Source organism: Musca autumnalis, unplaced genomic scaffold (assembly GCF_047663935.1).
Source record: "Musca autumnalis isolate F117 unplaced genomic scaffold, ASM4766393v1 scaffold_5, whole genome shotgun sequence".
NCBI lineage: Eukaryota > Metazoa > Arthropoda > Insecta > Diptera > Muscidae > Musca > Musca autumnalis.
The window spans coordinates 88,518,325-88,652,146 of record NW_027412088.1 but is presented as its reverse complement, the minus strand read 5'-3'; the positions used below and the strand labels follow the sequence as shown (position 1 = coordinate 88,652,146).

At 37.3% G+C, this 133,822-nt stretch overlaps 7 protein-coding genes and 1 long non-coding RNA gene across 9 annotated transcripts; 4 read left to right on the top strand and 4 right to left on the bottom strand.

Moving 5' to 3' along the window:
* The first annotated feature begins 22,168 nt into the window (after positions 1-22,168).
* Positions 22,169-72,234, top strand: EDTP (Egg-derived tyrosine phosphatase). Its single transcript, XM_073957456.1, has 7 exons — positions 22,169-23,129; positions 65,970-66,952; positions 67,099-67,653; positions 67,725-67,808; positions 67,886-68,083; positions 70,812-71,207; positions 71,533-72,234. Exons 1-7 carry the CDS (start codon positions 23,028-23,030, stop codon positions 71,666-71,668), a joined length of 2,454 nt encoding a protein of 817 aa, XP_073813557.1. The 5' UTR covers positions 22,169-23,027; the 3' UTR covers positions 71,669-72,234.
* Positions 72,235-76,653: 4,419 nt separating this feature from the next.
* On the bottom strand, positions 76,654-78,243 carry Lhr (Lethal hybrid rescue). The gene is made up of 2 exons (XM_073957459.1): positions 77,936-78,243; positions 76,654-77,810 (listed from the first exon to the last, which is right to left on the bottom strand). Exon 2 carries the CDS (start codon positions 77,584-77,586, stop codon positions 76,777-76,779), a length of 810 nt encoding a protein of 269 aa, XP_073813560.1. The 5' UTR covers positions 77,587-77,810; positions 77,936-78,243; the 3' UTR covers positions 76,654-76,776.
* Positions 78,244-78,360: 117 nt separating this feature from the next.
* Mtap (Methylthioadenosine phosphorylase) lies at positions 78,361-84,061 on the top strand. The gene is made up of 3 exons (XM_073957458.1): positions 78,361-78,499; positions 83,021-83,800; positions 83,869-84,061. The coding sequence occupies exons 1-3, from the start codon at positions 78,479-78,481 to the stop codon at positions 83,902-83,904; spliced, it is 837 nt and encodes a 278-aa protein (XP_073813559.1). The 5' UTR covers positions 78,361-78,478; the 3' UTR covers positions 83,905-84,061.
* On the top strand, positions 78,382-81,862 carry LOC141387573 (S-methyl-5'-thioadenosine phosphorylase-like). Its single transcript, XM_073957460.1, has 2 exons — positions 78,382-78,499; positions 81,167-81,862. The coding sequence occupies exons 1-2, from the start codon at positions 78,479-78,481 to the stop codon at positions 81,845-81,847; spliced, it is 702 nt and encodes a 233-aa protein (XP_073813561.1). The 5' UTR covers positions 78,382-78,478; the 3' UTR covers positions 81,848-81,862.
* Positions 84,062-84,242: 181 nt separating the features above from the next.
* On the bottom strand, positions 84,243-86,557 carry Bap55 (Brahma associated protein 55kD). 2 transcript variants are annotated; one of them, XR_012408583.1, is made up of 3 exons: positions 86,193-86,530; positions 85,115-86,122; positions 84,243-85,066 (listed from the first exon to the last, which is right to left on the bottom strand). XR_012408583.1 is itself a non-coding variant. In XM_073957457.1 (3 exons), the coding sequence occupies exons 1-3, from the start codon at positions 86,392-86,394 to the stop codon at positions 84,358-84,360; spliced, it is 1,278 nt and encodes a 425-aa protein (XP_073813558.1). In that variant the 5' UTR covers positions 86,395-86,557; the 3' UTR covers positions 84,243-84,357. The 2 variants fall into 2 exon arrangements, 1 of the variants encoding a protein (XP_073813558.1); XM_073957457.1 differs by having other exon boundaries at positions 84,243-84,593; positions 85,283-86,122; positions 86,193-86,557.
* A 1,413-nt stretch (positions 86,558-87,970) lies between these two features.
* Positions 87,971-89,125, bottom strand: LOC141404955 (uncharacterized). The gene is made up of 2 exons (XR_012413114.1): positions 88,873-89,125; positions 87,971-88,803 (listed from the first exon to the last, which is right to left on the bottom strand). It is a non-coding gene; the product is annotated as an uncharacterized lncRNA (long non-coding RNA).
* A 149-nt stretch (positions 89,126-89,274) lies between these two features.
* LOC141404954 (uncharacterized) lies at positions 89,275-100,065 on the top strand. The gene is made up of 7 exons (XM_073988809.1): positions 89,275-89,565; positions 89,632-89,956; positions 90,021-90,336; positions 90,433-90,634; positions 91,306-91,505; positions 99,607-99,697; positions 99,770-100,065. The coding sequence occupies exons 5-7, from the start codon at positions 91,348-91,350 to the stop codon at positions 99,881-99,883; spliced, it is 363 nt and encodes a 120-aa protein (XP_073844910.1). The 5' UTR covers positions 89,275-89,565; positions 89,632-89,956; positions 90,021-90,336; positions 90,433-90,634; positions 91,306-91,347; the 3' UTR covers positions 99,884-100,065.
* A 7,290-nt stretch (positions 100,066-107,355) lies between these two features.
* On the bottom strand, positions 107,356-118,176 carry Grl40a (Gustatory receptor-like 40a). Its single transcript, XM_073955605.1, has 3 exons — positions 117,085-118,176; positions 108,169-108,330; positions 107,356-107,511 (listed from the first exon to the last, which is right to left on the bottom strand). Exons 1-3 carry the CDS (start codon positions 118,147-118,149, stop codon positions 107,404-107,406), a joined length of 1,335 nt encoding a protein of 444 aa, XP_073811706.1. The 5' UTR covers positions 118,150-118,176; the 3' UTR covers positions 107,356-107,403.
* Positions 118,177-133,822: the final 15,646 nt, after the last annotated feature.

Below are 133,822 nucleotides of genomic sequence, written 5' to 3'. Positions count from 1 at the left end.
AATTCATCATTGGGATCATTATTCGACATTAAGTAAATAACTATTTGATTAAATATTTCGAAAAATTCTTCAAAACGGAATCTGTCATAATGGTACTTTTTATGGTTCTTTAAAACTGATGGAATAATTACATGAGGCCCAACATGTCTTTCAAATGAGACTTTTGTATTGTTCACGTTTACTTTTGAGAAAGTAAAGTGCCTAGTAAAGTGATGTAACCAGTGCATTGGATCAAGTATGTTAGGCGGAATAACAGGTAATAGTCTATGTAATCGGGGATGTTGCCCTGAACGTAGATCTCTTAAAAATTTTAGTTGTTGTGTTGCTGAATCGATGGCGGTCATAATTATGGTACGCGTATCTGCCAGATCTTGACAATCTGGCATCGCGTTTTTTTGATTTTAAGCACAACCAACCACCAGCCGCCAATTTAATTTCACAATTCACAAGAATTCTGACGCTGTCGAGACGCAAGATACAAAAATTCATGGTAAGTATATATTTTTAATTCCTCATATTTCCTTTACCATAACAAGCCAATTCTAATTTCATTTATTATTCAATTTCAGGCTAATTATTACTTTTATATTGGGCCCCGTAATGAGCCACGACGACGGTTCTATGGGCCAAACATTGAGGGAGGACGCCATCAGTCACCACCCCGTAATGAGCCACGACGACGGTTCTATGGGCCAAACATTGAGGGAGGACGCCATCAGCCACCACCCCGTAATGAGCCACGACGACGGTTCTATGGGCCAAACATTGAGGGAGGACGCCGGTTCTATGGGCCAAACATTGAGGGAGGACGCCACCAGTCACCACCCCGTAATGGGCCCAATCAGTCCAATAATGATAGCCGCTCACGCTCACCACGCCGTCGTTATGAGCCACGGAGCCATCAGTCACCACGCCAGCTCGGCCCACCAACCCCACCACCACAGCAGCCACCACGCCACGGCCCACAACCACAACCACGCCAGCACCTCGCTCAGGCTCAGCACTTATATAGACGCCAGCAATCATTGCTGCATGCGTCTATAGCTGCCGAAATATTTATGCGCTACCAGCGCAACCAACAACGCCAGCAGCAGCATCTTGAGGTTCCTGAAGATGAAGGGGAACAGGAACAAGATCAATAAATATAAAAATAAATAAAAAATAATTATTAATATATATTCAAACATATATATATATATATATATGTATATATATATATATATATATATATATATATATATATATATATATATATATATATAAAACAATAATCTGTGTGCAAATTGAAATTATTTTTTCACTAAAAACTTATGTTTTTAGGGGGTTTCCAAATTTTGGTCGTATGAACCGACAAAAATCTTCATAAGGATTAGGGATCAAAAGTTTTGCGAAGTAGATACTAAACGGAATGCAATTACATCGCCCATTATGGAAACAACGCAATTGAAGCAGCGATTGTAAGTTGCTTTAACAAAAATCAAAGTGATTCAATAGCAGGTCTTAAGGTGAACTTATCCAAAATTTTGTGTGGGAGGCACGGGATGGAGTGGACAAATATAGTCCATATTTGAACCTGATCTATATCTGGTAGATATATTAGGATTTGCAGAGTATGGATTACATCGGTCACTCCCTTCAAGAGTTATCGTGCGCACAATTTTTCCGAATATTTTTGAACTTTTGTGGGGTAGGTACCTGAAGGGTTAAACTATGTTTGGACAAAATATTACGAAGGCCAAATTTTGGACCGAATTGGCAGATCCGTTCGAGATCTATCTTGCGCCCCAACCACTACACACCTTTTTGCAACTTTTAGGCTATTTTTTCAGGAAGCATGGACTTGCCTCTAATGAAACTTGTACCGTCGTATGGCGGACAGTAAATACAAGTTGTTACAACAAAAATCAAAGCGATTCGAGAGCAGGTCGTAAAATAAACTTTTCCGAAATTTTGTGTGGGAGGTACCCGAAAGAGTGGACCGATTGAGTCCATATTGGAACCTCATTTAAGTCTGGTAGAAATTTCACGATATACAAAGTATGGATCAAATTGGTTACTTCCTTCAAAAGTTGCCGTGCGCACAAATTTTCCGAACATTTTCGAACTTTTGTGGCGGAGGTACCGGAAGGAGTGGACCGATATAATCCATCTTTGAACTTGAACTAAGTTTGGACAAAATATTACGAAAGCCAAATTTTGGACCGAATCGGCAGATCCGTTCGAGAGTTATCGTGCGCTCCAGTCAGACAGACAGCTGATACTGGGTACTAAAATCGTTGTATATTTCCGCTTAGAATATAGAGCTTGTAATTTTTATTCAGCTTAGCGATTCATTGAGTAATTGTCAAATAATGTGGCCCTTTTTGGAACTTGTCAAGAAAAATGTGGATTATGATTAAGGTTCACAAATGTTGTTGTTGTTGAGTGGATCTGTTATTGTTATTTATTATTTATGTTATTTTGGGAGTCATATCTTTTCGATAGATATCGCGCCCACTAGCCATTTCAGTGGGCCATCGCGGACCACAACAGCATCGGTATTCATTTCCAAAAGATCTTCGAACAGACACAAATGTTGATCTTTTGTGGAGAGGTTACATAAGGAGGCCATTTTGGAAGTTAAACTAAATTTGGACAAAATGTTAGGAAATCGAAAGTTTACCAAATTGGTTGCCCCATTCAATTCATATCGTGCATACTATTTTATTGAATTTTTTTAAATATTTGGGGAAAGTACCAAACTGAAACTAAGTTTGACCAAATTTTGGACTAAATCGGTTGATCCGTTCGAAAGTTATCGTGATCTCCAGCCAGACAAACGGACGGACGGACATTGCTAAATAGACTTCAATTTGTCTGAAGCGGATTCCGTAACATATTTGGGGTCATTATTTTTGCCCATATGAAAGAGTATATGGTAATATTCAAAAAATTTTACAATCGTTGAAGTTGAGGTTTACCATTTAATAAGTCGTGAACTGTTAATATATTTTATAAAATATGAATATATTTTTATTAATTGAAGTGTTTTAGCCACGATCTCATAATATGGACCATAACAAATCATTTTCGTGGAAGATGCGTTGGTGGTAATATAAAAAAATGGGAAAAATGTGTTGAAGTTTACTTGTTTTTTTGTGTTCTTTTTTGATTTCTGGCCAAACCACGCAAAATTCGAACCTATGCTCAAAGAAAGATCTAAAGAATACCCCTTGAGCAACATGGTTCTAGTGTATGACTTTTGGATATATACACTGCATCCCCCTAAAATCGATGCTGATATTTTGAAGTTTTGATTTCAGTGTTTTTCGAATTTTTCTTATAATTAGAGGGTGCAACTAGATAATAATCCAAACTAGTTTATAGGATTGTAGAACTCGCGATTCCACGTCGTTCGATGTATATCTCATGAGTGTGTTCCGTACAGCTTCCTAGTAATAGGAGTCCGAAGGCGAAAATTTGGTGCGTAAATTTTCTGAAAAAACCTATTTTTTGTCTTTAAAATTTACAACTGTCGTACAGGTACCCCTGAACCCCACGTGATTTTAGTTTTTTTACGTGCCGGATCTAATGAGCTCTTCCGCGGTCGAATCCATCCACTAAAACGCCGGATATAGAAACCTTGAAAGTAGGAAAATCTGCAAAAATATATTTTGACAATTCCGCGAATTGAACCGCGATTTTCTTTGATTATTTTTGCATAAATGTAATCCTTTATACGCGATTATAATATTTGCCAAAAAGGTGTGTCACAAATTACAAAGATTCAGGAGTAATATCCCTATTTATCCCAAAATATAATGTGGTGGCACATCCGCAGTTCTTGACGAATCTGTCTAAAATAAGTTATATTGACGTATTTTTAATAGGCGGCCATTGAAATCGGATGCACCTTATAATCATATGCACATCGCGTAATTTTTGCCCACATGAAGGATTTTTGAATAGTAAGATGCAACTGATGGCACACTTTGGCCGCTGAATGAAACATGGGAAAATACATGCTTATAGACAGAAATGGACTCCCTGTATCCGAAAAGCACATGCACTTCAACCGATTTAAACCAATTCGCGAGTTATACGGTTTTTAACTTCTATGTTTTTTCTTTGATTGTAATTTCAATATTACTCTCTACTTCTTATTTCTATTGCTTATCACAGAGAGCAAATATACTTTCACGATGACTAATTACTTTTCTCGTAGAAGTTTAGGCAAAATACTTCAGGATTTGGATCGAAATTTAGCGAAATAATAGAATAACTCCCAACATTTATTTTTCAAATTTTTCGTATTGAACCAAAAGTATATTTTTGAAATAATTTCCAACAATAAGTTTCCGTTCTTTGTTGTTGCTGTAATATGCAAGTTACAAACGCGATCTTTATAATTTTGGTCTCACATTTTTCTACGCGTTGTCTAGATTCTTTTCGTATTTTTAAATTACTTTTTTAGAGACTTTTTGGACTCTGATTTAGAATAAATAAAATTTATTCCAAGATTTCTTCAATATTTTTTGATTTTCCGCGAAAATAAAAAAAAATTAGCAACTATTTTAGCATCTACGGATAGATATCAAATGCTGCTAACGACTCATATATACATACATGTTCTTATTAGAACACAATAGGCATTTTTAAACATTTTTTCTTTACAAGAGAGTAAAACCGCATATAACTTTTGAGTGCAGCATCCAATTTTGTGAACGCGAATAGATTTGAAACCACGATTTTTTTCGTAACCCATGTACCAAAAATGGCGAATGTGCTCTCCAAAAAAGTTTTTAATTTTTTTCTATGTAATTGTAAAGGAAATTTGAAATTTACCATATACACCCTCATTATGTTTGGTTTACATTCGGCGTCTTTTCGTGATTTCGAAGGCGTTTCGTGATTTCGCGCGGAATCATGCAAAATTTATCATGATTTCGCATACAAAAATGAAATCATCTTATAGCACGGTTACACTACAGTTTTTTGCCGGGTTAACCCACTTTATGAGGATTTATTGCTTAATCTGGTCAAATCTGACCAGATTTGTCATACAAAAATTAAATCCTCTCACGACTGGGTTTATTTTAAATCCGGCACAAATCCACCAAAAATACAGTGTTGTATTCGGTATTTGTGCAAAAAAATCCAACTCTGCTCAAAAAGTACCAAAAGTTGCAACTGTTTTTGCAACAGAGTATGTCGTGTTTTACACGTTTACGATTGGTGGCATGAGATTTTATGGAGTTAATAAATCTAAAGTTATTTGAAAATCATAAAATTATTTATTTTTTTACATTAGACACTTTTTTAACAAAAAGTACGCTTGATACCATGATACAAAAATGTATCCCTGTGAGTAAAATATACCAATATGAGCAAAGAGGGGACAATATCTCATACGAGAAATTGTAAAAGTGTAAAACACGTCTTTATTAGTTATTTTGTATGTATACGTAAACAAACATCAGCTGACAGTTTATATCCTCGAAATGCTAAGTGTAACCAGCAAAGATTAACCCACTGGATCTATTAAACCCAGTGGGTTAACCTTCAATAGTGTAACCGGGGTATTATTTCGTGATTTCAGCGAAATCAACATCGAAATCACAGTACACATGATATACAACCTTGCTTTTGCCTAAAAAAGTACCAAAAGTTGCAACACTTTTCACGTATCACAATAAACAAGGTAGATGTGCGAATTGCTGGAACAAAATATGTTAATATCAAAATTTGTAAACAACGTGAAAAAATATTAAATTACATTGTTACAATGCTATTTTTCATTGTGTTCACGTACTTTTTTTAATGGTAATGTTAGAAAATAGACCGAATTGTCAAAAATTGCTTCCCCATACAAATTTCTTAAAAAATACGGGAACGAAAAAATGACGGAAATTGCAAAAACTCCAGCAAAAATGCCAAAATCAGCGTATTAGCCATCGTGTTCAGATGCCAAAAAACATGCTGCTAGTTTTTACTTGGCCAAATTTTTATAGCCGAGAACAGGAGAAGAGGCTTTTATTCAAAATCAAGTGCAAGTCTTGCTAGATTTCGGAGTACTGGAACGCATTTCTAGCACTAAACGGGGAAAATACTGCAAGTAGTAATATTTTGCAGTTTCTGAACACAACTTTTATGTATCAAAATTTATTATTATAATGTCTCAACGATAAAATCATTTTTTAGCTTTAAATTTCTTAGTATTATAAACAATTAATACGATATATAGATAATTTTACGATCATTTTCGAAATAAAGCAGTAAAGTTCTATATTGTCGTAAATTTTTGATGATTAATTCAATTTACAACAATTTTTTTCGAAAATTCATGTTCGATCAGCTGCGCATTTGCATCTACCTTGATTATTGTGATATGCTTGAAAACAACAAAAAAATAAGTGTAATAGGGCGTTTATACTATTGAAGGTTAACCCAGTGGGTTTAAAACATCCAGTGGGTTAATCTCAATCGTTTATATATATGCTTTGGGAGGATATAAAAGACAGCTGATTTTTGTTTGTGTATACATACAAAACAGAAAATCAACAAGAAATCAATATTACTTTATTAATTTAAATTCTAAAAAATTGGAAAATAAATATGTTGCGAAACGTGTCAAAACAATATTAGGCTGTGCATTATACCTACCATGAAATCACATTGCCTCCAGATACAAGATGTCGGATGGTGGAAGACTGGTGCCTAGGTCATGATGGAGCATAAAGAATTATTTTCCAGAAAGAGAATGTAAACCTAGTACTGACCATGCCAAAATTGAAGAAATATGTTTGGCTCAACTATTGGGAAATTCAATTGAGAACCATATGTGAACCCATAAGAAATAAGTTCAATTATATAGTGATAGATGGACATCTTCCTTCTTACAGCAAAGCTTAGGCAATAGGTAAAGAGATATGAAATAACGAAAGTGCAAGTAAATCGAAATGAGCAGGAGTCGGATTGAAGTGCAACAATTCTACCAAAGAGTGTGCTATGATTATGGGAAGACTTTTCAAGCTGCATGTCAACCTTTAAAAAAACAGTCTGATAAAGTGGGACCTGCATCAAACGGTAATTGTCAAGTTAATGGAGAAACTCGCTTCCATTGGAATGTTGGAAGTTGATGACGTCCAGAAGAGCGATGTTCTTCAAAGGGAAATATAAGGTGGCTTCAATATCATTACCTAAATCTCATCTTTATACATGTATCTCTTTTGATATGCAATAAATAATAAAGATCGCCAAAATGTGGAGTTAATGAAACTTCAAATATTTATTTTTTTATTTATAAATAAATTATTGGAATCAGAAAATTATTGCCGTACGTTGTTTTTGTTACTTCGGCGACCTGCATTTGTTGGGATGTATTAGAAAGGGTCGACACCATTACGCTATCCGTATCGTCAGATGCTTGGCAAATGACAGCAAATGTATGAAGTATTCAGGTATGTGATGGAAAACCATTCGACTTGTTCTGCCATAAATCGAAATCGTATATCTCCAATTTTGGTGAATATTTTAATGAAACTGAAAATGGATTTTAAAAATATTATTCAAATAAGGGGCGTTTGCGAAACAAAGCTATATATCATCAACGGCACTCGATTCGGTTTTCATCACATACCCGATTGTGTTTCATAACGCAGTAATACTTAACAAATGCGAAGCTATGTGTTAAAAAACGTCATAACTGAGCAATTTTAAAAGGTAATAAGCAAGAATGTATCATTTTTATTTCTGATGCATTTAGTTGCATTTTCGAGGAACGATGCATTGGTGTGCAACTGAAATATTTTGACAAAGATCTGACGATGCGGAAGCCACCCTTTATTTGCGGAACTTTCTGCCCATTATCAAACTGTTTCTAATAGTCTCCATCCCCTATCCATGGCGGCAGGATATTACCATCTTGTTGTAACATTAACTTCTTTTCATATGACATGTTGGGCATTGAAAATTTTTAGGCAGTTGGGGACAATTTTGGCCGCGATTTGTAAGATTGATTCCGGCATTGCATTGGAATGACATATTATATTATCCAACATCTCGAAAAAGAAGACGGAGCAAACAAATTCCTCCTATCATGGGTTTTTATTGTTGTTTTAGCAACGCAATTATGTTCGCTCGTGTATTGTTTCAGTTATCAGGTTCCTCTGTATCCAGACTCAAAAAATCTGCAACTTGGTTGCGTCCTTAAAGAACCGGAGGGGTTAGTCAGGCAGCGGAACAAATGCATTAAATTGTGGCAGAGATGGTCATTGCGACAACACCAAAGCAAGTACCTCATCAAGAACATCCTGTTGTATTGATGCGCCGGTAAAACCTACGTCTCCTCATGGTTCACTGGTGTCATGCAGTCCTCAGAGCGACATTCTGTCAGGTTTGAATATTCTATGATTTACATTCCACGTCTGCGCCGTATAGCTTACACAAACCGGCTTATTACTTTATTAGAGGTCAACAAGGTTTCTTTGTCAGCAACCTCAAGTGATGGCTGTCAGGGACTTGAGAACCTTGTTCATACTTCTGATCTTATTGCAAATAGTTGTGGCTTGCGCGAACATGCTATCGAACGTTGAAACAAATATTTTGGGGTAGTTAATTGTCAGAATCGTGAATGGGTTCTTGTTGTTTGTAGAATGTGATAGTAACTGTTGGTACACAACAATTTACGATCGACTTTTCCTTCTCCTGCGAAGAAAAAGAAGTTATATTTTATTTTGTTATTGAAAAAATATTTATTTACTTACGTTTTTGCGAATTCATCTCAATTTTTTCAGGAAATGTATTTCTGTTTTTTTTTGTAAACAAACAAAATGTAAACAAATGCTTTGTGAAAATGCTTGCAACATTTCGTACAATAGGAAATGAGTTGCATTTTTTAGTACAAAAACAGTGTTGGATTACATTAGTACTCAGATTTCGTGCAGGATCTCAAACAAATCCGGTCATGAGAAGATTTAAATTTGTGTGGCAAATCTTGATGAAGTTGACCGGATTAAGCAGTTAAATCCTGATAATGAAGGTTAACCCCGCAAAAAGCTATAGTATAAATAGCATATAAACACCGGGGTGTATTTCAGGATTTCGTGAAATCCAGTGGATTTTAGAGCGCAAGTGTAAACTTGGCATTAAGTCTAAAAACTGAGGGCATAAAAATGTATCTAAAACTGAAACTGAAACACATTTCGTACATTTCGTCCAACCATTATTTCGATGAGGCACATTTTGCCAGTATGAAAGTGTATATACCCTCGTTAGCATGGTAGAATAAGAAAAGGTAGCAGCAATACACAGCTGACTGAACTGGGTTGTAACGTTTGTGTCAAATTTCATATGACATTTTATACGTTTATTTCTATTTCGATGTACATTAGGGACATATATTTTTTGAGAAAAAAAATATATCATTCGAAAAAAACCATTTCCCAGAAAGACTTCTTCATTTCAATGATATGTAACCTCCTCCAAGTTCGAACGATAAGCCGCGCAGTAAATCACCGCTTGTAGAGGCGATACAACGTTTGTTAATAGGTGTGTCTTTTTACTTACTAAATGTTGCTGAAACAATTTTTTCAGCAACTTTTCCTTTATACAACTGTCAAAATTGGAAACATTTGTAATAATTATTACAAATTATCGAGTACGCAGACAGGCATAATATGTGAGGTATTTTGTTAAAATGTAAAAAAATAAAGCCCTAATAAACATGTGCTTCTTTGATTTCTAAAACAAAACATTGAAACAGCTTCTCCTTTTTCTATGAATTTCCAGCGACCCAAAACTTTTCTGCAAGAATTCTACTTTCTGCGAGAATTTATGCATTTAGTGGAATGATGTGGAAACATAAAAATTTTAAATGTAAAGAATTTTCATTCATGTTTTCCAAAATATTCAACCAAATGTGAAAAATTATTAGTTTTTTAAATTCCAATAATTTATAGACATTTCCTTGTTTTGTTTACAAATACAACTGGCAGTAACGTTACAAACAAAAACAAATTCCTTTGTTGTAGTATTAACTTTACCTTGTATTTGTTCTACCATGCCTCGTTAGCATAAATGCTGAGGGTATAATTAACGAGTACAATCATTGATAAAAATGTATTTTAAATTTTAAATCGCGAAAATTGCATCCAAGACCACTGTGCAATTGCAATTTTTATACCCTCAGCATTTATGTTACTTTCATCGAAATAACGGTTTCGGTTTCAGACCCCACGAAATATGTTTTATGTTTATCCCTTTGTTTGTCAGCCCAAAATTTGGCATTAATATATTTCGGAAAAGTTCCGTTTAAGGCATGCTCTCCAATCGCTTTGTTGTTGCAATAGTAGCAACTTATATTTACAAGTTCCATCTGGGCGAAGTCAATACTTCCTGAGAAAATGCCTGAAGCTACTGTCAGACATCTACAGAAACGGATATCATATCGTATTGTGGATGTCGTAACATACTTAGGGTCTAAAACCAAAACCATGGTAGTGTATCAAAGTGTATATACCAGGGACGTGTTTCTTTGCTTAGATCGTATAGTGAGGGCGCCCACTGAGTTGTTTTTGCATTTGCTTCTCTCTCTCACGTACAGTGTAAATAAATGAAAACAAACAAAAACATAATTGGTCTGTTCCAGTACTGCAAGAATCTACTATTTTTTACTATTATTTCCGATAACATAAAGGAAAAAATGTTATCGTAGTAAAAAATAGTAGCTTCTTGCAGGTTCTGGAACAGAGCAAATGTGGTTGTTGCTTTTTTCACTTATACGTTCATACATGTCTTCGCTTTGCTTGTATTTCTGTGGTCGTCGCTGGTATATACCCTCAAAGTGTAAAAAAAGCATAAAAACCATTATTTCGAAAAGTTAGCCTAAAAGATGAGGAAAGTTATAAAAACGATGCCGATCCTAAGCGGTAGTTAGAAATATCAGTTACTACATAGACAAATTCTGACTAATATGCATATGCAGTGAAAGAAAATTGACTTCGGACACCGTATGTACTGAATACTGATATCGCTAAAATCGATTATTTTTTAAAAATTAAATATCCGTAATGTCATGTTCACACGAGCGTTTCAATTACGTTGTTCGCCTGTTGAACGACGTACACGAATTAACCCGTTTCCACGACACCATTCGTAATTAACAGAAACATAAACAAAATTTCCTTCATTTTTGTTTCCTTGTTTTCACGAAAATTTGAACCGAAAACACATAAAACATACATTAAATGAATAGGAAAAGCAATAGACTTTCCTTCAAATGTATTTTCTATATTTAACTACACACATTTCATTCATTTTTTCCAAAAATTCTGAATAATGGTGTATTTTCAATACATTTTTATATGTTTCTATTTTCAAAAAAATTAAAGAGAGAGAGAGAGACATGTCAAAACAATGTTTGTGTATACAGACTTACAGTTATTTGTTTCCTTTTTGTTTTTGATTTTTTACGCGATTTTGAACTAATGGACAAGAAATGTGCGTGGAATAAGAAGGAAACACGACCATCTTTCTTCTGCATCTATATAAAATGTTTAGTTCATTAATTTTCATTCATCTTTTTCCTTTTTTCTAAAAATTTTTGTGTTTTCAACAAATTTTTCAATTTTGAATTTAGACATGTCATAATTATTTTTTTCGATAAATTCTCTCATTTGTTAGGGATGGGACATACTTATTCGTCGTTCAGACAGTATTTCTAATCGAACAACGTAGAAAAATCGTCGTTCGTTCATAGAATTTTGTGTGGGGAAATACGTAATTTATTCTTAGTTATGGGTCGAACAACGAATAGAGAACGAAATGGTAACTCGAAAGCTCAATGGGTGATGAGATGGCAACATAAAAAATTTTTTGGACGATAAAGGAAAATCAGTGGCGGTTGTATAAATGCAGAGGAGGCGTAAGTAGATTCAGTTGCGATTAAATTTATTGGAGATTTTTTATGAATTGTGTTTAAGTAGCATTCTTAATCGGGTATGTTCTGAGACATACAGCTGTGTTCAAAATAATAGGAGTGCCCATACACAAAATGGAATAGTCCAAAAAAACACGGTTAACTTCTAAATTTTTCCCAATTCTGTATTTTTTTAACATTGTTGGCATCCCAACTGTTAATTCTTTTGCAGAAATGTGGCAATTTGGTTTAAATTATTTACTGTTTACACCAACATTATAAATCGCCTTCAAATTTTTTGTTAAAAAAATAGAAGTGCGGAAGAAAAAGGACAATAAAAAAATCCTTACATAAAAGGCTAATGGATATTGACTTAACTGGGGCTCAAGGATCAAAATACACAAATTAATGGAATAATAATCACTGTATATTGTTCGATGTAACATCCAGAGTGTTAAAGAACTCTAATCACTAAAGGTTTTGTCTATAAAATCCATAGAATTGCCCAATAATTGCTCAATTTATGGGAAAATCGCCACAAGGACAATATCCTGTCTTTGGCTACCACCAAAGGGTTTTTGTTTTCAAACAAACTTCAAATCTATTGGATTTACTACTATTAACTAAAATATTTACAGTTTTGGTTGTAAACCCAACTAAATATATTTTTATTGTCCTCTTTCTGCCACGCTCCTATTATTTGAACAAAAAAAAAATGAAGGCGATTTATAATGTTAGTGTAAACAGTAAATAATTTGAAACAAATTGCCACATTTCTGCTTATGAATTAACAGTTGGGATGTTAGCAATGTTAAACAAATGCAGAATTGGGCAAAATGGTGAAGTTTAAACATGTTTTTTGGACATTTCCATTTTGCGCATGGGCACTCCTATAATTTTGAACGCAACTGTACTTCACCTCTCACTTCACACCTCAAGTATTTTGTTCACCCCATTTACTCCTATTTTTTTTGCGAATTTCTTGGGCAAAGATTCGTTAGAGTATTTAAAAAGACGGGTACAGCCTAGTCCGTCCATAAAATATTCGAAAAACAAATTTATTCTGGTGTATTTCGCAATGGCTTGCCTTTTTTGCATCTTTAAGTCCTAGGTACATAAGCAGCCTCGCCTGCTTGCCTTGCTTGTTTCTGATAAAAGAACAAAAAATAAAAGGGCGACCTAGTTCGAAAATTGGCTCGGCCTTCTTTATTCTTTTATCAGAAGCAAACAAGGCAAGCAGGTGAGGCTTCTTATGTACCTAGGCCTTTAGACTAATTAAAACCACATTCCGAGGAATGTCTTAAAATTCAATCCAAAGCACTGCATTAAAAGTCATGATTTGGATTCAAATGGACTGCTTCCTAGCTGTGTGCTGGGAAGCAAAATGGAGTGCTTCTTTTCTGCGCGCTCTATTGTAAAATTCACCGAGGAATCCATAGAAAAATATTTACTTCCGCGGCACTTGTACTAGTGATTTAACTGCTTGCGTGGGTGCAAAATTCTTGCTGCAGTTGGAATGGCGATCCCGGTTCCCCAGGTATAATAGATTTCGAGGCACCAACTTTCTTATAGGTTAGGTCTGCCAGCCTCAAGACACTCAGTAGTGTCATCTCCTTCTCTCCTATTTCGTCCACGTTTCCCAGAAGGTTTGCACTTTTTCTGCCCATACTGGCTTATCGGATGAACACCTTGGTAAGTGTCTACAGTGTTTTATTTTTACAGAATAGGCGTGTGAACAGCACACCCTTACCCCCGCCAGGGATAACAATCTTGGCGCGATGCGGGGGCTTAAGGTCACAATTTCCACACTCAACACCCTGGAAGTGTTTAGTTGGGGAACTGTGACCGACCAAAGGTTATCCAAGTAGCGGTGTCCTACTTATTAGAGACCCCCTAACGCCGGGGTGTCAGGCGAAACCGTGCCCATCGGTGTATTAAGGTTTGCAGTTAGGGTACCAACTGTATTAGAACGGAGCCTCGTTGATACCTAGGCATCTCAACGCAATAATGGCTTAGTTGTCATGTCCTTGCCATGGTACAGGAGGGCTATGCCATGGTGGACCTCACTTCCCCCACTAAATCTATGACGTATGCAGAACAAAAATTTAAACAAAAAAATAACCAAAACTAATTCGATTGATGACAACAATGCAATGCCTAAGGACAACTCTTCAGATTCAAAATCTAGTACCAAGTCTGGGGCAACCCAGCCAACGGTTGACGGGACGGTAGTGTCGGGAGGGGACGGACCTAAGATACCCACTCTGTGAGCTGTCACTGACAGTTTCGCTGAACAAAGCCGGAAACTCCTGGAGATACTGAGCAGACGTTGGCCCTGCGTCTTAGTCAGAATGACTATTCTACTGGAGCGGAGGACGGCTCATCGGATGACGAAATGAACACCACAGTCATTCCAGCGACTGTAGTTAACGATGAGTCGGCCTCAACCTCAGTGGAAGTAGCCACCTCTGGACCAACGGAGGCACCAGCTACCCAACCATCGGCCGCAGCCGATGTTGCTGGCTCACAAGGACTGGCTGCTGTTGAGGAAGGAGCTCCGACCAAAATACCGGCCGGAAAAGCTCCCACCACCTCAGATAGCTCTGCTAGTAAATGGGCCAAAAAGAGGAGGGCGTACCACAGAGCAATGCACTTCCTCAGGAAGTTCATTGACAGGGAACCCTCATCTATAACGCTGAGAGAATGCAAGCTGATCAGATTAACCTCAAGGTAGTGAGAAAGATCGAAAGATCTCACCCTCACTTACCCAAGGGAAGACCTGATATCAGCAAGCTTTCTCTTATTACGGCAAACGAAGAGGTTAGGTCAATGCCTACATCGACTCCCACAGCCCCCAAGGGCCAAACTGGGAGCGATGTTGACATGATCCGAAAACCATCAAATGATTCGCCTCCTTCGACCTCAAAGCTCTCTTCAAAGGGATGTCCCGTCACACAGACATGGCAAACCTCAAAGGAGAAGGCAGCCAAGCCGAAGGGGACGCATCGTAAGAGTTCAAAGTCTGGGAAGTCCGACCGAACACCGGTCTCCGCACCTGGGGGAGCACCTACCAAGCCCAATCCATCTCCACCAAAAAGCGCGGTGAAGAGAGACAGGTCAATGGAGGAGCCACTCCCCGGTGCTAAGAGACCCACTTCAGGTCAACAACCCAATACTCTTACTTCCCCAGCCGGTTGCCCTAAGACTGGGAACAGGAAAGATGCCGCAGCCAGTTCAGCCTCACAAGCTAACTTGGGCCACAAGGAATCTTCTCATCTCAAGACCAACAGCAGGGGAAAAAGAACAAGCAGACCGATGGTGCCGGATGAGTTGCGAGCAGCGGTCATCGATAAATCTGACCCTGATTGGATAATCAGAGAGGATCGATGGCTACTTATCGAAACTCGTCTGCGTGACATCGTGTTCGCAGGAGAAGGGGAACCTCCTAAACACACCCAATTTGGCAGTGCCGCTCCATATAGAGGCGTGAGGGTCATCTGTTGTGAAAATAGGGAATCTCTGGATTTCCTCACTTCCATGATAGAGGGTCTTGGCGAACTCTGGGAGGGATGTCAATTGGCAGTCGTTGGTGTCAATGAAGTCCCTTTCAGAAGAGTGTTGTCAGCTTGCCACCTCCACCTGTGGATCCCGCACGCATACTGACCATACTCGGCAGACAAAACCCCAATCTCCGGACCAGCACATGTTGCCATCAGGGTGTCAATAGACACTCAGGGGCAAGATTACCTAAGGATTCGAGAGGGCAGACTACACTTTGGTCTAGGATGGATCAGATTCCGCCTAGGACGAAAGTAGTGGAGGAACGGAAGCAGCAGCCGCTTCGCATAATGCAGATTAATCTGCATCACTGCAAAGCGGCTGCTGCTGAACTTCTTCTAGCCCTCAAGAAGTCTGAAGTTGACATCGTCTTAATCCAGGAGCCCTATTTATACAAGAATAAGATTGCTGGGTTAAACGATAGCAACTACACCACCTTCGCCACATCCAACGGGGACAAGGTAAGAACCTGTGTAGTTGCTAAGAAGAGTCTTAAACTAATATTTCTCTCTAATTTCAGCGGAGGTGATATTACGGCTGTAAGGATGGAATGCAGCTCCCATGGAGCCACCATATTCTCGTCCATATACATGCCATTCGAGAGCCCTGACCCACCGTGTAATGACGTGGAGAAGCTTGTCAAAGAGATGGGTAGCACTTGCCTCATCATCCTAGGATGTGATGCCAATGCTCACCATTTCCACTGGGGCAGCAGAGACACAAATGCCAGAGGTGAGTCCGTATTCGATTTTATCTTAAAATATAATCTCAGAATATGCAACAGGGGAAATGAATACACTTTTCAAAATAGAATCAGGGGGGAGGTTACAGACATAACCCTCACTAATAAAGACGAATCTATTATCAGTGACTGGAGGGTATCGGAAGAATGCTCCTTTTCGGATCATCGGAAGATATTCTTCCAAGTCTCTGTTAATGGCATTCGACTGCCACCATTTAGAAATCCACGGAAAACCGACTGGAACAAATTCAATGAAATAGTAAGCTCCAAGCTGGGAGTATCACGATACACCCAAACAGCCACAGAGGTTAATAGTGCAGTGAATCACGTGACAGAGGTTTTGGTGGACAGCTATGAGACCGCCTGCCCACTCACTTACCCAGGCAGAAGATGTCAACCGGTCTGTAGTGGGATTCTCTAACGTATTTTTTGGTTATCGACAACAATCGTTAAAATTAAAATGCTTATAATTTCATTAATTAAGTAAGTTTGTCGGTTGGTTTGCAACCAAAATAAAGTAGTCGCTATGTACTACCGATAGCAACAGTGTTGTCAACTTTCATTTGTACTTTTCATTCATAATTTTACGTTTTAATTTTAGCGATTTTTGTCGGTAACCAAAAAATACCTTAGGGAATCCCACTACTGGTGGTCGAAAGATCTGGCTAATCTCAGGAAGACTAGCAGAAGGCTCTACAACAAAGCCAACAAAACGAAGTTGTCCACAGATTGGGAGAACTACAAGGTATCTTTCAATAAGTACAACAGCGAAATAAAGAAGGCTAAACGCAGATCATGGGTCTGCTTTAGCGAGTCTATAGAGGGAGTAAAGGATGTAGCCAGGTTTCGTAGAGTACTGTCGAAGGACCCTAAATCCATCGGCAGTATCAAACGGGATGATGGCACTTGGACTATCTCCGGTCTAGAAACTCTGGATCTCCTGGCCAAAACCCACTTTCCCAACTGCATGGATGCACCAGATCGCTCAGCCGATCCACCAATGTGCAACCAAGCCACAGGGGAAGTGAGTGTCATCGAGGAGATTATAAGTCACCACAGGTCATACACTGGATTTTTACGGCCATAGTTCGCCCCATTCTGACTTATGGTTCATTGGTATGGTGGAATGCACTAAGTAAGACATCCCTTCTCCATAAGATTAATGTCGTTCAAAGAGCGGCGTCTCTCCTAATTACCGGTGCCATGAAAAGCACTCCACAGGCTGCTCTCAATGTATTACTAGATCTTCATCCGATGAATCTCGTGGTGCAGGAGTTGGCAGCAAAGAGTGCTCTCCGACTCAAGGAGTTAAGTTCATGGCGTAACTTCGACTACGGCCATGCTGCTATCTTACGACAATCTGGACTATCAGTGGGTTTGGAGGTAATTAGTGACTATATATCACCACAATTACACTTCGATGACATTGAAGTTCGGATACCTGACAGAGAAGCCTGGACCCACAACTCCCTACCTCTACCCGGTATAGAGATTTATACCGACGGATCCAAGATGGAAAAGGGAACAGGAGCGGGCGCGATATCCTCAACTTACGGATCTCGTACAAGCTAGGCGAAAATTGTAGCGTCTTCCAAGCCGAAATCTTTGCGGTCACGAAAGCAGCAGAATAGAGTTGTATAGTTCATGAACGAACTAGTTCAATTGAACGATTCATTGAAAACAGCGTATGAACTAGATCAGTCGATATAGTTCATTATAGTTCAATAGTTCACTGAACTATAATCAGTCGGTGACCGTACGATCAACGAACGATTCACAATCTAGTTCAACATGTCGTTCACAAATACATAAAGTGACGGCGTCGTCTATGTTAAGGGATGCCTTCGTAATGTGATCAGTTTGTTTATGTTTTGGATCAAGGTACATGGAATAGCTGTCCGAAAATGAAGATTTCTACAAAAACATAGGGACATAACATATTATAATATGTCGAATCGATTACCTAATGAATCTGCCTTTTTGGATAGAAAAAAAAGGGAAAACATAAAACGAAACACACACGCACAAAGCTTTTTCGCAATGACAATTTCTACACACACACACAGACAACATAAGATTTTTTGCCAGCCACATACGATTTTTATCCGAATGATTGAACTGGACAGTGAACTATGAACTAGATTACTGATCTAGTTCAGTTTAAAGAGCTGAGCTATTGAACTAGATTGTACAACTCTACAGCAGAATTGATTAAAAACATGGAAGGGGATATAGCCGGACCGGTGACTATCTATGTGGATAGCCAAGCGGCCCTAAAATCACTTAGATCCCATTCAATCAAATCTGCTGCGGTCTTGCACTGCAGGAAAGCTTTGGAGGCCCTACAATCAATCGTTACCTTGTGCTGGGTCCCGGGGCATTGCGACATCGAGGGAAATGAAAAGGCGGATGAACTGGCACGTCGCGGATCTGAGTCAAACGACAACGAAATCGATAACTCAATCAGGCCACCCTTGTGTTACTTCATGCGGCTCCTAGAACAAGCATACAGGGAAAAGGCTGGTCAGATTTGGAATAACGAACCTGGCTGCAAGGTATCAAAGGCAATCTGGCCCAACCTCTCCAAACGGAAGACCACTTCTCTACTCTCTATGAGAAAACCCGACCTAAAACTAATGATTGGAGTTATCACGGGACACTGCAGGATAAGATCAATGACCTGCATATGGGATAGAGATGACCCCACGGACTACTGCAGATTATGCGAAGACGAAGAAGAAACAGAGACGATTGAGCACTTATTATGCCGTTGTCCAATGCTCAGGACCAGGAGAATTCAAACAATGGGTGAACATACGTTATCATCTCTGACAACATTCTGCCAAGCCGAGCCGACAACACTGCTTCTTCTCGCCAAGGGTCTGAAGTGACTTCAACATGAACAAACTACAGCATCTTAATACGGCAAACCTCCTTACTCGCTCTCTCTCTCTCTTTACAAATAATTTCTCAATCCGTAGCACTAAAGCTGAAAACAGATACAACGTTTGATTAAAGTTTTGTGTCGTTTTGGCCGTTTTTACACTGTTGGGCATGATGCCGAAAAATTCAAATTCATTTGAAATATATGCCGACAAACAGATAAACGCTGGACTTTGGTATCGTCGTCGCCTTTTGTTGTTGTTTTTTCTCGACGCCCAACGCAAAACTTTAATCAAACGTTGTATCTGTTTTCAGCTTTACTTAATCATTCTCAACTATCTTCTAATTTACTTAATTATTCCTTTTTCTTACTTCTCGATACCTCCTATGCTATTATTTCTTTTCTTTTCTCTTACCCGTACTATAGGATGAACACAATGGACCATAAGGTCTCCGAGTGGAGTGGCTGTTCAACACGACAGCTGCGCGTCCTTTAACCTAACCTACCTTTAGTAACCACAACCAATTCGTTTGATGGAAAGAAAACGTTTCGGTGCGTGTCAGTTTCGAATTTCACTTGCGAGACTCAGGCTAGGATCTTTTTGACAAAAGTTTTTCAATACAGTACTGCCCTTCTGTCGGCGTCTGTTCAAATCCTTTCCCTGGACCTCCCACTTTAATTTGCCAATTACCTATTATGGCCTTGCTGACACTTTCTTTTTTTTCCTTTTTACGCTCTCCAATCTTTTTCTCAAATTCAGCAAGCAATAACGATAACGATCTTCCCATCATCATCTTAAAAATTTATCCATGGTGAACACAACGGACCTAAGGTCTCCGAATGAATTTGTTGTTGTAGCAACGCATATACATATGTTCCTTCGTGTAGTATTTCAATTAATTGGGTTGGGTTCTTCTGGTTCTTCTGCGTCCACAAAGAATCAAGAGACAGGTAAGTGGGGTTAGCTGGATAGCTAAACAAGTGCAGCGTTTCGTGTGGTCCCAATCCACATGCAGGGCATGTGTTGGGTATCGTGGCATCAATTTGGACCAAATATGAATTTAGACGACTGCATCGTCCACCAATCGTGTTTGCCTTGGCTGCTGGTCTAGAGGTTCTCGTTTGTACCTTTGGACCTCTCTAAGTCATAAAGATCTCTCCTGGCGTGCTGGGTGGGGGGAAGTCTGTCTACTAAATCGTGACAAGGATGCTCACTGCGATAACACTCAAGTAGGCACTGCATCGACAACATCCTGTTATCCTGTGTACCGGTAAAATCTTCCTCTCATGAAGATGGCTCACTGGTGTCATGAGGAGGCACCCTGTTGCAGTTCCCAGGTTGGAATTCTGGCATTTGCATACAACGTTGGTGCCGCATAGCTTACCACAGACCGACCTATTGCTTTGCAAGAGGCCAACAAGTTTCTTTGTCAGCAACTTGAGGACCTTGTTCTTATCGCAAAAAGCTGTAGCATGGTACAATAATTCATAGGTAGGCCAGGTATGAGAATCACCAAAAAAATACAACCCTGTCGCTATGGCTTAAAACGTCAAAATTGTTTTGATGAATGATAACGGATGAGTATACAAAGAAGAAGAAGAAGAACGAAATGTTGAAATAAAAACAAAACAGAGTTGAATTTGTTGATCAATAATAAATATCAACTCTGCATGTCAACACGGTTTTGACAGATTAAGCCATAACAAAAAAAAATTGCAATCAGCTGTTAGCTGTGGCCTACCTAAGAATTATTGTACCATGAGCTGTAGCTTGCGCGGACGACTTAAACATGCTATCGAACGATACACCCAACAGAGGTCCGCAAAATGCATATAAAAGGCACACTCTATTGCCTTTTCCCAAAAGCGAATAGTGCAGTGCCTTGCATATAAAAAATATGAAGGTGCAAAAAGCAGATTCACCCCAAAAAATGATTCACTGCTTTAGTGCATGCTTGCTTGCTTTTACATTTGTATTCACACGATTCGCAAATGCAGTATGCACAATACTGCATACCACCACACAGTATCGTACCATCTTCTGTTTGAATAAATGAATACATTTGCTAAATTTCGCTTTTTCTTTGAGTTTCTTTAATAATAGGATAAACTAAACTAGTAATTGTTTTTATTGTCTCAACATTAATTTTTTTATGTTTATTAACATGTAAATTTGACCAGAAATATCTACTGCTTTTTGTAATGCAACGTGCTTTTTCGAAGGCAGCGTGCACAAAAAAGGCAACGAGCTCTTGTAGTGTGTTGTGTGTGTGCAATTGGCACACACTCATGAAAGTAAAGGCAAAGCAAGCAATAGCATTAAACAGAGATGGCAATAGCAAGCAATGAAAAAAGCACGAAATCGCGAATATGCATTAAAAGCGAGTGGCATTTTGCGGACCTCTGACACCCAATATTTTGGGTAGTTAGTGAAAATGAAAAATGAGTTAGAGAATCGCACTTTGGGGCCGTTCGGCCGTTCATAAGGGATAATAATCGCCCTCATAAAGCATAGTACACACGGTCCAACAAAACTGACAGTCAACGTACTTTTACGGCAATTTTTTGGCAAATAAAAACTTTTTGTTACCTAAAAATGATTGAAATACAACATTTAAGGTATAATTTAGTGATTAGGAATGTAATTATTCAGCTAGACTTTGATATTAACGAAATAGACCTCGATGACTGTTAGTTTTGTTGGACCGTGTGTACTATGCTAAACCAATCAGTGCTTGATCAGGCGTATGTGTCCCTAAATCCATAACTTTCACTCCATAAAAATGAAACAAAATTATAAAGAAAATATTTTTTATTTTTTTATTTTATTTGATATCAATACATAAAAAGCCTTTAACGCCAATTATACATGTATTTTTCATTTAAAATTTTCAGAGAACAAGAATTCAGCCCCAGGTTCTGGAACAGATCAAGGATTCAAATTATTTTTTAACCTTTTTCTAATCACCCTGTGCGATAATTAACGGTTGTTGTAAGTTACAAACGACGCAATTAGTGGCAAAGTAACGTAATGAGTGTTTGTTTTGCAACGACTACCAACTACCAATATAGCCGGTTTCGATTGCTGAAGTAATCGAGTAGTTGAATAGACGCGTTGTCAAATTCAACAAAAAATCTCTCATTAATCGCCAACAACATAATTTATTTTTATCTATCGGTGCGGGTGTGTTTGACAAATATTGTTTTCGTGCAATATATTTTGTGTTATTTCTTTCTATTCGTCTAAACAAATGCATTTCTCTAACGTCATAGCTGGGAAGGATAATTTGCGCAACAAAACCCAAACGTAGGTTTTCGGTCGCGTGTAACCCAAAAAAAAAACAGAAGACAAGGCGTTGCGTTTTTTCCACCACTATAAAGCTTATGAATAGGAGCTATAAAGTCACCAACAACAACAGAAACAATAATAAAAAACATCAACAGCAAATCATTTGAAATACGCAATAAACAATCTGGTTGATTTATATATGTATTTGTATGTGTGTGTTGTTGGTTCTGTGTTTTGGGGCTAAAACTAAACAAGAAAAAATAACAACAAGCAAAATATTTTTCTCATTGCTTAAAAAATATATTGAAAACGAAAATAAAAGAAGAAGAATTTCAGAAAGTCGTCTGTGAAACAAACAAAAATAGCAACAACAACAGTAAAAAATACCAACAAAAATTTTGTTTCTGTGCTTTTGTTTTTAATGCATTATTTAAATGAACAATTTATTTTGCTGACAAAAAGAAAAAGGAACAAATAGTAAATAAATAAAAACATAGAAAAAAATACAAAATAAAAACAAATAAAACAACAACAAACAAGAACGGTGTGAAGGGAAGATAAGGTGGCAAAATAAGAAGAGTAGAGGAAACAATCTACGGTTGTTGCATAAATTAAATGCATCATCACAGACAACACCAACAAAAACATCAAGAGTACAATGTCCAATATGCAAGAAGTGACCCAAAAGGATTTGCACGATTTGTTAGAAATTTTCGAAAGAAAATCCTTCGAAGCGGGTCCATGTGAGGAAGGTACATTGGTAAGTAGTTGAATTTTGTCTTTAATGTGTTTGTAGGCTAATTTTGTGTTAGTTCTAGGGAAGTACTCCATATGGTTCAAACCAACATAGGATTTTACACGAATGAATTTGAAAACAAATAATCTGATTTAAGATAATTTTAAGCTTACAATTTGGTTGGACGGTCTAGACTCTAGAGAGGTTGGCTGGCCTAAGTAATGCCGGCTAACCATGTCTGCCATTATTATACGTCGAAGTGAATAGTTTTCCCTTTATGTTATCGAAAAAATGTGTAGATTCTTTCAGTTCTGGGCTAACTATTGCCCAGGGGCCATGGTACAATTACGATATGCCTTGCAAGGGTCTCAATTCTTGCTCTATGAAAAAATGAAAAGAAAAGTTTTAAAAAGGAAATAAATGTCAAATGAAAATTTTCATAGAACCATAACCCAGCCCCTGACGGAGTGCTAATATTTATACTTTTCTACGCTATGAGCAGATGCAGGAGGGAGTTAATTGGGGACTATGGTTAAAACACATATGCATTTTGTGGACCTTAAAGTTAGGGAACTTACACTTGAAGTCAACAGGTAGTAACCTAGATACTAGACTGACTTCCTGAGGCAATGAGATATTGGCTGAAGATTAAGAAAATTATGGGAAACGGTTTTATCACTCTTGAAACCAGGAAAGAATGTTGGTAGAACGGTTGTTGTTGTAGACACGCAAATATGTTACATCGTGTATTATTTCAGTTATCGGATTCTGTTTCCTTTGTATCCAAACTCAAAATTTCTGCAAATTGCACTGGCTGCGTCCATAAAGAATCTAGAAACGGTGAGTGGTTTAGCTGGGCAGATAAACAAATATAAAGTACGTTTTAATGGTAAGACAGCAACCCTTTTAGTACCACAGCTGGAGTGAGACAAGGATGTGTATTATCCCCACATTATTCCTCATACTCTTGGACTGGGTAATGGAGGAAACAAATTCACAAGTTCCTGAGGGTATAAGATGGAATTTAAACAGTTTTCTTTGTGATATTGACTACGCTGATGACATATGTCTGATGACTCAGAAACACTCTGTTATGGAAGCAAAACTTAAGAAATTATCCGAAAACGCGAATAGGGTCGGATTACGAATAAATTTCACCAAGACCAAACTAATGCGTATATGTTCAGAAAACTCAACCCCAATGACAATCAATGGTACACTATTGAAGATGTGTCTTCATTCAATTACCTAGGATGTACAATATCTAGAGATGGCAGTTCAGCGAAAGACATAAATATTTGTATCAATAAGGCGTGATCTGCATTTATGAAATTATATAAAATATGGAGATCCAACATCATATCCAAGAAAACTATAGGTATAGAATATTCAACAGCAGCGCCAAGTCTGTTTTACTATATGGATGTACAACATGGAGCTTTACAAAAGCAACTCAACAGAAATTACAATCATTTGTGAACAGCTGTCTGAGGCAAATATTACGCATTTATTGGCCCAACTGGATCTCAAACGAAGCTTTATGGCAAATGGCAAACTGCAGTCCATTATTCGTTGAAATAAGGAAGAGGAGAAAGTGGACATGGATTGGTCACACGCTTAGACGACCACCATCAGAAATATCAAGATCATCATTTGAATGGAATCCTCAAGGGCACCGCAGCCAAGGGCGTCCGCGTAATACATGGATACGATGTGTGAAACAAGAATATGAAGCAAGCACCAAGTCAAGGTGCTAGCAAGAGATAGAGAGATATGGAGAGATTTTGTTAATGCCCTATGTTCTTCGTGAACGTTTTGTTTGTTTATATAACAATTTTATTAGCAAAAATTATACATAAATAAAAAAAGGACATATATATAAACAAAAGCAACGTGTCTTGTGGTCCCGATCCACATGTCGGGCATATGTTGGGTATCGTGGCATCAATTCGGGCCCGGCATGAATTGAGTCGGCGGCATCGTCCGGATCTTAACTGGGCTAAAATAACTCGTTTTTGCCTTGACAGTTCTTCTGTTGTGATAGTTGGGGGTACGGCATTTGCAAAGACAACTCAGTGGGATCGCTGAATATACTGGCTTTGCTAAGAAGAGCATCCCTGGTCTAGAGGTTCTCGTTTTACTTTTTTTCTAGATCATGAAGATATCTTCTGCCTGGGCGGGGGAAGCCTGTAGCAGAACTGAATATTCTTCCACTGCGTAGCACTAATATTTGTCAGCACCCCAAGTGCTGCCGGCCAGAGACTTGAGGACGTTGTTATCGCAAATAGTTGTGGCATGTGCAGACTTAAACATGATATCGAACGTTACGCCCAACATTTTGTGGTAGTTAGTGGTAGGAATCAGTGCACCATCAACCACTATGTTCAGTTGGAGCCTCACTTTAGCCTTCCATGTGATGAACAAGATCGTAAAATCATCCGCATCATCCGTGTGGAGGGTGTGGAATTTCAGAAATGTAAAGATTAAACAGTTCCGTACATATCACAATGCATGGGGAACTCCCTGTTTCACTCTACGGGGTTTGGCTACGGCGGTCGGGATTGAATCGGAGGAATCTTCGACCAGGGGCCGTCACCTCAACAATTATGGTAGAGCGGTTTTTACTTTCATCGTCGTGACACTGGTCGTGACATAACCGAGAAAATACTGCCATAATTTACGATGGAAGATGTTCTCTGTGTCATCCGAAGATGGGAAAATGTTTTGTCATCAACACTTGCCCTAAAGGAATTTATCCAAAACTTTTCTGTACGCGATAGATGGGGGATGTACTCCGAGGATAGCATTCACACAATACTTGTTTAAGTCATCTGCGACTTAATCTGTGTGAATGATATTCAGATCTGCTTAGTAGGACTGATGATCTAGGAGTTCTCTCGTGTAACTTTGAACGTTTCTTTCTAGATCATGAAGATCCCTACTTACATGAATATTTTCCCATCGCGTTGCACTTATATTCGCGGACCACACTGGTGCCGCATAGCTTACCACAGACAGCCGCCTATCACGTAATGCATATGTGGTCGATCATACTGTCGAATGTGACACCTAGAATATTGGGGCAGTTTGTGGTTGGAATTCTGCTACCATCGACCACGACATTCAACTCTCTTCTCAACTTCGCCGTCCATGTGGTGAACAGAGTGACCGTAGATTTAGTGGCAGAAATTTGCATATTCCTCGAGTCGAAAAAGGTGGTAAGATCTGTCAAATAGGAGTTCAAACATTCACAATGACATCAGGGAAGGTACCTGGACGCCAAAGTCGTACAATCATCCACATACGTTACGATTAAACATTTCCGGACATATCACCGGATTCATCATTTCTGGCATCCTTGCCTGGCTTTAGTAGCGAGATCACCCTGCCCATTTTCTAGTTGCTAGCGACAGGTTGAGAACACTGGCGAGATACTCGACTCCCGGCGCATTACCATGTAGATCATCAGGGCCCGCTTTGGATGATTTAGCATTTCTGATGACATTCGCAACATTATCCAATGTAAATAGTGGAATTTTATGCTCGCAGGAAGAGATCTAATGCGAGGTAGTACTTTTCTTATCGACCTGTAACTTAGAGCTGGCAAAAAATCGATGGCACTATCGATAATATCGATTATTATTTAAAAATTCAATATCGATAGATAGTTTTGCCTATCGATATTATCGGAATAAAAACCCCTAACCTGAAATCCATTGAAATAAATAGAAATTAGCTGCTTTTCGGTTATGTGTGTGTAAGAAAGTAAGTCAATAATCACACGCACACATTTTTCGGTAAAATAAAATTTATTTTTTTTTTACATTTTTATAAAATTAAAGAAGTTGTTTATTCTCCTTTACATTTCTGTGAACTACTTTTGCATAATTTCAAGAAATTCATTGACATTTCCGCCATTTTCATCTCCAAATTAATGGCGATGACAACTTAACGATAATATCGATAGCAATCGATATTTTAAAATATTATATCGAAAATATCTAATGTTGGGAATATCGATGGTTTGCCAGCTCTACTGTAACTACTTGTGTGTGCGACAAACTGTCGATTAAGATAACTTGAACACCTATTCGGATCGGTCAGCGTAACTTCGCCAAACGTGATTGAAATCCAATCTTCATTCTTTGCAGAGCTCGAGTGTGACTTAGCCGTTGCTCACCATTCACTTATTCCGGCTCCAACCAACCACCGACCAACCTATTAACTTCTAGTGTCAGCTGCCTGACCTGGCGTAGTTCATGTGAAGAAATCACCAAGGAACGTATTACCAGTATGATTAAGTCAGAAATCCCAGGTTTTTGGAAGTCAATACTGAGTACGGCTGCAGAAATAAAAAGCCTGTTAACTAATAAATTTTAAAATATTTAAAGTTACGGACGTTACAAAATAGTGGGAAGAGTTCACTTCAGATTATTATTGGGTGCACCACGTTACATTATCAAATGGTGGAATAACGCTTAACGAGCATTCAAACTTTGTTTCATTGAATTATTCTTCTTAACGCTTCTATTTTTTACTATGTTGTTGTTGCTGCTGTTTTTGTACTTGTTGTTATTTACACTTTTCTAACTGAACAAGATAAGCAAATAGAAATTAAATTGTTTATTTTAGTACAACAAGAAAAACAACCACAATAACAACAACAACAAAACAAACCCATTAGTGATAACAAAAGGTTTCGAGGGGAGGGTTATATGACCGACTGACAACTGGCTGACAAGCAGCAAATAAGCCTAACCAACTACAACAATCTCTCTGAGAACTTGTCAATAAATAGAAGGGTAATGGAAATTAAAAGATTGTTGTTGTCATAGTTGACGTTAGCAGCACGTTTCTAGGAATAGTTATTTGCTTGCTCATTTTTTATTTTATTTGTGTTTATTTTTTGAATACCCTACATAATGGAAGTGGAATGAAATTGTTAACAGCAACAATAGATAGATCATTTTGCTGCTTTTTGTGCAAGAAAGGAGGATGGAGTGAATCGAAAATCAGATGTACAAAAGTTCAGCGCCTATAGGCTTGTAATGATTTCTTCCTTGTCCTTTAAATGACTCAATTGGACTGAGAATCCAATGGAAACTCTAGTTTCCACTACGTATGAAATTGTTAGGGCTTTAACATTTTCGACATTGCCGATCATAGCCTCCTTATACATTGTTGTTGCTGTTGTTTGTATTTTTTAAATTATATCGTCAATGTTTTATATTTTATTGCTTGCTGATTGTTTTTGCTGTACTTTGCTTTTGTTTTGTTTCATCGTTTTTTTTCTTAATATTTTCTTGACTTTCCAAGGTGCCACCAAGCAAGTGTGAGGTGTTAATTATAGCTTGCATTTTTTTATTCATACATTCACGGCTACACACTTTCACACAAATATTAAAAAAAAAAATTGTTTTACACGGCGCCACAATTATTACACGTCAAATTTGTTTAAAACGCCTTAGGCAAGCGACTGCCATCCATCCATATGCCCTATAACATCAACGAGGGAATATTACTAGGTAACATTTACGATCGATGCAAAAAGGTCAGATATTTTTGGTTATCACATTTTTAGTTACTGGCACTATTTTTATTAGCAACGTGTAATCAAGTTTAAACTGAATTTGTAAATATTTCTTATCACTTTGGAAATATGTGTGTTAGTTTGATGGATTACATGAGGCCTTATGAGGAACTACTATTTTGTAAAATGTGATTAAACAAGTAAGAAATTATCAAATGGTTTTGCCGAATGTCATATAAACTTATAGTCAGGATGTAAGGGATTGACTTTTCTATTGCACCAGCCTATCCCGCTTGAGGTAGAGTTCCTTAACGTATACATTCTGCCAATACATAGCTGTACTCCAGGTTATAAGGTCCAACATTAGACCGCTTTTGGAGGGTCATAATCTACTGGTCTAAGGGGGCATTAATGCTCAACATATTGTTGTGGCATTTTTTATGATTTATTTATTTTATTTATTTCAATTTTCATATGCCCAGTCTTTCGACCTTAAGGCTGTATACTACAGTATAATGTTCAATTTAATATTATATAAAATAGCTTAAATATAACAAGGGAGGGATGTTAGAACTACTCAAAAAAATAATTACTATGTATAAAAAAGGGGGCAGTAATTATAAAATAAAAAAAATGTAAATAAAAAACATTTTGATTAATTGAATTTTGATACTCCAAGAATGGAAAGGATAATAAACTACTCCAAAAGAAATACAGCATTTATAATAAGAGCAATATAAATATGCTAAATAATATTAAATTTTTTATTTTTTGATTAATGAGAATTTCAAAAACAAATATTTTATGAAAATTCATTATTTTTTATGAAACTTCAGATCATTAAATGCAAAGTAAGAATTTGAACTACTCCAATAAAAACTACATTTACATCTGAATATGAAATGAACCACTCAGTGATGTGCCTAAATATTTCAAGCAAAATACGACACAGTGACTACATTCAAATTCACATGTATGCAGCATAGGAAAAAAAATATTTAAAGCATTTGAGCTATAAGCGGATAATATGAAAATTAATATAAATAGATCACAATTGGGAGTAACGTGAAACAATATACTCCAACATTTTTCTTCGGAATACAACTAGTGAAAGACCAAACACTCCTCTTAGGGGCAGTGGCAATACATTATATACTCCCATTTGCTCCCCGGCAATGACCTGAGGGCTATAATGCTGGCTGAGCAGATTCGCCATGTATAACCATTGTATCGCCATGTATAACCATTGTATCACCAGTACTGCGATTCTGTAACTAGTTACCGACAGAATTACCGACAATTATAAATAACTGGGAATAGAACATTAGTGGAGTCGATAGCTGAAACAATTTTGTTTTTTTCAAAATAGTCTGGCTTAATCCCATTGTTGTTGTTTTATTATTTCAAAACAACTAATTTATTAGTGGAAATCGGAGCTGGTATAAGAAGGAAAAGAAGGAAGATAGAATTAGGTTTGATAGATAGGTTAGGGTTGAGGATGCGCAGCTGCTGTAATGGCAGCCACTCCACTCGGAGACCCTGAGGTCCATTGTGATCACCCTGGTTGTTGAAAGAGGGAGTTGTAGAGATGGTTATAGATGTATTAAAGTTGTGATGGTGGTGTTAAATTGTTGAGGTGAGGAGTGAGTTAGGTGAGGTGGTGATGATGCTTGATGATTTGGGCTATGGCTTCACATGTTTGTTGGGACTGATGAGTTTATGAAAGACTTGCTGTACATTGGTTGTGATAATGGTGTTGTGCTGAATTGTAGTGATGATTTTGACTATTGCTTTGCTTTTGTGATACAGAGTTGAGTTGAGGATGGGTTGTTTGTGATGAGTTGATGAGGAGCTTCAGTAAATTCTAGAGATGATGTGTGTGTTGCACTGAGAGGAGTGTGCGAGATATAGATTATTGTAATGTCGTGTGCTGGACCAGCGATCCATTGCGTTCGTCCTGAAAGATAGATATGCGAGATGTGGTAGGAGGGGGGAAGGAAGTTGGAGAGGTGGAAGGAAGTATATGGAAAGTAGAAGGATGGGGTAGAGGTAATTAGTCTATGTATGATATGATCTATGCTGTCCCGCCACTAGCCACTTAAGACACCTACAGTAGGTCAATCGGGTTGTGGGGTCAACAGAGGAAAAATAGGAGAGGGATTGTATATCATGCACACCAAACAGTCGGTGTCTCTTTACATACAGTATAGGACACCGACAGAGAAGATGCTCAATTGTCTCCGCCTCCTCCACGTCCTCGCACAGCCTACAATATTCACTGTTGTTGTTTTCCCATTTGCAAGTCATAGATCTAATGTTGCAGTGACCAGTATTACCCCTACAACAACTCTGATCTTCGACTGGCACAACGAGAGAAGGGAAGCAGTTCTACGCACCGAGATTTCCGACCAGATTGACGTTGCAACCCGACATCCAGGAGCAACTTGCCAAATTCTTTTGGTTTTCTCAACGTAGAACCCGGTGAGTTTGTCGATGGACTGACAAAGCGGAGGTTTCACACCAACCTCCACTTGCATGTTGGTTGATTGTGATCCCCGCCTCGCCAGTTCATTCACAATCTCATTTCCATCTACACTACAGTGACCAGGTACCCAACAAAGTCTTACTGACATACCACAGGTTTTAAGGACAAACCTACTTTACTTTAGTCGATAGTTTTTCGAGCATTCCGGGAGTGACATGGCGAAGAAACGAGTATTAGAACTCTTTCTGCCGAGTAGGAATCAATACAATTTACACTGCATGATGTTGCAAAGCGTTTGGGCTCTGATAAAATCTCCATGGTAATGCTGAAACATATGTACTAGCCACCCTCCTCGTTCCCGAAGTCTGGAAAATGGGCAGGGTGGTCCCGCTATTAAAGCCAGGCAAGTATGCCGTCAAAAGTGAATTGTACAGGGCAATTTCGCTTTTATCACCCGTATCAAAGTCTCTTGAGGACTTACTCCTCCCCAGATATAGCTATCCAATTGCTGATCATCAACATGGGTTCCGTAAGCCGCACAGCACGACAACAGCGCTGCACGCCATCTCCACAGGACTAAACCAGAGCAAGCCGTGGACAGTATAGGTGGCGTTCGACCTATAAATAGCCTTTGGTACAGTCAAGTTCTCCAAGTTTGAGCAGACAACCCTCCGCTCAAGCTTGAGACGTTGAACAATCAATTATATGCGTGGACGCCAGTCGTACCTGGAACTCAGGAGTAAGAAGTCCAATGCCCGTAGAGAGAAATATGCTGTTACCCTGTGTATGGTGATATTTCGTGGTCATCGACCTCTCCCGTATTTTACCGCCTCCAGACGGCATTGAGATCATAACGCATGAGGATGATTGTACGATCTTGGCGTCAGGAACCTCCCTGATCTCATTTGTGAAAGGCTGTATTGTATTTTACTGATCTTGCCAACTTTTTCTACGCGAGGAATATGCAAATATCCGCCACTAAATCTACGTTCACTCTCTTCACCATATTGACTGTAGAGGTCAGCACGATTGTGGCAGAATTCTGACCACTAACCACCCCAAGATTATAGGGTTCACATTCGAGCATGTTCTCGTTGTCCGCGCATGCCACATCTATTTGCGACAAGGTCCTCAAGTACCTAGCCGGCAGCACTTTGGGTGCAGACAAAGAAACCTTCCCAACCCAAGTCTGTCAAACAGATTCTAATAACATTTACACAGATGCAGTCGCAGATGCAATAAACAACTATCGTGTGAATGTGGTCCTCGGAGTACAACTCCATCTATCGCAGCTGTCAGTCAAACCCACGGGGTTCTTTCGTACCGGATTGACCCAAAACTGTAGGATTTCGGAAGCGGGTGTCAACCCAGCATCAAACCAACGTTTCTACGTAGGTTTCTTTGCTGCTACAACAACAACAGTAGCCTGTCAGAATTACAATTCCTTCTGACTCGTCTAAATATCTGTAGCGAAAAGTATGGGTTAAAGATCAACATCCCAAAAACTAAATATATGATTATATCCAAATCCAGAAACGAAGAAACAACCGAATTACAAATAAATAATGTACATATAGATAGAGTACAGACTTTTAAATATCTCGGCGTCAAAATAAATGAAAACTGGGATAACACAAAAGAAATACGATGCAGAATAGAAATGGCGAGAGGTGCATTTTTCAAATACAAAAATGTCTTATGCAGTCATGACATAAACTTGGAAATAAAAATTCGATTTGTTAAAACTTATGTCTGGTCGGTCTTGCTGTACGCCTCAGAAGTATGGACGCTAAAAGCCGTTGACATAAAGAAACTAGAATCTTTTGAAACGTGGATTTATCGACGTATCCTAAAAATCCCATGGACACATTTGATACCCAATTCAGTAGTTCTGACAAGGGTTAATCGAGAACGTGAACTAATTACAACAATAAAAAGAAGAAAAGTGTCATATCTTGGACATATAATGAGGAACCGAAAATACAAGCTGCTCCAAACCATAATCGGTGGAACGATAGAAGGGAAGCCATCCAGAGGACGGAAAGATACATCATGGATTGGCAATATTCTGAAATGGACCGGCATTGAAAATTTCTCATTCCTACTGAGTGAAGCCAGAAATAGAGAAGCTTTTATGGAGATCACGAATAATATATGAATATACCTTAAAATTTGTAACAAATAATGATATATAATTGTATTGGTCGCTTATATTCGGAGATCGAATATGCAAATAAAGAAGAAGAGACAACAACAACGAACCAGGGTAGTTTTGGATCAACTACGTTCGGGATGGTGCATTCCTATTGGGCTAGGATTGATGACATCGTACAAAACATCTGCCCAGATTGCGACACGGCCCGCACGACACACTGAACTTTTTCAACTGCCGGATTAAGGAAAACGATTGCATTAGCTTTGTGGTTACATCTAATCGAAGTAGCCACATTCCTAGAACTGGCGATAGGCCTACATCCGTATTAAGCAGGAAAACGAACAAATTGTCGATTAAATGTCCGACGCAAAATAGTCAACTGTGACTCAAATTTTCCCAGTGTTGCTTCTGCTGAAAAGTTTCATGTTCACTTCCGGTAACATATTTTCGGGTAGCGTTCATATACCGGGAAAATTTGTTTGGCTACCCAAACATCTCTGAATCACTGATTGGTAAACTACCTAAAAATTTGTTTAGAGAGGAAGTCTGTTAATATCGAGCAAGACGTGGATATATTCTCAGGCAATTGCTACAGCGAAATGCAACAAATTGTGATGTGTATTGATGTCGCTTATTATCACACGGTTATTGCTTTCCATAAGAAAACTAATGTTAGGCCTATGGCGGTGTACAGATATTCTACCTTGGCAGATTCACTCATCCCCATTAATTAAAAATATGGGTCACAAGAGTCTAGCTTAAGAAGATGGGACTATATTAAACTGAATGAGGCAATTGGAAAGATGATGATCCATCATCACTTGAAGTGTGAGCCATCCTCAGCAACAATCCAATGACCTCCACTATCAGAACATCTGTATTTTATTCTAAATTTATCTATCAGGACAATCATGAATATTTCCTTCGCAATTTTCAGCCCGGAAAATAATTTTAAAAAGTGAAGTTATTTTAAAATCTATACTTTGAATCGTTGAAAACTACTAAAATCGCTCAATTATAGAATGTTCTCGCCGCATCAACAAAAATATTCCCTTTTGGATATAAAAAATTGGGAAAAGAGAACAAATTCCGCACAGATTTTTTTTCATGATTAAGAACCTCTTTAAGTAGGAGTTTTCCCAATCCCTACTTAGTTTATATTTTGAAGTATTGTTAATTTCAAGGTTTTCCCCTCGCATAACATACTTCTATTGAAAAGATCAATGTCAACTAAGTGCTCAGGAAAAAATTGTGAACAATGTTTCTAAAATTATAAATTATGAGATAAATAAAAACAAACAAAAAACACAATTAAAGGTTATCAACATTTAAACGTAGCCTTCACAATACAAATTATTGAAAATGTATGATGTGATGGGTGCTGCTGAAACTTTTTTTCTGCTTCGCTTCATCAAAGTTGCAAAAAATACACATAAAAATGCAAACAAAAAATTAAATATTACCGCCTGCAAACCAAACTTCGGAGCAAAGTACTTGAATACTTTTTAAATACAATGTACACATAGGTACATATTTTAAAAAGTTGAAATACAAGGAAAGGGTTGTGGGTGGGTGGGTAAGCGGCAGCAGTCATCATCACCATCGCGTTAAATGCCATTTTTCTGCAGCGAGCTTTCAATTTTAAAATAGCAAACATTTATCTTATCTTTTTTAAATGCAGTCGCGTACGTCGTTGCCTCTGGCTCCGCAACCGCCACTGCTGCTAAACAAATGCATCAATAATAAGCAAAGTAAACTTAGCAAATCTCTAACAAAATATATTTTATAAAAATTCAAGTTCAAGTTTATTACGCAAATGGTGATTTTGAAACTAAAGTGTTTTTGCAAACATTGAAAATTTTTATTTTAATCTCTATATTGTATTAAGCAGGGGTGTAGCTTGGGAGGAATAATTTGTTAAGTTTAAAGCATTTACCCCAATTGCTTTGAGCCAGAACAAAACAAAACCAAATTAATATCAAAAACAAAAATATGAAGTTTTCAAATATATTATTCAGGCATGTCACAGAAACGAATTCCGATCGAAAGTGGAATTAATTCCGTATTTAGCTTCTTCAGAAAACGAAAAACGAAGAATTTTTCGGAATGAAACCACTTTTGATTTTGCAAACGGAATTGTATTTTTATTTTTCTTAAATCTGCCACTTTAAAACACTCTAAAAACACTTAGAAATGATTAAAATGTTGTTTTATTAACAAATTTACATTTAATTTCGCAATTAAAATAAATAATTAAGTTTTTTGACTTCACAAAATCGATCGGAATCTAAAGAAGCTAAGACAAAAACGATCGAAATGAAATTTCGGAATTGCAACCATTCCGATCGGAATCTGTGACATGCCTGATTATTTTATTTTTTGAAAACATAAACAATGGAAATAAATTTCGAAATTTCCGGTTCTATCCTTTCCCTTTCCTTTGGCGAGTGTTGAATGTTGAAGATATAAAACTGGGACCATTAGTCGTTCAATGCTATAGGGTATCCAGTGGCTTTGAAGAGTTTATGGACTGCACATTTGTACATTTGTGGTTAGCTGAAAACCCGTTTAGCCTCCTGTCCACGCAAAAACCGTGCTGCTTACAATCCTTACTGCGACTATAGAATGTAGAAGCGAAGCAACCCCAGCCCGAAGTACAGCTCTTCCTTAAATTCCTTGAAGTAAACTGCACTCTCATTGTTCATTGTGAACTTCATTACCCTTCATCTCCCATCCTGGAAGGAGTTGACCGTTTTCCTGGAGGCTTCTGTACTGCTTTCTGATCAGCTTCAACAACTCTGCCACATTCCAGTCAGGAGGTGGCACTCATGTCGTAACTGCAAATCTCCATGGATCTTGGTAGAAGAGATCGCGGCCAGCTTGCAGCCATCCGAAAGTGGGTCAGAGCCATTCGCAGAGGAAGTCTATCGATTACGCTTCTTGGCCCTGTCAAAGCCAGTCTTTCTGTCGTTCAATGATTGCTAGCCGAAGGTCATTGGGGGCGATCAATCGTGCAGGCCTGGGATGCTCACGTACTCCTTCACAAGGCTGAGTACTTTCTACTGTCTGGCGAGCGCAAGCCTGCTGCCTTCACTAGCCTGCCTTAAGTTTGATGGACTGTCAGTTGCTTTAGTCACTTGATTTCTCGCCTGACCATCCACCCTCCTCCTTCCAACTCAAATTTTATTTAGGGCTAGACTAGGGATAGGTAAGTCGACTTTCGGTTAATCGATTAATCGATTTTTTGCAGTCAAAAATCTAAAAATCGTAGTCGACTTTTGTCTGGAAGGAAAATCGCATAATCGATTATCTTGTGATCGATTTTCGAGTTTGAACATAGATTGTTGACTTGGCGGTTTTACACTTTTGGCGGTTTTACAGTTTCAAAAGAAAACTCGAAAATCGACGAATAGTCGATTATAATCGATTTTCTGCGGTTATGAAAAAGTCGAAAGTCGAGTTTTAAGACAACTGAAATAATCGCAAGACCCAAAAATCGCATTTTTAGATTTAGACCATAATCGAATAGTCGAAAAATCGATTATTGCTTTCCATTACCTATCCCCAGGCTAGACATGTTAGGAGCTACAGACCTTGCAGTAATATCTTGGCCAATCATATGTAAGTTCAAGGCTCCTCAACAGATTAAGCAGTTGATTGGATTCAGCTTTCCCGACCTAGCCGCAGACACCACTGGTGTCCGCAAGGGCTTGAGCAGCCTGGAACCGCCGAATTTCCATTCTTACCTGGAAATGGTCCAGTTACTGTTTTTGTAACAGTATTACTCGTTTAATCCTCATATGGGGATTACGATGGCTCTCACGGTAACACCCGACCATGAACTGCAACGAGAGCATGATATTCATTGTGTTGCTGTACTGGAAGAATTTTTGTCTCAGGGTGGCATTCTCACATGTTTGAATATTTTTCCAATGCGTTGCACTTATATTTGCGGACCGCACTGGTGCCGCATAGCTTAACACAGACCGATCTATAGCGTTATATGTTTTCAATAAGGTTTCTTCATCTGCACCCCAAATGCCTTTTTCTCCCCTTGTGGCATGCGCAGATGACTTGAACATGCTGTCGAATGTGACCCCCCGGGTTCTTGGGGTAGTTGGTAGTTGGAATTCAGCCACCATCGACCATGTCATTCAACTCAGTACTCACCTCTGCAGTTCTTGTCATAAACAGAGATCAATCTACTAGGAGTTCAGCCTTTCACAAATGAGATCAGGGAAGATACCTGACTCCTAGATCGTAGAATTATCCGCATACGTTACGATGTCAATGCCAAATTCGTATTCAATTAGCGAAGGCACCAACCACTCTAGCGGAGGCACAAAGCGCTCTGTCAACGCCTCTGTACTGTTAAAGTTAACAGAGCTATTCAAAAATGTTTTTTTTAATATCATTTTTAGGTCCTTTAAGTTCATTAAATTCTGCCAGGACAACATGGGTACCATTGAAAAGCTTATCGAGTCAGCTATCCTCTGAGCTAATGAAATCTTTAAAAAATATTGCCCGACGTAGCGATATTTACTGTTTTTGGGAAACATCCTGCAATAAGGATACCTGTTTTGACTACAAATCCCTTAAGGAAAATTTTTCCAGGACAACATGGGTAGCACTGAAAAGCTTATTGAGGCAGTTATCCCTTGAGCATTGGATGATTTAACATTCCTGATGACATTCGCACATCATCCATTGTAAATTGTGGTGGTTCATCCTTGGCTGGAAGAAATCTAATGTGACGTAGTACTATTCTCTTCGCCCTGTCACTCCCGGGGTGCTCCTCTTAGGATCAGATGTCGTATCTTCCTCCTTTCCAGGGTTCGAGAGTGACTTAACCGTTGCCTACATTTCACTTACACCGACTCCAATGGTGTAACTCTTCAGATGATTTAGCAACTTGTTCCGCTTATGCTCACCGACCAACCTGTAAATTTCCAGTCTCAGCTCCCTGACACTGGGGTCACTGGTGTTGGCTTATTTGCTAATGCCGTTGCTTCTGCTGGCAAGTTTGAACTTACTTTCGGGTATTCAACCAGCAGGTATATGGCGAGCGGCTGCAGCAGTGATGATGTTTCCGAACATCCTTTCTGCTACACGAACATCAAAAGGGTTGGGCAGATCCCTAAAGCGGTAATTAGAGAAACTAGGCCAATTAACTTTCCAATGATTGATGAAAGGGTGGCATTCAGAGTTGATGAAATCGGGAGGTCTACTTAACGAAACACATGACACATGTTTGAAACTATATACACCGTGCGCCTTAACTAATTTTAAATGAAAAGTGCTTACACCTGGGAAGTTTTTGCGGATTCTGGAACTACAATGTTCATAGATGAGAAATATCGAAAAAAATCGCGGTCAAAGTTCACACTTTTATGGTTTTTTAAGTTTTCACGATTTTGCTTGGAAACCGCAAGTTTTTGCGGATTATAAATCAGCAATGTTCATAGATGAGAAAAATCCATAAACATGAAAAAATCGTCGGAGGGATTTTAAAATAAATCGCGGTCAAACTTAACATTTTTTATACCCTCAGTCTTTAGGCTAAAGAGGGTATTTACACTTTGATACGACCAAAAATGTGCCTCATCGAAATAATGGTTTTAGACCCCAAGTATGTTTGTACGATATCCGTTTCACACAATTTTGAGTAGATCTAGCAATGTCCGTCCGTCTGTCTGTCTGGCAGGCTGGTGCGCACGATAACTCTCGAACGGATCAATCGATTCGGTTAAAATTTTGGGTATCGAAATATTTTGTCCAGATGCGATTTAAGTTCGAAGATGGGCCATATAGGTCCACTCCTTCAGGTACCTCCCCCACAAATGTTCAAAAATTGTCGCAAAACTTGTGCTCACGATAACTCTTGTAGGGAATAACCGATTTGGTCCATACTTTGCACATCGTGTAAATTCTACCAAACTTAGATGAGGTTCCAATATGGACTCAATCGGTCCACTCCTTCGGGTACCTCCCACACAAAATTTCGGAAAAGTTCAGTTTAGGACCTGGTGTCGAATCGCTTTGATTTTTGTTTACGCAAGTTGTATTCGCTGTCCTCTATACGACGCTGTAAGTTTTATTACAAAAAGCCCTATGACACCGTGTGTGGTGGTTGGAGCGCAAGATAACTCTCGAACGGATCTGCCGATTCGGTCTAAAAATTGGCTTTCGTAATATTTTGTCCAAACTTAGTTCAAGTTCAAAGATGGATTATATCGGTCCACTCCTTCCGGTACCTCCCACACAAAAGATCGAAAATGTTCGGAAAATTTGTGCGTACGATAACTCTTGAAGGGGGTAACCGATTTGGTCCATACTTTGCACATTATGAAATTTCTACCAGACATAGATGAGGTTCCAATATGGACTCAATCGGTAAACTCCTTCGAGTACCTCCCACACAAAATTTCGGAAAAGTTCAGTTTAGGACCTGCTCTCGAATCGCCTTGGTTTTTGTTGTAACATATTGTATTCACTGTCCCCTATACGAAAGTACAAGTTTCCTCAAGGGCAAGTCCATACTTCCTGAAAAAATAGTCTGAAAGTTGAAAAACAAACCCTATGACACCATGTTTATGGGTGGAAGCGCAATATAATTCTCGAACGGAAATGCCGATTCCGGCCAAAATTTGGCCTTCGTAATATTGTTTCCTTACTTACTTTAAGTTCGAAGATAAGCCATATCGGTCCACTCCTTCAGGTACCTACCCCACAAAAGTTCAAAAACATTCGGAAAAATTGTGCGCACGATAACTCTTGATGGGAGTGACCGATTTGGTCCATACTTTACACATTCTCATAACATCTACCAGATATAGATCAGGTTCGAATATGGACTATATTTGTCCACTACATCCCGTACCTCCCACACAAAATTTTGGATAAGTTCACTTTAAGACCTGCTTCACTTGAATCACTTTGATTTTTGTTGAAGCAACTTACATTCGCTGCCTCAATTACGATGGTAAAAGTTGTTTCAGGGGCAAGTCCATACTTCTTGAGAAAACAGCCCCATGGTCTATGTCGGTCCATTCCTTTAAGTACGTTTTCCGCAAAATTTTTGAACTTTAATCCTAGTCAACATTTTTGTCGGTTCATACGACTAAAATTTTTAAACCCCCTAAATACATAAGTTTTTTGTGAACAAGTGTTTCAATTTGCACAGGCTGAGGGTATATCTCTGTCGGCAAAGCCGACTGATACTTTTTTACTTGTTATATTTTAAAAGCATACCTAAGCACCACCCAATAGAAAATGTCTTTAAGACAACATTGATGAATCGTACACGACATTTCCAATTCGTTCACGACTCTTTGCAGACAGCCCTTTGGAATCGTTGACGACTTTTTCACACAAGTGTCCCAGTATTCATGCACGACAACATGGGCGACAAGGTAAGCGAAGCTGTCATCGATGACAACTTGGAAGACCAAAAACCCGTTATTTCGTTGACGACTGCTTTGCAGACATTGTCTTGCTATTTGTCATTAACGACGCTACTAAAGACTTTTATGTTGTCGTGTGTCAATTTTTTATCTTTATTTAATTATGTATAAAATATATCATGTCAACAAGTTTTATCTTAAATTAAATATACTTAATTCCCACATGTTTTGCAAGCCACCATTTTCTTCCAGCTTTATCACGCCTCACTTCTTTTCACAGCCGACTGAGGGAGTGATCACTTTGTGGATTCTGCAGAAAGAAAGATTATAAATGACTGTTGTAAATAACCACTAATATATTCGAAAAATCTTACCATATACCACGTGCTTCATATTGGGATTTTCAAAGTTCGCCATCCTTTAACCTAAAAACACGTATTAAAAGAATAACTACAATTATTTTAAATGTAATTTAATCTACATATTCTTACTTACTGTTTTTAGATAATGCACTTTGTATGAATAATAATTGTATGCATCGTGACTCGGTTTCCGAATTTTATGATTTTATAATGTTAAATTTATATGGAAAATTTAATATTTTCGTAAATATTTGTACAATTATTTCAAAGCACGCTTTTTTGAGTATTTTTTGGATTTGTTGCCAAGACACAATGCAAGACATGGTCATGCAAGTTGTCGTACATGACAATTTCAAAGATTTCGTCAACGAATCGTCGACGAAAATGTCATCAACGATTCGATTTTCTATTGGGCAACTACAATGTAAAAAGAATACTGGAAATACATACATATATTTTGTTTTTGACAATAAATATCAAAAAATTAGGTTGCAAATATAATTATTTAAAGCGGGCCATAGACTATCAAATTGGCTTGTCCATCCGATGAACCCCTTCTGTACGTGTGTGCTTGATAAGTGTGTAGCAAAGCATTCAATCAGCCTTCAATCTGTAACCGAAATCTTCAAATTTTTCTCTAAAAAACGAATGAACTTAATTTTTTTTATTTCTTTCCAAACACAATGTTTCCTTATTTCAAAATTTCTTTTTGACAATTTTGAAAATAAACCCTATTCATCGGATTGATTGGATTTCATTTTGAAAATCAAAACTATTTTGATTTTCCTCAATCCATAACATACACACTAGGGTTATAACTTTTTGAACTATTTTGCAAATATCGAAAATACCACCACATAGCCGTGTAAAGCATGGAAAACTATTATGAAATACGGCGTCAATTTTTCTCTATCGCGAAAAAAGTTTCCGCACCAAATGCATTGAAGTTCAGGAATGCATTTTTTAATTTTAGCTGTTATGACAACATATTTGCTTTTAATTAAATTTTTTATTTTTTTGTAATATAATTTAAAATCATTACCAAAGCGTTCTGGACCAATTTGTTCTCAAATCGCGCCATTTCGGAGCATTTTAGGAATTTTTGACACTATTGCAATTTTTGTTTTTTCTTTATAAACTCGTGAATTTTATGTTTATATTTATTGTACCTATTGGACAAGAGAATATGGTGTCATTTGCAACAAATTCGCGAAAGTTACAGACAGTTTTTAATGACTTTGCCTGTGAGAATTGTATTTTTTTTCTATGAATATTTATTCAAACAAAGCAAATTTAAAATTATAAGTAGAAAAAATATCAAAATGGGTTTTAGTATTTACAGTCGGCGCGGAAACTTTTTTCGCCGAATCGATCTTAGAAACGCGTTTTTATTATTAGGACAAAATTCCCCACGTGGTACTGGTGTTATATTTTTGTAAAAAACATATACGATTCTCACAGTCAAAGTCAACAAAAACAGCCTGTAACTTTCGCGACTTCGTTGTAAATTACCCCATATTCTTTTGTCCGGTAGGTACAAAAAATATAAACATAAAATTCACGAGTTTATAAAGAAAAAGCAAAAATTGCAATGGTATCAAAAGTTCCTAATATGCTCCGAAATGGCGCGATTTGAGTACAAATTGGTCCAGAACGCTTTGGTAATGATTTTAAATTATATTACAAAAAAATAAAAAATTTAATTAAAAGCAAATGTGTTGTCATAACAGCTAAAATTAAAAAATGCATTACAGAACTTCAATGCATTTGGTGCGGAAACTTTTTTCGCGGTAGAGAAAAATTGACGCCGTATTTCATAATAGTTTTCTATGCTCTACACGGCTATGTGGTGGTATTTTTTTGGTTATAGCCCTAATACACACACACATTCTCATATTTTGAAAAATGTACACATACTACTACAAATGTTGACATCAAAATTTGATAGTGTATGGGGCGCTTTACGTACGTACAATGGCATATTTGCTAAAATGTGAACAAATATACTTCTACGATTACCATACCACAACTACTTTCTTTATTGCATTTTTGTTAAATTCCACCCTCTCTCTCTCACTTCCTAAAACAGCGAGTGAATTCAATGCATTACGAATGCACATAACTAAAACTTAAACTGACCTTAAAATACCAAAAATGAGGGTGTAACCAACAACAACAATAATTACTAAGTCTGTCTTACGGTTGTTTATTTGTTTTTCATTACATTGTAAATGGTATCTGGGTGATTGTTGTAGTTTGCTCCAGAACGTGATGTTGTCGTTTTTAATAAAAAAAAAAACAATTCATTGCTTGCTTGTTTATTGTTATTGTTAACAACTCCATGCTCCCCTTTTTCGTTTCCCGGTCCCAATAATTCATACGAAATATCGAATGTATGACAACTGAAAACATTGAGCTTCCACCACTTCATTCATTACACAGTTCCATCCATTATCATGATCACGACTTTGTTGCTCCTTTCTACAGAAGATATTCACCCTTATTACGGTTGGCGTTGTCGTAGGCGTTCAAGTGTCGTAGACGTAGTCGTAGGCGTTGTCGTAGTCAATAATTTTTGGTATTATGTAAAATTTTCGACTACGTCTGTTTTGTAATAGATTGCAAAAATACAGGGTGTTGAAGATTATTAACATTTTCGACTATTACACGCCACCCTGTTATAAAAAAGAAAACAAAAAATAGAGTCAGTTAAAATAAAAAAAAAACAATTATTTATTAATAAACCATAAAAATGTTAAGTATGGGTTATTTTATATCCGACGATGAGGATGAATATACTCCGAACGATTTAAAAGTTAGACGAAAACAGTTACGACAAGAATTAAACATATTTTCCATGACTGATACTCAGTTGCTGTTGCTGAAATCCATTTCTGTGAGTGGTATTTGTGACTAGTGTGCAGGGATCCTGGTTCACTTGGACCTGTTGCTCATTTCCATGAGTGATACCTATGCTTACAAGGGTTATTGTGCGGGGATCCTGATTCACTACGACCTGCGGCTCTTTTGCATGAGACCTGCTTACGCTTTGGGGAGTAACTGTGCAGGGATCGTGGTTTTCTAAATCTTCATGGATTATACATGCTTCAAACAGTTCTTCCTCAGTGGTTGTTTCTCGAAGCGTTGAAGGCTGCTGGATTCCAATTGACTGATTGCCCGCGTTTACAATTGTATCCAATTGTAACAAGCTTGATGCTGCTTCTTCCGTGTCTGTTAGTATGTACTGCTTGAAGGATCCTCCACCTGTAGCACGACATTCCGCCTTATTGTGAACTTACTTCTTCCTTAACTTGAATTTGTAGTCAGCCCAGACTTTCATCCAACCCTCACCTGTTCGTACTGGCGGTCCTAAAATGTTAAGTTTCGTACTAATTTTATTCCACTCTTCTTTCACGCTAATTTTTTTTATTCCATTGCTGTAACCTCTGGCCAAATTTGGATTGTTCTGCAAAATCTGGACCATTGTTTCAAACTGTTTTTTTGTGGTGACTTTTGTTCTAAAACATACGAATATATATTTTTGTTATATAGACACATACCTTTTGTTTAAATCCATTTTATTTGTTCGTTTTTATTAACGTTTTAAGAAATTTGTCTGTTGTCGTCAGCAAAATCTCTAACGACTAATTTCACAGCGTTTCTCGTAATAAAACGCCTCTCGTGGTAGCAAAATTGTAAAAGAATGGCATACAGAGTTGTAATATCTCGTATACGACATACATAATACCAATTAGTCGTTGCGAAAATGTCGTGTACGACATACATAATACCAATTAGACGTTACGACACGTCAATTTGCAATTTTGGATACGACTACGCCAACCGTAATAGGGCTGATTGTTTTTTTAACCAAAAAAAAAAAAAAAACAATCACAATACGCTCCAAAAACTGGTTACATGTTGTAGTTGTTTACTTCAAAATCAGTTACTCTCTGCAAATATTTCTGTTAATCTATTTTTACCTCTTAAAAGAAGAAAAAAATGTACAAAGCACAGAAAAATCTAAACCACATTCCAAAACATCCAGCCAGCCGGTCAGCCATTCAACCAACAACCAACCAGCAAGCAGTTCATTCAGTCTTTTAGCAGCTATACATTCATGCATGCATCCATCCATTCGCAGAGATAAACAAGAAATCAGCAAGTCAGCAGCCCAGCCAAGCTGCCACTGATAGCAATGCTTCTGTGTAAAGACAAAAAAGTAAAGAAACAGAAAACGACGACTTTTTCTTGAGGAATCTGAAGTGAAAAGTAGTTCATACTCTAACTACGATTTTCTGTGTGCCCATCAATTGTGAAGGCTTAAAAATCCGGGTTTCCAAGACAAAACTAAAACTTCTTTTCTTTGTAAACCCAACACTACTTCTTGCTACACTGAAATGTATGTTATCTTTTTTACATTATTGTTATTGTATGTAGTATTATTTACAGTAAAGAACATAAAGATTGAACTTTTCGGTACACTTTTGTACTTTTGTTCCGTTTTGTCCATCTCTATTTGGGAAGGTATATTTCCTGAAAGAAATATTTTTTTGAAACAAGACCAAGACATAGCTTTGCCTGATCTTAGTAGTAGAATATGTACATCCATAGAATAGCGCTTTTTTAGAGTTAGTAAGACTGTAGTTTAGATCGTTTTCGAGCATTTCACTTTAAAGGATTGTTGTTGTAACATTATTTGATATCTTTGCATGATCGTTTTTCTGCTTAATCTGGCTCTGGGTCTATCTCGAGTTCTAGAAATGTGGCTGTTTCGATGGGATGTAACCTGCGGGCCTGTGCCGCATGCTGGGCAGATTTTTTTTCACAGTTTCATCGACCCTTGCCCTCTAGGAATTCAAACGGCTGTACAATCCCGAGCGTAGTTGAGCCAAAACTACTCTGGTTTGTCGTGGCAGCTTACGCTCATCAGTTGTTACAGATTGGGGATGTTTCCTTAGGACCACATTTAAACGATTGTTGTTTATGGCATCTGTGACAGCATTCGTGTGAATACTATTTAAATCTGCTTCATAGGCTTGTTGATCTAGGGGTTCTCTCTAGTAATTTTGGACCTCTCTTTCTCTTTGGACCTCTGAATGGTGGTCCCATCCACCATATGGTGATTGGGATGGCTCTCAAGCAAGAACTGCAACGAAAGCATGCCATTGGGTTGCTCTACTGGAAGGATCTTTATCTCCTCATGTAGATGGTCCACTGAAGACATGAGGATGCACCTTGTTGCAGTTCTCAGGGCGGACTTCTGACAGGTTTGCATATTTTTCATTATTTACGCGAACCATGTAGTCAACAAGATTTCTATATCTACACCGCAAGTGCTACCGGCTAGAGACTCGAGGACCTTGTTCCTGCATCTCAGCTAGTCGCAGATAACTGTGGCATGCGCAGACGAATTCTGCTACCATCGTCCATGATATCAACCCAGTTCTCCACTCTACAGTCCATGTGGTGAGCAGAGTGGCCGTAGATTTAGTGCCAGATATTTGCATTTGGTAAAATCAGTCAAATAGGAGAAATAGCGCTCAAAATCGATCTCAATGCCCTGTGGAGGGGACGGAATACAGGAGAGGTAGATGTTAACAGTTCCGGAAATACCATCCCCAACTTGGGGAACTGCCTGTTTCACACTTCGGGGCTTGGACTTCTTGTTCTTGAATTCCATGTAAGACTGGCGTCTACACATATAATTGATTATCCAACACTTCAAACTTGGCCGGACGGTAGTCTGCTCGAAACACCGTGGAGTGCTTGACAGTATCAGGATCAGGGTTTTGATAAGTCAAGCGCCACCATGACTGTTCTATCACACGGCACGTCCTGGTTGAGTCCTCGACTAATATGCGTGGAGATGGCGTGCATCGCTGTTGTCGTGCTGTGCGGCTTACGGAACTTATGCTGATGAAGGTTGTGTCCCTGGGGAGGACTAAGGCCTCAAGGGTCTTTACTGCGGGCGAAATCGGTCTGTATTCACCTTTGCTGGTTTACGTTGTGGTTGGCTAGAAACAGGTTGAGGACTTTAGTGAGATTCTTGAATCCCGGCACAACATACAGCTGTTTCAGCATTACCATGGAGATTCCATAAGGGCCCATCGCTTTGTATGATTTAGAATTTCTGATGACATTCGCATCATCATCCATTGTAAATTGTGGTAGTTCAACCTCGGCAAGGTGGGATCTAATGCGACGTAATATTCTTCTCTTCTCCCTGTGGAAGAATGATCCATCTCTTCATCCACAGCAACATCCACCAAGGCATCCTGCCTGGGAAGGACAGGTCTGTCGGTAACGACAGATATTCCATCCCCTGATCGTCTGGCATAGGGCTCATTGAGCAGCCGAGGAGTACAGCTCCCTGTTCGCTTTAGATAGAATGACCGTAGTGTCCATCTCACCATCCGACAGAGGGAAGTCCTCCCAGTTGCTCAAAGTATAACTCTCCCGACTTAGATTCGGAGACGCACTTTACCTAAGGAGATCGAGCAATTCCCTGCTCTGTGTCTGAATGGCGTCACTTAAAGTGTCTATAGTCGATGTTCAGTAATTGTCCACGCCGAAATTTATGTCGTTTGCACCAGGTGCAGTATTGACTGTAGTCTTAGCTGAGATCTTTATCTAACGAGTTTTATTTATCTTTGGGGTGTTTTTTTTAAGTTATTGAAAAAGCGCTCCGGCAAGGACAACCTGCAGAAAAAAAATTCAAAGCGATCCGAGACGAGCTCTTTAACTTCACATTATCCACATTTTGTGTGGGAAGTACCCGAAGGAGTGGACCGATATAGTCCATATTCAAACCCGATCTTTATCTGGAAGGAATAATACAATCCGCAAAGTTTGGACCAAAACGATTGCTCCCTTCGAGAGTTAGCGTTCACACCATTTTACAAACAAATTTTAGGTGCATTACGATAACTTTTAAATTTAAGTCCCAAGACACAAACCACGCAGTTGGCAGAGCGTTAGCAGCGCATAACATTAAAGCTATTACAAAATTGATTTTGCTACAAAATCTAATTTATTTACTCAATTCAGCCTAAAAAGGATCAAAAAGGACACTTTTTACTAATTTCTATCGTTTATCAAGTAATCCCGGCTCTATGGTTATTAACAACCTGTATGTAATAACAGAAGTATAGCGATAGGTCATTTGCGTACTACGTCCACAAGGACAATTCTGCATGGTCAAAGAGGGTACAAATGGAAAGCTATTGATGAGTAGCATCTACTGAAATAATAAAACAGTCTAAAAGTTCAGCTAGTTTCCGAGTTATTTGACCATTTTGGTAGGTAACCCTTAGTCAGGACGATTATTCTAACTCCTGCGTCCGCAAGGACAATTCTGCATGGTCAAAGAGGGTACCAGTGGAAAGCTATTGATGAGTAGCATCTACTGAAATAATAAAACAGTAGAAAAGTTCATCTAGTTTCCGAGTTATTTGACCATTTTGGCGGTAACCCTTAGTCAGGACGATTATTCTAACTCCTGCGTCCGCAAGGACAATTCTGCATGGTCAAAGAGGGTACAAATGGAAAGCTATTGATGAGTAGCATCTACTGAAATAATAAAACAGTCTAAAAGTTCAGCTAGTTTCCGAGTTATTTGACCATTTTGGTAGGTAACCCTTAGTCAGGACGATTATTCTAACTCCTGCGTCCGCAAGGACAATTCTGCATGGTCAAAGAGGGTACCAGTGGAAAGCTATTGATGAGTAGCATCTACTGAAATAATAAAACAGTAGAAAAGTTCATCTAGTTTCCGAGTTATTTGACCATTTTGGCGGTAACCCTTAGTCAGGACGATTATTCTAACTCCTGCGTCCGCAAGGACAATTCTGCATGGTCAAAGAGGGTACCAGTGGAAAGCTATTGATGAGTAGCATCTACTGAAATAATAAAACAGTAGAAAAGTTCATCTAGTTTCCGAGTTATTTGACCATTTTGGTAGGTAACCCTTAGTCAGGACGATTACTCTAACTCCTGCGTCCGCAAGGACAATTCTGCATGGTCAAAGAGGGTACCAATGGAAAGCTATTGATGAGTAGCATCTACTGAAATAATAAAACCGTAGAAAAGTTCAGCTAGTGTCCGATTTATTTGACCATTTTGGCGGTAACCCTTAGTCAGGACGATTATCACGTTGCGCCTTTACTAATTTTAAATGGAAGGTGCTTACACCTCAGAAGTTTTTGCAGATTCTGAAACTACAATGCTCATAGATGGGAAATATCAAGAAACAAAAAAAAATCGCCGGAGGGATTTTCAAATAAATCGCGTAAAGAAAATGTTGTAGCTTTGAAAATTGTCCACAAGATTGACCTTTATGATATTTTCGTAAGTTTTACCGTTTTTGAGACATGGAAGTTCAAATTGAGACAACGCACTGACTGTATCGCCTGCTTATAAAACAATGTCATTACTGAAATTTCCCAAGTTAATCTTGTAAATCTTGAAAATGGTACAACCTAGGAAAAAATAAATCATCCAATCTTGTAGAGAATTTTCACAGCTTCAACATTTTATTTAGTCCCATTTTGTTATGACAAGCGGTTTCCAAGCAAAATCTTGAAGACTTAAGATAAAAACCTAAAAATTTTAACTGAACCTCTATATCTCAAAAATGGTAAGACCTACAAAAAACCCTGAAGGTAATTCTTGTAGAGAATTTTCACAGCTACAACATTTTCTTTAAACTCATTTCGATACGACTTGCGGTTTCCAATGAAAATCGTGAAAACCTAAAAAACCCCTAAAATTGTGAATTTTGATCGCGATTTATTTAAAAATCCATCCGGCGATTTTTTCTGTTTGTTTTTTTTATTTTTCTTATCTATAAACATTGCTGTTTCAGAATCCGCGAAATATTCCCATGTGTAAGCAGTTTTTATCATGACATTGTTTTATAAGGCGGCGATACAACATTTTCTTTAGGCCCATTTACATAGGACTCGCGGTTTCCTAGCAAAATTGTGAAAACCTAAAGAACCCCTAAAACTATGAACTTAAATCGCGATTTATTTGAAAATCCCTCCGGCGATTTTTTTTTTGTTTTTTGATATTTCTCATCTATGAGCATTGCAGTTTCAAAATCTGCAAAAACTTCTGAGGTGTAAGCACCTTCCATTTAAAATTAGTAAAAGCGCACCGTGATAATCGTCCTGACTAAGGGTTACCGCTAAAATGGTCAAATAACTCGGAAACTAGCTGAACTTTTCGACTGTTTTATTATTTCAGTAGATGCTACTCATCAATAGCTTTCCATTGGTACCCTCTTTGACCATGCAGAATTGTCCTTGCGCACGCAGGAGTTAGAATAATCGCCCTGACTAAGGGTAACCTCCCAAAATGGTCAAATATCTTGAAAACTATCTGAAATTTTCGACTGTTTTATTATTTCAGTAGATGCTACTCTTCAAGAGCTTTCCATTGGTATCTATTTTGTCCTTGCAGGATTGTCCTTGTGGACGTAGTACGCAAATGACCTATCGCTATACTTCTGTTATTACATACAGGTTGTAAATAACCATAGAGCCGGGATTACTTGATAAACGATAGAAATTAGTAAAAAGTGTCCTTTTTGATCCTTTTTAGGCTGAATTGAGTAAATAAATTCGATTTTGTAGCAAAATCAATTTTGCAATAGCTTTAATGTTATGCGCTGCTAACGCTCTGTCAAATGCGTGGTTTGTGTCTTGGGACTTAAATTTAAAAGTTATCGTAATGCACCTACAAATTTTGAACTTTTGTGGGGAAGGTACCCGAAGCAGTGGACCGATATAGCCCATCTTCAAACTTAAACTATGTTTGGACAAAATATTACTGAGGCCAAATGTTGGACCGAATCGACAGATCCGTTCGAGAGTTATCGTGCGCTCCAGCCAGCCAGCCAGACAGACGGACGGACGGACATTGCTCAATCGACTCTAAATTGGCTGAAGCGAATTTCGTCCAAACATAATTGGGGTCTAAAACCATTATTTCGATGAGTGTATATACTTATATTAGTCTAAATTATGAGGGTCTAAAAATGTAGTTTTACGCTGGTAGCCATAAAATCCAAACGGGATCGAAAAAGACAAAACCCATCCCCGAAAAAGTGTTATTCACAAACTTAAATTTATCCAACCTACTTTTTTAGTTGAAATGCTTCACCATATTTGTCATACTTTTGACCGTCATTGTACAAAACTATCAACATCTTCTAAACGTTTCTAAAAATCCATTGAAATTTAAATTTACCTGAACACGAAAACAAAACAAAAAACGCGGTAAACAATCTCTTTGTTTAACCACTAAAAAAATACATACAAAAAGAGCAACAACCAAACAACTAAATGAAGCTGACTGGCAGTGAACTGAACTACTGAAAAACTATTTCTTCTCCTCAACAGCAGCAGACAATTAATTGTTGATGATGTTGATGACAAACATTGGAATGATGATGATAGTGTTTGGACGATGTCAGCCAAGCAACCAACTAGCCTGCAATGCTTGCTAATGATGAGCATGTTGTTGTTTTTTCACTAAACTATTGCTCCGCCAAAGAAACAGGCGCTCAGATATTTTAGCACGTCGGTGCAATGCTGATGACGACAATGACGAGACGACAACAATGAACCACCAGCCAGTACCGACAACAATACTCTTCTGGTCTTGATGTAATGCCCCCCAACAAGCCCTCTCCCCTTTACGCCATCAATGTTGTTTATTTTCTTCTTTCATTGTGGGCAAAATAAAAATTGCACATTTCGTGTTATTGTTGTAAATTTACTTTACCCATACATATCCATTACATACCTACATATGTATGTATGTAAGTGTTTGTCTGTAATTGTAATGAATATTTCTGCGTCTGATATTGCTTGAGTTTTTTTTTGTTTGTTTGCCTTTGCTGTTATTTTTATTTTTGCAATATTGCATTTTTATTGTTGTAATTTTCAATTTGTTGTTGTTGTCTGACTACATTAAGAAAGACACTTAAATGTGCATTGATTTTTATGAATTGATTTTGTTGTTTTTGTACAGACCAGGTCAACATTATGAGGGAATTATGGATAAGGATGAGAAATATAACAGATTAAATAGCCCACGAAACATGGACCTATGACGAATGTTTTTGGAGGGAGATTATGTGTTGCTGTGAACCCTATATGCAAAATTAAGGACGATTGAATGCGAATAAGACCCAAAAACTCTCGAAATACCTGATATCGGGAGTTCCCGTTTAATGGTGGTAAGAGGGTATACAAAACTTTGGGATATGTTGGATATGTTGAGCATAGATAATGGCAACATAATTGTGTAATGTTGTTTAAAAGTCCAAAAAAAAAATTCAAAATCCATTCAACAAAACATCTTTTTCCCAAAAAAAAATTAATCTCTTTCGTCTTTGATTCTATAGACCCTTTCTGAAAGAAAGGGTGCTTCTGTATATATAAGGGTCTATACACCCTTTTAAAAAGAAAGGTTGTTTTTTCTTGCAGACCCTTTCTGAATGAAATTGTGCTTCTATAAACACTTTCTAAAAGAAATTGTGCTTCTATAGTCCCATTCTGAAAGAAAGGGTGCTTCTATAGAGCCTTTCTGATAGAAATAGTGCTTCTATAGACCCATTCTGAAAGAAATGGTGCTTCTATAGAGCCTTTCAAAAAGTAAGGGTGCTTCTTTGGACCCTTTTTAAAGAATGGGTGCTTCTATAGACCCTTTCTGAAACAAAGGGTGCTTCTATAAAACTTTTCTGAAACAAAGGGTGCTTCTATATAAGTTTTCTGAAACAAAGGGTGTTTCTATATAAGTTTTCTGAAACAAAGGGTGCTTCTATAAAACTTTTCTGAAACAAAGGGTGCTTCTATATAAGTTTTCTAAAAAAAAGCGTGCTTCTATAGATCCTTTCAGAAAGATAGGGTGCTTTTACGGAGGCATTCTGAAAGGGTTCTTCTATAGACCCTTTCTAAAAGAAAGGGTGCTTCTATAGACCCTTTCTGAAAGAAAGTGTGCCTCTATAGGCCGTTTCTAAAAGAAAAGGTTCTTTCTATAGACCCTTTCTGAAGGAAAGGGTGTTTTTGTAGACCCTTTCTGAAAGAAAGTGTGCTTCTATAGACCCTTTCTGAAAGAAAGTGTGCTTCTATAGATCCTTTCTAAAAGAAAAGGTGCTTCTATAGGCCCCTTTTTGAAAGAAAGGGTGCTTCTATAGACGATTTCTGATAGGAGGGGTGATTCTATAGACCCTTTCTAAAAGAAAGGGTGCTTCTATAGATCCTTTCTTTATGAAAGAAAGTGTGCTTCTATAGACCCTTTCTAAAAGAAAGGGTGCTTCTATAGATCCTTTCTTTATGAAAGAAAGTGTGCTTCTATAGATCCTTTCTGAAAGAAAGGGTGCTTCTATAGACCCTTTCTAAAAGAAAGGGTGCTTCTATTGAACCTTTCTGAAAGAAAATGTGCTTCTATAGACCCTTTCTGAAACAAAGGGTGCTTGTATAGACCCTTACTGAAAGAAAGGGTGCTTCTATAGACCCTTACTGAAAGAAAGGGTGCTTCTATAGATCCTTTCTGAAAGAAAAGGTGCTTCTATAGACCCTCTTTGAAAGAAAGGTTTCTAAAAGAAAGGGTGCTTCTATTGAACCTTTCTGAAAGAGAAGGTGCTTCTATTGAACCTTTCTGAAAGAAAAGGTGCTTCTATAGACCCTTTCTGAAAGAAAGCGTGCTTCTATAGAGCCTTTCTGAAACAACAGGCACATCTATAGACCCTTACTGAAAGAAAGGGTGCTTCTATGGACCCTTTCTAAAAGAAAGGGTGCTTCTATGGACCCTTTCTAAAACAAAGGGTGTTTCTATGGACCCTTTCTAAAATAAAGAGTGTTTCTATGGACCTTTTCTAAAAGAAAGGGTGCTTCTATGGACCCTTTCTAAAACAAAGGGTGTTTCTATGGACCCTTTCTAAAATAAAGAGTGTTTCTATGGACCCTTTCTAAAAGAAAGGGTGCTTCCATGGACCCTTACTGAAAGAAAGGATGCTTCTATAAATCCTTTCTGAAAGAAAGGGTGCTTCTATAGATCCTTTCTGAAAGAAATGGTGCTTCTATAGATCCTTTCTGAAAAAAAGGGTGCTTTTATAGATCCTTCTGAAAGAAAAGGTGCTTCTATAGGCCCCTTTTTGAAAGAAAGGGTGCTTCTATAGACGATTTCTGATAGGAGGGGTGATTCTATAGACCCTTTCTAAAAGAAAGGGTGCTTCTATAGATCCTTTCTTTATGAAAGAAAGTGTGCTTCTATAGACCCTTTCTAAAAGAAAGGGTGCTTCTATAGATCCTTTCTTTATGAAAGAAAGTGTGCTTCTATAGATCCTTTCTGAAAGAAAGGGTGCTTCTATAGACCCTTTCTAAAAGAAAGGGTGCTTCTATTGAACCTTTCTGAAAGAAAATGTGCTTCTATAGACCCTTTCTGAAACAAAGGGTGCTTCTATAGACCCTTACTGAAAGAAAGGGTGCTTCTATAGACCCTTACTGAAAGAAAGGGTGCTTCTATAGATCCTTTCTGAAAGAAAAGGTGCTTCTATAGGCCCCTCTTTGAAAGAAAGGTTTCTAAAAGAAATGGTGCTTCTATTGAACCTTTCTGAAAGAAAAGGTGCTTCTATTAAACCTTTCTGAAAGAAAAGGTGCTTCTATAGACCCTTTCTGAAAGAAAGCGAGCTTCTATAGAGCCTTTCTGAAACAACAGGCACATCTATAGACCCTTACTGAAAGAAAGGGTGCTTCTATGGACCCTTTCTAAAAGAAAGGGTGCTTCTATGGACCCTTTCTAAAACAAAGGGTGCTTCTATGGACCCTTTCTAAAACAAAGGGTGCTTCTATGGACCCTTTCTAAAATAAAGAGTGTTTCTATGGACCCTTTCTAAAAGAAAGGGTGCTTCTAAGGACCCTTACTGAAAGAAAGGATGCTTCTATAAATCCTTTCTGAAAGAAAGGATGCTTCTATAGATCCTTTCTGAAAGAAAGGGTGCTTCTATAGATCCTTTCTGAAAGAAAGGGTGCTTCTATAGATCCTTTCTGAAAGAAAGGGTGCTTCTATAGATCCTTTCTGAAAGAAAGGGTGCTTCTATAGATCCTTTCTGAAAGAAAGGGTGCTTCTATAGATCCTTTCTGAAAGAAAGGGGGCTTCTATAGATCCTTTCTGAAAGAAAGGGTGCTTCTATAGATCCTTTCTGAAAGAAAGGGTGCTTCTATAGATCCTTTCTGAAAGAAAGGGTGCTTCTATAGATCCTTTCTGAAAGAAAGGGTGCTTCTATAGATCCTTTCTGAAAGAAAGTGTGCTTCTATAGATCCTTTCTGAAAGAAAGGGTGCTTCTATAGATCCTTTCTGAAAGAAAGGGTGCTTCTATAGATCCTTTCTGAAAGTAAGGGTGCTTCTATAGATCCTTTCTGAAAGAAAGGGTGCTTCTATAGATCCTTTCTGAAAGAAAGGGTGCTTCTATAGATCCTTTCTGAAAGAAAGGGTGCTTCTATAGATCCTTTCTGAAAGAAAGGGTGCTTCTATAGATCCTTTCTGAAAGAAAGGGTGCTTCTATAGATCCTTTCTGAAAGAAAGGGTGCTTCTATAGATCCTTTCTGAAAGAAAGTGTGCTTCTATAGATCCTTTCTGAAAGAAAGGGTGCTTCTATAGATCCTTTCTGAAAGAAAGGGTGCTTCTATAGATCCTTTCTGAAAGAAAGGGTGCTTCTATAGATCCTTTCTGAAAGAAAGGGTGCTTCTATAGATCCTTTCTGAAAGAAAGGGTGCTTCTATAGATCCTTTCTGAAAGAAAGGGTGCTTCTGTAGATCCTTTCTGAAAGAAAGGGTGCTTCTGTAGATCCTTTCTGAAAGAAAGGGTGCTTCTGTAGATCCTTTCTGAAAGAAAGGGTGCTTCTGTAGATCCTTTCTGAAAGAAAGGGTGCTTCTGTAGATCCTTTCTGAAAGAAAGGGTGCTTCTGTAGATCCTTTCTGAAAGAAAGGGTGCTTCTGTAGATCCTTTCTGAAAGAAAGGGTGCTTCTGTAGATCCTTTCTGAAAGAAAGGGTGCTTCTGTAGATCCTTTCTGAAAGAAAGGGTGCTTCTGTAGATCCTTTCTGAAAGAAAGGGTGCTTCTGTAGATCCTTTCTGAAAGAAAGGGTGCTTCTGTAGATCCTTTCTGAAAGAAAGGGTGCTTCTGTAGATCCTTTCTGAAAGAAAGGGTCCTTCTGTAGATCCTTTCTGAAAGAAAGGGTGCTTCTGTAGATCCTTTCTGAACGAAAGGGTGCTTCTGTAGATCCTTTCTGAAAGAAAGGGTGCTTCTGTAGATCCTTTCTGAAAGAAAGGGTGCTTCTGTAGATCCTTTCTGAAAGAAAGGGTGCTTCTGTAGATCCTTTCTGAAAGAAAGGGTGCTTCTGTAGATCCTTTCTGAACGAAAGGGTGCTTCTGTAGATCCTTTCTGAAAGAAAGGGTGCTTCTGTAGATCCTTTCTGAAAGAAAGGGTGCTTCTGTAGATCCTTTCTGAAAGAAAGGGTGCTTCTGTAGATCCTTTCTGAAAGAAAGGGTGCTTCTGTAGATCCTTTCTGAAAGAAAGGGTGCTTCTGTAGATCCTTTCTGAAAGAAAGGGTGCTTCTGTAGATCCTTTCTGAAAGAAAGGGTGCTTCTGTAGATCCTTTCTGAAAGAAAGGGTGCTTCTGTAGATCCTTTCTGAAAGAAAGGGTGCTTCTGTAGATCCTTTCTGAAAGAAAGGGTGCTTCTGTAGATCCTTTCTGAAAGAAAGGGTGCTTCTGTAGATCCTTTCTGAAAGAAAGGGTGCTTCTGTAGATCCTTTCTGAAAGAAAGGGTGCTTCTGTAGATCCTTTCTGAAAGAAAGGGTGCTTCTGTAGATCCTTTCTGAAAGAAAGGGTGCTTCTACAGAGGCATTCTGAAAGGGATCTTCTATAGACCCTTTCTGAAAGAAATGGTGCTTCTATAGACCCTTTCTGAAAGATATGGTGTTTCTATGCACCCTTTCTAAAAGAAAGAGTGTTTCTATGGACCCTTTCTAAAAGAGTGTTTCTACGGACCCTTTCTAAAGGAAAGGGTGCTTCTATGGACCCTTACTGAAAGAAGGGATGCTTCTGTGGACCCTTTCTAAAAGAAAGGGTGCTTCTATAGATCCTTTCTGAAAGAAAGGGTGCTTATATAGATCCTTTCTGAAAGAACGGGTGCTTCTTTAGATCCTTTCTGAAAGAAAGGGTGCTTCTATAGATCCTTTCTGAAAGAAAGGGTGCTTCTATAGATCCTTTCTGAAAGAAAGGGTGCTTCTATAGATCCTTTCTGAAAGAAAGGGTGCTTCTATAGATCCTTTCTGAAAGAAAGGGTGCTTCTAAAGACCATTTCTGAAAGTAAGGGTACTTCTATAGACACTTTCTGAAAGAATGGGTGCTTCTATAACCCTTTCTCAAAGAAGGGGCGCTTCTATAGACCCTTTCTGAAAGACTGGGTGCTTCTATAGATCCTTTCTGACAGAAAGGGTGCGTCTATAGATCCTTTCTGACAGAAAGGGTGCGTCTATAGATCCTTTCTGACAGAAAGGGTGCTTCTATAGATGCTTTCTGACAGAAAGGGTGCTTCTATAGATGCTTTCTTTCTGAAGGAAAGGGCGCTTCTATAGATCCTTTCTTTCTGAAAGAAAGGGTGCTTCTATAGATCCTTTCTTTCTGAAAGAAAGGGTGCTTCTATAGATCCTTTCTGAAAGAAAGGGTGCTTCTATAGATCCTTTCTGAAAAAAAGGTGCTTCTATAGACCCTTTCTGAAAGAAAAGGTGCTTCTATAAACCCTTTCTGAAAGAAAGGGTGCTTCTATAGATCCTTTCTGAAAAATAAGGTCCTTCTATATACCCTTTCTGAAAGAAAAGGTGCTTCTATAAACCCTTTCTGAAAGAAAGGGTGATTCTAAAGACTTTTCAGGAATAAAGGGTGCTTCTAAAGACTTTTCAGGAATAAAGTGTGCTTCTATTGACCCTTTCTGAAAGAATGGGTGCTTTTATAGATCCTATCTGAAAGAAAGGATGCTTCTATAAACCCTTTCTGAAAGAATGGGTGCTTCTATAGACACTTTCTGAAAGAATGGGTGCTTCTATAGACCCTTTCTGAAAGAATGGGTGCTTCTATAGACCCTTTCTGAAAGAATGGGTGCTTCTATAGACCCTTTCTGAAAGAATGGGTGCTTCTATAGACCCTTTCTGAAAGAATGGGTGCTTCTATAGACCCTTTCTGAAAGAAGGGGTGCGTCTGTAGATCCTTTCTGAAAGAATGGGTGCTTCTATAGATCCTTTCTGACAGAAAGGGTGCGTCTATAGATCCTTTCTGACAGAAAGGGTGCTTCTATAGATCCTTTCTGAAAGAAAGGGTGCTTCTATCGACCATTTCTGAAAGTAAGGGTACTTCTATAGACACTTTCTGAAAGAATGGGTGCTTCTATAACCCTTTCTCAAAGAAGGGGCGCTTCTATAGACCCTTTCTGAAAGACTGGGTGCTTCTATAGATCCTTTCTGACAGAAAGGGTGCGTCTATAGATCCTTTCTGACCGAAAGGGTGCGTCTATAGATCCTTTCTGACAGAAAGGGTGCTTCTATAGATGCTTTCTGACAGAAAGGGTGCTTCTATAGATGCTTTCTTTCTGAAGGAAAGGGCGCTTCTATAGATCCTTTCTTTCTGAAAGAAAGGGTGCTTCTATAGATCCTTTCTGAAAGAAAGGGTGCTTCTATAGATCCTTTCTGAAAAAAAGGTGCTTCTATAGACCCTTTCTGAAAGAAAAGGTGCTTCTATAAACCCTTTCTGAAAGAAAGGGTGCTTCTATAGATCCTTTCTGAAAAAAAAGGTCCTTCTATAGACCCTTTCTGAAAGAAAAGGTGCTTCTATAGACCCTTTCTGAAAGAAAGGGTGATTCTAAAGACTTTTCAGGAATAAAGGGTGCTTCTAAAGACTTTTCAGGAATAAAGGGTGCTTCTATTGACCCTTTCTGAAAGAATGGGTGCTTTTATAGATCCTATCTGAAAGAAAGGATGCTTCTATAAACCCTTTCTGAAAGAATGGGTGCTTCTCTAGACACTTTCTGAAAGAATGGGTGCTTCTATAGACCCTTTCTGAAAGAATGGGTGCTTCTATAGACCCTTTCTGAAAGAATGGGTGCTTCTATAGACCCTTTCTGAAAGAATGGGTGCTTCTATAGACCCTTTCTGAAAGAATGGGTGCTTCTATAGACCCTTTCTGAAAGAAGGGGTGCGTCTGTAGATCCTTTCTGAAAGAATGGGTGCTTCTATAGATCCTTTCTGACAGAAAGGGTGCGTCTATAGATCCTTTCTGACAGAAAGGGTGCTTCTATAGACCCTTTCTGAAAGAAAGGGTCCTTCTATATAGAAAGGGTGCTTCTCCTTCCATGTCTATTTGTAGGGTAATCAGCTTTGGGGACATACAGCAAATTTCTCATTTTGTTTAATTTTCTGGATGGGCTTATTGACCTGTTTATCGATGCAGAGTCGGCAGCAAAGGGGAACTAATGAAGTTGTTTGGTGACAACTGAACCCCTCATACCAATTGCGGATATTATTCGAATGTTCGGCACAACTTTCGAAAACGATATCACATTCGAAGAATTGGCAAATGTTTTTTGGGTGCCCCCCATACCATTGCTATCGCAAACGATTCGTTTTCGAATGTTTTTCGATAGTTTTGCGGATATTTTGTTCGAAAACGACACACGAGAACGAATTGAAAACGATTCATTCGTCGCTCAGTTTGTGGCAGGAAAACCTTCGAATTCGAATATTGTTAATAATATTATTAGTGAATGAAAGATGATAGTTTTTACGATAGTGGTGAAAAACATTTTTGTGGAGTTTCTTGATGTTTCTGTTATGTACCTTTTCCGTTTTTATTTCTTTATGTTTGCGACTCGATATGTAACTGTTGATAAACATTGTTGTCTTGTGTTTGGCAACCTACCCATATGTTGTCTTTATCAACACTTATTGTCTATATTATACGTAGCATTTATATTGAAATTATTTGAAAAAAGCAAATGGGAATTTTTTACAAACAATATAAATTTTTTTTTGAAACAAAAAATTTTTCAAATTAAAAAATGTTTCTCGAAACAATTTTTCTTGTGAAGAAAAAACATTCGCCAAATATTCGAAAACGATATCGTTTTTAAACCTTTGACGAACAAAAGAACAACGTGCTTGTGTACACCCCTCATACCAATTGCGGATATTATTCGAATGTTCGGCACAACTTTCGAAAACGATATCACATTCGAAGAATTGGCAAATGTTTTTTGGGTGTACACAAGCACGTTGTTCTTTTGTTCGTCAAAGGTTTAAAAACGATATCGTTTTCGAATATTTGGCGAATGTTTTTTCTTCACAAGAAAAATTGTTTCGAGAAACATTTTTTAATTTGAAAAATTTTTTGTTTCAAAAAAAAATTTATATTGTTTGTAAAAAATTCCCATTTGCTTTTTTCAAATAATTTCAATATAAATGCTACGTATAATATAGACAATAAGTGTTGATAAAGACAACATATGGGTAGGTTGCCAAACACAAGACAACAATGTTTATCAACAGTTACATATCGAGTCGCAAACATAAAGAAATAAAAACGGAAAAGGTACATAACAGAAACATCAAGAAACTCCACAAAAATGTTTTTCACCACTATCGTAAAAACTATCATCTTTCATTCACTAATAATATTATTAACAATATTCGAATTCGAAGGTTTTCCTGCCACAAACTGAGCGACGAATGAATCGTTTTCAATTCGTTCTCGTGTGTCGTTTTCGAACAAAATATCCGCAAAACTATCGAAAAACATTCGAAAACGAATCGTTTGCGATAGCAATGGTATGGGGGGAAACTATAGTCTTCCCTACCTCAACTAATCAATTTCATATCCACTCTAAAAAATGTTGTTATTCAAATGTTTGAATACAACAAAATATGTACTCGAGCTGAAATAAACACAAAGACGTAAAATTATTTCTATCTATTACTGACTTTTGAATACTAAAACTATTTTAACTAATTTTGCGGTAGCTGGCAGCGGCGGTAGTTTACAGCATTTTTATGGAGATTATTAACCGGGTGTATCAACGCAAGTTTTCCCATCCAATGACTCGCCTTGTAGATTCAGGGATCTCGGGCACACGGACATTTTGCTCCGATACGTTCTCTCTCAGTCCCACTGAGCTATCCACGTTTGCGCATTTGATTCTCAGCTACCCAATATATATCTGAACACTCGCACTTTTGACAAACCACAACCCACAGACGCATCGGTTAGAACTCATGTATGCTTCCCCCAATACCCAATGATAATAAACTTGTAATTATTTTTCCAACCTCGTTACTTTCATTGTCTCTACAGGTAATTACTGCTGCTGGTGGTTGGTTGATGATTACCTGTACGTACGTTGATATATATTTTTGAGCGCCAGTTAACAATGTGCTAAAAGATGACGTCGTCGTTATTGTCGTCGTGGTCATTATTTTTGTAGGCGTTGAATACGTTTTGTGTCATTGCACGTTTAAATCATTAAACGCGATCTGGTTGTGATGATGTTGTTGCTGCTGTTGTTCAACTTAATTGTTCGGAGTTCAAACAATAACAAAACAAGCATTGTCAATGAACATAGCCGGAGAAAATTATTTTGCAATAAATCTTGATGATATTTTGAAAAAAGTCCCCTTTTTAGAGTGTGTACGAGAGAGAGCGAGATGAAAAATGACAATGGGGGGAACTCAGATACTATCGTAATATACATACATACAAGTCTAGTTGACATTGGTTGATTTTAAGTATGTATTAATTTTCATGTAAATATGTGTTTGTAGGAATGTGTCCGTTAATAAAAAAATACTACCTACATGTATTAATTAAAATATTTTAACGTAACGTTTAGTTTTTCATTCATTCATTTCCGCATTGATATTGCAAAATCAAATGAAACACGTGAACAAACAGAAAGAAAATTAAAAATTTGAAATAATTATTTTATTGCATTTTTTTTAATAAAGCACAATATAATGAAACCGGGATTATATCTATGATTTTCTTTGTTGTTGTATATATCCGCAATATGCTTACATACATACGTTAGTACAATAGAGCGACAAAAAAACTTTAGAACTCCTACTCCCTAATTTTTATCCATTTGATTCAATAACCTTATTTACATATCTGGCTTTTCACAGAACATTTGTTCTCCAATCCTCTCTGTTTGCTGCTATATTTTCTCAATCTGTGACATGAAATTTTCTGATGTCGCGTTTCACTTGTTCGCTCCAACGAAGCCTTGGCCTTCCAGTTCTTATTCTTATGACATGACCCAGCCAACGCTATCGTTGTATCTCGATTCGTTCGTTCAACTATATTGACGTCGTTGTATAGTTGATTCAGTTCGTTGTTCATACGACGTCGATATTCGCCGTCAACGCAGATTGGCTCGTAGATCTTTCGAAGAATTTTTCTCTCGAACATTCCAAGCAGTACCTTATTTGCTTGCGCAAGTATCCATGCTTCGGAACCATACATTAGCACGGTAGTATCAGCGTTTTGTAAAGTGTTACTTTTGCTTGACGAGATGTGGCTTTATTCCTAAACTGCTTACTCAGCCCAAAGTAGCATCTGCTGACCAATACAATTCTTCTTTGTATTTCACAACTGATGTTGTTTGTTGTGTTTATGGCGGTGCTGAGGTAGACGAAGTGTTTTACTACCTAAAAATTTTAGGTACCAAAATTCACAGTTGGAGCGAAATCTGTGGACGTATTACGCGTCGATACCATAAATTTATTTTTATCGCCGTTTACTGCTGCACCGACTCTAGCAGATTCTCTTTCGATTTTTGAAAAGGTATCAGTTACTTCCTTTACCGATCGACACATGATGTCAATGTCATCGGCATAAGCAAGTAACATATGGATGTTTGTATATATTGTTCCATTTCTTTTTACCTTCGCATCTCATATAACCTTTTCCAACAGGATGTTGAAGAGATCACACTCACATCTTCGGAGAGGTTCTTTACTATTTTAACTAAGGACCGAGTATCAGTTAATGTCATCTTACAAAGCCGATTGAGCTTTGCGGGGAAACTAAAATTAGACATGTTTTGGAATACATTTGAATGTATATGTACGAAAGTGCGGCATTCAGAGGTGTTGAAATCCGCCGGTCTGCTGATGGAGACAGTTATTGGGAAATCGTCTGACCCAAGAGAAACGACTAGTTGCCTGGTAACATCATTTGTCAGACCAGGTAAGATGATGCTTATATCGGGAGAAGTTGACACTATCCGGTAATTCTGGTAGGGGCGTCCTTATTGATCGTGTAAAACGTAGGGCTATCAATCTGCACAGCCAGCACTATCAGCACTATACCCCTGTGGTTATTTCCAAGTATTGAATGTCACAACTATGATAAACATTAAAAATACCCCAAGACCAGTCGGTTATGACCTTCCCAAAAGTGGGCTAATGTTGGCCCTATAACCTGGAGTACATACAGCTATTTGTTGTACGTTGGGCAACTCTACCTCGGTTGATCCACACCTAACTGCAACCCTCAATACATTCCATATATGCGTTTAGGGCATGTATCTGTTATCTCAGGATTCAGGACGGAGAGATAGTATCGACCTGGTCTCCCTAGGTAGTGTCCTTCCATCTTCATGAATGGGTTGGGGTCGCCCACCAAACACAACACTGCTTGTGTAGGATGATATTTGGTCCTCAACTACTTTTGTGAGGGCCTGTCTCAGTGCTGTTTGAATGTCATCGTTTGTCTGAGGGGATTTGGGGAAGGTTTGGGAATTCCTTACGGAAGTCAAGTCTGACTGGTTCATCTCTTTCATTGGGAGGTCTGGAGATACTTGTGTTGTTTGGGTGTTCCCGTTTGTTGCATTTAATCGCATGTTACCTTGTTAGGAGAGTGCAGAGTGCTTGCACCGGGAGAAGCTTTGTTTCATGGTGTAAGTGATTTTCAGGGATCTTGGAGTGGCATCCAGTTGCGATGCGCAATGCGGTATTTTGGACCCTTTGAAGATTTCCTCATTGTGTGTCACTTAGTCCAGATGACCATATAGGGGCAGCATAGTCCATGAGGGGGCGACCTATGGCTTTGTAGGTGGTCAAGATGGTATCTTTATCTTTGCCCCACGTACCACCGGCAAGCGCTTTGAGAATTTTGTTTCTTTTGCCTACGTGTTTACAGAAATAAAGTAAATTATTAAATGTTACACCCAGGATTTTGGGGTTTTTGATCGTCGGGATGGTTTGTCTGCAGATGTGTATGTTTAGCTGAGCGTTTACATCTTTAGTCCACGATGTAAGGATGGTGGCTGAGGACTTAGGGGCGGATAGCTGCAGATTTCTGCCTTCAAAGAAGTCTTTAAGGGAAGGGAGGTAACCATTTAAGTTTGACTCTAAGTCTAGGATTTTCCTGCCTGTGGACATGACTGTGCAATCATCAGCGTAGGAAATTAGATGCACATTCTCGGGTGGGTTGGGGGCCCTCGACACATAGAGGTTGCAGTTGTTGTTGAGCTTGGTTTCCTGCACCGCCGCGACCGTGTTATTATTCCGACTCATAAAATCCACTATTTCCTCGACCTTAGCTCGGAATCCATTGCAATTAAATTGCCAAATGGGATACATTTTCAGGGTTTGGAAGAGTAGTGGGGGCTGCAGAGGAGTCTCGTATTCTATTGAGAACGATGTCTTAATGAAGGCTGTTTTCATGCAGCATGCAGCAACATTATCCCTGTCGTTGTCCCTCCCTCGAGTCCAGAGCAATCCCTGAGATACACCCACTCCCGGCATCTATTGCATCTGACCGAAGTTTGAGTGTGGTGGATGTGGTTGTGACAAACCGAACACATCCATATTGATCCTGGGTTTTCCTTGATCCCGGCGCGGACCAAAAGAATTCAGAATAGAAATTACGGGTTGGATGTCTGCCTCTATCTCAAAATACGATACAAATACAAACCTATGTACCCTGAGGTGGCAGCCGCTGATATCGAAGAACCCGCCGCCAAGGAATTGAATTGGTCTATGGTCTTTGGGTAATGTGTGACCCGGCTTTCTCCCTTTGATCAAGTAGGAACGAATGGAGGTCTTAAAAGTCTACATCAGAAATATAAACACCGGCTCCGCTGCATTCTGAAGCATAGGTGGTATTTTACCGTCATAACCATTTGTATGGCTGAAAGTGGGCCACCAGTCCCGGCTTCGTTTGGGGACCAACTGGTAGTCTTCATGGTTACGAAGTCGTACCAGAGACTTAATTCTGTGACCATGGGTACCAGTTGTCCCAAGATCTGTTGATCTGGTGTAGTAGTTGGTGTCGGCCCACTTGTTGGAGTATCGTGGTTGTGGTTGTACCCAAATCGCGGGTAGAGTCTTCGGCTTGAATGTGGAGTTGCATTGCAACCGGCTGTCTGGGCCATATAAAGACAGGGATTTTAGATGGGTTCCTCACCAAACTAAGGTGGTGGACAGGGCCAAACACTTCAACACAATTAGTACCACACTACGGTGCAAGGGGCCCTGATTGGTCACCGAGGGTTAACCGGAAGGTCGTTACCCACGTTAATTATGGCATTTCTGTATGGCTGAAAGTTGTTAATTGCTCATTGTAGTCTTGGGAGATAAGCTTAATCTATCTATCAGCAGGTTCATCTACTTCAGTGCGGGTTTGATTTTGACTTGCTGTAGATCTGGCTAGTATATCCAGAGTATCTACTTCATATGGAATAAAAGAGGAAACAATATATCTCCGTTTTTTAATCCACTATTATATTTCACAATACAAATGTTTTACTCCTTTTTCTATGGAGGTTATATTAATCAACATTTTCCTCTCTCTCTCTCTCTTTACAGGAAGAAGAAATAACGAAAAAATGTGAATTCCTATTTAAACAAGACTATTCCCTAATCGAACTTGAAAACTCAAATGGTATCCTAAGTCCACGTTATCCGGGTCGAATTTTTATACCGGAATATGAGCACAATAGAAACAGTAGTATGGCCTCCACAATCACCGCCAATAATACCAATATCTTTTCACAAAATGCAACACCACAGAATACCAGCCTAAATGGATTCCATCATCATCACAACAACTCAACAACACCAACTACCACCAGCATTAATGGTTCTATGTCGTCGTCATCGGCGACCTCAGCCCTCAACATGGGAACAGCCAATAACGGTATACATGCCTTTGTGACATTTGCCAACAGTGCAATGTCACAAAATACTAATAACGGAGTTGTATCCAATAATCCGTCACATCCGCCGTATTTCTCAACACAAATGCAATATCCTCAGCATCATCATCTAATGCAGGCCACGACAACAACAAGTCCAAATGTGGGGACGACAAATAATGGTGGTGGTGGTGTTGGTAGTTGTGGCAATGGCACAACAACATCCTCCTCAGCATATCAACATACCATCTATGAAGATTTGTATGACGTCAATAAGATACGTGAACTAATTACCATGGCCAAATATGCACGATGTCGTCAACGTTTTGCCGTTCCTGTTATTATGTATCGCGGGAAGTATATTTGTCGATCGGCCACCATATCCGTAATGCCCGAAACATATGGACGCAAGGTGGTCGACTATGCCTATGACTGTTTGAATGGCACCAATTACAGTGATCGGGGGAATCATATTGTCGACGATGAGAACAACGATAACAATGAAGATTCTTTGATGAATCATGCCTTGAATGAATCTTCGCCGTTTTCATACGATGAAGTGATTAAGAGTGACATACAGCTGTTGAATGCACTGAATGTGTCGACAATTGTCGACTTAATGGTGGAGAAGAGGAAAATCAAGTATTTTATGGCGTAAGTGTCAATTTTACAACCACATATGTACTATTGTTATTAGTAAATCAGTGTTACCTTTTACATGGGTCAATGTCCATGAGATGAGGTGACAATGATTTTGAAAGATTTTCTGTATGATAAGAACGTTTTTGTTTTCTTTCCAGCGTCTCTTCATCGGAAAAAGCCGATCCAGAAAATCATTACGAAGAATTCAATATATTATCTCTGCCCTATCCTGGCTGTGAATTCTTTAAGAAATTTCGTGACAATAATTATATGGCCAAAAATCTTTATTACAATTGGAAACAATCGTTTAATGATGCCATTATAAGTGTACCGAAAATTGGTCCAACTGCCGATTTGAATATCAACTGGTACGACTACAAACAATGGGATTTGGTGCAAATAACACAAAATTATCTAAAGGCCTGCCTTAAATATATACAAGAAGAGAATTCGGGCCTCTTAATACACTGTATCAGTGGTTGGGATCGTACACCGTTGTTTATATCACTTGTACGACTATCACTGTGGGCCGATGGTCTAATACATCAGAATTTAAATGCTCTACAAATGGCATATTTAACACTGGCCTATGACTGGTATTTATTTGGCCACCAACTGCCTGATCGTTTGAAACGGGGTGAAGATATAATGTTTTTTTGTTTTCATGTGCTTAAATATATAACCGATGAAGAATTTAGTATTGTAGAACATAGGTGAGTGAGTTTTTCGCTATTGGCCTTGTAGAATAAAATTATTCAAAGATTCGTTCTTTCTTTTTTCCCAGGAAACGTACTAAAACCTCAAGTAGTAGTGGTAGTAGTGTTATTGTTATTAAGTCTGATTGCTGTGATGATGAACCACTTAAAGAGTAAGTTCTTGGCCTTTTGATCCTTATCCATATTTAATGTATTTTAATGGGAATGTTTGGTTTGTTTTTCGTTACAGAGACTTTATCTTAAGTTACGATCAAGACAGCAATGATAGTTTTTCCAATAGTTCCAACTGTGATATGTCCATAACGGATAATTTTTATGCAACTGCTGCAACGACGACGACAACAACTACAATGCCAGCCGCCACAGTAACAGCACAACAACAAATGGTTATGAATCCTTTAACAAGCCGTTCACCGAATCCTAAAAGGTAGGAGGGTAATAAATGCCTTATTTGTAAATCTTCTCTATAAGTAGTGTCGGAGAAAAAAAGTTTTGCGATATCATGGCGTTAAGAATCAGTCTTATATGCGCGTCCATGCTTCGACCAGACATGAACGTTGGTCTGTTCATAAATGTACTACTAGAGAAGACCTTAAATGGTCTTCTGTCTATTAGATCGGACCTTATAATGTCTTCTGTCTACTAGAGACTTCAAAAGGTGTTATGTCTACTAGTGAACGCTTTAAAAGGTCTTCTGTCTACTAACGATCACCTTAAAAGATCTTCTGTATATTAGCGAACACCTTAAAGGCTCTTCTGTTTACTAGAGAAGAACTAAAGGATCTTCTGTCTACCAGCGAATCCCATAAAAGGTCTTCTGTCTACTGCGGAAGACCTTAAAAGGTCTTATGTCTACTGCAGAAGACCTTAAAGAAGACATTAAAAGGTCTAGAGAAGACATTAAAAGGTCTTCTTTTGTGTTTACTAGTAGAGACCTTAGAGACCTTCTGTCTACCAGCGAACACCTTAAAAGGTCTTCTGTCTACTAGAGGACACCTTAAAAGGTATTCTGTCCACTGGAGAAGACCTTAAATAGTCTTCTGTGTACTAGAGATAGCTTAAAAGGTACTCTGCCTACTATAGAAGGCCTTAAAAGATTTTGTGTCTGCTAGAGAACACCTTTAACGACCGTATTCTACATACTAGGTCTTCTACATACTAAAGAAGACCTTAAAAGGTCTTCTGTCTACCAGAGAAGACCTTAGTCTTCTGTCTACTATAGAAGACCTTAGTCTTCTGTCTACTATAAAATACCATAAAAGGTCTTGTGTCTACTAGTAAGGACCTTAAAAGGCCTTTTCTCTATTAGCGAATACCTTAAAAGGTCTTCTGTCTACTAGTAAAGATCTTAAAAGTTCTTCTGTTTACAAGGCAAAGGACAACCTACTTCGAATTTGTTTCGACCGCATATTATTCTTTTATCAGAAATACAAGCCAAGATAGCGAAGCAACTAAGAAAAACCCATAGAGTTTTGCCTTATTTTCTTTAGATTCCGTAATAAGAACATTAGTCGAGGCCCCAACCATAAAAAACTGTGCAACAGAACAATTTGGACAATAGTCTGTCAAAAGCCAAATTTGTTTGGATATCGTACATCCTGGTTCCATAAGCCATCTGCGGTGCCGCTTTTTAAGGTAGATCTCACGTAGTTTGCCCATGTAGTAGCACATCTGTGGCTTAACAGATTCATCAAGAGCTAAATCGATCGATATGGAAGGTCATAGCTGAGTGGTCTTAGGGACTTCTATGTTCATCATAAGTTGTGGCATCCGAAACGACTAGAGGGGTATAGTCCTGGCTGAGCAGATAGACAATGTTACAGCCGCTCACCATATACCTGTTAGTCGAATATCCGAAGTGAGAGGCGACGTGATTAGCAAATGAGAAGATTATTACTTCTCATCAGATCTCTTCCTGCCCACGATGAACCACCACAGTTTACAATGGTTTATGTTGCGAATGTCATCAGGAACGCAAATCATCTAAAACTTTGGGCCCTGATGGAATCTCCATGGTAATGCAGAATCTGCTAGATGAGCCGGGAGTCGAGTATCCCACTACTGTTCTCAACTTGTCGCTAGCCACCCACATCGTTCCCGAAGTTGGAAATGGGCAGGATGGTCCCGCTAATGAAGCCAAGCAAGGATACCAGCAAAGGTGAGACGTACCTGCCGATTTCGCTTTTGCTTGTCCGTAGCAAAGGCTCTTGAGGATTCACTCCTCCCTCAGCGTTATAAATGGCTATCCAACCTTTTATACAGTCAAGTACTCCACGCTGTTTGAGGACACCGAGCAGACTACCCAGCGGCCAAGGTTGAAGCATTGCACAATCAATTGTACGTGTGGACGCCAGTCGTGCGTTGAATTTCGGAACAAGAAGTACAAGCCCCGTGGAGTGAAACAGGGAGTACCCCAAGGTGGGGTGAAATCTTTAGAACTCTTTAACCTCTGCCTCTCCTGTATTCCACCCTCTCCAGACGGCATTGAGATCATAACGTATTTGTATGATTGTATGATCGTCAGGTACCTTCCCTGATGTCATTTGTGAAAGGCTGAACTCCGATTCTTACCACATTTTTCCATGCGAGGAATATGAAAATATCCAGAGGTGAGAACAGAATGTCATGATCGATGGTAGCAGAATTCCGACCACAAACTATCCCAAGATTCTAGACAGCATGTTCACGTCGTCCGCGCATGCCACAGCTATCTGCGATAGGTTAAGATGTAGGAACAAGGTCCTAAGTCCCTAGCCGCCAGCGCTTGGTGCGCATAGAAAGAAACCATGTCGACTACATATAATGCGATAGGTCGACGCCACTGTAATCTCATCTTTAAGTTTGTGATCTTACCGTAATAAGTCCCACAGTGATCCTCCTCCCTTCCCTATCTTATCGAATGGGAAAAGGGAAATGGTTCTACGTTGAGAGATCGCAGGTCATATTGTTTTGGATACCCTGCATCCAGGATCCATAAGCCATCTGTGATCCGCATCTCTAGGTAGTTATCACGAAGTTTGCCGATGTAGTAGAACATCAACCCATTTTAAATTTTCTTAAAGAAAAATATCTTCTCAATGAATCTTGTCCTCTTAATTAGATATTCCTATCATCCTAATAATATAATATTTCACTTCTTTTTCACTTTCTCATAGATCAAAAACTAGTCCTATATCAGTGCCAGTTAGCGCAACACGACAACGTCAAGAGTCCACATCATCAAATGGTAGCTGGCAAGTTGTTACCGATACTGGATCCATTGATTCAATGATGAATGGCAGTTATATGATGCATTTTATATCACAACAACAACCGGATAATATTTCGATAACATCATGTAATAGTGGTCATTATGTGATGACTGGAAACGGCATGGGTGGTATGGGGGGAAATGGTTACAATTGTCATTCAAATACACCCAGCAATGGTAGTAATGGCAGTTTAAGCAGTAATGGCATTAGCAACAATGGTGGTGCACTTAATTTCATAACGAATGGTATCAACGATAAGGATCAGCTGAATGGTGGTTCAAGTAAAACATCAACGATAATGTAAGTATAGTCATATAGCATTTCAATTTACGCCTTAAAACTGAGTAATTTGTTAATTAAATGGAGAATATGTTAAGCTTAGGTTTTAAAAGTTTCGAAAAGTGTTCATTACGTCCTTTAAAATCCAACCAATAACAAATGCTAACTTGTAATATTGGCTAATATAACCATGGTTCCAGTACTGCAATAATCTACTAACTTTTACTATTTTTTCGATAACATAAAGCAAAAAATTTTATCGTAATAAAAAATAGTAGCTTTTTGCAGGTTCTGGAACAGAGCAATAATTTTTAAAAAATAATTTATTCGTGTTTTGTATTTTCAGGCGCAAAAAACGTTTAAATGCCGTTAGGGCAATTTTCATACAGGCGTATGGAAAAACAGTTGGCCTTAAATTTAAAGAAGGTTCTGCCATGAATTTAGCCACATTTATTGGTACTTTAGCCGATCAATTGTTTTAGGAAACAAGCGAGAGAAGAAAGAAGAAGAGATCACCAATCCAGTTGTCATTTTGTTAAAGTACCTTACCAACTAACAGCAACAAAAACAAATACATCCTCTATCTACCTTTTCGTTCCTGCTATTTACATACATAAATACATATATTTTATTTTTTGTTCTGTTATTATTTTTATATATATATACATTTTATTTTAATTTTTGGTTTTTATGTGCGTTTGTATATCTTTTTAATTTTTTATATATAAATTATGTTAATTATTATGCGCAATTTGTATCATAAAATAAGGAGAACAGTAGTGTACTATACAGAGATAAAACGATCATGCGAAGGAATAATTTTACCACAGCAAAGCGTAAAACAATAAGAGGCAAATTGTGAACACGCTTTACTCTGCGGCCGATAGATGATTGGAGGTTGTAATAATAGTAAACATTTATAGTAAAAATACTTGTATTTTATTTAAGTTTTAACACGAAAACAAATCTAATGCAAACGAAATGAATTATTTATTGATAATTTTACGTAAAATTTGAAAAATAATGAATTAATTTTTAAAGTTTTATTAATTTTTTTGTTTTCTTTTTTTCATTATTAATGTTTGTTTACATAACCTATGAAAATGTGCGCGTAACCTTGAAAATCTGCCTGTTTGAGGTAAGGTTATTGAAGGCCAGAATCAATGCAATCAGTTGGCGCATAAATCAATTGACCTTAGGCGTGAGGGTCGAAAGTTGCAACTTAATAAATACGGGCAAATATCCTCGATTGTCCGCGTCTGAAATGCTTTAAGGAGAGTAAAACATCCGGACGAGGATGTAATTACACTTTCCATTTTTGGCGTGCCCATCTCCCTTTCTAGCTCAATGCGTACATTGCCTTCTTTGGTTTTGTGGATTCTCTTTATACCCACTGTAATTTCCACTAGTTTAATGAAAGTTTTAATTTGCTTCAAGATATCGGCGTAGACGTAAACGTAATTGATTAGTCCTTGTTTCTACCCGCCCCCTAGAATTTTGGGGTAGTTTGTGGTCGTAATTCTGCTACCATCGATTGTACCATGTAATTCAATTCTCTTCTCACACCTCTACCGTATATGTGGTAAACAGAGTGGCCGTAGATTGAGTGCAGTTCAGCCTTTCACGAATGACATCAGGGAAGGAACCTGACGCCAAGATCGTACAATCATCCGCATACGTTACGATCTCAATGCCGTCTGGAAGGGGTGGAATACAGGAGAGGTAGAGGTAGAGGTTAAACAGTTCCAGAGATATCACCCCGCTTTGAGGAACTCCATGTATTACCACAAACGACTGGCGTTTAAACATATATTTGAACAGCTTGGCATGGTTGACGGTATCGAAGGCCTTCTATAGGTCATGAGCTACCATGACTGTTACGACGCACAGTGGTTCAGAATCGTTTTTTCCTGGTCAAAATTCTGTAACCATTGAACGGATAGAGATATATTCATAATTCTTTTTTTGGTAGACAGATAACACAATCAGCTTTCAGACGAATTATAAGCGGTCAAGTTCGGTCTGGTAGTAGCAGAGAAATTCAAGGTCAAAGTTAAACTTTTGAGTTTTTTAACTATTTTTCATCAAAATATGAGTGTTTTAGTGGTTTTTATATATTCATATGTATTAAAGATGGTCAAACACCAAAAAATAAACAAAATAATTACCAAAAAAACTAAAAAAAAAAAATTCGAAAAAAATTTTTTTTCAAAAATTTGTAAAAAAAATTTACAAAAAAATTTAAATTTTTTACATTTTTACCCATGTAATTTCAATAAATTGAAAAAAGTGTTAAATGGACGGAACGGGACGGGAACACAAAGGATTATATGGGCTGGAAGAGGAGACTTTCGGACATCTTTCTGTGAAAACAGAACTTTGTTCCAAGTTGTTCCACAAAAGTTCTAGTCCACTAAATTTGGAATTTCATAAAATTTAGTACCCGAGGAAAAATAAAATAGATCATGCTGTGTAAACGCTACGGTAATTTATTAAAACGATTTTTAAAGGCAACATTCCTACCTACCTTACGAAAAAAACAATGAACACAATAACTGTTATAGTTTCAGAGAAATAGCCTCGTCTTTCTCCAGAAATTTGCAAAAATGACGTATTTTCCAAAAATGGGGAAAATGCGGAAAATGCTCGTCTTTAGGGGCACGCCACGCCCACACCTTCCAATATTTGGGCCTAATTTTTTGGTTTCCTTAGTTTCAATATGTTTACTATCGAATCTCATATGGAAATTAAATATCTTTGACAAAACAAAATTTTGATTTTTGGCCAGGAAAATCGATTCCTGAACCATTGTGCGCGACGCACGGCCTCTTCTGGTTCAGTCCTCTATTGACATGTCTGGATATGGCGTGTAACGCTGTTGTAGTACAATGTATTTTCCGAATTCCATGTTGATGATGGGCAATTGGAAAACAGGCGTAGCACACTCCTCTTCGACATATAACTTTCGGGCTGCTCTGTTAACTGCCTGTAAAAAAAGCACGCGAACCTCTTTGGGTCAATTACTATCTCGCCGTTGAAAGTAACAGCCGTTCTGTCATTCTTCTTTCTCGGATTCGGGAGTGATTTAACCGTTACCCACAATTTACTTAATCCTGTACCAATGTTGTATTGCTTTAGGTGGTCTATCCACTTTCCGCTTACGTTCGCCTACTGGTCTGTTGACGTTCTCCATAGATGTTGTTGTAGTCCCTACAAAGTTTCCAGGTTTGCTACAGCCACTGTATTGTGTAGGGGTTACAATTGAATGATGGCAGACATTTTGCATTCGTGTTTTATTTTTTACTGATGTAATTATTCCTCCTCCGATTTGGATGATCTCTGTAGCAACGTTGAACATTTCTTAAGAGCTTATAATTATAGACGCATATAATGCCACAGAACCACCTATCAGTTTATAAGAGAGCAAGGATCTGACTTTATATGCACCCCCAGATCGACTATAACATGCTATCGAATGCAATCCCGATGATCATGGGATATTTCGTGGTCGGAATTGATCTACAGTCAACCTGCACATTCAGGGACATTCTCATCTCATAGATATCTGAATCCGTTGCTTTATTGGTGGTATTGAACAAGTGCGCGGATTTCTAGATATTCAGTTCAATTACATGAAGCCCCTTACTCATTTTTTTTTTTCAGATAAAAAAAACACTTCCGTGTGTTATTCAATTCTTAAATCCACAATTATTTAACAATTCATAAAAACCCCAAAAAACATTTATCTTTTGTATATAACAAAACAAACAAACTAAAAATGCAAACAATACGAAAAAAACAAAGACATAATTAAAAATGCATGCTGCCAGACGCTGCTCTAAAAATGTTAATTTTTACTTAAACTTTTTTGTTGTATTTTTAAATGCGTTTTGGTTTCAATTTTGGTTTTGTTTAGTAAAAATGTATTTTTTGCAATAACAAAACTATATAAAAGAAATAATAAAAAATTATACAACTAAAACAATACAAATGCAGCATTGTTATAAATAATAAAAATCTTATTTATAATAAACAACACAATAAACCAATTTGTTTTATTACAAAATGTGCGTGAAAAATTAGGCATATTCTAACACCGTGGAGTAATAGGAGTCCAAAAATAAGAAAACATGTGTTTCGACCTTTTTCCCCACCACTTTCGCGGTATGTGATCATAATTTTTTACAGCAGAAATTTAAATACTCCGAAGTCACAAGTACAAAATCTGCCTTTAGGTAAATTGATTTTTTGGTAGTGAGCGGAGAAAAAAGAGCACCTTTATACTCTTTCCTACCCCTATTTCCCAAAAACTCAGTTTACTTAACGGCAAAATTTGTACGTGTGACTTCGGACATAGCAACGTGATTGATTACACTTGCTCTGTTCCAGAAGCTGCAAGAAGTTACTATTTTTTACTACGATAACATTTTTTCCTTTATGTTATCGGAAAAAATAGTAAAAATTAGGAGATTCTTGCAGTTCTGGAACAGACCAACTATGAACACACATTTTGGGGCAGAGATAATTCCTTTTGGAGATGAAAGCCCTTGGTGAATATATTAAGAACCCCGAAGGACAGATTCGCCGTGAGTCGAACTTCTTCGTTATGGCGTGATGAAGTTTTTGCCGGAGACCATGTAGGCCATCAGGAATTAACGTTATATCTTTGTTCACTGTTGATTTAGCTTATTTTTGAGATGGCATGTCTTCAGTCTTCGCTTCCTTCAATGTCCTTTTCGTCCTTTATTTTAAGAGCCGCTATAAAAGTACCGCAAGATGACGTTTTTCAGCTTCTAAATGCTCTGCAAAAATGTCACCTCAAAAATAAGCTAAATCAACATTGATGCTGCATAGGATTTATTATCGCCCACGTCCCATGCCTTTACAATAAAGCAATTTATGGGTCGATTCCGTATTGCGACGGGAGTCATGTCATGATGTAGTGGAGCGTTTTTTGTTTTGATTTGAATAAATCAGAAAAAATATCAGAGCAAGTTTTACACAAAAGTTATACAGCCCAATCATGAATGAAAATTCCGCGCGGAATTTCTCTCTTTTCCCTTCTTTGCTATCACAAAAAAAAAAATCCGATGGAGAAAAAGTAGATATCATGAACGCTCTCAAACATGTGTTTTCCCCAAAAAAAATCTCCCTTGCAAAACTGAAGGGAGTTTACGAAAAATCTTAGTATTTCCCACAAACTTTGTACAAACACCGATATTGAATGAATTTTTCAAAAATTGCTGTCGTTTAACTTATTTTAATTGCATGATTTTCTATTCTGGCAACGCAACTACAGTTCAGTTGATATCCATAATCGACCCTTTAAAGTAGATAATGCAGTAGGAGGGGTGATTTAAGTAAATTTGTTTAGAATCTACTCAAATCGCACAAATAAACCTGTTTAAGTTACCTCATGGTTGACCCAGTTAATAATAACTTTTTCTATAATAAAATTGTATTAAAATTTAGATTCATTCCTTCATTTAATTGTGTTATTACTTATAAGTAACTTAATAACTTGTAAAAATAATATTTATGAATAGAAAGGAAAGTGTCGTGGATTAAAGCAAGTGCATTTCTACACTCGTCACAACAATCTTTGACTATAAAATTTCTTGATTTGAGCCAAGGGCAAATAATCTTCTAAATTCATGCGTTTTACGTTTACATAACATGGTCGTATGTGCTTGTGAGCCTCCGACAATGGAACTAACTTTGCATAAGGTCTCTTGTTATTGTTACCACCAGCTCCGCCTATTATTTTCTTTTGTCTCCATGCTCTGTCGAAAACTTGATTAAATCCGATATCTTTCAGTAAGTCATCAGCCTCTTGGTTGGCTTGTCTCTTTTCTTGGGCATCCAATTTTTTTATCTGTTTACCATCCAGTTCAGCATTTAACAGCAAATCGAGAACTTCTTTTTCCAACGCCAATCGCTGTTCAAGAGGTAATTTTGCAATTTCCGACATATTATCCTGTAAAAGTTTCTGTACAGGTGTATTGGTTTTTTGATTACAATTCGATCGTGGATCTTCTAATTCTGCATTGATGTGTAATACTGATTGTCGTAAAGAGCTGGGTACGGCCTGTAAATCGTATGCCTTGCTGAGACATTGTATCAATGGTTTCAGGACTTGCCAGCGACTCATTAAATCGGATATTGAAAACGCTGCAAAGGGGTCATTTTCATAACTGCGATTAAAAGCGGCATTGATACGTTTCCACGCCCACATTGTATAGTCATCATCTCCGTAGGAACGCACTCGAGGATTGTAGATGAAGGGATATTGTTGTATTAATTCCAAGAGTTTACCATCGTTGAGTACGGTTTTTCCTTGTGCGTTGACGTTGGAAATATTCAGAACTTGAATGCCACGACCACCATCGCCACCAACCATACTTGAAGGACTGTTTTTATTAAGTTGTTGAAGGTAGAAATAAAAAAAATGGTGGGCTTCTTCGAGGCAGATATTTTTTTTTTTTTTGGATTATAAAAAGATTTCTTCACTTCGAAGAGAGAATGCAGTGGCGATCCTCAGAATTCAAAACTCAAGGTTAACACTCCACTCCAGTATGATGACAAGATATAACGTAGACAAGACCAATGGACTGATTCCAGCAGCTGTTGAGTAGTACAATAAAACAAAATGAATGCGCTTACAAAACATCAAATATAAACATTAAATTAACGACCAATGTAAAAAAACTTTTAAAATTATAAACAATTAAAAAACGTTATTGACTCACGAAGACCTGGTTGAGATCAATCTAGCTTCTAGTGTATAAATCGTAGTATGGCCAAACCGACATCCAGGACAGCTTTATAGTTTGTTGAGATCGAGCAGTCTAGCATCCAACAGACCAGGATACCGCAACGCCTAGTCGAGGACAGGGACTATAGTATAAAAAAGAATGATAGAGGGTGATATAAACAATTAATATCGGGCTTCTTCTGCTTTGTTGTCTTGTATTTAAAAATAGATGATAATGACAATAAATGATAAAATAGAGGAATCAAAACAAATTGTCCACTCAAACAAATGTTGCCACATTTTGAAAAACATGGTGCGCTTTTTTTTAAAGTTGGTGTTAATAAAAAAATTATTGCCATCAATTTCTTTTTACAAAAATGTAAACATTGGCAACTCTGTAATAGGTTATCATTTGTGAACTTTTGCTTGTGAAAGGTTTATATTTTTTGGAAAATTTCGAGGGTGATTACATCTAAGTAATCACGATTCAATTGAATTTTGTGTCTCAAAGAGTTTGGAAACAGAAGTGATAGCGGAAATGACAGCACAACAAGTCAAGGTAAGTTTATTTGTGGAATTTGATGGGCAGGTGGAGATTACGATGAGATATGTATGATGCCGACTGCCGGCAAAAGATAAACATACATGAGCCCAACCGGGAAAGTGATGTATGCTAAATATAGACATTTTAGAAAAAGGCATAAGTAGAGTTTAGGGCCCGGTCCCGGATCTTGATGATATATATATATACCACAGATAGTCCTTGTGGCCCTAAGTATAATGATATACATTTTGTCTTGCACAAGTCCATACTTCCCTTCCCGAGATATGGGCCTCCGAAATTCCAAAAATGCTATAGTTTCAAGACCGACTACTTAGAAAAATTTACAATTTAAAATAAAATTTTGTTTCCATTCCCGAGATATGCACCTGTCCATAGGAGAAAGTCTTAAATTCCCCGGCCGAGGCCGGCTATTTTGAAAAAATATAATTTAAAAGAAAATTTTGTCCCCTTTCTCGAGAATGTCATTGGTATTTGCGGAACTTTGAAGGCACATATTTCCTGAAGCATGGACTTGTGGAAGACAAAATGCATGTCTTTATAATCAGGGCCACAAGGGCTATATTAGTATATATATCATCAAGATCCGTTTACAACATCTTGTTTAGTTGGTGAACCGGTAAAATCTTCGCCTTCCCACGAAGATGGCCCACTGGTGTCACGGTGAGCACCTTGTTACTGTCCTCAGGGCGGCATTCGGCAGGTTTGAATATTCTTCCGCTATGTAGAGCTAACATTTACATACTACCCTGGCGCCGCATAACTTAAAACAGACCGGCTTATTGCTTTATAAGAGGTCAACAAGGTATCTTCGCCAGAGACCCAAGTGCGGCCGGTAACTTGAGGGTATTGATCCTACTTTTGAGCATGTATTGTTGAGGGGGAGCCTCATTTCAACCGTCCAGGTGGTGAAAAGTGTGGCAGTGTATTTAGCGGCGGATATTTTCATATACATCAGAGGGAAGAGCTGAAGAAGACGTTCAACCAAACACGATAGGACCTAACGTCACGATCGTGCAATCATCCGCATGAATTACGATCTCTTTGTCATCTGGTGGTTGTGGTATCTCAGAACTGCCTGATTCATTCCACGGGTCTTGGACTTCTTATTTCTGAATTCTGCAAACAAGTGACATACACACGAAAGTTGATTATACAACGTTTCAAACACGGCTGGAGAGCAGTTATCTCTATATTCTCAAACAGCTTGGCATGGTTGACGATATCGAAGCTTCGATAGGTCAAGAGCAACCATAACAGTCCTGGCTCAAACCTGGACTTTGTATGTGGATATTGCGTTTTGGTGCTGTGCATTTTCCGGAATCCATGTTGGGCAATTTCGAAACTACTTCTCATCATGGCAAGGAGTAGTTTCTCGATTGACCTTTGCTGCCATCGTTGCCTGACTTCAGTACCGGGAACACTCTGCCAACTTTCCAGGGTTTTGGACACTTGTTAAATAATGAATGCCGGGTTCATCCAGTTACTTAAGCATTACCACTGATCTGTGGATCTGTCACTGTCAAGCAGTTGAAATTTACTTAATCCTGTACCAATGTTGCATTGCTTTAAGTGGTCTATCCACTTTTTCCGCTTATGTTCGCCTCCTAGCCTGTTGACTTCAAGAGTAAGCTCTGTAACTTTTGTGGCGCCTCTGCTGGGAAATTTGGTCTTATTTCGGATATTCAATCAGCAGGACTGTAGCGTGCGGCTGTAAGACGATGTACCTGAAAATTCTGTCAGCTACCCGAAGATCTGGGGTGTTACTCTGTATTGCGATGCGTTTGCTTTTGGTATTTTAGCGCAAAATATTTGCGTTAACACACGATTTTGACATATGCTTTTGTATTACAAATTGCGGCGGTGCCAGAAAGGAAAAAAGGAACGAAAATAATGGCGAAAGGAGATACTAAAACGTATTAGAGACGCATTTAATTTTTCTAACGCTTCGCAATAGAGAGTAACCCCCTGGACAACTCTCTGAAGCAGTGGTAGGTAAATTCTCCAAACACTTGCCAATCGGATATATAGTTCAGATGACCGGAAGATGGTCTGGGCAAGGGAAATAACGAGTTGTCAGTACACGTCATTAATCAGACCACAAAAGCTATGTCTGGCGATCTGTGCAAATTTGGAGTTATCAATTTGCTCGGTTAGCGCTATACCCTTCAGGTCATTGCCTAGGATGGAATGCTAAAAGCTCATGATGGGCATTGAAGTCCCCTTGCACCACCTTTATTGCCCTTTTATAACATTAAGCACAGCTATTCATCGGCGGTATGTACACATGAAGGATATCCCCATACATTATTTATATACTGGTGCAATAGAAAAGCTTATCCTCCCTCTAACTACAGTTGTTAAAACTATTGATCTGTTATTGATCATGTCACGAAGAAAATAGTCTTCAGACTCATGAAATCCACTATTACTGTAATTTTCTCCGATATGCACAGAGTCCGGCTGACTTCCTGATACATTTAGTTGCATTTTCGAGGAACAATGTATGAGTGTGCAACTGAAATATTTTGACGAAGTTTAAACAGCACAATGCAATTGACGACACGGAAGTCAGCCTCCTTTGTGCTTAAAAATAATCAACAAAAGTTCTTCTCACTATATTTGTAAACATTGTTTAATTATTGTACCACCCTTCTATTACAGATAGGCATCATTGGTGGCTCAGGTTTAGATGATCCTGATATTTTGGAGAATCGTCGTAAAACAACTGTTAGCACACCTTATGGTAATCCCTCAGATGTCCTGATAGAAGGTGAAATTCAAGGTGTTAACTGTGTCCTGCTGGCCCGCCATGGCCGTAAACACAATATTATGCCATCAAATGTTAATTATCGTGCCAATGTATGGGCTTTAAAACAGGCAGGATGTACACATCTGCTTGTGTCAACCGCATGCGGGTCATTGCGTGAAGAAATTAAACCAGGTACATTGGTAATACTCAACGATTTTATTGATCGTACCACAAAGAGATGTCAGACATTCCATGATGGTGGGTCGGAAAGTCCTCAAGGTGTTTGTCATTTACCCATGTATCCAGCATTTAATGAACGTTGTAGGCAAATTCTATTGAAAACTATTCAAGAATTGGAATTTAACGTCCATGACAAGGCTACAATGGTGACAATTGAGGGTCCCAGATTTTCTTCGCGTGCCGAAAGTAATATGTTCCGTCAATGGGGTGGTGATCTTGTCAACATGACAACATGTCCCGAAGTCGTATTGGCCAAAGAGGCTGGTTTAATGTATGCTGCTGTGGCCATTGCCACCGACTATGATTGCTGGCGTGAAGGTTGTGAAAGTGTCAATGTTCATCCAGTTACTTAAGCATTACCACTGATCTGTGGATCTGTCACTGTCAAGCAGTTGAAATTTACTTAATCCTGTACCAATGTTGCATTGCTTTAAGTGGTCTATCCACTTTTTCCGCTTATGTTCGCCTCCTAGCCTGTTGACTTCAAGAGTAAGCTCTGTAACTTTTGTGGCGCCTCTGCTGGGAAATTTGGTCTTATTTCGGATATTCAATCAGCAGGACTGTAGCGTGCGGCTGTAAGACGATGTACCTGAAAATTCTGTCAGCTACCCGAAGATCTGGGGTGTTACTCTGTATTGCGATGCGTTTGCTTTTGGTATTTTAGCGCAAAATATTTGCGTTAACACACGATTTTGACATATGCTTTTGTATTACAAATTGCGGCGGTGCCAGAAAGGAAAAAAGGAACGAAAATAATGGCGAAAGGAGATACTAAAACGTATTAGAGACGCATTTAATTTTTCTAACGCTTCGCAATAGAGAGTAACCCCCTGGACAACTCTCTGAAGCAGTGGTAGGTAAATTCTCCAAACACTTGCCAATCGGATATATAGTTCAGATGACCGGAAGATGGTCTGGGCAAGGGAAATAACGAGTTGTCAGTACACGTCATTAATCAGACCACAAAAGCTATGTCTGGCGATCTGTGCAAATTTGGAGTTATCAATTTGCTCGGTTAGCGCTATACCCTTCAGGTCATTGCCTAGGATGGAATGCTAAAAGCTCATGATGGGCATTGAAGTCCCCTTGCACCACCTTTATTGCCCTTTTATAACATTAAGCACAGCTATTCATCGGCGGTATGTACACATGAAGGATATCCCCATACATTATTTATATACTGGTGCAATAGAAAAGCTTATCCTCCCTCTAACTACAGTTGTTAAAACTATTGATCTGTTATTGATCATGTCACGAAGAAAATAGTCTTCAGACTCATGAAATCCACTATTACTGTAATTTTCTCCGATATGCACAGAGTCCGGCTGACTTCCTGATACATTTAGTTGCATTTTCGAGGAACAATGTATGAGTGTGCAACTGAAATATTTTGACGAAGTTTAAACAGCACACTGCAATTGACGATACGGAAGTCAGCCTCCTTTGTGCTTAAAAATAATCAACAAAAGTTCTTCTCACTATATTTGTAAACATTGTTTAATTATTGTACCACCCTTCTATTGCAGATAGGCATAATTGGTGGCTCAGGTTTAGATGATCCTGATATTTTGGAGAATCGTCGTAAAACAACTGTTAGCACACCTTATGGTAATCCCTCAGATGTCCTGATAGAAGGTGAAATTCAAGGTGTTAAATGTGTCCTGCTGGCCCGCCATGGCCGTAAACACAATATTATGCCATCAAATGTTAATTACCGTGCCAATGTATGGGCTTTAAAACAGGCAGGATGTACACATCTGCTTGTGTCAACCGCATGCGGGTCATTGCGTGAAGAAATTAAACCAGGTACATTGGTAATACCCAACGATTTTATTGATCGTACCACAAAGAGATGTCAGACATTCCATGATGGTGGGTCGGAAAGTCCTCAAGGTGTTTGTCATTTACCCATGTATCCAGCATTTAATGAACGTTGTAGACAAATTCTATTGAAAACTGTTCAAGAATTGGAATTTAATGTCCATGACAAGGCCACAATGGTGACAATTGAGGGTCCCAGATTTTCTTCGCGTGCCGAAAGTAATATGTTCCGTCAATGGGGTGGTGATCTTGTCAACATGACAACATGTCCCGAAGTCGTATTGGCCAAAGAGGCTGGTTTAATGTATGCTGCTGTGGCCATTGCCACCGACTATGATTGCTGGCGTGAAGGTTGTGAAAGTGTCAATGTTCAAGATGTTTTGAAAACATTTTCAGAGAATGTTGAAAAAGTAAAACAAATATTGGTGAAGGCTGTTGTCAAAGTTGCTGCCGAAGATTGGACAGAGGCTATTGCAGAGGCTAAGGTTTGTGACAATTGAAATTTTTAAGAATAGGTTTTATTGTTTTTAATCAAATTCATATTTTTTTATAGCAATGTGTTGTTAACAATACCATGGGAGGTAAATAAGAACAGGAGGAAATTTAGACGGCCACATTCATTCTACTACATTTAATCTCACGTGCCCAGTAGAATTGTTTTTGTTTTCTTTTTTACAAAATAAAAAATGCATTTATTTTTAAATAATAAAGAACAATTGTTACTCTCCAGAAGGCAGCATCACATATTTTCAACCTGAGTAATGTTGGTTAACACTTCCTTAGTATTTCCTACATGTGAATCCACTCTTTCTCTTGACGATAGACATGAGGTTATAGTCCAGCTTAAAACAAAATTTGGTATGAGAGAGAGATAGGCGATACTCGTGCAAAATTGCTTATGTAACCAAAGAAAGAAAATATGTATTGTGTGTTTGTAATCCCCTTTTTATTTGTCTTCCTTAATTTATAAAAAAATCTTCCCCTCTTCATATGATTTTTTGTCGTACACGTTATCTGTTCTTAATCTATTTTGTTGAGCATTTTAAGGACATTTCCTTTCAACTTGACTTTTTCCCGATTCTTCATATTCCTGAGATGATATCCACATTTGTTGGAATGTACCAATGGAAGCCAATATCGAACCTCCTATCCAGGCACCAAATCGCCTTTCAACACTGCCGTTGGCCGATATCATTTTCAGTCGGGTATTGGATGGAGCACGCAATTGTAGGTCGCGATTTAATCGTTCTGGAAAGCCTTGCAATAATGTGTTGCCACCTAAAAGAAAAAAGAGATTTATATAAAAAAATAATTCCAGTGTAAAACTTTAAGGTTTTAATAACACACAAAAAGCATTTCATAGGGTATATGGGACACTTCTAGTAAGAATATGATGCCTTAAATAAAAAAGTAAGGCCTTGAAAAACTTCAAGGGAACAATTCAAGTTTAAGGCCACATTGCGGATCACCTTGTCATATGTACTGTTGGTAGTCCGTGGGACCCCGTTTACAACGATATACATTTTTTGTTGCGGAAGTTCACACTTCTGGCCTTCGGTTGGAGTTTTAAGACTTTCACCTTTGGTCAGAGTCCAAAACCGGCTACCTGAATAAAATTCATTTTAAAAATTATAAGTTTTCGTAGGTTGAATACTTAGGGAACTTCGAAAAATTTCTTCAAAATGTATATCGTTGTAATCAGGGCATATGTCATAGGCCTAGAAATCTGAACTAACGGTCCTAGAGAATACCTAAAGTAGGTCGCATATTGTATCTGAACTAACGGTCCTAGAGAATACCTAAAGTAGGTTGCATATTGTATCGTTTGGGCTTTTCGCAACAGATTAATTAACTACTGACTTGACAGAACGTTGTCACATCAAACTCGGATACAACTTAAAGGCATACGGTATTCAAATTAAGTGAACAGTATTTAAACATAAAATATGTAATGTAAATCAACTTACCTGTCACCACCACAGAACCATACAGCGATAGACGTACATCAGCATCACACATTCCCACACTTGTTGATGCCAGCTGCCCAGCACCCAATGGAGCATGGTCGAACAGACTTTCGGCCAGCTTAAAACGTTCTGAACCAAATTCTTGATGATAACCTGTTGGAAATTCATAGTGCACAGTGGGAATTTGCGAAGCCACCCGTTCATCATATGGATTTTCCAAAACTTGCAGAATATTCATTTGAAAATCTTGCAATAGCAATTTTTGCATATAATTTTGCCATGATTGTGTTAGATTCTCTGGCACCTTACGTGTTGTAAAGCGCGGGTTATCTCTTTCTTTGACCACATCTTTAGAAGCGATGTGATAAGCTGGTGTTAAATCTATGCCAATTTTTTCCAAATGTTGGCGACATTGCATGGATAGATAATCACCACCGAGTGGTGATTTAACAACGGCTTGTGACAGTACATAGCCTTCATGTACGGGGACGGCAGATGTATGCGTTGCACCACTATCCACGACTAAGGCAGTGGCACGACCACTAGCAAAAGCAGCTAATACTGCATTTTTTACCAAAAAGAATGCTGGAACATTGTACTTTTCAAACATCAACTCTGTCAGCTTTTCTCGATTATTGCGTACATTCCACGATGCTTCGGAAAACAATACTGGATGATATTCTGGCTCAGATTGTATGACCTTGGCATAGGCATAGTCTATCACCTTTTCAAACAATTCCCAATTATCGATCATGCCATCTTTCATATATGTTTGAATTTCCATCTGAGATCGTGGTACATTGATATAGGTTGTATCCACATAATATTTGTGTGAGGTGTCTGCAAGAGAAACAAAAAACAGCGTGTATTTCTTCTTCGCAGGGACTCATTCTATAAACTATTAACTTACTATTTTGTGTTACATTATTATCTGTTTTCGTCTCCAAATCCATATTAGTATCCGGAGCACTGGGTCCCACTCCCACAACGGAGGGTATTTCGGCTTTTGGTGTATCTTCTTGAGCATAACCCACTCTCAACGAATGATGTCCAGGATCAAAGACTAATGCTCCAATTTCATCACCACCATATAACATGTTACCTGCACTCATTTTGCTGCTCTCTTTTAAAGAACTATTGATGCTTTTCAACACAAATTCGTAGTTTTATCTTTAATAACTCCTCTGAATTTATTTTTTGCATACAAACACGATTGTCAAACAAATGCCCCGCTTGTTTAGAAAATCCTATATGGATCTATAGTTCGATAGGGATACAAAATTCGATTTGTTATTGATTGTTTGGTGTGTGGAAAAATTGGCAAGAATAAAATAAGGAGTTGCCAACCTCGGTTAATAAAAAAATTGGTTCTTCTGTAAAAGACACTTTTATATAAGGTAGTCCCGGTCCACACAAGAGTGATTTCATTGAAAAAATTGCATGAAATTATGCGTCTCTAGATCGACTTCCATAGTAGAGTAAAATCATAAAATTGCTGTAGTGGGGAATTCGATTTAAGAACGCCTAATTTCATGAAATTTTTTAACTCCTTTGTTACACGCTAAAACTTTCATACGAAACTTTCCCATTATTTTGGCGTTCATAGATCGAGTTCCATACAAAAGTAATTTTATGAAATTACTGTAATGGGGAACTCGACCTAAGAACGCCAAAATAATGGGAAAGTTTCGTATGAAAGTTTCAGCGTGTTACATAAGAGTAATGAAATTCACGATAGTGTGGACCGGGACGTAGATGTATGAATTACAACAAATTTACAAAAACAACATTGTTGTTATTGAAAATTGAATGTCAAAGAAAATATGGAATAATAGGGTCGTTCTAAAAATTTTCTCAAGAAAAACATAAATACATTTTGAAAATCCTCAAAAGTATAACGAATTTGAAAAAATGTAAATATAAAGCATTCAGTGCTGTCGTAGGTCCTATTTATTACACGTTTGTGATGAGGAGAAGTAATTTATGGTAACAAATTTCAAGTTTCAATTTTCATGAGTAGACCCTTATAGTACGGTTACACTAGAGTTTTTTGCCGGGTTAACCCACTTCGAGAGGATTTATTTGACGTTTTCGCTATGGAATTGACATTTGAAATCCAAACGCACTGGGTTAATCCCGTTAAGGGTAACCGGGGTATTACACGGGAGATATCTATGAACTCATAGATAACTACGCGTAAAAATTACGGGCATGAATGACGATTTTTCGCAATTATGGATAACTGTCCAACCGTACAACAACCACAAAATATTTTAGCAAGCAACCGATTATTTGAGCAAAGTTGTCATTCAAAACTGACAATGTGTTTAATATTATACTGTTACATACCGCCTAATGCGGCGCTATGGTGGGGTTCCAACTGCTCAGTCGGGGCATCACTTCCAGGGGGATTCATAACCCTGCCACCATCAGCCCTAGGGGTCGAACAATAATGAAAGAGGGACTCAACATAAAAACAAAAAAAAACAAAACGACACAACACTACATACAACCATGATGAAGGAACTTGGTGTTATAGTTCCCCCACTTTGCCCACCCTGCCTTGACCCTTTCTTCCTGTCCTTACGATAAAGCAAATTTTTAAGGGCCCCAATTTCCACACACACTTACCTCACATCAACATACCCCTATTTTCCTCTCTTACAGAAAAACACTTAGCAAGACATATTCAATTTAAACTATTAAACATAAAAATGTATTTATTGACATAGTCATGATTTCACTTAAACCTAACACATATTCAAGTTTGGGATCACTAATACCCGCTCAATTAATTAAAGGTGAGTCACTGACTCAGATTACCCCTTTTTACCACTAGAAAAATTGCCAATCGAGGCACAAGATTAAAAGCTTAAAAATCCTAACTAAATGAGCTCGCTTAGTAAGGTTTTGGGCACTTTATAATTGTCCCCACAAACATTTTCATAACCAAACAAAATCTAGCAGCCTTCAAAGGTAACCCTACACTCACGATATTTTCTTAGAACAACCTGGGCATTACTAATCCTCACAATATTCAATGTAAACACTTAACTAACTACGGACAACACGATTTAACTTAAACTTAAATCTACATTAACTTATTAATTTTTTTGTGGGTTTTTCTTTAGTCAAAAATCAATGACGTTATATATTTTAAATTGTCAGCTTCAAAGATTAATAATTTTAAATTTTCATTTTTTTTCAGGTGGCTTCAAAAATCAAAGGACAATCATGCCCATAAATCCAAAAGAAAACAACACTCAATTTACTCCAGATCGTCTGGGAATTCAACTCTGGTAGGTATTAATAGTTTTGCTTTGTTACCTCATTAGTTGTATACTTATTGGGAATTTATCTTGTCTTTTCAGGTTAAAACTGGTATTTCTCAGGGCTGTGGCCTCCGGCGTATTCGTCACCTTGAAGACCCCAGAACCCTGTTAATTGATTTCCGCTTCTGGGTATTAGGACTTGGGCCCTCTTAGTAATTAATCTTCCGGTTTTGTATAGTCTGGTGTAATCTTAAAGAAAAACACAAAACACGTTGTAACTACCTTTTTTCTATTTAATCAACATGTAACACAACTCACATTTTGATTTGTACACTTCAAACATAAATAAAAAACACAGAAGTTACACGAGTGCCAATAAAGAATCAATTCAAAAATTTTTGGTTGTCTATTTTTTTAAAGGATTAAGGACAAAGGTTATCTGTCCTTGGAAGCACACCACAATTAAATAATGGCGTTTTTCTTCGCTTTCCTCGCTTAAATACGGCTTCTCGAGGACGCCAAAATCAGATTTTCCATAATTTTCCCTCGTTTTTCCGACATTTATTTACATGTCTTTTAATCATCTGTTTCTAAACCTCATAATACTATCAGGGGTGCATTTGCCATACGTCAACGATAGAGAATTGCTACAGTGGAAATCATCCCTGACGTTGGCATCACCTTTTCATATTTTAACCGGCCGCTCAATATATCCGGTTTGCCCACTTTTTACTTGCCGGCAGCCACGAACCACACATCATTGAGATGCTGCTTCCACGACAAAAAAAGAAGGGACGCCATCAATAATTAATAAGTCCCACGCAACAAAACTTCGACATTTTCGAAGTGTTCGATGAAAATGACGATGTGCGGGACTTATAAAGTGTTTATAAAAACTTTTTACAACGGATGGCTATGAAACATTGAGATGAATGGGTTCCTATCTTCCCATCAAATATGGTCGGCACATGGAGTGAATGGACATACACACGCTGGAATCTGCAATAGATGGTAAGTTCGTGTAAAAAAAAATCCTGTCTGAAAATTCATTTAAAGCGTGTTTTTCCCTTTTTTCAGGTATAACCATGATTTTTCTCATTGTGAAAAAACATGTTTGGCGTTTGTAGATTTGTGCGTACGCACAAAAAAAATTGTAGCGTGGTTTTACACATACATACATGTATGAGTGTGTGTGAATGTACGTGCCGGTAAATCATTCACCGCCATTTATTCATGCTGTTGCTGTCTCACCCCATTCAATTGGATACCCATGCATACATACATACACATCATTACACAAGGAAGTCTACCTGAACGTGTGTGAGTCTTTTCATTCCTCATCGACACAGTGGAAACAAAAACATTTTTCTACGGTTATCCCATTGAACAGACAATGAAGTTGGTGAGTTTTTTTTTTACTTTGTTCTGATAATGATAAATTTTAATAATTATCTGTTTATTTTCAGGAATTTAAATCTGTGGAATTCTGCTGGCTAATCGACGTTCGTTTTTTTAATTTTATGCCTACACCCACCCACCACTTAAAACTTATTACCCCGAATAATGGATAATTTGGGTAATGCAAAACTGATCGTTACCTTCTTGCTGTAGGGGGTGAATATTTCATTAGCAGCCTTACTACTGATGACATGTTTTACTGAGCCGAATGTACCCGAACGATCTACCTGGACACCCTGCCACAATTATGATAGCTTGGGCAGCGCAGTGGATTTTAATTTTTCCTGTGGATGCTCTCGCTAGTGTAGCCTGTGTAGAAAGCAGGTAGGTTACTTCATTTGTTTATTTGTCTAGATGCATGGTGTATTGCCTGATTTGTTTTGGTTATTATCTAATTTTTTGTATTTCTTTTCCTTTCAGGTCTCTACTTTATTTTTTGCCATTGTTTATGTGTTTCCAACTATTAGTGTGGACCCGTTTGCAGAGCATTTCACCCACATTGTTTACAAAACACTTTGGGCAGGTACCATTTTTTTCGTCATGGATTGTGTGTGGACAATAAAATCTTTCTTCATCTGACATCACCAGCTGCAGCGCAGTGTCTTACCCCAAAATATACATGGTTAGTATTAATTGGTGTTTTTATGACATGAAAGTGTGTGCCTTTATCATTGAAAACAATCATCAGTGTCGTGTATTACGAGAAAGATAAACAAAATTAAAAGTGGAGATACCTGTGTACCTGTGTGTTTAGATCATATTCATTTTTACTCATGGCTGCGACAAATATACTAAAAAGTGACCCAATAATTGTGTTGTGTGCTCAAAAACTCTCCTGTGTACTCAATGGTAATAATCGGCTACGACGAATATATTAAAAAGTGACCTAATAATTATGTTGTGTGCTAAAACTCTCCATAAAAAAACACACAAGCATGATCAAGTGTTTCCAAAAATTGCATTATGGATTATTATGGGTCAGAAATTGCCATCAATAAGAATACTGATTAAGTTTACAGTTTACAAAAAAACTTATGGATTGTGACCATGGCTACCTAAATGAGACATGTGTGTTTGTGTGTTTTTATCAGTGGATTCTTGTGTAGTATAGCCCAATAAGGCTACCAAAAAGTGTTGACATGACTTTTTTTTTACATCCATACAAATATGAGATGGTTGAATATTTTAAAATTGCCATGGATATTTTTTTCTACCGCCCTTTTACAATTTTTAAAAATTTATTGAAATATTTTAGTTTCATTTTAGTAATATCTTCTCATTTCCTTTTTTTAGGTGTTTTGTGACAATTTATTGTGGAGTGAATTACATTTATAAATGAGTGAAGTGAAAAAATGCACTACCAAAAATTATCCGTTTATTTGGCTGACATACAAGTTGTCAATATACCTGACATGCCGATCATCAGAATTGTGTACGCTGATTATTTGTTCATGGAGTATTACCTGCCATCATGAAAGGACGTTAATATTGGGGTGAGTTTTTCATTTTGTTTTTTTTTTTTATTATTATTGTGAATTTGGCATGGCAGACAAAAACAATGGTGCACTAGTGAATATATTAGACTGTTTTGAAATGTGGAATGTAAACAAAATAAAGTAACGCAAAAGATTTTGGCTATTAAGAATAAAACTTGTGGATTCGTAGTTTATCATTGAAAATAAGTGCGTGGCTTGCCAACGATATACTCTATGCTACCATATGTTTTTATCTTCTGTGCCCTATTCTATTCATAACGCTATTATTTTTATTTACTTACTGGTGATTGTTGATTAAAAAAATATTGCTTCTAAATTTGACCTATTTATTAATCGGCATATACTACGTTAGATTTAACTATTTTTTTGGATCATTATCCGTGTGTGTCGGGATTCTATGCTATATTAAAAATGACGTTGTGTGATTTTAGTACCAGCGATTTTTATTAATGTTAACTGATTCAGGGTATAGAGAAAACATTTGGAGGGAATTTGTAATGGTTAAGACCTGAGCCGGTGAACATTTTCTCGCATGCGATAAAAACTATAGCCTGTTAAAAATTTTGTGAGTGGTGATTTTTTTTAAAATTTGTATGTGCTACTAGACGTGATTGAGTCTATTGTATTAATTTGTGGCTGAAGGCTATTCGCATAACAGATGTACTAGAGATTTAAATAAAATTCTGTGGATATTAATTAGCAGACGTGGGTGTATTTATAATATTGCTACTCCGGATACTATTATGAATTATATTGGACTAATTGAATATAAAAGGATATCTACAGTGATTTTTGTGACGATAACCGAAGCACACTGCTAAGAATAAAATATTTGATTTTTTTTTTCTAAAAAAAAACATGGCCAGACAGATAACTTTTCTTAACTCTCATTCAACCTCATATTGATTTATCGTTACGTATACCATTAATAATTAATAATTTCCATCTATATGTTATATCGTCTTATTAAAGCAAATAATGCTATCCTTATACTTTATTACCCTATATTTAAAAAAATACTAATAAACCAACCATTTATGATTTAAAATTTTGGAAGATATTATTAATTTGGGTAAAGCATAAGCTGGCTGGGAGGTTCGAAGGATTCTTTTTTCAGGTATACTGTATATCAAATGGGTTTTTGCTAATTTGAATCAATTACAATTATTGAAAGCGCACTGAGTATTATGTTTTGAGAATTGTTGGTATGCCAGGTTCCTGTCATATCCCAACGTGGGGAACTCCCACACCCTGTTAGTCTCAAAAAAGCCGGGCAATCTTAGGTACTTCTTAGCCTAATGGAATATATGTGTATAATCTATCAATGTCAATAATTCTAATAGTAAAAGTAAATGCAAAAGGCAAAAAAAATGGACGTTCACAAACATTCATTTTCTTAACCTATATTGCACTTATATTACTATATCACAGAATAATTGCACTTTGTTATATTTTAATATCTTTGGCGTGGAAGTTACCTAAAGGTTTACCTTGCAGCGTTTCTAATTCGAACATGTTGTTCCCGATAGGCCTCACAACTCTACATTTCAAAAACTTTTTACAAAATTTGGCGTTTATGTTGTTCTTGAAGTCTGAAAGCATATGATTACGCCTATACACTTCTTGCCCTGGTATTAAACTAACTTTCCGCGCTCTCTGATTATAACGTTTGGCACTTGTTTCATATGCCTTGTGCAGATTGTTTTTGATCTTTTCTCGCATAAGTTCTATTTTGTCATGTCTGTTTAATGGATCTATTTGGTGGTCTGTTAGTGATTGTAGCTTTTTGGCCAACTTATAATCGGTGCCACTTGAAAACATATTAAACCCAAAGAGGGCGAAAAAGGGATTCACGCCGGTGGCTGCATGTACAGAGGTGCGAAGGGCTTTCTCGATTTCGGGTAAATATAAATCCCAGTCGCGGTGATCACTTTCAACATAGCTTCTTATAGCTGCCAACACGGACTGGTTGACACGCTCGGAGGCGTTCGACTGTGGGGAGTAATATGCAGTCGTCATGTGTTTTATTTTGTAGTTGTTGACCATTTGTTCGAAGGCTTTCGACACGAACTGTTTCCCGTTATCACTATGGATAACTTCTGGGACGCCGAAGATGTTGAAAATCTGGCTTTCCATAAACTGTACCACATTTTGTGCGGTTGCTTCCCTCATCGCGTGCAGAAAGGTAAATTTAGTGAAATGATCCACTGCGATGAAAATATATGCGTTTCCTTTCTTTGATCGTGGATATTTCCCGAGAAAGTCCACGTACAATTTTTGAAATGGCCTTTCAGTGACCACTTCGTTTCCGATTTCTGGGTTCATGTTCTGGTTTGAGGGTTTGGTTTCCTTGCAGGTTCTGCAATTTCTCACAAACTGCCTCACTTGGGAAACCATCTTAGGCCAATAATAAAATCTTCTTAACCGATTGATAGTTTTTGTGATTCCTTCGTGTACGATATCATTGTAGACGTGAGCCTTTTCTATTAGAGCATATGTGATCTCTTGTGGGATCCACATTTTCCACTCACATTCAGCCAAATCTGTGTCGATTTTTTTCATTTTTATAAATATTTTGTCGCCTTCAACTTTTAAGTCGGGAAGTACTTCGGCATTCTCAAATATGGTGTTTCGTAATTCGACATACTCCTCACCTTCAAATGCGGTTGTTTCGAAATCTAGTAGTTCACTCTCATCAGTTACTTCTTCTACGGTGACATTTGAATCGATGGGCATTCTAGAGAGTGTGTCAGCAACCACATTTTCTGATCCTTTTCTGTGTTCAATCGAGAAGTTATATGTTTGAAGTTGGAGTGACCATCGGGCCAGTCTACCGCTGAGGTCTTTTAGTGACATTAGCCACTTGAGACTAGCGTGGTCAGTAATAATTGTGAATTGCATTAATTCCACATAAGGACGAAAACGTTTTACTGCAAGCACGGCCGCTAAACATTCCTTCTCGGTTACTGAGTATTTCTTTTGGCACGCATTTAATTTTTGAGAGTAAAACGCGATGGGATTCTCCTCTCCATCGTCGTTTTTTTGAAACAATACTGCACCGACTCCATAGTCCGACGCATCGCATTGGATAAAGAACTCTCGGCGGAAGTCAGGGTGCCGGAGGACAGGTGCAGATGTCAAGGCTTGTTTGAGGGTGTTGAATGATTCTAATGCTTTCGGAGTGATTACGAATTTTTGACTCTTTTTCAATGTGTCAGTGAGGGCGGCGGATATCGAGGCAAAATCTTTAATGAATCGCCTGTACCACCCAGCGGTTCCTAGGAAGCTTCGTACTTCTCTGGGAGTTTTCGGTACAGGGATTTTTTGAATCGCGCTGACCTTTTCTGGGTCAGTCTTTAAACATCCATCTCCAATGATGAAACCAAGATATCTTAGCTCTCTGAAGCAAAACAATGATTTTTTAAGGCCGATGGTCAAATTCGCTTTCTGCAAGCATTCGGCTACTTCTCCCAGTAATTTAATGTGGTGTTCGAAATCGTCTGCAATAATCAATAGGTCGTCAAGGTAGATAAACACATTGGACTTTAGTCTTCCCGGTATCACCTTGTCCATCAACCTGCAAAGCCTCTGCGCCGCATTGCATAACCCGAACGGCATTACCCTAAATTGGTACAGCGGTCGACCTGGTACCGTGAAGGCTGTGTACGGCTTCGCTTCCTCTTCCAGCTCCACTTGCCAGAAGGCATATTTAAGGTCGACGCTGCTTATAAAGTGGGTTTGGTCTATTCTACTTAAGATGCCGTCGATGTTCTGCAATGGGTAAGCATCTTTCACAGTCAATGCATTTAATTTCCTGGCGTCTAAGCAAAAGCGATTTTTGCCAGGTTTTCGTACCACCGTTGTTCGGTTACTCCATGGGGAGTCACTTTCTTCTATCACTTTCAAAGCCAGCATATTGTCAATCTCCTGGTAAACTATATCTTGGACCGCCGGTGACATGGGATAATGCCTATCCTTAACCGGATTAGCACCTTCGACGAGCTTTATCGCATGCTTTTCTAATTTCGTACATCCTAGTCCATTCTCTTCAAAAGTAGGGAATTTTTTTATTACTTCTGCTAGTCTATCCTGTTGTTCCTTCGTCAGGACATGCATTTTCGTTTCTTCATTGGTTGATGAACCATGTATTTTTCGTTGTAAATCTAAATCGACTTCTTCGACAGTAAATATCTCGGGAGCTATTTGGAATAATTTCCAAAAATCTGCACCGAGATATAATTCCTGCTCTAGATCTGGGCATAATATTAAGGTCATTTGAGCCACTTTTCCCTGATATTCAACGTCAACTACAATGGTACCTAAAATTCTATGCAACTGACCTGAGGCAGTGCTGACATTTGATAGATAGGTTTTTATTTCTACTCCCAGTTCTTCAACGACTTCTCTGCAATGTTTCCCTAATAAACTCACAGTAGCACCAGAGTCGAGAAGGCCTTCAATTTCCTTCCCTTCTATCTTCACCGTGGCATATGGTCTTGGATCTTTTCTGCCATGGCATCTTAAAATAGCTTCCGAAACAGATTTCTTTAAAGTTTTGTATTGCTTTTGCTTGTTTCTCATTTTTAGAATACGTTCTTTAGTTTTAATTTGAATGTTGGATATTTCATTTGGGTTTTCTATCTCCTCGTTTTGGAAAATTTTTGCCCTTGTTTTGGCGTAATACTCTTCCCTAACATTTAAGGGCAGATAGTGTCGAAGTTTAGTATAGTGGATGTCTTCATTGGGTTCTTTTAATTGGTTTGGGGGTTCGGAACAGCGGGTTGTTCGGAGGAACGCTGGTTCCCCGCTGCAACCGCGTTCTTCCTCCCGTTTCCCGACCTACAATTTATGCACTTTGGTGCAGTCGTGTTTGGTTTTCCGCATTTAAAGCAAAAATAGCCTCTTTGATTTGAAGTGCAATCCCTAAAGACGTGACCAGGGTTCTGGCAATTCCAACATACAATCTGATTGTTGATTGCTGATATCTCTACTACATCCTCTTCTTCTTCGAACATAGGAAATATATTGGTTTCTCCTTCTTCTTGAATGGCATTTACTCTAATCGGTTTGTTAGCTGGTGGTGGGGGCATTGAAACAGGGTCGCGGCGGAAGAATGTTCTTTCAATTTCCAAACATTCAACCCGCAGTTGTTCCAGTGAAGAAACATTCATGGAATAAACAATACTAGAAAGGTTTTTTCTTAAATTCTTTTTGACAAGGGAAATCATTTCGAAATCGGAAACTGGCCTTTCCAATTTCGAACGCATTAAATTGATGTCATGGAAAAATGAATCTATTGATTCCCCGGGTAATTGTTTCCTTTCTAGTAAGTCCCTCATTTCCTCGAAACAAGTGCGCCTAGTTTTAAATCTTTCTAGCAACCCATATTTCAGTGACTCCCAATTCCAAATCGCATTATTTCTTTGTTGCAACCAAAACCATTCGATCGCAGGACCCGATACAAGCATATGGAATTCATTTAATATTCCTTCCCAAGAGAGTCCATAATGAGATTGGAAATATTCGAGGCGATAAATAAAATCCTCCACAGTGAGGGTATTAGGTCGTCCTGAAAAATTTATTCCGAATCTTTCAACTCTAATTCCTTGTGCACTAGGAACATTCATAATATATGACTGTACATTATTCCTGTGGTTTGAATTTTGGTTATTATCCCGTTGTGGGGGTTGTGGTTGAGGTACAGAGTTGTTATCGTTTAACGATTGAGGTTCTATGTTGGGCATCGAACCTGGCTGAGGTAATTGATTTGGATTCGATTGTGACTGATGTCCATGATTTATATTATTTTGAGCATGAATCCCATTGGATTGTGGTTGAGGATTAGTATTTTGAGAAGTTGGACCATTACTAGTCAATCTAGTTATTGACTCATTTAATTTATTAATGATGCCATACACCTGCTGCATCTCTTTGGTCACACTATCTTTTACTAAATTGTGGATGTCTGTACTGGCGTTTTTTAAACTTTCTTGGACCAAACTTTTCACTAAATTACTAACCTCATACTGATTCATTGACGTATTAGTTGGTAAAGTGGATTGAGTATTCTGGGCTAATCTTGCTTCAGCACTAGTGGAAGCTTCTCTGTTTATTATGGTACCAGATAGATCCCGTATTGATGGGTCTCTATTTGCATTTGCGTCTTGCATTGTTTTCTTTTTTGACTTTTTCTTTGGAGATAGAATAAACCTACTCAAATCAAATGTTGAGGAACGATTTCTTTTACTTCTTCTTTTGGCTGACTTAGGTGTGTTCATTAGAATTTCTAATCCCAGTTCAGGAATGCAATTATTGAAATGAAATTTAGGTCAATGTTAAAAAAAATAATGGAAAATTTTAAACACAGGTTAGAGCTACTTATTTCTAGTTGTTAAAATACTTAGTCGTTAGCAGATATATGATAAAAATAATAATAGTTTGTTATAAGTTTAGTTTCTAGTTTACACACTACGACAAAACAAAATTGTTTTCTCTTTTTTTTTACGAACACAAAATACACATCTGAGAGGTAATAGGAGGTATTTTCAGCTGCTTGTGAGATCAATTGTGTGGTTTATTTTTTTTATTATAAATTGAGATTTCTAGAAGTGTCCTAATCGGTCATCATGTTGTATGGATAAAATGGACTTACACAAAAAATGAACACAGTTAATGCAAAGGGTAACAACAAGGCAGTTTTCTACTTATTTTGTGGAAAAAAGTCCTTGTGTAAAGGGAATTTTCGTACAATACAGTCTGCGACTGACGACGTCACAGCAGTTATTGTACTTTTCCTAATGTTAACCCTCGTCTATTGCCTTTAATATTATTAAATAAACAAAAACACGGAAACATAGAAGACAGGTCATAAACACAATACATTCTTTGTTACAATCGACGAACAAGAGCTATTGTATAGACCCTATAACATGGAACGAGACATCCTAATTTTCTAAAAAACCTAAACTAAATATTGCACTATTATCACAGTTTTGTATAAAAATTGTGGATACAATATCTGTTAGACATTAGAAAATGCGATATCACGTTTTGGAATATTTCACCCTATGGTCTATTGGATTGCGCTTAGGTGTTATTGCACATATTCGACATTTAATGTCCTTCGTCTATTTAAAAAAAATATTTTCTTATTTAGGCAGTGCTGATGTTGTATTGCACTTTGATTTTTTTGGACGATAGGACAAACATTTTTGGTTTGGGCGCCATATTGTTACATACCGCCTAATGCGGCGCTATGGTGGGGTTCCAACTGCTCAGTCGGGGCATCACTTCCAGGGGGATTCATAACCCTGCCACCATCAGCCCTAGGGGTCGAACAATAATGAAAGAGGGACTCAACATAAAAACAAAAAAAAACAAAACGACACAACACTACATACAACCATGATGAAGGAACTTGGTGTTATAGTTCCCCCACTTTGCCCACCCTGCCTTGACCCTTTCTTCCTGTCCTTACGATAAAGCAAATTTTTAAGGGCCCCAATTTCCACACACACTTACCTCACATCAACATACCCCTATTTTCCTCTCTTACAGAAAAACACTTAGCAAGACATATTCAATTTAAACTATTAAACATAAAAATGTATTTATTGACATAGTCATGATTTCACTTAAACCTAACACATATTCAAGTTTGGGATCACTAATACCCGCTCAATTAATTAAAGGTGAGTCACTGACTCAGATTACCCCTTTTTACCACTAGAAAAATTGCCAATCGAGGCACAAGATTAAAAGCTTAAAAATCCTAACTAAATGAGCTCGCTTAGTAAGGTTTTGGGCACTTTATAATTGTCCCCACAAACATTTTCATAACCAAACAAAATCTAGCAGCCTTCAAAGGTAACCCTACACTCACGATATTTTCTTAGAACAACCTGGGCATTACTAATCCTCACAATATTCAATGTAAACACTTAACTAACTACGGACAACACGATTTAACTTAAACTTAAATCTACATTAACTTATTAATTTTTTTGTGGGTTTTTCTTTAGTCAAAAATCAATGACGTTATATATTTTAAATTGTCAGCTTCAAAGATTAATAATTTTAAATTTTCATTTTTTTTCAGGTGGCTTCAAAAATCAAAGGACAATCATGCCCATAAATCCAAAAGAAAACAACACTCAATTTACTCCAGATCGTCTGGGAATTCAACTCTGGTAGGTATTAATAGTTTTGCTTTGTTACCTCATTAGTTGTATACTTATTGGGAATTTATCTTGTCTTTTCAGGTTAAAACTGGTATTTCTCAGGGCTGTGGCCTCCGGCGTATTCGTCACCTTGAAGACCCCAGAACCCTGTTAATTGATTTCCGCTTCTGGGTATTAGGACTTGGGCCCTCTTAGTAATTAATCTTCCGGTTTTGTATAGTCTGGTGTAATCTTAAAGAAAAACACAAAACACGTTGTAACTACCTTTTTTCTATTTAATCAACATGTAACACAACTCACATTTTGATTTGTACACTTCAAACATAAATAAAAAACACAGAAGTTACACGAGTGCCAATAAAGAATCAATTCAAAAATTTTTGGTTGTCTATTTTTTTAAAGGATTAAGGACAAAGGTTATCTGTCCTTGGAAGCACACCACAATTAAATAATGGCGTTTTTCTTCGCTTTCCTCGCTTAAATACGGCTTCTCGAGGACGCCAAAATCAGATTTTCCATAATTTTCCCTCGTTTTTCCGACATTTATTTACATGTCTTTTAATCATCTGTTTCTAAACCTCATAATACTATCAGGGGTGCATTTGCCATACGTCAACGATAGAGAATTGCTACAGTGGAAATCATCCCTGACGTTGGCATCACCTTTTCATATTTTAACCGGCCGCTCAATATATCCGGTTTGCCCACTTTTTACTTGCCGGCAGCCACGAACCACACATCATTGAGATGCTGCTTCCACGACAAAAAAAGAAGGGACGCCATCAATAATTAATAAGTCCCACGCAACAATACATATGTAGCTCTGTTCCTTTACGTGCAAGAATCTTCAAGTTTTACCACTTTTTACTCGAAAAGCGTTCCTTTACTTCAGACACCATACAATTCATATGGGAGCAGTTTACAAATTTTACTACTTTTGCCGGTTTTACTGTTTTTTGGTGTTTGAATACTTATAATGGTAAAAATTACTACAAAACAGCAATTTGAAATGCTGAAATTAAACTAAATTTACTTAAACCTATCAGTTACCTTCGTAACAATATTAAAATTGTGATAGCTTAGTCCCAATTTACATTAGACCATTTTCATTGCGTTTATACTTGTCTGTTCCGACAAGTTTTGTTTTCAAATATAAAAGAAATTGCATGAAAATTGCCGGTACGAGCAATTTTTTTCCATTTCCATTCGCCTTACGTGTCTCTCCTACAAACAGAGACTTGCCGCAAATAAACTTGCCTAATGTAAATTGGGACTTAGCGCCTATTGCATTTAGACTATGTTTACATTTACGAAATCCACTCGATTTCAACTGTCAATTCCTTTGAATATACTTCAAATGAAAACTCTTCTGAAATCGACTGCATTTCATTTGACGTTTGTGCAATGGAATTGACAGTTGAAATCGAGTGGATTTCGTAAATGTAAACATAGTGTAACTCTGATATTTTACCATAAATGCCACATTTTGTATTAATTTAAAACTCAGATGGTTCAGTTTATTATCAAGCTCCCTCCTTGGAATATGTCCCACAAAATAAGAAATAGGTATCTGACATGGAAATAAAATTCCATATAGTGGAAATTGAAATATCCCTGCGTCTTTTTCGACATCACAGGCATTCACCAATTTTGTATCGCAATTGGTATAGATGGGATTCTACCCGGTATTTACACAAAACTTGGGTAAATACCCAGTAAATACCTTTTTTGGGTGTTTATTTGGGTATTTAAAAATTTATTTTGAAATGAACATTTTGTTTTTATGTCATATAGAAAAGCAAAAATATAACAAAAAAGGACAAGAAATTCGGTTTAAATTCGCCGTTTCAATATTTTATATGTTTCACATCTATTGTTAATGTCAGATGTGGGCTGTAGGCTGCAAAAAGTAATAAAAAGTAAATTTTTCCAGAGAGGACCAAATCTCAAGATAATCAACGAAAATCGAGGATATGGTCACTTGATATATGGGATACCATGAGACCTGGCCCATCACTGGTGTTTTCCTTCAAGGCGCAGCTCAACCAAGCGTTCCAAATGCTCTAAAATACCAGAAAGGGTGCTGTTACTATTTTTAGGAGTTTTGTCAAAATATGGACCAAAATAGGTCTTATTTAAGCTGTGAAATAAATAATTTTATGTGAAATAAATAATTTTATGTGAAATAAATAATTTTATTTTATTGAAGCTAAAATTTGCTAATCCGCCGTGTTTTCTCCTCTAAATTTAGCATTGCATGTTTTATAGTTTCTACCCACATTTTGGGTAAATTTCCGGGTATTTACCCAATTTACCCATTTTAATGGGTATTTACCATTTGGGTATTTACCCATTTCCCGTCTCTAGCAATTGGGAACATTTTAAAGCCCAGAATGTCTTCATTACTGAGAAACTCATCATTCAAATAAAATAATGGGAAAGGGAGATGTGCGGCAACCTATTTTGCATCATAATAAAGATGAGATTTTCCTTATCCATTGATTTCCCTTTTAATACGACTACTAAAACCGGAGATACATATTCGCATAAGAAACTTTAAAACTTTGAATTTTTGTCCACATAAGTTTTTTTGCCCATTTCGACTCTTGAATATTATTCGACCATCACCAAACTCAATATGCTTCTTCCTCTCTGTGAACCCTATTCACCACCAAAATTGGATGCATTACCGACTTTTGCGATATCTCCGTTGTTTGACCACCTACTTTGTAGCCCATTTAGATATGATTTCATTAGCGTGATTTTGCACATTATCAGTAGTAGGATTCTGTAACTCATTTTTGCTGTTATCGATAATTGTCGGGAAAATTAAAATGCTTACAATTTCGATAATTAACGAAATTTTTCGGTAAGTTAACGATTAATAAAAAGTAGTCGCTAGCCTCTACCGACACAAACAGTGATGTCAACTTTTCTTTATGTTTTTAGTCATAATTTTGCGATTTAATTTTACCGATTTTTGTCGGTAACAGCAAAAATGAGTTACAGAATCCCACTACAGGTTTTATTTGCTAAATCCAGCCAAAATCTACCAGATTTCCCATACAAAAATAAATCCTCCTATTGAGCGGATTTGTTTTGTGCATCGGTGAATTGCTACACTAAAAATAATTTAAAATGTAAACATTTGTAAACAAAACGGAAAAATTAAATTTGTTTTGATGTACAAAGTTGATTTTAATCAACCAAAAGTAATATTTATGATGTCTAAACGATAAAATAATTCGTTTATTTATTTTAGATGGGCAAACTGCGATAAAATTGTTCTTTATTTGCTCTTTAGTTAGCATAATGTGATAACATTTTCAGTATTAAACAATAAATTTGTAATTTAATGTATGTTTTTTGAGACGAATTCAATTTACAAAAAATTCTTTTGACGTTTCAAATTCGATCAGATGGGCTGATGCATTTACCTTGGTAATTGTGCTATGAACAAAAATCAGCTGACTGCCATTTAAATGCTCCAAAATATATATCTAAATGCAATGAGATTTGTACTGGATTTATTAACAACACCCAAAATTTGGTGACGATCCGATCAAAATTGCGACCTGTAGCGTGATTACAAAGTTTAGTGGACAAACGGACGGACAAGCATAGCCAGATCGATTCAGCTCGTCGAGACATGAATTTTGGTATATATGTTTAAGTATGGGTCTACGACCATTATTTCGATGCGTTACAAACTTTTTGCCCAAAACCAACTCATAATACCCTCCCACTGAGATTATCATTTTAGAAAATATACCTATTGTTTATAATTTGTACTGATATTTTTTCTCATTTATTTAAATCAAACCCAAAAACGCTCCGTTATGTGTCCGATGACTCGTTATCGGCGATTATAATCGATCGTTTTACGTAATATAAATTTAAAATTTTGTCGCAGAGACAACTGGCAACGCGACTCGACGCTTGTCGCAATACGGAATAAACCCATCTATTTCCCATTTTGTTCTTTTCGGATTTATAAAAGGATTTTGGAATACTCCGTCAAAAGAGATTTCTAAAATTATCTTTATATGGTCGTAGAAGGAGCCAGACACCCTCAAGTTTCTGATGACAGAGTCGTCCAGATTATGAGATTTAGACCAATCACCTCCTCTATATCACTGATCACAACCATTTGCACATATTCGTAAATTATTGGTCTGTTCCTTTACTTTAAAAAATGGTAACAGTGGCAAAAAATGGTAAAAGTGGTGAACTGGTCTCATATAAATTGTATGCTTGTTAAAGTAAAGGAACACTTTGCAGGTTAAAAATGGTAAGAAATGGTAACCTCAGGCAGGTAAAGGAACAAAGCTTATATGATAGAATACAATCGAATATTGACTCACCTCTGTTGTTGGTGTCCTTACTAACCCAATGAAAATGGTGGGCATTTGCGTCGCATTCCAGATCAACGTTACAGATGTCCATCTTCTCGTCCAGCAACTTGTGGACACTCAGGTTTGGCGCTCCGAGTCCTTAAAAGGCATGTAGACTGAGGGTAGGGGTGTGGATTAGCCCTTTCCAAAAGTCCAGCAAGAAATCTCGTATTTTCTTTTTATAGCAATTAATGACTTGGATATCGTTAGATATCTTTAGCTTAAGGGTAGACTCTATTGCTTTGGAGCAGAGATTTAAGCTGGGTACACATTGTCAGTTCTGAATGACAGCTTTGTTGATGCTTGTGTGGCCGTTCATTTTTATCATTCATCATGCAACCACAAAATGTTTTGTGGTTGCTGGATGGTTGGACAGTTATCGATACTTGAGAAATATCGACATTCAAAACTGACAATGTGTACTGCTCTTAACACTACACTTTTTAGCTTGGGGCAATAGGTTTCGCCAACTCTACTTTTTTGCTTGCCGCCGCAGCTTTCTTAAGGTGGTACATGAATGTCGGTATTATCGATAACTGTCATACCGTCCAGCAACCACAAAACATTTTGCGGTTGTGAAGCAACAACAAAGCTGTCATTCAAAACTGACAATGTGTACCCAGCTTTAGAGGCTTTGATTTGAGCAACTACAGGCGCTAAAAGGAGGATCTGGTCTACTTGGATTTCGTGAGGGAATGTTCTCCCGAATACCTCAGCTTGATTTTAATGAAGAAGCTCTTCTCAATACGCAAATTCGGTTCTCGTCCTCTTGCGTAGATATATCACTTCACGTTTATAGTGATTTGGCTTCTCTGGCAGATCGATCCTTAGGATCATTGATTGTTGTTGGGGCCTCGTTGGATTCCCAATCATCAGTAAATGATCCTGTGGCATCCTGCATTTGAAGTTTATTGCCGGCATATGTAGGATCAGCTTCAACTAGGCTTGCTGCTACCCAGCAAAATTTGAAGGTAGGGGTTCCATGCGATGACGTGATTTCATGGCATCGTTTGCATTGGTTCAAACGAAGTCGTGAAAGATCCGATCTTTTAATTAGCATTTAAACCAATGCAAAGGAAGTCGTGAAAGATCCGATCTTTTCATCAGCATTTGAACCCATGCAAAGGAAGTTGTGAATGATCCCATTCCATCGATCCAATAGATATGAATTTCGTGTTTTTATTTATACACATTTTTCTAAATATATAGAGGCCTGCGTACATAAGCTGCTCTGCCTGATTGCCTTGCTTTCCTGCTTCATTTTTGACATAATAAAAATAAAAGAATAAAGAAGGCCGAGGAAATTTCGAACTGGGTTGCCCTTTTCTTTTTTATTCTTTTATCAGAAGTAAGCAAGGTAAGCAGGCAAGGCAGCCTATGTACGCAGGCCTTAAGATTAAATATTTGCAATAGGCTTGATGTTGTCGGAGACTCGAAATCACAACCAACGTTGTTAAAACTCTCGTCTTAATGATAATGTCATTACAAAGGGTTGCTGAAAATGACATGCCAAAGCATTGGTGGAAATGACATTCCAAAGCATTGGTGAAAATGACATGTCAAAGCATTGGTGTAAATGACATGCTTTGGATCCAAAAATGAATAGCATCTTTTGGGGACCACGCTCATATAAAATTCATCGATGAAGATGCTAAAAGGATGACATGCCAGATCACTTGCACCCATGATTGAATGACATCTTTGGCATCGAACATTTTGCTGGAAGCTTCTTGACCAATAGGGATTGGTTACCTATTTTGTCTCTCTCTCTCTCTTTGTCTCTAAAGTCTTTAAGGCCTGGGTACAAATTAAACTTTTTATGATGATATTTTATTTTAACACTTTATTTTATTTATTTATGAAATAATTCTATGTTTGCAATTATTTCTTATAATAAATTATATGATTAATTATTGACTAAAAGATTATTACAATTTAATTCTTATGTTGTTGTAGAAGTTATCAGCTTTGTTGTACTGATTGGGGTAGGTAATGTTATTCCTGGTTGAGTTGTTCTGACAGACTGAATTAAAAGTGTTTGCATTTGGCTTAGCTGCTATTGCTGCTGCCACTGGTTCATGTTACCGGTGAGAATAACATTGACTGTGGGAATATGCTGATCATGATTTTTCCCATTATCATAATTTTATTTGCTAACTTACATAAGCTGTCTCGTCTACTTGCCTTGTCTGTCTGCTTCATTTCTGATATAACTCTTATGCCACACAGTGAAACTTGCACTAAAGACTTTCCCGTTTTATAGGTGTTCTTATGTCGATTTTTCCACTACACCATTTTCATAAAATTTCATAGCGTGGAACTCGAACTAAGGACGCATAATTTCATGAAATTTATTTCATCGTGTGGCAGGGGGGCTAACAAAAATAAAAGAATAAGTCCCGGTCCACATTAGCGTGAATTTCATTAAAAAATTTCATGAAATTAGGTGTTCTTAAATCGAATTCCGCACTGCAGAAATTTTTTGATTTTACTCTACCATGGAGGTCGATCTAGAGACGCATAATGTCATGCAATTTTTTCAATGAAATCACTCTAGTGTGGACCGGGACTAATGAAGGCCGAGCCAATTTCGAACTAGTTTACTCTTTTCTTCTTTATTCTCTTATTTTTGTTATGTCAGAAATGAAGCAGATAAGCAGGCGAGGCAGCTTATGTACCCAGGCCTTTAGAATACCGTGTAATCGGTCCTGTCTCCCGAAGACTGGTTTGCACTCACCTTGGCTTTATCGTTGTCCTTAGTGATCGTCGGTTAGTCATTGTTGTTAATGTTTTGTTAACCTGTAGCAAGTACAGCTGTAGGTACCTAGAAATACATATCTAAAACAGCTGAATCACAATCGTTTAATCTCGTCGACACATGGTTCATGGATCCACAAAATGCAGAGCAGAGAGGAGCAAACATCTTTTAAAGATTACTCTATGTTTGATGTTGCTTTCTAAATATACATGTTAACATGTTTGCATCCTCAGACTTTTCCCTCAGACAGTTTTGATTCAACATGTTACAAAAACCACCTTCCCATCCGCAGAATGCCATCTCCCTTGGGAATAAAACTTGCCAAGGCAGCAAAGCTGATTGGATCCTAGCCGGGTTGCTGGGAATTTATAATTCAAATGGATCTTTAATTAACCGAAAACGAAAAACATTATATGCCTGTTCCAGAACCTGCAAGTTTTTACTACGATAACAATTTCTACCTTATGATATATAAATAGTCAAAATTAATTGATTCTTGAAATTCTGGAATCAAACCAACATTTATTAAAATTATTAACCAAAACTATACAGACATTAAAGATTCATTCGTCATCACTGCTCTCCACAAGTTGTGTAAGTGCCAGAATTTGATCATTAAAATATTGATAAAATACTGTAATTAAAATAGACAGCAACATCAGAAGTTGAATCTGAAAAGATACAATTGGTATTAGTTTGTCCCGGTCCATACTAGTGTGAATTTCATTTAAAACTTTCATGAAATTAGGCGTTCTTAGATCGAATTCCTCACTACAGCAATATTATGATTTTACTCTGCTAAGGAATTCAATCAAGAAACGCATAATTTCATGAATTTTTTTCAATGAAGTCACTCTACACCATTTTCACATGTAATTCGAAGAATTTCACTTGTAATTTGATTATTTCATTTGAAATCCGAAACATTTCACTTGTATTTTGAGAATTCCAATTGAAATTCGAATTATTTCATTTATATAAATAATTCGAATTTCAAATGGAATTCTCAAATTAGTCCCAATTTACATTAGGCGAGTTTACTTGCGGCAATTGTCAGTTTGTTGGTGAGAGAGGGGGCTGAGAGGCAAAGGGTTACCATATGCCTCACCTCTCTCTCCATCAAACTGACAATTGCCGCAAGTAAACTCGCCTAATGTAAATTGGGACTAACAAATGAAATAATTCGAATTTCAATTGGAATTCTCAAATTACAAGTGAAATGTTTCAAATTTCAAATGAAATTCTTCGAATTACATGTGAAAACGGTGTAGTGTGGACTGGGACTTTTTTAATTATTTGCATTGAAACTTGTTTTTTTTTTAACTTACTAAAACAAAATTCCATATTTTGAAGTCTATAACATTGAACAGCTTTAAATTCATTTGATTCTTTAAAACAAATGTGATGTCCCTTAACATAGCTACCTTTTCCTCTGATGATGATTTTGTGGCTTTCAGTTGTTTATTCACTTCTTTATAGAATTCACTTTTCTGAAAAAATAATTAATTTGCTTAACAATAATCTTATAAGAGTCAGTCATGAATGAACAGGTAGAAGTTATTTATTTTTGTTTGTAACGGATTTCTCTAAACAAATCCTTTGATAACAGAAACCTCTACCTTTTCTATATTCGGACAAATGCATTGTCATGGCGTTCTAAAATTGAAGACTATTCACAAATGTCTCCAATTTTAAATTTATACATTTAAACTGTGGAAATGAGAATAATTCTGCCAGTAACCAGTTACTCTTTAATCTGCTAAATTCACGCACTTCGGTCGTTTTCGGATCACAGGATGATACTCTTCCAAATCTCTGTACTTGGAGTTAAACAGAGTCCCCACAGAGTCCCCGAAATTGTGCGAAAATAATAGTTTTTACACAGTTGAGGAAGTCGAGGCAGCCGTGGATTTCCTAACCAATCGTCTCTAGACTCGCTATGAGGATTTATTTGACGTACAGGCAAAGGAATTGACGTTTGAAACCCAGTGGGTTTGTTAAATCCGGTTATATGTAAACGTACTTTAAAAAGGTATATCTCAGTCGTTGCAGACAGAGATATACCCTCAGCCTATGTGAATTTAAACTTTCATCTATGGACAGACAGAATTTTTTCATGGTCTTTTCAGAGATTTGTGACCCTTTTTGGACATTTGAGCTTGTCGACAAAAATGTGGATTAGGATTTAAGCTCAAAAGTTTTGCGGAAGAGGTACTTAAAGGAATGGACCGACTTGATCCATTATGGAAGTGGATCTTAATTTTTCGACAGATATCGCGCCCGCTAGTCATTTCAGTGGGTCATCGTATACCTTTTCTACCAGTATGCCAAGAAGCATGGTCCACATGATCCACTGGTCCACGGAAAACATAATATCACTTTAAACAGTACCACAACCAACAGCATCGGTACACATTTTAGTGGCATTTTTAAATATGGGGGGGGGGGGGGTGTGGAAGTCATCAAAGTCATTCGAGAGCATGTCTTAAAGTGAATTTATCCGAAACTTTGTGTAGGAGGTACCCGAAGGAGTGGACAAATATAACACATATACGAACCTGATCTATATCTGGTAGATATATTAGGATGTGTAACAAAAAAAAAAAAAAAACATTGTTCCACAACCTCCCATACGGGACAAGGGAGACTTCTCTCATTCATATTTTAGCTCAATGATATGGGACCTACTGTTTATCGCCGAGTCCGAACGGCGTGTCTTAAGACACCACTTGTGGAGAAGTTTTTCAAGGCTGAAATACTCAGGAAATGTCGCCAACATTACTGAGGGGTATTTTGCCACCGTTGAAAAATGTTTGATGTTGACTGGCCGGGGAATCGAACCACCGACCTTCTGCGTGCAAGGCGGGCGTGCATACCATTGCACCACGGTGGCACCCAGGATGTGTAGGATGTGTAAAGTATGAACCAAATCGGTCACTCCCTTCAAGAGTTATCGTCCGCACAATTTTTCCGAACATTTTTGTACTTTTATGGGGGAGGTACCTGAAGGAGTGCTTATCTTCGAACTTAAACTAAGTTTGGACAAAGTATTACGACGGCCAAATTTTGGACTGAATCGGCGGATCCGTTCGAAAGTTATCTTGCTCTCCGACCACCACACACGATGTCATAGGGTTTTTTTTTGAAACTTTCAGGCTATTTTTCTCAGGAAGTATGGACTTTCCCATGTGAACACAAGTTGTTACAACAAAAATCAAAGCGATTCGAGAGCAGGTCCTAAACTGAACTATTGTGAAATTTTGTGTGGGAGGTACCCGAACGAGTGGGCCGATTGAGTCCATATTGGAACCTCATCTATTGCTTGGTTTACATTCGGCGTCGTTTCGTGATTACGAAGGCATTTCGTGATTTCGCGCGGAATCCAACAAAATTTATCATGATTTCGCATACAAAAATGAAATCATCTCATTTCGTGATTTCAGCGAAATCAACATCGAAATCACAGTACACATGAAATACAACCTTGTTTTTGCCTAAAAAAGTACCAAAAGTTGCAACACTTTTCACGTATCAACACTAAAACGCCTGTTATGCCAAGTTTACACTTGCGCTCCAAAATCCACTGGATTTCACGAAATCCTGAAATACACCCCGGTGTTTACATTTATTTTTTGTTGTTTTCAAACATATCACAATGATCAAGGTAGATGCATATGCGCAGCTGATCGAACATGAATTTTCAAAACAAGTTGTTGTAAATTGAATTAGTCATCAAAAATATACGACAATATAGAACTTTACAACTTTAATTGGAAAATTATCGTAAAATTATTTATATATGGTATTAATTGCGTATAGTACTAACAAATGAAAAAATAAAAAATGATTTTATCGTTAAGATATTATAATAATACATTTTGGTAGATGAAAGTTGTGCTCAGAACCTGCACAATATTAATACTTGCAGTAATTTTCCCTTTTAGTGCTAAAAATGCGTTCCCGTACTCCGAAATCTAGCAAGTCTTGTATTTCTCTTTAAACAAAAATAGCGCCGAATAACACCATCTTCTTCTGCTTTCTGCCATACAATTGGTCTGTTCCTTTACTTTTAAAAATTGTAAAATTGTAATTGGCAAAATTAGCAAAAGTTGTGAACTGCTCTCATAACAATTGTATGCTTACATCAAGTAAAGGAACACTTTTCGAGTAAAAAGTGGTAAAACTTGAAGATTCTTGCACGTAAAGGAACAGAGCTTATTTTGGCCTAGTAGAAACTAGCAGCAAGCATGTTCATTGGCATCTAATATGATAGCGGATACGTTGATTTTGACATTTATGCTGGAGTTTTTGCAATTTCCGTCATTTTTCCGATACCGTATTTTTTAAGAAATTTATATGGGGAAGCAATTTTAGACAATTTGCTCTTTTTTCTAACATTACCATTAAAAAAGTACGGGAACACAATCAAAAATAGCATTGTAACAAAGTAATTTAATATTTTTTTCACATTGTTTAAAAATTTTGATACTAAAATTTTTATTGTGATACGTGAAAGTGTTGCAACTTTTGGTACTTTTTTAGGCAAAACAGGCTTGTATATCATGTGTACTGCGATTTCGATGTTGATTTCGCTGAAATCACGAAATGAGATGATTTCATTTTTCTATGATAAATTTTGCTTGATTCCGAGCGAAATCACGAAACGCCTTCGAAATCGCGAAACGACGCCGAATGTAAACCAAACATTATACCCCGGTTACACTATTTAAGGTTAACCCACTGGGTTTAATAGTTCCAGTGGGTTAATCTTTGCTGGTTACACTTAGCTTTTCGAGGATATAAACTGTCAGCTGATGTTTGTTTACGTATACATACAAAATAACTAATAAAGTCGTGTGTTACACTTTTACAATTTCTCGTATGAGATATCGTCCTCATATTGGTATATTTTACACTCGTACTTTTTGTTAAAAAAGTGTCTAATGAAAAAAAAAAATAATTTTATGATTTCCAAATAACTTTAGATTTATTAACTCCATAAAATCTCATGTGACCAATCGTAAACGTGTAAAACACGACAAACGCTGTTGCAAAAACAGTTGCAACTTTTGGTACTTTTGGAGTAGAGTTGGATATTTTTGCACAAATACCGAATACAACACTGTATTTTTAGTAGATTTGTGCCGGATTTAAAATAAACCCAGCCATGAGAGGATTTAATTTTTGTATGGCAAATCTGGTCAGATTTGAGCAGTTTAAGCAAATAAATCCTCATGAAGTGGGTTAACCCGGCAAAAAGCTGTAGTGTAACCATGCTATTAGACTACGCATTTATAACATGTTTAAGAGAGTTATCTCGATTTATTTGACATATATTGTATGAAAACGACAACTTGATTTGCTAAATCCACCATAGTCGAAACGTACTATAAGCACACCTGATTGTTATGTTTAAAAACATTATTGTGATTTAAAATACAAAGAAATTCAAATCACAATAATGTAAAATCTATTATGTTTGTTGTCAAAAGATGTTAACAGAACTCTGAATGGCCGACCTTCTGTAGGCCTTGGTTGTAAAGTTCTATATTGTCGTATATTTTTGATGACTTATAGCTCATTTAGACTAGCCATAAATCCTCGACTGGATTTAATAAATCCAGTACAAATCTCATTGCATTTAGATTTTCATTTTGGAGGATTTAAATGGCAGTCAGCTGATTTTTGTTCATAGCACAATTACCAAGGTAGATGGATCAGCCCATCTGATCGAATTTGAAACGTCAAAAGAATTTTTTGTAAATTGAATTCGTCTCAAAAAACATACGTCAAATTACAAATTTATTGTTTAATACCGAAAATGTTAGCACATTACGCTACTAATGCTAACTAAAGAGAAAATAAAGAATTATTTTATCGCAGTTTGCCCATCTAATGTTTGGTTTACATTCGGCGTCTTTTCGTGATTTCGAAGGCGTTTCGTGATTTCGCGCGGAATCATACAAAATTTACCATGATTTCGCATACAAAAATGAAATCATCTCATTTCGTGATTTCAGCGAAATCAACATCGAAATCACAGTACACATGATATACAACCTTGCTTTTGCCTAAAAAAGTACCAAAAGTTGCAACACTTTTCACGTATTACAATAAACAAGGTAGATGTGCGAATTGCTGGAACAAAATATGTTAATATCAAAATTAGTAAACAATGTGAAAAAATATTAAATTACATTGTTACAATGCTATTTTCATTGTGTTCCCGTACCTTTTTTAATGGTAATGTTAAAAATAGACCGAATTGGCCAAATTTTTATTGCAGAGAACAGGAGAAGAGGCTTTTATTCAAAAACAAGTGCAAGTCTTGCTATATTTCGGAGTACTGGAACGCATTTCTAGCACTAAACGGGGAAAACACTGCAAGTAGTAATATTTTGCAGTTTCTGAACACAGCTTTTATCTATCAAAATTTATTATTATAATGTCTCAACGATAAAAATCATGTTTTAGTTTTTCATTTCTTATGCTTGGTTTACATTTACGAAATCCACTCGATTTCAACTGTCAAATTCATAGGTTAAACGTCAAATGAAACCCAGATGAGATTTCATTTGTCGTTTGAGCTATGGAATTGACAGTTGAAATCGAGTGGATTTCGTAAATGTAAACTTAGCATTAGTATTATAAACAATCAATACGATATATAGATAATTTTACGATCATTTTCGAAATAAAGCAGTAAAGTTCTATATTGTCGTAAATTTTTGATGATTGATTCAATTTACAACATCCTTTTTCGAAAATTCGTGTTCGATCAGCGCATTTGCATCTACCTTGATTATTGTGATATGTTTGAAATCAAGAAAAAAAATAAGTGTAAACACCGGGGTGTATTTCAGGATTTCGTGAAATCCAGTGGATTTTGGAGCGTAAGTGTAAACTTGGCATAATGCTAAGATTACATTTACGAAATCCACTCGATTTCAACTGTCAATTCCATAGCTCAAACGTCAAATGAAATCTCATCTGGATTTCATGTGACGTTTAACCTATGGATTTGACACTTGAATTCGAGTGGATTTCGTAAATGTAAACCAAGCACAAAATAAATAAACGAATTATTTTATAGTTTAGACATCATAAATATTAGTTTTGTTTGATTAAAATCAACTTTGTACATCAAAACAAATTTAATTTTTCCGCCTTGTTTATACATTTTTACATTTTAAATTATTTTTAGTGTACCAATTCACCGATGCATCTACCTTGTTTCTTGTGCCAGCTTGCAACTTTTTGTATTTTCTAGCAACATGTTGCAAAAACCAGAGTTGTATACGAGGATTTATGCCAGATTTAAAACAAATCCACTCAATAGGAGGATTTATTTTTGAATGGCAAATATGGTAGATTTTGGCCGGATTTAGCATATAAAACCTGATAATGGGCTAAATCCGGCTAATGATGTCATATCTAAATGGCGTATAAGGCCGTGTCTATATTATAGCCATTTAGAGGGTTAACCTTCTTAACACAGATAAAGACACTGGTCGTTTAAACGCCACCAAAAACGGTTGCAAAAATTGACGTAAAACTCTGGCTATTTCGAATATTTTTGTGGGGTTTTTTGCATTTTGTTATAGTATTGTCTGTTATCTGTCATTTCACGCTTATCACGCTGCATTTGACCTACGCATTTTCATGCAATTGGCTATTCAAAAAAATCGACTTTTTTGTAATTTTCGACTTTTGATGAAAAATTTAAATATGCGATAAAAATTTAATCATAAATGTTAGAATCATATAAAGTCAGGGATTTGTTAGGAATATAGTAAGAGTATTTTCTCAATCAAAAAACAAGGGATTGGCATGTAAGGATACACCAATATTACCCTCCAAAGTTTTTGGCACTTTTAAAAGAAGGCCCGATTGCGGGAAAACTATACGTTTTAGAGAAAAAAATTATTTTTTAAAAAATGCTTAAAAAGTCTCAAACATATAAGTTTCAAAAACAATTTTAAGTTTTCTCGCAAAAAAAATTCTCGGCGCTAAGTGGGTTAATGAGGATTTATTTGACGTATACGCAAAGGAATTGATATTTGATATTCGAACATGAATTTTCAAAAAAAAGTTGTTGTAAATTGAATTATATAATACGGCGTTTATATTATAGTTTTTTGCAGGGTTAACCTTCTTTATGAGGATTTGTTTGAAGTATATACAATGGAAATGACATTTGAAACCCAGACCCACTGGGTTAACCTTGTTATATATAAACGGCCTATTACGTTTATATAGAACCGGATTTAACAAACCCACTGGGTTTCAAATATCAATTCCTTTGCGTATACGTCAAATAAATCCTCATTAACCCACTTAGCGCCGAGAATTTTTTTCATCAGCTGCGCATATGCATCTACCTTGATTATTGTAATATGTTTGGGCCAAACCTATAGCTCTGCGTTTGCATGTGCGTTCAAATATACAAAAACAAAATACATGTTATTCAAATTGAAATACATGTATTTTTTTGTGTACGCACACGCAACACGCAGAGCTATAGGTTTGGCTCTTTGAAAGCAACAAAAAAATAAGTTTAAGTCCATATTTACATTAGGCAATATTCCTTGCGGCAATTGTCAATTTGTAGGAGAGAGAGGTGAGGCATATGGTAACCCTCTGCATCTCAACACCCACCATGGTACAATAATACAGGTAGCATTATCATGCCAGCTGATGGTAACATAATAGCTCTGTTCCAGAACTAAAAAGTTTTTACAATTTTTACCACTTTTACAAATTTTGCGTTCCCGTACACAAAATTTATATGAAAATCGTTTACGACTTTTACAACTTTTACGACTTTTACCACTTTATAAAGTACGGGAACAGGCCAAATGTGTCAATTGCATTGAATTGATGTCAAATTTTGACATCTTATGTTGCCAACAATTGCCGATGCGGCTACCTGTGTATTTGTACCATGACACCCACTCTCACCGACAAACTGACAATTGCCGCAAGGAAAATCGCCTAATGTAAATATGGACTAAACACCGGGGTGTATTTCAGGATTTCGTGAAATCCAGTGGATTTTGGAGCGCAAGTGTAATCTTGGCATAAGTCTGCGTTTTACGATGTTCAAAGTAAAGACCAAATCGGTCACTCCCTTTAAGAGTAATCGTGTGCACAAAGCTGCCGGACATTTTCCAACTTTTGTGGGGAAGGTACCGGAAGGAGTGAACCGATATAACCTATCTTTTATTCTTTTATCAGAAATAACGTAACCAAGAATGTTATGCTCTTAACTTCTCAAGCGTTTAGCCTTACAAAAAACCGGGATCGGTATAATAACAGCAATGTTTAAAAATGTAAAATGCTAACGATCCCGGTCTATGGAAAGAGGTAAAGTTGACCTAAATCCCCAAAGCGGGGAAGCTGAGTCACATACTACCTAAAGACCATAGACCAATTAGTCTTTCTTCCATTCTATTTAAAACGATGGAAAATTAACTAGATCTAAAAACTAGGGTCCAATTAGACTCCACGGCAATGGTCTTAGAGCCTATTTTTTTCGTACGATTTCCCATACAAATGCTCTCTTCGTGTTCATCATTGTTTTGGAGTCAACCCGGTACATAAGAAGCCTCGCCGGATGGATTTCTTGCTCCGATTCATTTCAGACATAATAAAAAGAAAAGAATAAAGAAGAGCACGCCAATTTCGAACTAGGTATGGGTCAGAAACCAAGGCGAATTTAAGAAAGTTGATCCAAAAGGCGAATTCGTGGAAAGCAGGCCTGGTCTTCATTTGCTGTCAAAATTTTTTGCGCGAAATATCCCCAAAAGGTAGAATAAGACGGTAAAATATTCTTCGCGAAGCTTAAATAAAGATGTTGTACACAGATATTCTTTACAGAAGCGTAATATTTGTTATTTATTTGTGATTAAAAATATTTTTTGACAGCAAATGAAGACATCAGTTGGTATTATTGCATCACCTTCTTTGTTGCACCATGGTCGGAAACGAAGCAAGGCAAGAAAGCCAAGCGGCGAGGCGTGGAAGCACTTTAAAGACATGGCATTCTTGCTTAAGCCATTTATGGGAAAAGAATAAAGAAAGTCCAAATTAGAACTAGGTCGCTCTTTGCCTTTTAGTTTTTAATCTGAAATGACTTAATCAAGAAAGCAAGCTGCTTATGTACCCAGGCCTTAAGGTTTTCATTGAGTTTAAGTATTAATAAATATTCTATTTAAATTCGAATAATATAAATGTAAACTTACCATTTTCTTAAAACCGCACAGGGTCAAAGCGAGTAAGAAATAATCCAGAATGATGCAAACGAATATAACGGAATTAGCCGCATAGAAGACACGACGATTGCGACCGATAAATATGGGATACCAAATTTTTTCAAAATACAATCTTGTGAATATGCCATAGAGCAGGCAATTATAATTGAGACCATTCAAAACTAGCAGCTGCCGTTGTAGGATTTTATTAGTGGAACATAAATAACGGGCAATGGCAGTAACTCCCTCTGAGATATTTTTATAAATATTAGCGGGAATGCCATCTTCCATTGCAGTATTGTTTTCCTCCAAATTGTGTTTAACTACTTTGTCGTTTCGTTCGCCAGACATAACATTTTCTTTTGATGACACGGCTTCGTCTAAATCTTGCTTTAGAACAGGGTTTATGATTTCAATAATAACCTTGAGATCTGAGGTTTCAGAATTTTCCTTTAATTGCTGTTTATATTCAAACAACTTCCTTTGAACTAACCACAAAGTTAAGGTATGCAACCTTAGGCAACCAGCTATCATAAAATGAGGCACAAATAACGCCAAGGCTATCATAATGTGATCGATGGGAGGTAATTCAAATTTCATTTCTATGGCTATATACAAACCAAAGCCAAATGCAACAATAAAGGTTGCGAAAAATATCATATATGTTAGCAATTCATATTGTAAATCCTTTTTATGGGTAACTCCTTTAGGGCCGCCACCAGATCCCCAGATAAGTATCTCTGCCAGGCCGTTAAAAACCTTTGTTAGAAATTTCCACTCGATAAGGCAAAATATGAAAGTCTTCAGTCCCAACCATATTTGAAAGATTAATAGATTTTTTAAAAATGGTGATAAATCCAAGGTGATTTTCAACAATGCCGATTCTTCGAAATGATGTTCAAAGGATATCAAATAAATTACAAGAATGCAAAGAAAATATATTACACTCCACAAGGATAAACGATAGCGTTGATTTTTTACATCCAAACTGCGTATTTGATAGCCGGTGAATAGTAAATAGCCCGAGGTTATGCGTAATATTCGTTGGTAATTCATGATGAAGAGGAGATTTGAAACTAATTTGAAACTTCAATGATTCAATCGAACAAATATAAAGAGTTATTCGAGCGGTCATGGTCATGGCAGAGTGGGTAATTGCACCATTTAGAATGATTTGCATCTATGGAGTTAATGGTCCATAACGATTGGTGTTATCTTCAAATTCTTTAAATGCAAACAGAGTTGGACGATGAGTACATGGGATGTCTGTAACAAGTTCTCGTGTTCTTCTATAAGAAGAAGAACATTGAACTGTAATAAATGACAACTTTTAAAAAAAGGAGTTGAAAAGTTTTGATCGCCCAAAAAATCATTAAATTACTTATTAACCTGTCGACAAAGACTATGTCGTTACCCGCTTGCAATGAAAATTCCAATTGCTGTGATTTAAGTAGTGCAGAAATAGTTCTATGCGGTACTAGTACACAATTGACCACTAAGTAATGCGAAGGGAACCTATTGACACCTTTTTATCCCCAAGTAAACGCCGAGGCGTCAGTTGCGACATTAAATCCACCATTTTTTTGAACAACATACTGGTATATGACTGTAAACTTGGAACTAGTACAATACTCTCTACAGGTAATGCATAAAAAGTCAATTGGTTACCTCCTATGACATCCCCATGTTAAAGTTTACAGTTGATTGCACTGTGAGGGGTCTAAAGGCCTGCGTACATAAGCTGCCTTGCCTGCTTACCTTGCTTACTTCTGATAAAAGAATAAAAAAGAAAAGGGCAACCCAGTTCGAAATTTCCTCGGCCTCCTTTATTCTTTTATTTTTATTATGTCAAAAATGAAGCAGGAAAGCAAGGCAATCAGGCACAGCAGCTTATGTACGCAGGCCTTAAAGTGGAACTAGTTACTGTAGCCCTAAGAATCGACTAGTTACTGATGCCGAACTAGTTCATCTTGCAAGCAAATATTGACAGGTATCCACTGGTGGCTGCTGTGAGATACTCTTGTAGCTCATTTAGACTAGTCATAAATCCTCGACTGGATTTAATAAATCCAGTACAAATCTCATTGCATTTAGATATACCTCTTGGAGGTTTTAAATGGCAGTCAGCTGATTTTTGTTCATAGCACAATTACCAAGGTAGATGCATCAGCCCATCTGATCGAATTTGAAACGTCAAAAGAAGTTGTTGTAAATTGAATTCGTCTCAAAAAACATACGCCAAATTAAAAATTTTTTGTTTAATATTGAAAATGTTAGCACATTACGCTACAAATGCTAATTAAAGATCAAATAAAGAATTATTTTATTGCTTAGACATCGTAAATTTTATTCTAGTTTGATTAAAATCAACTTTGTACATCAAAACAAATTTAATTTTTCCGCCTTGTTTACAAATTTTGACATTTTAAATTGTTTTTATTGTAGGAATTCACCGATGCATCTACCTTGTTTCTTGTGTCAGCTTGCAACTTCGTGTATTTTCTAGCAACATGTTGCAAAAAACAGAGTTGTATACTAGGATTTATGCCGGATTTAAAACAGATCCACTCAATACGAGGATTTATTTTTGTATGGGAAATCTGGTAGATTTTGGCTGGATTTAGCAAATAAAACCTGATAATGTGCTAAATCCGGATAATGATGTCATATCTAAATGGCCTATTGCTTTAATTAATTCAACAACACTTGGACGTTTAAGTATTTTTTGTAATTATTATTTAATAATTAATTTCAAGCACTACTTTAAATTTAGTTTTCTCAATTAAAAAATTATTTAGAAAAACCATGAAAAACTGCAAATGTTAAATTCTCATATATTCTCTTAAATTCTGTTTCGCTCATCATTGCGGTAGTTTGGCCATATACAGTGCTGCTCAAAACATTTGCAACTGGAATAACTAGTTCATATTTTATATAGTTCTGAAGTAGTTTGTGGATTTGAAATGCCAATATTTTTGTAGATTGATTGTTTATTGAATCCTTTTTAAAGATTTAAAAATTAATTTGCAAAAATTTCACTTATTTTACAAAAAATATACAAAACAAAGCTCGAACTCACTTTTGGTTCTGCTCAAAACATTTGCAACTGAGAAAATTTTATTAAAAATCTGAAGAAATTATTTTTGTTTTGATAATATATTGTGAATTAAACATTTTATTTATTATCTAGTGACATCGTAAAGGAAACCAGTTAACTAAATAAGTTAATATAGCCTTTGGAATCCTGTGCTCTAAGGATAATTGTTAAATACAAAGGTTTTATTCGATATTTAATAGTCTATAGTCCAGATTAGAGTCCCGGAACCTCCTATATGAATTTAGATTACTACATATAGCTGATTGCGTCCCATAAGAACTTAAGCATATTTTCAAAAAATTACTAGTTTTACGTGGTTATATATATGTTTAGAAGCGGGATTATGCCAAAACATTCTGTTATACGACAATTCCGAAGTGTACATGGTGAGGGGGCAACCGTGGTGCAATGGTTAGCACGTCCGCCTTGCACTCAGAAGGTCTGCGGTTCGAATTCCAGGCTAAGCAACATCAAAATTTACAACGGTGGCAATATCCCCCTCATTAATGCTGGCGACATTTCCTGAGTATTTCAGCCATGAAAAACTTCTCTAAAAAGTGGTGTCGTAAGACACTCCGTTCGGACTCGGCGATAAAAAGTAGGTCCCATATCATTGAGCCAATATGAATCGGCGTGCACTCATTGATATGAGAGAAGTCTCCATTGTCCCTTCGGGGATGTTGTGGGAACATATGTACATGGTGAGATTTTGACATGCTACCTGTCCGGTTAGTTCTTGGATCTGATAAATATTTGCCTATTTTGGTATACCGGTTTCTTTGGTATGTATCGGAGGTGTTTGTATAGATTTATCGGTGTCAAGTCCTTTTTTAACATCTGTTGATGACCTCTGAGAGATCTGCTTAATAATTCGTATAATTTTTTGATCATCCCCTGCAGTAGATGTTGTTGTCTTTGCATCTCCTTCCCATCTTATGGCGATTTTAGTTATTTTTACGCGGTATCCAGTTATGTTTTAGATATTGCGATGTTCCTATGTTTATTTTTGGACATTGTTGGATCCACAATTTTTCATTTTTTACCATTTTAGCAAAGCGTTGATAAAAATTTCTGGCCGTAATTTAAGTTTTTCTTAAAAAATTGGATATGTCTTGTTTTCTGCATACTTGTCTATCAAAAATAAGCATATGTGGGATAAAAATACTCCTCATGAAAGCTTTTTGCCCCCTTCTTCTGATTAACATCAATTTGATGCCAATCAATACAAAAAACTCGTCAAAAATGAACTAATAGATATTCGTACCACGGAGTTGCAAATGTTTTGAGCAGGCTAAAATATGTGGTCCTCCGATATTTCAAAAATTGTTAAACATAAGTGTTCATAACTGAATAATGCTTTTTAAATCTTAAAAATATGGTCAATAAAAAATCAAATAACAAAAACAAACATATTTCAAAACTCAAAATGTCCCTAAAAATAGATTGAATGTGATATAGGCATCTGAGTTGCAAATGTTTTGAGCAGCACTGTATGTATTTATTCTACCAAATTGGCTGAGCTTTCCTATCTGGATAAGTTAATAGGCAGGACTTCTCATAGCAATCCCCAGGGAAAAATTTTAAATATTTCAATATGACTATCAACTTCCCTCTCAGTGTGAAGTTCTGGAATTTAACACAGTCTTGAAGAAGCTGGCCTCCCTTTCCCCTATTATACTCGTAGATTATTAATTAAAATGAAATCGAATATATGTAGACTTACCTTTCGTATTGGTGTCACTGGTATGCACATCCGCCTTGCACGCTGAAGTTCGCAATATCTCGAAAACTGTAAGTTTTTTTTAATAATACTGACCATTTTTGTAGACAATTGTAAAATGTACAACATTTATGACGTAGGGGATGGAAGACACCAAGGAACGGTCCTGACCGGCTTTAACATGGCAAAGCCCAGGATTTATCTTGGTCCCTCTTTCATCTCAAGTGGACACTGACCTCCCCGTGGTGTCACCTGGGGAGCTGCCTTTAGCACCCGTTAAAGGTAGTGAGCTAACATGTGCCGCGCGTTCACCCATAAAGCTGAAAACAGATCCAACGTTTGAGTAAAGTTTTGTGTTGGGCGTTGAGAAAAAACAACAACAACAACAACAGGGCGACGCCGACACCAAAGTCCAGCGTTGATCTGTTTGCCGGCATAAATTTCAAATGAATTTGAATTTTTCGGCATCATGCCCAACAGTGTAAAAACTGCCAAAACGACACAAAACTTTACTCAAACGTTGGATGTGTTTTCAGCTTAAGAACGTTAAAAACTTGGGTTTGGGCGTCGGGTTAGTAACCCTCCCCTAGTAAAAACAGCCTACTATGAAAAAACGAAAAGCAAAATTCTTCAACACCAGCTTTATTTGCGCTCATGCTCTCACTGAAGAATAGGACGAACAGACCAAAGATATATTTTACGAGCGCTTAGAAGAAACTTATGGCCGTTGCCCTGCCCATGACATTAAAATCATTCTAGGCGATTTTAATGCCAAAATTGGAAAAGAGAATATCTTTGGCCCAACAGTCGGGAAATTCAGTCTCCACAGTGAAACATCTGACAATGGTGTGAGGCTGATAGACTTTGCAGCTGCAAGAAACGTGGTAGTTAGCAGTACCAGATTTAAGCATCTCGATATTCAAACGGGCACCTGGCTGTCGCCAGATCAAAGAACAAGAAATCAAATTGATCACGTTGCGATAGATGGAAGACATGCATCAAGCGTGTTGGATGTACGATCGTTCCGAGCTGCAAACATAGACACGGACCACTACCTTGTTGCAGCAAAGGTACGTACCACACGCAGAGAAAAAATAGGATTGATCCAACAATATTCGAAGAGCAAAATATGTATTGTAAAGATATTGTTAAATTCCAAATGTAGTATTGTGATTCCAACAATTGGGTTTTGTCAACTGGACAATAGTTCTCTCTTTTCTTCGACAATTTTTTCTCTTCTATCGCTATTCGATGCCGTGTTGAAAAAAACAATTATGGTGAGTTTTGTTTGTATGACATGATGCCTTTATCTTTGTTTTTGTGTGTATGCATATCAACAATGAGACTCTTGTTTTTATTTGTTTCTGTTATGTTTTATTCTTCTATCTTCATTGTGCTTTGAGGTTTGGTGTTATACCGGAGTTTGTTATGGTGTTCAATTATTCCTTATGTTGTGGTTGGTGCTTGTGGCTCTTTGTTTGTCTTTGTTGTCAGCCAATGCAGCAAACCATGTATACAAATTACATGTTCATCAATGATTGCAATATTATACGCGACATTTATATCCATGTTATGTGAAAAGTGTATATGAGAAGTATATACACTCAAATCAAAAATTTCTGGGCTGGTTTTCTGGGTTGACAATACTTTTTGTAAACAAAATTAGATTATGATAGTTCCTACAATCGGTATTGTAAACGATTTTTACAATATTGCGGAAATTCGAAAGTTGTTTTTGTTTTCTATGTTTGGAACAAAAGATGGCATTTTTGGATTTGGATTACAATGTTTGAACAAAACAAATACATTTTTGGAACCAAAACATATATTTTTGTTCCAACAAAAGCGAAAAATATTTTTTCTCTGCGTGCAGATTAAACGTAGCAAACAAAGTGCGAACAGACACAACACGGAAGTTGGACATCGGCAAGCTGCAATTACAACAGATAGCCACAGCATATTCCACTCAACTGGCCCAACTGCTTAATCAAAGCACTCCTCGTCCCGATAACATATCAGGACAATGGCAAAACATTGCCCAAAATCAGTACTAGGATACCAGAGACCTCCACCAAGGAATTTCATACCAGGAGTGTCGTGCTGCTACCGAAGAGAAACATGCGGCATATAGGGCTACTTTACAATCAGTAGCAACGCGTAGCGTACGAGAGAGGTATGGGGAGAAAAGGAGAGAGGAGAAACGATTTTTCCGCAGGAAAGAGAGAGATGGAAAAGCGGGAGTGTGAAAAAATCGAGATGTACAGGAGACAGAATGAAGTCCGAAAATTCTACCAAAGTGTGAAACATCAAATTGATGGCTTTGGAACTGGCACATCCTCCTGTAGAGACCAAAAGGTAATCTGGTAACTGATACAGATAGTGTGCTAAGGATATGGAAAGAGCATTATTCCAAACTGTTGGTATCCAACAGTAGCAAAGTCGGCGAAGATAACACAGATCCAATCACAGAAGATGGTATTGAATATATACCACCCGGCCAAGATGAGGTAAAGACAGCACTAAACCGGCTGAAGAATAATAAGGCAGGAGGAGCTGATGGCCTACCAGCCGAGCTGTTTAAAACCGGAGGCGACACGCTGATAAGGTGTATGCATCAGCCAGTTAGATCCATCTGGCAGGAAGAACGCGTACCCGACGATTGGAACCTGAGCATCCTGTGTACCGTCCATAAGAAAGGAGATAAGACTTTATGCTCCAACTATAGGGGCATAAGTCTTCTCCCTATCGCCTACAAGATAGTGTCAGGGATATTGTGCGAACGACTAAAGCCCATGGTCAACGAAATAATTGGACCATACCAATGCGGCTTTAGACCTGGCAAGTCCACCATTGACCAGATACTTACCCTGCGGCAAATCCTGGAGAAGACCCAAGAGATGCATATAGACACCTACCAGCTTTTTGTCGATTATTCAAAGGTATTCCAAGCAATGTCTGAATTTGGTATGCCCGCAAAGCTCATTCGGCTTTGTAAAATAACTCTAACTGATACAAGATCTTCTGTTAAAATAGGAAAGAACCTCCCCGAAGAGTTTTGTACCAAAAGAGGTTTCAGGCAAGGAGACAGCCTTTCGTGTGATCTTTTCAACATCCTGCTAGAAAAGGGTATACGAGAAGCAAACGTCAAAAGAAGTGGCACAATCTACAGCAATAGCCACATGTTACTTGCTTATGCTGATGATATAGACATCATGGGACGTTCAGTAAAAGAAGTAACAGATACCTTTATGAAGGTCGAAGGAGAATCTGTTAAAGTGGGTCTGGCGGTAAACGGCGAGAAGACCAAATTGATGGTGTCGATGCGCAATGCGTCCATTGAGATCGGACCAACTGTTGAAGTTGGTTCCTATAATTTTGAGGTAGTAAAAGACTTCGTATACCTCGGCACCGCCGTAAACACAACAAACGACATCAGTTGTGAAATAAAAAGAAGAATTGTATTGGTGATGCTACTTTGGCTTAAGTAAGCACTTTAAAAACAAAGCCACAACGCGTCAAACAAAAATAACGCTTTACAAAACACTGATACTACCCGTGCTGATGTATGGTTCCGAAGCCTGGGTACTTGCGCAAGCAGATAAGGCAGAGCTTGGCGTGTTTGAGAGAAAAATTCTTCGAAAGATCTACGGACCGATCTGCGTTGACGGTGAATATCGACGTCGTATGAACCACGAGCTGTATCTGCAATACAACGACATCAATATAGTTAAACGTATCGAGATGCAGCGATTGCGTTGGCTAGGCCATATAATAAGAATGAGCGATGATGAACCCGCTAAAAAGGCGTATAAATTCAAGCCACATGGCGGTGCACGCAGAATTGGCAGGCCAAAGAATAGATGGCGCAAACAAGTGGATGAAGAGATGACAAGGCGCGGTATTCCAAAAAGCGAAGCACTAAACAGAGAGAGTTGGAGATCTTTTCTTAGTTCGGTCTATGGAACAAATGTTCTGTAATGGGCCAACTAAGTAAGTAAGTAACATTTATTTTAGTCGGCTTTTGCTGTCTTACAATTTTTGAGAAAAATCAAAGAAACTGAATAATGCCTCCAAAAATGACCTTTGACCCCGAATAATTTTTTTGCACACATTGGATCGATGGAGAATTTTACAACATTGCTTCCAATGGTAAACCCCAGCTCTCCACCAAAATTCAGCTTTGTGGGAATTCTTACTATTCCCCCTTAAACGCATGTCTATTTTGGCTGAGATAAGTAAAATTCAGGTAGAAATTACTTTTGTACTACTAATATCCCAGTGTGCATTACGCATTGTTGTTATAAATTTATCTATTAAATGCAATCTTATGGATACAATTCTCTCTGAGAATTTAGCATTTGTGTGAGTAAATAAAATTCATATTCTCAGCAATTGATGTTATCTCTGCATAAAAACATCAAATGAGAAATGTAAACATAGGCCTACCAAACAACAAAACGCATGTGTGGGATATGAAAATATATTGTGTACAATATGTATTGAATGTTATTTGTAGATCTGGTAGATACATACGTATACGTATGTATGTACAAACAATATGTATGTACAAACAATATGTATGTATATTTATGCACATAAAATACCCAGTAGAAAATTGTATCTCTAAAGACAAATTCATTAACGAAATTTCACAAATTATTTTTCGTGATCAAATATTGTTCTAGGACTAACAATTTTAATTACAAAAATATGATTATCTGCCTGAGATTGTACCAGGGCATTTAGCTTTCGGTGAAAGTACCAATGCAACTCCGCGCAAAACTGGAGGCTGGAATACGGGAATTTTTCTGATGAACATTACAATTTTCTTACGTCTTCTCAGGGTGGACTCTAAGACTTGCATAAGGTCGGACAGAGCTGCTAAAAATTTGCCACATAGCAGAACTACTACATCAGCAACATAAGCCACCTCTTTAGTTTTCAACTGATCGAAACGCACAAGACTTTCATTTGCCACCAGAATTCAAAGTAGAGGTGAAAGAAACAACCCCATCCTCGTGGTGTACCTCTATTAACAGTTTTCCTCACGGAACTCTCTCCTATGCGTGAATTGCTATAACCTCTAAGTGCGAATTGTACATAATATTCAATAATATTTATTTTCATTGAGAATTTTGTTTTTTCCAGCCAAAACGAAAAGTAGCTAAAAATACTAAAGATAAGTGCGAAATTCCAATTTTCTGCCATAAAATTCGCGCGAAACTTATTTTGGCAGTTAAGTCAAAACTACTGTATTATACCATCCGGTCCCGCTGATTTGTACGTCTGAAAGCTGTTAATTGGCCATTGAAGTCTTGTTTAACAGTTGTTTATTCTCTTCAGTTCGGGTTTGGTTATGGCTTGCTGTAGGCAGGACACAATCACCGGGAAAGCAAACCCCTGATAGCAAATCGAGAGTCTCTAGTCCAAATTTAGTCCACGACAGGGACGTACGCAAGGGGGGCCCGGTCCCCCACCCCCCAAATGGTTTGGTCGAACAAAATTTGTTAAGTTGCTGTAACTAGTTATTATATTTTTTTCTCATAAAAATGTTTGTATGTTTGCAGATTTCAAATTAAAGCTTATATTTTCTTAAGTTTCTGAACAGAAAATGTACATCATTAACAAGTTTTGTAAGAAAATATTTTAAAAAATTTTTATTAGTATGCTGTTTTTGAGAGAAACTTCCAATGAAATCTGAATTACTTATTCATGTCATATTATTCCACTATCAAATGCGAATCCTTAATGAATGTACTCCAAGTTTATGTCATATTCGAACTATGTAAAGCTCTCGAGGCTTAAAACTCATCCTGTAACAACAAAAATAAAGAGTTCAGTATTGTGGGAATGGAAGTACATATATGAAAAATGTCTATTGGATACAATGTATGAGAGTCGGTCCTTCGTGGACTACATCTTGAAAACCAATTAGAAATTTGTTTTACTGCCATCGCCAAAATTTTGTTATTCTATTTTAGAAAAATTTGCTGCTAAACAGTATGAGAAAATAATGAAGACAAATGAATTTTTGTGCGTCACTTGATTTTTTTCCTTATCATCACCGAAGTATAATTGTAGCCTCAGACTTTAAGGTTACGAGATTATATACACTAGGATACGATACTAATATGTAGGACTCATCAAAATAATGATTTTAGACCCCACATAAATATGTTTGGACAAAATCCGTTTCAGACATGGTGGAAGTACTTACCACCGTCCATTCGTCTGTATCTCTGTTTGTCTGGCAGGTTGGAACTCATGATAACTCTCACGGTGTGCCTTAACCAAATTTAAATGGAAGGTGCTTACACTTAGAAAGTTTTTGCTGTTTCTGAAACTACAATGCTCATAGATGAGAAATATCAAGAAACAAAAAATCGCCGGAGGGATTTTAAAATAAATCGCGATTTAAATTCACATTTTTAAAACCGCGAGTCCTATGTAAATGGGCCTAAAGAAAATGTTGTAGTTGTGAAAATTCTCCATAAGATTGATTTTTATGATACTTTCGTAGGCTTCACCGTTTTTGAGTTATAGAAGATCAAATTGAGACAATGCACTGACTGTATCGCCTCCTTATAAAACAATGTCATTATTGCAATTTCCCAAATAAAACTTTTATATCTTGAAAATGGTACAACCTAGGAAAAAATAAATCACCCAGTCTTGTAGAGAATTTCTCTCAACTGATGTCATTACCAACGAACGACATTTGATTTTTATTTATAAAGATTTAAAAGTTTAGACAAATCGCGATTTTCTTGAAAATCCCTTCAGTAGTTTTGTAGATATAACCTAATTAGAAAGTGAGCGTGGTCGGATCTTAAGTCCCAACATAAGTACGTAAGGTTGGAGACACAATCGCCATTGACTCGCAAATAAATTCCGAAACCGATACATTCGCAAATATTGCATTTTTACAAAAATAGGCCATAGGGGAGGTAGCCGCCCGACCCGAAAGTCTAAAGATATGTAGGACCAACCCTGTACATTCGCTGAAAGTTTCAGGAAAATCGATTCAGTAGTTTTGTAGATATAACATATTTAAAAAGTGGGCGTTGTCCAGCCTTAATGCCCCAAATAAGAACGTAAGGTCGGAGACACAATCGCCATTGACTCGGAAATTAATTTTCAAAGCGATACATTTGTAATTGTTGCAAATATTGCATTTTTACAAAAATAGGGCATAGGGGAGGTACCCCGCCCGATTCGAAATTGAACCAAATATGTAGGCTATTTCAATCGGGGGCCATCACTCTACGTTCCCTGAAAATTTCAGGAAAATCTATTGAGTAGTTTCGTAGACATAACATATTTATAAAAGTGGGCGTGGCCAATTTTTCTTTGCATAAAAACCTAAACTGGACTATGACTAACATTTCCACAAAAAAATTATCCAAATCGCTCCAGCCGTTTTCAACTGATTCAATTACCAACAAACGACAATTGAGTTTTATATATAAAGAAGACTAAGTCCATCAAAGTTTTTGTCCAAAGTCCATTAAAGTGTTTGTCAAAGTGTCGAGTTCAAATAAAAAAAATTATAATGCTTCTTCTTTAACATTATAATAAAAGTAAAAAATAATTTTGAATTACACTCTATCTCTTCCGGTAAATAACACTGTGCAGCATTTTTAAGGTATTCTTGTGCAAAAAATTTGAAGTGAGGATTTTTGAAAGTACAGACCCAAAGTACAAAAGCCCTAGTTGCGTTTTGTTGAGTCAGATCCAGCTTGGATTTTATGGCCCCCTCTAAACATTGCTAATTATCGACTTTTTAAAGCAACTCGGGGCTATATCTCTGAAACCAATGCAAATCTTCTTCTGACCTCTGAAGCAAATTTGTAGATAAGGGTCAAAATAAAATATTTGGACAAATATTGAACTGGAAAAACTACATTTATTACCTCAAATTTTATAATATATCTAAAAATTCCTTAATTTGTATAGATTTCGCACCATATCTCCAAAACTGTTAATTTTTCTTAATGTTTTCATTTGGAAACATATCAACGACAACGGCAGCCGATATTCTTAAAAATTAGGATAAGATCATCGAAATAGTAAAAATCTTGCTATAGCAAAAACAACGGCAATTCTTTGTGGTTGTAAAATTCTGCGATAAACTATAACGCGAGCCCGTATGATTAAAAACTTCAATATACTGAAAACGGGGCTTAAATTTTACATGGCGACTTTACCGAACCGGGCCACGTTCGTCTATTTTAAATTCTGAATACTCTGTAAACTTTAAAATTGTATCCTAAATATTATGAATTCTTTCTATTGATTTTATATACTTTGTACCAATATTTCATATAAAATTCGAAAAATCGAAATTTTTTTGGCTCATGTAGAATAGAATATGTGCCAAAATTTTCAGTCCACACGGTGCTCTTGAAACAATTTTAAATGAAAGGTGCTTACACCTTGGAAGTTTTTGCGGATTCTGAAACTACAATGTTCATAGATTAGTAAAATCAAAAAACAAAAAAAAAAAAAAATCGCAGGAGCGCTTTTTAAATAAATCGCGATTTAAGTTGATATTTTTAGGGGTTGTATAGGTTTTCACGATTTTGCTTAGAAACCGCACGTCCTATCAAAATGGGACCAAAGAAAATGTTGTAGCTATGAAAATTCTCTACAAGATCGACCTTTATTGTATTTTCGTAGTTTTTACCATTTTTGAGATATAGAAGTTCAAATTGAGACAATGCACTGACTGTATCGCCCCCTTATAAAACAGTGTCATGAAGGGTGCGCCTTAGCTAACTTTTGATGAAAACCGCTTACACAGGGGAAGTTTTTGTGAATTCTGAAACAGCAATGTTCATAGATGAGAAAAATCCAAAAACAAGAAAAAATCGACGTAGGGATTTTTAAATAAATCGCGGTCAAAATTCACATTTTTAGGTGTATTTTAGGTTTTCACGATTTTGCTTGGAAACCGCAAGTCCAAACGAGATGGAGCTGAAGAAAATGTTGTAGCTGTGAAAATTCTCTAGAGGATTGACGTTTATCATTTGTTCCCAGCCTGTACCCTTTTTGAGATAAAGAAGCTCAGTTTACATTTTTAGGTTTTTTGTTAGGGTTTCGCGATTTAGCTTGAATATGGTAAGTTTTATCGATATGGGACCTGAGAAAATCTTAAAGCTGTCAAAATTCTCTACAAGACTGGCTTAAGTCACTTATCCTAAGTTGTACCATTTTGTTAGATATATAAGTTTAAGTTGGGAATTTGCAGTCATGACATTGTTTTATAAGGGGACGATACAGAATTGAATTGAATTTGAATTGTCCCAATTTGAACTTCTATATCTCAAAAATGGTAAAACCGATGAGAACACCATAAAGATCAATCTTATAGAGAATTTTCATAGCTACAATATTTTCTTTGGTGTTATTTTGATAGGATTTGTGGTTTCTAAGCAAAATCGTTAAAACCTAAACAACCCCTAAAAATCTCAACTTAAATCGCGATTTATTTAAAAAGCGCTCCGGCGATTTTTTTGTTTCTTGATTTTTCTCATCTATGAACATTGTAGTTTCAGAATCCGCAAAAACTTCCGAGGTGTAAGCACCTTCCATTTAAAATTGTTTCAAGAGCACCGTGTCCATCGGACAAAAATTTACCGAGATATTAGCTATCGAAGGGAAACATTTATTGTGTTCTGTATGTAGCATAGAATCTAAAAACGTATTTTCCTCGAAATGGCACTTTTGAAAGCGGTGCCCACTGTAGCTCGAAAACGGATGCTCCGGTCTTTATATGTTTTTGTGGGACTATTATACACATAAATCATGTGCTTACCTTAAAAAACTGCTGACGGAGTCCGAAAAATTTCAATTTTTTACAGTGTGTTTTTTAAATCGAAATTTTGATTTAACTGCTCAAAGTTTTTAAAATTTGATTTTTTAATTCCGTTTCGATAATGGACAAGATTATTAGGTTCGTAACGATCCCACAAAAATATATGCTGATCGGTTTATTCTTTTTTAAACAACAGTGGGTACCGCAAACTGCTTTAGTAAAACAGTGTTTATAGTCGGGCATTTGTCAGAAAGATTATTCAAAAGGAAAAAAAAATAGATTTCTTATAAAAAAATGCATGAAAATGGCTTTTCTGATACTTATAAGTGGCCATAACCCCTTAAAATAGCTTTACGTAACGCTACACAACATTTGAATTTTTCATGATTTTTGGTCAAGTCGCACCCCCCCAAAATGAAATCCTGCGTACGTCCCTGGTCCACGAAATGTTGCTCCGCTTAATATTACCTATGAACTTAGGATCCTTAGTTAGTACTCTGCGAAATCTGACTGCTTCATTAACTCCCTGTATAGACTCACAAAAACTGACCCAATACTTCTGCTTAGCTTTCCTGATTACACTTGTTATAGGCATCCGCCGAATCAGTACTGAGTTTCCACTTTCTGCTTTTATTGTAGCATATCCTAGCTGCTTTAAGAAAATTACCTAACTAATTATTCGGTTAAACCGTTTGATAGGTGGTTCCTCGGATAGGTGGTTGGACAGGAGTCCACATAGCAAGTCAGTAGACGATTGGTTAGGGAATCCGCAGCTGCCTCGATTACCTCAACTGTATGAATTTGCCCAAATGCGTTCTCCTGGGATTTATATGGGGACTCTGTTTAACTCAAAGTATAGAAATTTGGAAGAGTATCATCTTGTGATCCGAGAATGAATACTTTTTAGAAAGCAACGAAACAGGCAGTGAAATCTTGTCTTCCAATTTTTATTGCTGGGATCTTGAAGATTTTTGACTCCAGACAATTTGTGTCCAAATACAACTCTGATTTACTAACACATACATACATTTGTCGTTGGTCTCCCAGCTGTCCATCATTTGTTCACAGACAGTGGGGTTCCCTGCAAGCAAAAACTATCGAGGAAGTGACTTAGGGGTGTCGCCCAGGGCGATGAAAACAGTCGCGGCGATAGTCGCAGAAGTCACCCTGAAGTGTGAAGAAATGAACCACGCCGGCCTGTCGTCTTGGAAGTTGTGACCGAAGGTTAAACAAAAAAAATTACTGTAGAAAATATAAAATTGTAGGCTTTGAAATTTAAACTAGAAAATTTCAATACTTTTATTCAAACGATATTGTACAGAAAATATTGAAAATCATTTCAATTCGAAAAGTTACACAGTCAAGACGTGCCAGAATATTTGAAAAAGGGATTTAAAAAAAAACTGTTATATCCTTTCCTTTTGAATACGAAGGATATCCACGGACATTTAATTATTGCGTGGAATAAGGACTTATATTCACAGTTTGGGTAAGGACTTTTGCTGGTATGAAATATATTCGCGCATTTCATATACATAAATATTTGTTATTATTAGACTGCCAATTCTTGGGGGAATCGGCGTATCAAAGGACCAACAAATATATCAAATCCTCCAAGTTCTGTTCTGCTACGAAAGTATCCTTGACGCCCTGATTTACGCCAATTTTAAGTCTACAAAAATTTGGAAGATATAACATCAAATATCAAATATAAAATACGGATTTAACGATATAATTAGTGAATCAAGATTTATAATTAGTGAATAGAACCAGATGCAACAAGACGAATTAATCTATTAAGGCGATTCCCGCTGAAGCGGGAACCAAACTTTCCCAAATAGTGACTCAAGATGGATCAAAGGCTCCAAAGCTCAATATCCTATCAAATTGATCCGCAGGACCTTGGAATTCCTGTTGTGAATTTAGTACTTAAATTAGTTTTCACACATTTCAGTTTCCATTTAATTGTGAGCTAAGCAAACGTAAATCTTTTGTATAAAAAAGCCGCAGATTCAGCATGAATCAACTAAGTCAACAGGCCTGATGACAACGCGAGATTTAATTGGGGAGTTTTACCTATTTTACTTTATGTTTG

Coding starts and splice junctions, on each gene's coding strand:
- EDTP (XM_073957456.1), top strand. CDS start 23,028: ATGTCCAATATGCAAGAAGTGACCCAAAAGGATTTGCACGATTTGTTA. Junction 23,130..65,969: donor CATGTGAGGAAGGTACATTG/GTAAGTAGTTGA, acceptor CTCTCTTTACAG/GAAGAAGAAATAACGAAAAA. Junction 68,084..70,811: donor CGTTCACCGAATCCTAAAAG/GTAGGAGGGTAA, acceptor ACTTTCTCATAG/ATCAAAAACTAGTCCTATAT.
- Lhr (XM_073957459.1), bottom strand. CDS start 77,586: ATGGTTGGTGGCGATGGTGGTCGTGGCATTCAAGTTCTGAATATTTCC.
- LOC141387573 (XM_073957460.1), top strand. CDS start 78,479: ATGACAGCACAACAAGTCAAG. Junction 78,500..81,166: donor TGACAGCACAACAAGTCAAG/GTAAGTTTATTT, acceptor CTTCTATTACAG/ATAGGCATCATTGGTGGCTC.
- Mtap (XM_073957458.1), top strand. CDS start 78,479: ATGACAGCACAACAAGTCAAG. Junction 78,500..83,020: donor TGACAGCACAACAAGTCAAG/GTAAGTTTATTT, acceptor CTTCTATTGCAG/ATAGGCATAATTGGTGGCTC. Junction 83,801..83,868: donor AGGCTATTGCAGAGGCTAAG/GTTTGTGACAAT, acceptor ATTTTTTTATAG/CAATGTGTTGTTAACAATAC.
- Bap55 (XM_073957457.1), bottom strand. CDS start 86,394: ATGAGTGCAGGTAACATGTTATATGGTGGTGATGAAATTGGAGCATTA. Junction 86,123..86,192: donor TAATAATGTAACACAAAATA/GTAAGTTAATAG, acceptor TTTCTCTTGCAG/ACACCTCACACAAATATTAT. Junction 84,594..85,282: donor TGGTTCTGTGGTGGTGACAG/GTAAGTTGATTT, acceptor TTTTTCTTTTAG/GTGGCAACACATTATTGCAA.
- LOC141404954 (XM_073988809.1), top strand. CDS start 91,348: ATGAGTGAAGTGAAAAAATGCACTACCAAAAATTATCCGTTTATTTGG. Junction 91,506..99,606: donor GAAAGGACGTTAATATTGGG/GTGAGTTTTTCA, acceptor ATTTTTTTTCAG/GTGGCTTCAAAAATCAAAGG. Junction 99,698..99,769: donor CGTCTGGGAATTCAACTCTG/GTAGGTATTAAT, acceptor TTGTCTTTTCAG/GTTAAAACTGGTATTTCTCA.
- Grl40a (XM_073955605.1), bottom strand. CDS start 118,149: ATGAATTACCAACGAATATTACGCATAACCTCGGGCTATTTACTATTC. Junction 108,331..117,084: donor TGTGCGGTTTTAAGAAAATG/GTAAGTTTACAT, acceptor TTATTTTTTCAG/AAAAGTGAATTCTATAAAGA. Junction 107,512..108,168: donor AAATATGGAATTTTGTTTTA/GTAAGTTAAAAA, acceptor GTATCTTTTCAG/ATTCAACTTCTGATGTTGCT.